At 43.5% G+C, this 136,758-nt stretch overlaps 15 protein-coding genes and 2 non-coding genes across 23 annotated transcripts in view; 6 read left to right on the top strand and 11 right to left on the bottom strand.

The window, feature by feature from the left end:
• The window catches only part of rgs12a (regulator of G protein signaling 12a), a 30,734-nt gene extending 12,274 nt beyond the window's left edge, over nucleotides 1-18,460 (bottom strand). The window contains exons 1-4 of the mRNA XM_062449174.1: nucleotides 16,559-18,460; nucleotides 14,820-14,918; nucleotides 1,907-1,928; nucleotides 1-2 (exon numbers count right to left, since the gene is read on the bottom strand). The exon at nucleotides 1-2 is cut by the window's left edge and continues 171 nt beyond it. Of these exons, the coding sequence (XP_062305158.1) occupies nucleotides 1-2; nucleotides 1,907-1,928; nucleotides 14,820-14,918; nucleotides 16,559-18,331 (1,896 nt within the window). The 5' untranslated portion in view covers nucleotides 18,332-18,460. The remainder of the gene's footprint in view (nucleotides 3-1,906; nucleotides 1,929-14,819; nucleotides 14,919-16,558) is intronic.
• A 924-nt stretch (nucleotides 18,461-19,384) lies between these two features.
• Nucleotides 19,385-22,149, bottom strand: msantd1 (Myb/SANT-like DNA-binding domain containing 1). The gene is made up of 3 exons (XM_062449175.1): nucleotides 21,685-22,149; nucleotides 20,550-20,840; nucleotides 19,385-20,293 (listed from the first exon to the last, which is right to left on the bottom strand). Exons 1-3 carry the CDS (start codon nucleotides 21,933-21,935, stop codon nucleotides 19,981-19,983), a joined length of 855 nt encoding a protein of 284 aa, XP_062305159.1. The 5' UTR covers nucleotides 21,936-22,149; the 3' UTR covers nucleotides 19,385-19,980.
• A 1,972-nt stretch (nucleotides 22,150-24,121) lies between these two features.
• dtx4a (deltex 4, E3 ubiquitin ligase a) lies at nucleotides 24,122-38,436 on the bottom strand. 2 transcript variants are annotated; one of them, XM_062449366.1, is made up of 9 exons: nucleotides 38,055-38,436; nucleotides 37,161-37,375; nucleotides 34,014-35,106; nucleotides 27,858-27,919; nucleotides 27,437-27,598; nucleotides 27,242-27,303; nucleotides 26,753-27,073; nucleotides 26,560-26,649; nucleotides 24,122-26,400 (listed from the first exon to the last, which is right to left on the bottom strand). In XM_062449366.1, exons 2-9 carry the CDS (start codon nucleotides 37,366-37,368, stop codon nucleotides 26,170-26,172), a joined length of 2,229 nt encoding a protein of 742 aa, XP_062305350.1. In that variant the 5' UTR covers nucleotides 37,369-37,375; nucleotides 38,055-38,436; the 3' UTR covers nucleotides 24,122-26,169. The 2 variants fall into 2 exon arrangements, with proteins under 2 accessions (XP_062305350.1, XP_062305351.1); XM_062449367.1 differs by lacking the exon at nucleotides 38,055-38,436 and adding an exon at nucleotides 37,565-37,746.
• Nucleotides 38,437-38,714: 278 nt separating this feature from the next.
• trnaa-cgc (transfer RNA alanine (anticodon CGC)) lies at nucleotides 38,715-38,786 on the bottom strand. Its single transcript has one exon. It is a non-coding gene; the product is annotated as a tRNA-Ala (tRNA).
• Nucleotides 38,787-40,448: 1,662 nt separating this feature from the next.
• si:ch211-119e14.1 (retrotransposon-like protein 1) lies at nucleotides 40,449-43,318 on the bottom strand. The gene is made up of 3 exons (XM_062449359.1): nucleotides 43,083-43,318; nucleotides 41,933-42,080; nucleotides 40,449-41,585 (listed from the first exon to the last, which is right to left on the bottom strand). Exon 3 carries the CDS (start codon nucleotides 41,581-41,583, stop codon nucleotides 40,948-40,950), a length of 636 nt encoding a protein of 211 aa, XP_062305343.1. The 5' UTR covers nucleotides 41,584-41,585; nucleotides 41,933-42,080; nucleotides 43,083-43,318; the 3' UTR covers nucleotides 40,449-40,947.
• Nucleotides 43,319-44,141: 823 nt separating this feature from the next.
• Nucleotides 44,142-51,338, bottom strand: coro1b (coronin, actin binding protein, 1B). 4 transcript variants are annotated; one of them, XM_062449265.1, is made up of 12 exons: nucleotides 51,213-51,320; nucleotides 50,866-51,007; nucleotides 49,743-49,948; nucleotides 49,302-49,424; nucleotides 49,043-49,172; nucleotides 48,170-48,351; nucleotides 47,322-47,441; nucleotides 47,126-47,230; nucleotides 46,863-47,008; nucleotides 46,684-46,741; nucleotides 46,202-46,543; nucleotides 44,142-46,014 (listed from the first exon to the last, which is right to left on the bottom strand). In XM_062449265.1, the coding sequence occupies exons 3-12, from the start codon at nucleotides 49,944-49,946 to the stop codon at nucleotides 45,895-45,897; spliced, it is 1,530 nt and encodes a 509-aa protein (XP_062305249.1). In that variant the 5' UTR covers nucleotides 49,947-49,948; nucleotides 50,866-51,007; nucleotides 51,213-51,320; the 3' UTR covers nucleotides 44,142-45,894. The 4 variants fall into 4 exon arrangements, with proteins under 4 accessions (XP_062305249.1, XP_062305251.1, XP_062305248.1 ...); XM_062449267.1 differs by lacking the exon at nucleotides 50,866-51,007 and having other exon boundaries at nucleotides 51,213-51,338; XM_062449264.1 differs by lacking the exon at nucleotides 51,213-51,320 and having other exon boundaries at nucleotides 50,866-51,206.
• A 1,003-nt stretch (nucleotides 51,339-52,341) lies between these two features.
• On the top strand, nucleotides 52,342-52,433 carry trnar-ucu (transfer RNA arginine (anticodon UCU)). Its single transcript is given in 2 exon segments — nucleotides 52,342-52,378; nucleotides 52,398-52,433. It is a non-coding gene; the product is annotated as a tRNA-Arg (tRNA).
• Nucleotides 52,434-53,007: 574 nt separating this feature from the next.
• On the top strand, nucleotides 53,008-65,866 carry LOC134009617 (oxysterol-binding protein 1-like). 2 transcript variants are annotated; one of them, XM_062449172.1, is made up of 17 exons: nucleotides 53,008-53,310; nucleotides 54,243-54,401; nucleotides 54,698-54,906; nucleotides 55,176-55,344; nucleotides 55,654-55,765; nucleotides 56,006-56,189; nucleotides 56,637-56,751; nucleotides 59,450-59,507; nucleotides 59,670-59,828; nucleotides 60,316-60,561; nucleotides 60,935-61,055; nucleotides 61,395-61,498; nucleotides 61,627-61,722; nucleotides 62,045-62,232; nucleotides 62,545-62,780; nucleotides 62,946-62,984; nucleotides 63,186-65,866. In XM_062449172.1, the coding sequence occupies exons 2-17, from the start codon at nucleotides 54,265-54,267 to the stop codon at nucleotides 63,326-63,328; spliced, it is 2,316 nt and encodes a 771-aa protein (XP_062305156.1). In that variant the 5' UTR covers nucleotides 53,008-53,310; nucleotides 54,243-54,264; the 3' UTR covers nucleotides 63,329-65,866. The 2 variants fall into 2 exon arrangements, with proteins under 2 accessions (XP_062305156.1, XP_062305157.1); XM_062449173.1 differs by lacking the exon at nucleotides 62,946-62,984.
• Nucleotides 65,867-66,325: 459 nt separating this feature from the next.
• Nucleotides 66,326-70,487, top strand: LOC134009789 (N-acyl-aromatic-L-amino acid amidohydrolase (carboxylate-forming) B-like). Its single transcript, XM_062449482.1, has 7 exons — nucleotides 66,326-66,787; nucleotides 67,091-67,329; nucleotides 67,589-67,784; nucleotides 67,992-68,085; nucleotides 68,230-68,337; nucleotides 68,669-68,781; nucleotides 68,943-70,487. The coding sequence occupies exons 2-7, from the start codon at nucleotides 67,091-67,093 to the stop codon at nucleotides 69,138-69,140; spliced, it is 948 nt and encodes a 315-aa protein (XP_062305466.1). The 5' UTR covers nucleotides 66,326-66,787; the 3' UTR covers nucleotides 69,141-70,487.
• A 610-nt stretch (nucleotides 70,488-71,097) lies between these two features.
• LOC134009790 (claudin domain-containing protein 1-like) lies at nucleotides 71,098-73,280 on the bottom strand. Its single transcript, XM_062449483.1, has 4 exons — nucleotides 72,463-73,280; nucleotides 72,238-72,345; nucleotides 71,702-71,839; nucleotides 71,098-71,412 (listed from the first exon to the last, which is right to left on the bottom strand). The coding sequence occupies exons 1-4, from the start codon at nucleotides 72,752-72,754 to the stop codon at nucleotides 71,192-71,194; spliced, it is 759 nt and encodes a 252-aa protein (XP_062305467.1). The 5' UTR covers nucleotides 72,755-73,280; the 3' UTR covers nucleotides 71,098-71,191.
• A 2,180-nt stretch (nucleotides 73,281-75,460) lies between these two features.
• On the bottom strand, nucleotides 75,461-79,096 carry LOC134009838 (mucin-5AC-like). 2 transcript variants are annotated; one of them, XM_062449560.1, is made up of 4 exons: nucleotides 77,145-79,096; nucleotides 76,813-76,985; nucleotides 76,516-76,677; nucleotides 75,461-76,353 (listed from the first exon to the last, which is right to left on the bottom strand). In XM_062449560.1, exon 1 carries the CDS (start codon nucleotides 79,050-79,052, stop codon nucleotides 77,286-77,288), a length of 1,767 nt encoding a protein of 588 aa, XP_062305544.1. In that variant the 5' UTR covers nucleotides 79,053-79,096; the 3' UTR covers nucleotides 75,461-76,353; nucleotides 76,516-76,677; nucleotides 76,813-76,985; nucleotides 77,145-77,285. The 2 variants fall into 2 exon arrangements, with proteins under 2 accessions (XP_062305544.1, XP_062305545.1); XM_062449561.1 differs by having other exon boundaries at nucleotides 76,609-76,677.
• Nucleotides 79,097-84,092: 4,996 nt separating this feature from the next.
• LOC134009984 (mucin-2-like) lies at nucleotides 84,093-94,099 on the bottom strand. The gene is made up of 4 exons (XM_062449794.1): nucleotides 88,373-94,099; nucleotides 88,194-88,258; nucleotides 87,656-87,801; nucleotides 84,093-87,005 (listed from the first exon to the last, which is right to left on the bottom strand). Exons 1-4 carry the CDS (start codon nucleotides 94,046-94,048, stop codon nucleotides 86,893-86,895), a joined length of 6,000 nt encoding a protein of 1,999 aa, XP_062305778.1. The 5' UTR covers nucleotides 94,049-94,099; the 3' UTR covers nucleotides 84,093-86,892.
• Nucleotides 94,100-95,690: 1,591 nt separating this feature from the next.
• Nucleotides 95,691-97,279, bottom strand: LOC134010127 (mucin-2-like). Its single transcript, XM_062449994.1, has 2 exons — nucleotides 96,211-97,279; nucleotides 95,691-95,821 (listed from the first exon to the last, which is right to left on the bottom strand). Exons 1-2 carry the CDS (start codon nucleotides 97,226-97,228, stop codon nucleotides 95,691-95,693), a joined length of 1,149 nt encoding a protein of 382 aa, XP_062305978.1. The 5' UTR covers nucleotides 97,229-97,279.
• Nucleotides 97,280-102,951: 5,672 nt separating this feature from the next.
• Nucleotides 102,952-108,422, top strand: LOC134009879 (E3 ubiquitin-protein ligase ZFP91-like). The gene is made up of 11 exons (XM_062449628.1): nucleotides 102,952-103,672; nucleotides 104,097-104,122; nucleotides 104,422-104,520; nucleotides 104,612-104,657; nucleotides 104,758-104,847; nucleotides 105,008-105,175; nucleotides 105,335-105,385; nucleotides 105,526-105,604; nucleotides 105,760-105,874; nucleotides 106,119-106,218; nucleotides 106,503-108,422. Exons 1-11 carry the CDS (start codon nucleotides 103,293-103,295, stop codon nucleotides 107,332-107,334), a joined length of 1,986 nt encoding a protein of 661 aa, XP_062305612.1. The 5' UTR covers nucleotides 102,952-103,292; the 3' UTR covers nucleotides 107,335-108,422.
• A 2,930-nt stretch (nucleotides 108,423-111,352) lies between these two features.
• Nucleotides 111,353-117,503, top strand: LOC134010042 (uncharacterized). Its single transcript, XM_062449900.1, has 8 exons — nucleotides 111,353-111,468; nucleotides 112,551-112,660; nucleotides 112,884-112,968; nucleotides 113,237-113,432; nucleotides 113,530-114,656; nucleotides 114,863-115,692; nucleotides 115,939-116,136; nucleotides 116,411-117,503. The coding sequence occupies exons 1-8, from the start codon at nucleotides 111,377-111,379 to the stop codon at nucleotides 116,662-116,664; spliced, it is 2,892 nt and encodes a 963-aa protein (XP_062305884.1). The 5' UTR covers nucleotides 111,353-111,376; the 3' UTR covers nucleotides 116,665-117,503.
• LOC134010043 (butyrophilin subfamily 1 member A1-like) lies at nucleotides 117,328-122,023 on the bottom strand. Its single transcript, XM_062449901.1, has 8 exons — nucleotides 121,828-122,023; nucleotides 120,951-121,307; nucleotides 120,461-120,736; nucleotides 120,271-120,366; nucleotides 119,948-120,004; nucleotides 119,816-119,839; nucleotides 119,663-119,716; nucleotides 117,328-119,571 (listed from the first exon to the last, which is right to left on the bottom strand). Exons 1-8 carry the CDS (start codon nucleotides 121,877-121,879, stop codon nucleotides 118,808-118,810), a joined length of 1,680 nt encoding a protein of 559 aa, XP_062305885.1. The 5' UTR covers nucleotides 121,880-122,023; the 3' UTR covers nucleotides 117,328-118,807.
• Nucleotides 122,024-122,442: 419 nt separating this feature from the next.
• On the top strand, nucleotides 122,443-135,670 carry mfsd8 (major facilitator superfamily domain containing 8). The gene is made up of 13 exons (XM_062449902.1): nucleotides 122,443-122,845; nucleotides 122,997-123,079; nucleotides 123,238-123,281; nucleotides 123,767-124,007; nucleotides 124,162-124,275; nucleotides 124,820-124,964; nucleotides 125,091-125,149; nucleotides 125,253-125,361; nucleotides 125,517-125,651; nucleotides 125,776-125,879; nucleotides 125,985-126,211; nucleotides 126,538-127,162; nucleotides 135,072-135,670. Exons 1-12 carry the CDS (start codon nucleotides 122,787-122,789, stop codon nucleotides 126,742-126,744), a joined length of 1,527 nt encoding a protein of 508 aa, XP_062305886.1. The 5' UTR covers nucleotides 122,443-122,786; the 3' UTR covers nucleotides 126,745-127,162; nucleotides 135,072-135,670.
• The last annotated feature ends 1,088 nt before the right edge of the window (nucleotides 135,671-136,758 follow it).

The raw sequence follows: 136,758 nt of genomic DNA, 5'->3' as shown, positions 1-136,758 counted from the left end.
GTCTGGGAACAAGACAGGCGGGGAGACAGAGGGAGAGGAGGGAGAGAGAGGTGGAGGTTATAATCTGCAGGCTGGAGAGAGACGAGTTCTAATCTAATCTAAAGAAAGAACGCAAGAGAGGAAGAGAAATGGAGAGAATGATAAGATAGGAAGTTTAAGATGGGAAGTTTTTCTTTCCGAGAAGCTACAAGGACTAAGGAGGGGATGGACAGAACGTGGGTTGACAGAACGGAGAGGCGTCAGGAGGTGTGGAAAACAGGAACGGAAAGGGGGGGGGGGGGGGGGTCGCTGTGCGTGCTACCATCCATGACCTCCCCACCGGTAGAACCCAGCGCTAGGGCCCAATTTCAGGACTAAGAGGCACATTCAGGAAGGTTCAAGAGAGTGGGCGGATGGAGGAGAGAAGAAACCCGCGGAGAGAGGAAAGGTGATCGAGAAGTAATTATCTCTAATAGGCTATGAAATGGAAGCCTCGCGTAATATTCCTCATCAGTCTAAGAGGTAGGGGGTCATTTTGGTTGAAAGAGAGGCAGAGAAAGCTGTACAGAGAATAAAGGATGTAAGGAAGAGGACACATGTTTGAACGGGGGGGGGGGCATCAGGAGTAAAGAGAGGGAAACGAAAGGGGGTTTATCTAACACCAGGGAACAGGAACTGTGTGAACTAGCCGCTAACATCCTCGGTACCTGCTATTACAACAGCAGATGGCATTTTCAAAGCTGCGTGCATCACCGAGCAGAGAGAGCATGCAGGTTCAAAAAGACAACAGGGAGATAGCAAAAGGGTCTGTCACCAGAAAGCTCTAGACCAGTCAGTGGGAAATTGTCAACGCTCAAGATGTTTTCCTATTGAAAACGCGCACAAAAAGTGAAAAACACAAGTTTAACCTTCGAGCATGGACATTTATGATATACAAAAGGGTCCAAAGGGATGTACTACAAATGGGTGTAGCTTTGCTTGCACGCAATTTTACATGACACTTCTGAAAGCAATTCATGACTGGTCGTGACAGATAGTCTTGCAACACTGTGGGAGGTGTGTACTGCATACAGTTTAACCATGACCAGTGTGTTTGAAAGCAAACTGATTCAGAGCATGAGTCATCCAGACTATAGTCATAGTCTCAAACTGAGAGATAAGCAGCTGCGCCTCACAAAGCTATCTGGAACAACTTCCTTTCTATTAGCTTAAAGTTGAATCTACACATTTTTTAGCTGGTTGCTATGCAAGTTTTTTTTTGGTCTAGTATTGGTTTGGCGATAGGTTTTCCCATTCAGATGTTTGGGGGTTCTGTGTTTGCCAACTGTGAGTGTTGGAGTGTTGGCTCACTGCATCAAGAGTATCGGGTGTCTGGGAAACGTCTTTCTTAGAAGAGGATAAGACACACTCTTCCCTTGCCTCAATGACCGCCTTAGTGTTAACAAACATGATTAAACTTTAGTGAAAGGGAATACAGATAGTTAAAATGCTACCCCGGGCTTTGAAATGGCCATGGAATGGCTCTTTGTTAGGCTACTCTACCATGAATGAGTTCCCATCTTGTCTTGTATGCTGGCATTCATCTATTCAACTGTGACGTTGCATGCTGTAGGAAGCGTTATAAATGCACAATAAAAAGCTAACTAACAGAGAACTGTATAAGTTCACAAATCAAGGTAAAAGGCGCAATAATTACTATTGTTCCACCCCAAAACACTTACTAGAATGAGCTGAAGACTAGTTCCAGCAGGCTTCTTTTCGATTGTTTAGTCATGCTCAATGTGAAGCTCAGTTGGTTAATTATGTAGCTAACGTGCATATGTGCAGGCAAATTAAGTCTGTGCTTGGTTTCCCCATTTTAGAGAAAATAATCTGGAAAAAGCATCAAGAAAGTTTTAAGAAGTGAAAGTTTCGGGGTTGTACTCACCACCATCGGAGGAAGCGGCAGACTGGAAAAGAACAAAGAGAGACATGAGTGAGAAGCTGCCCTCATGACCTCCTGCTTTGACACAGGGAACTGGCGCCTGGACAGAGAGTGTCCCTCCAAACATCCCACCAATCACTGGAGTGTGTGTGTGGGTGAGCGTGAGTGTGAATGGGTGTGCTCGTGAAAAGGGGTGGACCTCCGGGTCTTACACAGAGCCACTAATGTAGAGGTGGGTGGGTCCGAGGCAACAGCTGTTCACACCTTCAGACCCGGGCCCTCCCCTTGACTCACCACACACACACACACACGCACACGCACACGCACACGCACAAACAAACACAACCATTATCGAAGACATGTTCTGACACACACCTCACAAAAGCTTATTTAGTTCCAACCCCCCCCACTCTTATTGGTGTCGTGAGCTGCTCCGAGCTAATCACAGGCACCCACTCAAGAGACCATCCCTGGCAGTAACAAGCTTCTATTTAGATGCTAATTCCGGGGATGAGTGGGTTACAGGGCTATACAGGTCACATAATGAAAGCTCAATTGGACGAGGGCCATCAAAAACACGCTATAATTTCTCAGTTTGGAACAAATTTCACAGTTGGCAAGTGCTTGATAAACACAAGGTTCTGATTGTATGGACCGCCTCGAAATATTTAATTGGTAGCAAATACACTGAGTTATTGGGACAAATGCGAACAAACCTATATTCCTTCAAAAAGTACGATCTAAAGCTGCAATGTGTGTCAATTCAGGCGAGTAAATGCAGAGGAGGGAACGGAGAGGAGAACCTTGGAACTCCGTCCAAGAACACCCTTTAAATCAGTGTGTCGGAGGACTCATTTGAAAGTAGAGCCTTTTTTCAGATAAGCTGCCTTCTTGAAAATCTGAATGTTCGAGGCAGATACGTCTAGACAAGACTCTTGCCAGCAGAGTGTTTAATTAAGCAAATCCATGATCTTTCTCTCTCTCTTTGCAAAGATTGTTTTCGTAAACAATATTAGGGAAAACATTAAGATCTTCAAAGAAGTAAATAAACTCATGCTGTTATGTTGAGTTTGCATGCTTGATGGACCGGAAGGACCACTAGCTAACTTTCTTCACCTCAGCATAGTTCATGAATTTCTTTGTGGGGTCTATTTTTAGAGAAGGTAATGGGGTGAGCTATCTCTGCAGTCTCAGTGACATCTGCATAAGAACCTCCATCAGGTTGGAACCAGCGGCGGACAAGCACCGTGCCATTCCCGTTCTCAGTCTGTGGACGGCAACAGTTGAGGGTACGGTTAGAATACATTGACATTTAGTCATTTAGCAGACGCTCTTATCCAGAGCGACTTACAGTAAGTACAGGGACATTCTCCCCGAGGCAAGTAGGGTGAAGTGCCTTGCCCAAGGACACAACGTCATTTGGCACTGCCGGGAATCGAACCAACAACCTTCTGATTAATAGCCCGACTCCCTAACCGCTCAGCCATCTGACCCCCCCCGGAACACGGTCATATGCTCCACTGTGGTCCTGTTCCATTTTGGGTGTGACCACATGTAAACGTTACAACAGGGTTGGTCCCTCCTCGCAGACAGACGTGGGTCTTGGACCGCGGCCTCCACGGCCCTCTTTATGACCGCAAGTGCTACTAAAGTGAACCCACCCCTTGGTAGGTTATGTGGTTTCCAGCTTATACAGTAAAACAGTCGGCAGAGCTCAATGGAAGACAGCCCACTCAAACAGTGTTTGTTTTCAACTACGTCCTGCAGCAATGCTACCACCCAAAGTGCAAATACAGTCAACATCTAACCAGGTCTAAGTCAGACGTCTAAGGGAGATGTATAGACAGGTCATATTTATGACACACAGGCAACAGCTTGTTTTGAAAAACACCCCCAAATGCTGGGGAAAGTTCAAAAGTCTTGAACGATCCTTGAGAGATCCTGTTCTTAGAGATTGAGATCATTCATGACCACTTGTTGTGTGAGTACATAACAGACCATTTTATAGTAAAACGTGCTATGACACTAGCCTAATATTGGTCAATACAGTCCCTTGTCGCCTAAATGTGGTGTGTGTCGGGGATACTATGTCCGTGTGCTATGTCAGCGGGATATAAACACAATGTGCACTTCATGACTTTTGTTTTTTCTTTTCACAATTGATTTTCATGTCAGTATGAACCATTATAGTTTTATAGCTCCGTAGGCCTGGCTTTGTGTCTGTGTGTGTCTTTGTGTGTGTTTAGCCTAGTCCTAGACCACACAGACATCTGTGTACTTGTAAGCTCGTTATTGCTTCCACACCATGCCATCCCCTGTGAAAGGCTCAAGTGTTGGCTGTTGTCTACACAACTGCCCTGCTGTCTTCCTCTATTCACACCTCCGGTGACCCCCCCACCGCCCTAAGACAAGATGGGCAACATGGGTGGCTGTAGGAGGGAGGGGGGCAGGGGCTGGGGGGAAGGGGCGCTTTTGATCCTGTTGTTTACTTTGATGCTGTGTCGCTTGCCAGAGTGACGGCCCAACAAAAGCCACATCTTCTAGCCACCCACCAGATGGCCGTAATCATGTTCGAGCCACAAGACGGTCTTTTGACACAACCCCAGTCGTAAACCTTCACCTTTTGAAACGTTGTATTGTGGCAGATAGGAAAAGGTTTCAAGGCTCTACGGATTTTAACAACTGTCCGATGCAGAGCACAAAGGCACAGTAGTCACAGTGAGCGCACCATCATTGAAGGACAAGGCTATAAGGCTACCATTCCATGTAGGGTTATGGACAGCACATAACACATTCACATTGCTTTCTTCGTCCAACTGTTCTCTGACAAAGGCAGACCTCAGAGGCTACAGCAAAAGTCGCTGACGAGGTCCCATTTACCCATTGGCCGATATGGGCTTTGGTCACCAGGCCCTTCTTAAGATGCACCCGGTCAACAGCGCCTTCAACCATCTCACAAGTTGAGATAGTCTCCCACAGGATTATGAAAATAAACGCTCCCCACTGTAGAGATCGCCTAAGACAGCTGTTGTGAGTGGGAGAACAGTTGAAGGAAGAGGAGAGAGAGGGTAGGATAATGAATAAAGCAGTTGATTTAGCAGACCCAGAATACTTCCCCGCCACACAAAAGAGAGTGAAACTATTCGTTGACTTACTTTGTTGAAGGGCCAGGATTTCTTGAAGGATAGTCTCTTTTTGAGACTCATTGTTCTCTGCCCTGGTGCGCTAGCAGGCAGAAGGATATGTGTGTGTGAATGCATACCTGAACGCTCCCCACCCAAAAACTGCTAACCATGTCTGTACAAGTCTGGTTGAGAAATGTGACGAAGTACTGGACAGGGAGGGTGGTGGTGGGGGATTCCATTGCCTATACTCTGCTGCTGTTACCGTGGCAACCGGCAAGGCACTACATACGGCTTCAGCCGACATTGGCGTGAGGGACTGCAGATGAAATAAAGCATAACTCCCTCTGCAAAATGTCCAAACCACATTGCCCCCCTTCCCCCCCGTTTTTTTCCAGTTGGGGTTTTCTATGGGCATGATTTCACGGGGTGGAGGGGACTGGACTGCAAGTAACTTCGGAACAAATGAAAAGCATATGGTTTTTCAATTGTGTATTAAGATTCGTCAAAAGTCACTCAACTTCTCCAAAAAGGTCAAGGGTTCGCCACTGAGGTTGAACTTTTTACCAAAAGCAATTGGGGCTGTAGAAAGGAAAGTATGTGAGATTTGCTGAAAGTAATCACATGGACTATTTCAGCAGTTTGACAAGCACAGTTTCCTTCCAGTAAAACACAAATAAAAAGAGTTTGAAACCTCTGGCACGGCGCTGGGTCTCAATTCGCTGCATGCTCCTGCTCTCTGGATCTGTGCGCAGACTGCTTAAGACCCACTCTATTTTTCTAAAGCATGGGTGGCCCATTCCAAGGTTTTCCCATAGCTAATGGACAGGCCTTTTTCATTTCATTTCTCGATTATGAACACTGAGTTCCCATGATGGACTCGCTACCTTGGAATTGTTGTGTGATCTCATGGTCAGAAACAGTACGGCTGAATTTCACAGTAATTTTTTTTTAATGCATTTTAACATGGTGTATCCTTGCACTCTTCATACCAATGAGGTTGTTTATCAGCTGCGTCTCTTTACTGCTGTCATAGATGCTTGACTACAATCACGCATTTTCCCCTCTGGTGACGTCAGAGACCTGCTAACCTTTGTGTGTCTGTGTATGTGTGTGGGTGTGTGTGTGTAGTGAATGTAATGATGGAAATGCTGTAAGGAGTCAGGTGAACTTGTAAACGGTGGAGAGAAAAGTCCTCCTGACCTGAATGACCTTTGACCTCTCAGGGTCAGGGGAGTTCACCTCCAAACGTCTGACCGTCTGCAGTGAAATGAAAGCCATATGGAAATATACAAACTGTCTGAAAATTCCGTTTAGTCTGTGAGTCGCTGGGGTCTTTTGTACACTTTGTCGACGGATAAAATTCAAAAGGCAAGAATCCTCACACGTGAGACTCCGTGAACTTCATGTCATCTCTTCTGAACACAGAACCAGATGTGTCAAATTCGCCAGGCTACATATATTGCATGTCAAAAACAGCAACATGCAACGTTAACAAGTAATGGTACTCGCAGATCAAGTTCAATTCAAGTGGGGGAAAAAGAATCGCTGTCTGCCATCTACCGCAGATGTCAGATTACAACCGAAAATAACATCAAGAAGCGCCCTTGGAAAGAGACTTCCTTTTTGGAGAGGGAGGGCACGGGTGCGGCGACTGATAAGATGGAAGACACATTTCTTCCCAAATCAAGTGAGGAGGGGAAAAAAAAGCATCCTCTGGCGAAATGTGACTGCAGCCAGGACAGACAATCTTGTGTGTTTGCTTTTTCGATTAGGGAGTGCTTGAGACGGGACACAACCTTTTTTTCATTCCGAAAATAGCGTTAGAGCCAGTAGATCTGCTAGACGCATCACATTAGCTTAAATCTGATGAGCTCACAGTGTGTCTATGTGACTGGGTGTTGGTGTGTGTGTGCGTGCGTGCGCCTGCGTGCAAGAGTGAGGGATCAAGGATGGTAAACAGTTTGAACCTAATGAGCTTTTCCCAACTCTGTGGGCAGAGCGTAGGAGAAAATGAAAAAGAGGATGCGCCAAATATGATCAGTTTGCACCAATTAAATTCTAAACATGACTCATCCATAATAACATAACTGCCAGCTGAGGATGCAACTTGTATCTTTTTGGTCTGTTTCAACAGGAACAGAATCACCAGAGTCGTTATCACCGGTCTAAATAAGGAACTAGCATCTTGGCGGTCAATCAGTGTCCTAAGTAATGCCTTTTAGAAACAAGAGGGCCTTTTGACTGTCAGTGAAGACTGCACTAATTTACAAGACACCAGCCACCATTGTCATGTGTCATCGCTTAATCTCCATGATCTGAGTTAATCACATTGGGTTCTCCCTTGGAGCAAGCTACTTAGTCGCCACAGATGGAGACAACTTTAATGTGTTAAGATGGGTTGTACCTGTGTCATTCTGTATTACGTATAATGTATTACGTTTTGGACAATGCTATGTTTATTATTATTTGTGTTTAGCTATGTTGCACCTGTTCAATTGTATCTGTGTGTGTGTGTATTGTTTTCAGTCTTGGCTGAAGCTAGGTTAGCTTTATTTAGGTTTGGCAGTGATAGCAACACCAACAAGGACTTACTGCATGTTGCTGCATTCCTCTCTGAAGTTTACCTTCCTCACTGCTGATGCCCTACTTCTCTCAGGGTCGGAGAGATGAGAAGCTAAAGCTAATTCCACTCTAACCTTGACTGAGCCATAACAGCTACACATTGACCCTGACACTGTAACACAGGCTTCATTACCCGCAGCTGCAGGATTGTCCGTCAATGCAACACATGCGAATCCAGGTTAGAAGCTGAAGTGAGGAATTATGAGTCATAGAATCCAACTACAGACTCGCACTATCTTGAAAACTGTTACTGGCAACATAATGTGACAAAGAAACAAAGATTTCTCTTGTTACACAAGGTATGGATCTGGAGACCTCCAACCCAGGGATCCCCCTTGAAAGATGGTATGAAGGCTCCAGTCCTATAAGCCTTCGGGGTAAGCAGCTCTGGCCACATCAGACACTACCACACCCTCATACCCCTTTTTTCTTCCACAAACGACACCAAAAATGGGCTTTCCAACCTGAAACCTGACCCGTATAATTAATCTTTGGATACCCCCCCCCCTTTCCTGGCCACCAAAATAACCCAAGTACAGTGAAATGTAAGTGGTGTTTTCAACATCAGAGTTCTTGGGTGGGTTCGTTGTATGATGAGAGGGCTTTCAGATTTACTTGGGTTTCTCTTAAAGCGTAGCTAAATAGACCATGGAATTACATTGAGGATGGACAAAGTCACGGTGGTGCACTTCCTCAGTAGGATTCTCTATGCCCCGACCTTATGACCCACGGTTTAGTTCTACGGGTTGTTGTTGGGAACTTGAGCTGGCTGAAGGAGATGGGGGGGGGGGAAAGGGGGGGATGGGGATATTGTTTAAGTTGGTCTCTCCCCCCCAACCACCCCCCACAAGCTAGGGCCAGGGGATGCCGTCTGGTCCTCATGGGTATTTGACAAGGGAACAAGTTCAGGGCAGCTCTCAGCGGGTCAGAAATAGACATTTCTGGAGGGAAAAGCACATAGAATAGGACAAAGTCAATATCTTTGTTTATTTATGCATTTTACTGCGAGATGTCTGGATGATACAAAAGTCATGTGTTCGACGCAAGTGACAGAAAGATATAGCCAACAAAGGTGATCCGAGTATGTCCGAACTTTCCCATAATACCATTAAATATGCTTATCTATTCATGATTCATCCTTTCATCCACTAAATCCGTCTGGGTAATGTGCTCAGCCTTTGAGAGGTTGAATATTAGATCAGCGGTGATGATCTAAAGGTCAGTTTTCTTTTTAACCTCATAATGGCAAAGGTAGAGCGTGGGGGAAGGTGAAGAATGGCTAGACCTGGATTTGCATGCAGGTCGTTACTTCCAACACACTGGGAAATAACCAAAGCTTTGGCTGCTGCCCGTTACAGCAGGATCTCCAGGATGTCTTTGCTCAACCTAAACCAAGTAGGTCGCAATAGGCTGACTGGGACTAGTGAGTCATTCCAACAACAAAAAACTCACTGGGAAAGTTATTGTTCAGGTTGCCAAACCACCTGTTTGGCAGCATTGGGGCAGCATTGGGAGACAACCTCTGACAGCATTGGGAGAATCCCGTATCTTTCCAAGCGATCCATGTGTAGGACTTCCAGAGTGTTACAGAGACAGGACCTTGGCACGGTTCTTAGCTGTTCTGTGCCAACGCAAGGCCAAAAGATAGCGACCACATTCACTGAGTTTATCTGCCATACCCTCCCTGCATCCATGCTAGTTCCAACATGACAGCCTCTGTTACTCAATGTCAATGAAACATGTGCCTACATGTCCAGACACACTAAACTGGTTCATATTTCCACGCTTCTTCTAAATGAAGACCATCTACACCCTTAGTATTGGGTTGCAAACATAGCATGAATGTGAGTAACTGTAATAGATCCAAAAGTAAATAATATGATTGGGTTCGCCAAGGAGCGGAATCATTTCAAAAGCCTCCATATCTGGAGAGAGAGAGGCTGTCTAGGGCAGTGAAAACAATAGAAAATCCAGTCTTGTTGCCATCCAATATCCACATTCTTGACAGCAATGTTGACAGATGATGTCATGATGGTGTCAATATGACATCCTCCTAAGGTTGTACACCGCAATGTACAATACACATCAACAAGTCCTGCCCAACACATACACATCTGACCTGACATGGTCAAGACAGGGATCTGTTTTCTGTGGTTATCGTGGCCTGATCAAAAAAGCCAATCCCGGCCACCACAATCCCATTCGGTAGCGTAATCGGACATTTTGTATTCATAATCATGTCTCTGAGCACAGCTAAACTCTAAGAAATCTTCCATATTAATGTACAGCCAAAACGTATTATTTATTTATTATCCCCGTTTGTGGGCGGAGAATATTTAATGCAACGAAAGGAAAAAATCCACAGTGGAGACATTTAGAAAATGTCAGCCTGCTTGCTCTTTACATCCCATAACGCTAGCCCGAGGACACGTTTTGAGAGAGCGACTGTCCACCCACACTTCTGAGCGCGTCCTGTGATGTCAGCGAGATAAAAGCGTGTCATGCTCTTGCACTGACTGCTAATCTCCAAGAACAAACCCTTCTTATTTGTCTTTTCTAGGGAAACGTTAATACGGCGGAATTTGGAGTTTGGAAATCTGGCCCGGGGACGAACGCAGAACAAACGCAGAACAAGGGGTGGACAACAACATTAGTGCCTAGATGTGTTGGCAAGACAAAAGCAGAACTGACTAAGAGCAAGCATGAATCACAGGACAGAAAAGGCCAGTAGGAAACCAAAAGGGGCAGTGCAACCCCACAAGCAACCACATCAAGTCTAACCTCAAACTCTAGCTGCATCATGGCAGGCTAAAAATAACGTTTGGGACAGATTCTATTTGACAACACAATATCTCCATTCCTTTCCAGCAAACCTCACTCCCTCTGACAGCACTAACTCATTTCCAAAGGGTCACTTGTCAAGTGAAATCAATACAGCTCAGTTCATTCAACAGCCACTAATGAATAGTTGATGAGTGGCAGACATGAGAAATTGCTCATCTCTTCACAAAACCTATTAGTATGATGCCTAATTGGAATGCAGATTGTGCTACAGTACACAAAATGTGAAGCGGTGCATCTGCATAGAGCAGCACAGTTTGTTATGAGCACATGAGAGCCATGTTAGTCTAGAAGCTAACCAAAACATTCCTCAGACAAACCACACAAGCTAACCACTGTGAGGCACTTTCACGATAAAAAATATGAACTACAGAGAGCCCAAAGAAGGGGAGAACCAGCTTCAGCGTAAAGGAAGATACCAGTAGTAGACACGATAGATAAGGTCATTTAACAACAGAGGGATAAAATGCAAAGCGATTGAGGAAGAGAGAGAGAGAGTTGATGGAGAGACTTACAGAGTTGATGGTTAAAGTTTGCTCCATGTATGGCGCTGTGTGCATGTGTATTTGGCTGGCGTTCACCGCTGCTCCGCATGCCCCGTGTGTGTAAACAAGTCCATTCGCCGGCGCGCTCCGTCGAGAGTGTGTGTGCGCGTTTGCAGGAGTGAAAGCTCAAGAGGGGGGAAAGCGTGCATGAGAGCCAGAGATCCTGACAGCTACTGGGAGTTCAAACACTCCCTCTCTCCCTCTCTCTCTGCTGTTGCCCGATTCCTCGCTCTTGCTCCCTCCCTCTTACTCGCTGTTCCCTCCCTCCCTCCCTTCCCCTCGTCTTTTTTTCCCTCCTCACCGCTAGTGCTACGCCCACGGGAGCTTTCCCAGCCCCATGCAAGCACACAGACCCGTGCATTTCTACACACCTAGACGGGGACTAGAAGCAACTGGTTCTGGGAGAGGGGACACAACTAACACCTGGTGTGTGTGTGTGTAGGGAGTCAGGTGGCTGAGCGGTGAGGGAATTGGGCTAGTAATCCGAAGGTTGCCAGTTCGATTCCCGGTCATGCCAACTGACGTTGTGTTCTGTCTGTTTGCTGTTCAGCATTCCCAGCGTAACTGCATGTGATGAGTTGGAAAGGGAAGCTTGTAATGAGGAGGGAATAACCTTGGGGGGGCTCTCTCTCTCTCTCTCTCTCTCTCTCTCCTTCTCCCTCTCTCTCGCCCCCTCTCACAAGAAACAAAATATCCGCACAGACACAAGATGAGTCAACCACTGATCATGACAGCTTCTTTGCTGAACAAAAAGACAAGTGGGACAACTGAGAATCCGACCAAAAAACACCAGCTCGACAAATGGTTGCACAAGCTACGTGTCACAGGCGTCGTGCAATGTGTGTGTGTGGATGGGGGCTACCGGCTGCATCCTTCACAGTTGCTGTGACGCACAGCACTGGCCACAGCACAAGGAAACAGGGCCGCACGGCCGCGTATCACTCTGGGCTTCCTGGCCGGGGACGGATGGTTCTGCTCAGGGGTCTAACCTCAGCGGAGGTTTCTAGAACGGGCCTGTGACGTCCCCCCGCAGTCCAGACACAGTGCGGTGCCTGGGCCTTATCACATACGGGATACGCTCAGCTTGAGAAATATGTTCCAGAGCAGCCAGAGGAGCCAAGAACGGAGGAGTGGAATTGGGGACGTCGAGGCTGGACCTCATTTTCCAATGTCTCGTTTTGACATGCCCAGCAACAATGAAGAATGTGCATCATCAAGCATTTAGCGCCCCCTTTTCTGTTTTGCTACAGGGCCACAGCTAAGGAAGTAGTAATTAATGATATGTGTCCACTGAAACCAGACCTCATCTCTTCTGGCTACCCCTCGCTCCTGTGTGATGAATGACTAGATATTCAAATAATGGAAAGGGTAACACATGACTGGAAGGTAACTGGAAGGTAAGAGATTCTATGAGACAACCTTTTCCATATAGATGAATAGTTACCTTTGTATGAATCGTAATCCAACTGGTATGGTAATGGTCTGCCTTTTCAGAGACTTTGGCAGAGCATCATTGATCTTTGCAAATCCTTGATGAAGCTAAGCCCTTGAAGTGCAAACCAGGGGGTGGTCAATAGGTGGGGATATAATTGCCTTTGGCAACCATAAAATTCTTCGACATGCAATTATAACCTGAAATGTATAGGGCCCACTATGACTTGAAACAGCAAGGGTAACTTGCAGCGCTCTTTCAGTCATGGTTTCTCTGTTTTTCCATCTGTTGCACCACACAGGGTATTTGTGAAATGGTCAAAAGGTGCTAGATATCATCTAACCACAGACATGCTAACAGTAACAATATCCCCAAGGAGCTCAGCTTTTCCGTTTGAACTGCCACCCTTGTTCCCAACTGAACTTCCCAGGCTCCCTTGCAGGAACGTTGTCTCATGCAGCTGGACGACTGGAGACTGTCTGCTGCTCATGGTGTGTGTGTGTGTGTGTTTAAATTCACTTAGCCCCACTCAGCCACTGCCCAATGACCGTAATGTAATTTGGCTCTTAGACTAGACCACAGTTCCACTGATCCAGGAAGCCCTCAAAGAAATCCTGAAACTGCTGTCATTGATCTGAAAGTTGACTGGAGATTCCGACACACTGTAGAGGGAAGTCCCAAACATGCACCCTGACAAAAGTGAGCCTCTAACCAAAATGTTGTCATTTTTGGCGTATACAACTTCTGTACAAGGATTCTCAACATCTAAATATAGAACACACTAAAACTTAGTAGGATAGGTATTACAAATGTGAAAAATAGACTTAATGACTGCTTTGAACAGAGCAAACTCTGCCAAAACTGTCGCCATTCTGCTCAAGAACACGAAATGTATTGTCTTCAATAGGAGACTGCTCATAATGCAGCATTCATTCAGACAATGTCATTCTGATCAAGCCAGAGGCAAATGTTATGGAAATCATATGGCATATCACATGGTGCATTATTTGATTATAGCAACAAGGCGTAAGGGCATCGCTTTGTTCAGCAGTTTTCCTCCAGCTTTGCTGTTTGCATCCAGTCATGTGCAAACAGTTAACATATTAGAACTCAGGCCCCATAGACAGCTATCGCTGCTAATGCTAACATGGGAAATCGAGAGCACTGTATTGACGTCTTACACATTGGCAGGATGTTCAACACCCTGTCTCTCTCGATTGGTGTCACGACAGGAGCTGACCCAGAAGACACTGTGAGCTGAGCAAACACAACTCCCCTGTAACACCAGGAATTTGAGATGGACTTAACCAATGACATCACCGCTGCAGAACAAGCTGGTTGTGAAATTCTGCCAGTCCTAAAATGGAGTTCCTGGTTCGGGGGGGCACACTGACCAATAAGCAGCGTGTTCCCACCTTTTTAATAATGACTCAAATCAGTAGGTATGGTTAGAAAATGTGAAGGCAAAACATTTCAGAACTGCGGATTTGACTTAAAGGTTCGTCAAATCATTTCACCACTAATTCATCTAGGAATGATAACTGACCGTTCATATTGGAACCTGTCCGTTTAGCCATGAAACATGCTCTTACGGTTGACATTTATGACAACCTGTGAAAACCTTTTATGATAACAATAGACCCATTCAGCGTGTGTCGGGGTGAGTCTAGAGAGTGGGTTTACAGTGGGTGTACATCTGTGTTAATGTGCACTATCAATTGGCACTCCACAGTTTGCAGTGTTTAAGGTCAAAATAAGAACGGAAACAGAAAAGGTGAAGTAAAGTACCCCTGCAGTAAAGTGAAGTAAAGGAGGCAGGCTAGTCGTCCAATCTCAAACAGGAGAGAATGCGGGCACGTCATTCAGCGGTGCTCATTAGCAAGGCCAAACAAACAGGGCCAATGCCTCAGGCCCACACAAAGACCACTTTGTGAGCCACCCTCGCCGCAAGCATGGCACCCAATAGAGTTCATAGGCAACGGAAATGAAAGGTCGAAAGAGAGCTGAAACTGGGACAGAATGCAGGGGGAGAGGGGAGCGGGGGGGGGAGGGGGGGGGCGGTGGGGGGGGGAGGGAGGGGGGGGGGTACCGCAAAAATTTGTGAAGCTGACCAGCTCTTCTGCATACAGGCTTAGTGAGATAGAAAGTACAATTTGACGACGGCAAAACACTTCATTGTAAGCGTTCATTGTAGTACAGAGCCATTTACAAAGTGGCATTGAATGATATTATGCTGATTGAATTAAGATTAAGATGTTGTATAGTAATGAAATAAACAGATACTTGTAAGGGAGAGCTGCTACACATTAACAAATTACAAAAATATGAAGGGAACTGGACATGGTGCTTACTTCGAGGTCGTCCAACGATCGTGCCAGGCTCATCCGCTTGTTCCCAAAGGAGCGTCGGGCAGAAGCACGGCCGACCCCAATGCCCCAGAATCTGGAGTTCTGTCATGGAACGAGGAAACTTGTTAAGCCTACATCCCACTTGAAATACCACTTGTCAGCAAAGTTAAATACAGGAATGTATATTTTGACAAGCACCCTCAAGTGAAGCAACATTTTTATGCTATCAACACCGATTTTAGGCCAGCATTTGCTATAGTAAAAAAGAAAAAGTTTGAAGAACAGAAAATTAGATAAATATGCAGATGTGTGTAAGTTAGCAAGTGGCATCACTGCTTTTGAATGAATTGTGACAGATTTGCCTTCAGAACCGTTGGTCCATATGCTGTGTCCTTAGCTAATGGGGGTCACGACATGCACTGCTGCCTAACAACTCCCCCCCCCTCCCCCCCGCCCCACCGGGACTATGTCAATATGATTCACCACACACCAAGCTCTCATTAAGACGCATGTGAAACATCTGTAGCATTAGTCTCACCGATGCAGAAGGGGGAGCGCATGAGGCTACGAGTCAGACATTGCGAAAGAAAACGGGCTGTCGGAGTATTCAGACCGGCCTATTACAAAAGCTTTCAATTCAACATTGTTCGTTTCATCGTTACACCTTAAATCAGTTAATTTCTTTACTGAATGCTGAGCGAGCGTGAAAAATTTATTTCGCCGGGAGGCCTACTATTATAATGGTGGGTGAAGCTGAGACTAATGTTTGAGCTGGTATAAAGAATTGCGGGTAATTACCACCATATCACATGGGCTCTACCCTGTAATTTGCATGGCTTCCTGTGTAAAATTGTCTTGGAGCTGAACTGCCACAGACCATCATGATGAGACAGATGCACGATTCATCCCCTGCTCACAGGACTATAACTCTTGCTTGAATAAACAAGGAAGGACAAACAAAGCCACAGATAAACAGGGCATGTATTCCCACGTCTACTGACTGGGATACACGGAAAACATTCAGGAGGTCTTTCCCTGCTCTGCAATTTCCAAAATGATTGAGAGGAAAATGTATTTATTTTCTCCAAAAGTGGCATTTGGGGAAACTAACCTCTCTGTTACGAAACAGAATGCCTTTCCTAAAACATTGTATCGTAGAAATTGTGCTGTAACTTTGTCTTCTCTATTATGACAGCATCTTCAATCATGAGTGATAAGATAGAAAGTAGCCCACTGGTATTGCATGTCACCTTCACTGGTTGCTAAGGAAACAGGGACATCTGGTGGAGAATAAGGTAAAGCAAGTTAAACAGGAATTTGTGACAATGGCATCATTGAGAGCAACAAACAGGTGCCTTCACAGCTCAATTCATAGACAATTGAGTGTTGAAATGGTCTTATTAGTCATATTAAGTGTCAACACCCTGCCCCAACAGACCTTACACCCTTTCAGTGTCTGGAAACCTAACTCTGTAAGACCATTTAACAGTTCCTGTGAAAATGAATTAGTCATAAAGTAAAACATAAAAAACACAACAACTTTCAAACAGATGTTCAGCAGAAAGACCTGCAAAGGTCTTTTGTGAAACACAACATTCACAATCATTACTATCCACCAACTATAGCAAAGTCAGAAAGCTCCTTTGACTCATGTTCATAGAATACCAAGTGATGCCTTTACTTCTCCAAATGCTATATAACCTGCACTATCAAACAAAGATGATGAAATGTATTCAACTCACCTTCATATTCCCATCCTTCCGGTACTTTCCACTCTGCTGTTCTCCATTGAAGACTCTTTTGGTCCACTCCCCCCTCTGAGGGACCTGTCTTGGGGGCAGCATCATGATGGCCATGGCCTCAGCTGACTGGTACCTGTCTGCAGGTATTTGGTACATGGGGGGTGGAATGTTGCTGCTACAGCCTGACCAGCTCTGGGTAGAGACAGCCTGAACTTCTGGGTCTCCATTACGCCCCTTTGGCCACCTCTGCTTGACGGAGAACCATTTTTGGCTACTTCGGAGTGGGCCTACGAGGAAGTTCTGCTTTTTACCCAGAGGCACTGGAGGAGGTGGGGGCTTGAACTGGAACTCAAGCCTGGGTGGGGGACCTCCATACAGACTGGTTAGGGAATCAGGGCCCGGTAGAGATTCTGAAAGAGAACGTAAGCTACTTCCTGGATTAAGGTGATGGCCATTTTGCATGGGTCTGGAAGGCTCTTCGCCAGAAAGGTAATCCCAGGGACAGCTGGGGAGATGACCCCCGGGGTCGTTTCTGGGGGCAACGGGGAAATCCCTGTCCGCTCTCTCCTCAGGGGGGGAGGCGTTGCCGATCCCACTGTCTCCATTGCTGCTGCCGCTGCCCTTCTTGCTGCCACGGCCATCATTCTGGGTCTGCTGGTGAGCTTCCTGGTCTAGTCTGGCCCTCAGCTTCTCCACAGCTGCCCCCATGTCGCTGTACAGGACCGACACAAAATGGAGGATGGATGGAGGGGTTTGGGGAAACTCCAGGCAACCAAGGACATCTGGGTCTGGCGTGCAGTCAAAGCCGAACCGGCCGGCAACACCCAGATGTAAACCATGGTGGCCTAAGTCGGGGTCGATAAAAAAGACATGACATGACGCCTTCACAGGACCGTTCTCCAGGATATGGCCGTTGGTGATGTTGGCCGTGGTGACCAGGCAGAAGAAACGCCTGTCTTCAGCACACACCGACCCCAAGATGAGGTTCTCAGCCGGGAAAGCTGCCAGCACGGCTCCGGCGTCGTCGCAGAGGCGAATGCAGTCAAACATAATCTTCATCAAAACCAGCTTGTGGGTGTCCTGCTCTGTCCCCAACTGTCGTATCCGTCCACGGATGACCTGAAGGCAGGCGTCCTCGGAGTCTGTCATGTTCAGGGCCAGTTCAGTAGAGCCCAAGTAACCAACCACCACGAGCATGTTTAAAATACTCCAGTCTGCGTCGGCATCATCCGGGTCAGTGAAAGCACAGTTGGTGTCCCCGCCTCGAGGCGTCTCCTCCTCGCGATGAGGTCGCGGCGTGGAGTTCCAGGTTTGCGCCCAGTGGGACATGTCAGGCTCTGACACAGGCCTCTTCGGGGAAAGCCCTTTTGTGTCTGCACTGCCGAAGTCCTCATCACTGCCAATGGACTCCAACTGGGGCCTGACGAGCACAACCAAGCGCAGGGGACCTTTACAGGTGCCAATCAACTGCACTACAGCCTCGTGGGACGCCTTAGACACGTCGGTTCCGTTGACACTCATGATGCGATCCCCCTGCTTGAGTCCCACCTCGTCTGCGGGGCTACCTTCCAGAATACCGCTCAGGAGGCACGGGCCTCTTCCTGATATGGTAAACCCATATCCTGTCCGACCACGGACCACGTCTACTCCTCTCAGCTCAGTCAGTGAGTTTAGCTCCAGCCGCCTCCGTGCTCCTGCTGGTTGAGCCAGCATCTTCATCTCGTTTGCGGGGCTTTCTAGGACGCGGAGCGTGGGAAGTAGCCTTGATGTCATACTGGAGCCTTATCCGTCTATTGCCAACACCAATGTGTCGTTGTCATTATGTATTTAGATATTACAGAGGACAGAGACCCACTATAAAAGCAGGACAATTACTTTGTTGTTATAAAGTAATATCTGTGAACTAACCAAATAGCTTACTATGCTTTTCATGCTATTCAAAGTCTATGTCGTTTGTTTACCTAAGTGCAGCCTACGCACTAGCTTCTAAAGACTGATACAAAATATTCAAATACAGCCTAATATAGTTATTTTCAGTTATTACTAATGTAGTCTACCAGAAGTCCGCTCAAGTAGTGACCGTGTCTCTGGTCTGGACAGGCTGCAAATTAAATCCCATACTGCACACAACACGGTGCCAGCTGGCGGCCCCCTCCTCAAGGAAAGTCCAATCAAAGCCCTAACTCCATGCAAGACGTGGGCAAAGCAAACGACACAGCTCGTGCGCCTCGATTTCGTTGCTTTGAACCGTTTATTTTTTATACTATTGTGAACATTTAGCTAATCTGTTTGACTAAAACATTTAGAAATGTTTTGCTTAAGGATTACGTGCAACTACACTCCACACATATTTTTACAATGTAAGCGAATGCTTCGCTAATAAAGCTACTACAAAGTATTACCTCAAAGTTGAGTCTTGTGAGTATAAATCGCATATAATGTCAGTAAATCACCGCTGTAACAAGTCCGTGCATGTGTCGTTTCCGCATAATGATTTTTTTTTTCAAAAGTTTCCCTCCTGTATTCCATATGGCAAAAACAAACACAGCCCGCCTCCAGTCATTGTACTTAACCACAAAGCGTCTTTCATAGTAACCATGACACCGTAACGTCCCAAAGCACGTGATTTGTTTCATTGGTCAATCCCCCTGCCTGTCAGGTTCACTATTCAAATATATGTGGTGATACTATTGGCTATGATTTGCAGACAGACTGGAATCAATGCAGCAAATGTACGTGTCCCACAAACCGCAATGCAACAAGGTTGAGAAATCGAATGTTATTCGGTTGCATATAATTAGACATGTGAAATACTGTAATAGAGGGAACACGTTATCATCGACAATCAAATGTAAATAAAATGCATAACGATTTCAGTACCAGTTCATAATGCCCAAATTCGCGCATTTTACTAAATTTTAATGTGGGTTAGGTTCTGAGAACCCCCGCAGCCACATCCCGGTTAACAAATAATATTTGTGATCAAAGGGCTGAAAAGGAGGCGAGGGTAGTCAAATCACATGGCTGATCCCACATATACGCCCTGCAGCAAGAACAATTGGCCATGCTAGCTCAGAGTCAGCCATGGGAATAATATTTTGCAAAATATATTCATCAATACACATTACATGCATTATTGAACCACCCTCAGTAATGTACAATGTGCTAATCTCTGAAGATCAGTTGTCTTGTTTTGTGAATAGCCCCATCTTGTGAACATTAGAACTTGTATATTCACTGTGGTATCCAGTAGTCATGTCTTCATGCTTTGACTAATCAACAGACTTTAGTCCAGGAACTGACATTTTCCCCATCTAACTAAAAAGCCATACTAAAACATAAAAAGGTAATTAAAAGGTAAACTTGCTATTATATTCGACAATGCCAAAAGTAACAATTTCTCCTAGATCTCAAACAACTCATTACTGTGAACCCTGACCCTTCAACTGTCCCGTTTCTTTGGCCCCACCCTGGGCCCAGGCTTTGGGTGGGACGGTGGGTAGCTGGATCATCTTCTCCAGCAGGTTCATCATGCGGTCCTGGAGCTGCAAGCTCTGGACCTGGTGGAGGTTCTGCTGATGCATGACCCTGCGGACCTCTCGGCAGGTTTCCTCCACCGCCCGGCTCACTTTCTTCTGCTCTACCAACATGGCCTCCATCACCCTCAGCTTCCTTCTTTTCAGAGACTGCTGCTTGGTCTCAAGTCTCCTCCTCTTGAAATGTGGCACATGAACACTAGACATGGAGAATATTTTAGTTTTGAGAGAAGTTAGACTTTTTTGGAACAAAAAATGTGTACAAATGTGTTCAGAGACCTAAACCCAGTTGAAATGACATTTTGGTATATCATTTTATCTAAAGGGCAACCAGTACAACCCCAATTGTTATAAAGTTGCTCTCTGAACCTGACCTGAAACCATGAAGCATACCATTATAATGTATTCAAAACAGGTAAGAAAATCGTATTAGCCCCTGGCCTGGTTCCCTTTACCTGGAGAGCTCTGGAGAGTTAACACTGGCCGAGGAGACTGAGAACTCGTCCTCTTCTTCTTTCATCTCCTTTTCGTCAGATGTGCCTGTGTACTCAGGCAAGAAGCCCAGACATATGGTCTCTGGCTGAGACAGTAAGTTCTCTGGCTGCGAGGACGTGGACGGGCCGGGGGACTGGCGTTCTAACTCGTTGGTTTGTCCATTCTCAGTGATCTTGGTGAATATCTTATCTATGGCTTTGTAGTACGGCCATTCTATTGTCATACCTTTTGCCGTCATGCATTTCTGTCTCCTGTTCAAGAAGTAAGGAGTAAGTTGTGTTAATTTGAGTGGTCAGTTAACATTAGTGAGCCAAAGACCTAATCAATTCTGTGTCTCACTTGTACCTTGACAAATGTACATGGCAAATCTAGTGTTGGCACAGACAAAGTGGTTAGAGAACAAACCCATCTCCTAACTATAAAAGGCAGGTTTGTGTGCGTGTGTGTCTGTGGCTCAATTATCACAAGAACCGGGCACTATCTGAAGTTCAAAATTGGCAGGTGTGTTGCTCAGGACCAAAGGACATGATTCACATGTGATGTTGTGTGGATGTGGTTCTAAACAAATAAATATACATATGTGGTTTCACCTCCATGTTGAGCTTCACTAAGTGATGGAGCCATGGACAACGGGCTTGTGATAAATTCAGATTAGTTTGTAAATGTTTTGGGGGTAGTGGGGTTGTGTTCAACATTCCATAGCCAATTCCCCAAATACATCCACCATCACAAACATTTAGCATATTCCAAAAGAAGAAATAATGAATGCACTGGGTCTTTGTGTGTAAGTGTGGTAAGTCTGTTGTTCATTTGTTTGACAAATTACATTTACATAAGTTCAATATAGGAAACAAAAATGATTCATTCACCAGACCCAGTCGAGTGGTGAACGAATCATTTCTGTTTCCTCTACTGAGCCAATGCAACAGTTACAAGAAAAATGAATGAAAGACTCATACCAGAAGACTCAGTTGAGTGGTGAATGAATCATTTCTGTTTCCTGTCATTTCCAATAGGAAAACCTACAAACTATTAAATGGGAATTTAAGAAATCTAATTTTCCCAAAACAAGCTATTTTGTTTCTTTACTCTCACCTGTATTGAAATGACATGTTTGTGATTTTCATCTTTATCTCCTCCTTGGGACGATGTTCTCCAGTCAAGCTGAAAAACCTCTGAGACATCTTTTCATAGATCTTGGCATTCCGTTTACTCTTTCTCAATTCAAAAAAGTTTTCTTCCCACAGGGACAGAAGGGTCTTCATCTCTGCATCAGTCCAGTTTCGGGCCCTTCTGTGTTTTTCACTGTTGGCCTGGAGTAGATAGCTATAGTCTTCTGCAGCCATTTTGAAAGCACTCTCTCCTCCTGAGTGTTTGTTGTTGTCAACAAAAATATAGAGCCTTTAATTGCTCACTTGTCCCTATATACCATAAGGTTTCTCCAGTAAGTCTATAGAATGTGGGTGTAAAATGCCACACACCACACTGCCTCTGCTGTTTTCCTGAGCTTAGCTGAAAGAGGACTCAAAATGGGGCCAAGGGCATGGGAGGGATCATGTTAAAAGCTTTTAAAATGGAGACTTGCGAGTGTGATGTCACGTTGCCCTGACAACCAGGCTTGTACCTCCCCCTCTTCAAACCACTCCCTCTTTGCCTGCCTCTCACTTATTGCCATTACCATTACAAAAAGCTTTTAGCTGAAAGGCTCTGGGTGAGACAGATTACACAGGAAACACATTTGAGCCCCCGGGGAGGGGAGCCAGCGCAAAAGAAGGAATCATATTTTTGTTTCCTTGGCAACAAGACCTTCAATTTGGCATTCAGTCAAGACAACGTTTTTTTTAAAAGCTTTTAATAACAGACAGATGAGTCTGCAGTAGAGTCTACAAAAGTGATACAATAAACTTATTTGAGTTTCCTGTTACAGATAAACTGGGAGACTCTTAATAGCTCACTGTTCGTGTTTGTAAGCCAACACTTGAACAACCCTCCCTTCCTCCATTATGATGGCTTTAGCTTGCGGAGGTGGCGGTTGTGGGGAGGGGTGTAACACAACACCCACTCCAAACAACCTACACCCCTTTATCATCCTGGAAAGACGTTTAACTTGACCAATCAGAGGAATCTTACTAAGGCACATACTTCTTATCTGCTTCTACAACACAATTGACACAGACTTAAATAACAACCACGCAATTGGCTTCTCTTTCACAAGCGCACGAGCCAAAACAATGCCCCTTTCAGTAAGTATCCTCCTTCACCACAAGCCCACATTTAAGTCATCAGATTAGAATACAAGGCTCGTCTTTTACTTAACTTCACTCCATCTTTATTAGCGCTGTCCAGTTGCTGTCGTTGTCTTAACTCAGTTTCGCCCTGATTAAAGTCCTCTAAACCATCTGCTTTCTGTAAACTGACAGAAGGTGGATCCTGCTATGCCACTATAGGTCCTAATCCATCATGTCTGTCCCCTTTCTCCATTGAGAATGTAAAAGGAATTGAGAGATGAATGTTGGTTTAATGGTTTCTTATTTCTGCCTGGCAGGGTGATTTCCACGTGGCAGAAAATCAAACCTTGGTTCTGATTTTTTCAAAACTGATAAAACACAATAGTATGACAACTAGCAAGGATTGAGGATTATGTGTCCGGTAGAGGGTGTTGCCGAGCGGGTTTTCACTTCAATTAAAGAATGAAATAATGTGTGGTAAAACAATAGCAAAAAAACAAATGGGTTTTCAACAATGTTTGAACAGAGGCAGCTCACAAATACTGTGTATTTGGAGGATGCACTGTTCGATCGCCTTGACAACGCCGTATGTAATCTCTTTAAGCGTTGTATACCTTCCACTGTCATTTAAGAATTTCCCATTTGCCCATTTCTATTGAACCAAATAAAACGTCATTTGATTGGAAACGAGTTGGTCGGATTTGTTAATTATTTTTTATACTTGGTGGTGGTGGCTTAATGCTGCATGAGACTACTATTCTGCTAGGCTATCTGAGAATGAGGCCACTCTGTTTGTGTGCATCTGTTCTGTGACCTTTTAACAGTATTTTAAGACTTCATTACTGAATCCCCCTTGATAACGTACCATTATAAGTGTGCTTAGTTATTTTACCTTGTCTCATCTATTAGGGTAGTAGTGGGATTTAATCCAGACTACTAATCCAGGGCCCAGACTAATCTAGGAGCTAAATCTTCCATGAGTTTCTCATGGTGGGACTGAACACGAGAAGGCAGGAGTGTGATTAATCTTAAGAGGAAACATTAGTGCAATAAGATAATTAGTCCAAACTATCTAATAGTGCATTAGACCCTCTAACGTGTCCCATACAACGTTTCTAATACTAATACCACTAAAATAGCTTCCCTTAAGTTTTATACTACACATGTACAGAAATAAACAAGTATACAGTCAATGTGTAAAAATCTGACAGAACAAAGTCAAAACAATCATAATACTCATGTTCATTTAATAGTCCCACTGTTACTTTATAAGCAAGTCTTTTGTAGTTTATACATGTTACTACTTTCTGGCGTCATATTTTTCATCACTTGATTCATTCACTCCATTAACAGCTTGTACAAAGTTTTTTTTTTTTTTTTATCAACAGTTTTTACAAAGTGGTCATAAGTTTTCAACCATCACTTCATTGTCATCGATGTATATGTAGAGTTGAACAGTAACAAGAAGAGGACGTTTCACAAACCAAACTGAGCGGTGGAGTGACGGAATGTAACCTTTAGAACATGACATGAAGAAACTACATTACACGTTCCATCTGCAGTCATCCAAGGTGTTTCTGACCACAGGACAGGTCAAAGACAGCACCCTGTAACACACGTTATTATACAGCTGTCCCTTGCTGAGTATGTAGGCTTCATGAAGTGACACAGCCAAATAAAAAATAATAAAAACGTAATAGAAAATCAAAACAACAATTCAATCAAATAAATCAGATCTGTAATATACACATACCTTAAAAAAATGTAACGTAAAATGTTGTAAATAAACATATACATACAAGGCATACATGTATACAAAGTATATCAACTATTAACGTTGGCCAACACTGGTATGTCAACACATACTAATACACATTTTCAATAACAGTACCACATCATTTGTCCACTGAGGACAAACTGACTGGGTGCTTGGCCAAAGGTGGATCGATAACAAGCGCAAATATGTCACAAAATACCTGTTGATGGCAGAAACAGATGAGGTGAGAAATTAATAATATTCTAAAGTACCAGCATTTAAATAAATACAATTAAAGATTTTACATTAGATTTGAATTGATCTAATCCAGCTAAAGATTGTATTGTTGGTTTCACAAAACGGTGGTCATCTAATGTTTTAGTCTAACTGTAATCACAAAAGACATGACCATGGTATTGATTTCATTCTGACATCTCACAGAGGGTCTTAATCTGACTTCACTCCTTCTGGGGTACACATGAATGGACTGTGAACATGATATATCCATCCATCATAAGTATCCTTATACAGAGAAAATAAAATGATTCCTTCAGGCAATTGGGGTGCACACCAACTGCCAATTGATTTTGAGAAAAGGAGTCGTTTTCTGCGTAATGGTCACAAGAAAAGAATGACAGCGTACATACAACTTTAAAACTATGAACAGAAATGAAATGTATAAATGGCATAAACTCAAACAAGTTGTCAAGTATTTATAATGTACAGCAATGCATTCTTCAAAATGATACAGTAATCAATAAAATACTGAACCAAGGGTAAAAAGGGAATGTAATTCTTGATAAGTACCACTAGATGGCAGTAAACATCCATGCTCACACATGTCCAGTCAATAAAGTAGATTTTGATAGTGGCCTACACCTGCAATAAGAAAATTGTTACAATACTGCCTGTAGATTAACGCCCCAAAATCCCCCCATATTCTATCCTCTGAATTCTATATAATGCCATTCTCGCTATCTTTCACCCCTTTTGACCTCTCCCTAACAATTATTTCTTTATTCCACATAGCAGCAGCTCTGGTAAACTTAGTTTACCTATTCAACCGACCAAGTCAAAGTAGTTACATTCTTGATATCAGGCTAGTAGTAGAACTCTCACAGTACAAAAGACATGTTTTGTCCAACACTGAAATGTATGTGCACAGTGGTCCTAAATGTCTCACTGAATGATGTTTTTCAATCGGACACCATTATAACAACAGAAAAAACAACAATTATCCTGTCTAATGTAAAACTGACCCATGCAACCAAGTCATAGCCCACCTGTGTACCGGAGGAATACTATTGGATCTCAGTAAGCACTCCTGAAACCTCACCTCAACCTCAGATTTTGTAATGTCAGTTTTTCGTTTTCCTGGCTGACCATCTTCACTGGTTCATCTGTTATTTTATTCAGTTATTTTCTGGTTTCCCCAGTAATTTCAGTGGTTCATGTTATAATTTGCACACACGTCATTGTTCATTGTTTGTTTTTTACGCTTTCTCTTTTGTCTGCTCAGTTCCATTGTTTTTCAGCATCTTTGTTTATGGACTGCTTCAAAAAGTCTCTATCCTACTGCTTCCCTATTGGTCCAGCTCAGTCTCTGGGAAGGCACTCCTCCTCTGTGATGCCCTGGGCCTTAAGCTCCTCCAGAACATTGTCCAGGTGGCCGGGGTCCGGGTAGCCGTGACCCGTCAGGTTGGAGCCAAACTCGGTCTTGTGGTGGACCTCGTTCCAAATGACCGTGTCTGACTCGCCCGTGGTACTGGAAGTTCCCACGGAGAAGATCAGTCTACGGTCCCACGCCACCAGCAGGAGCCTCAGCACCTGGAGGGGAAGAGAGGCGGTCGGGAGAGAGGGAACGGTTAAAAAAAAAAGAAAAAGAGAGTGAGAGAACGGGGTTCAACCAGGGAGAGTCTAGAAGTCATTACCGTGCTGGCTGGATACACATGCTACAACTAACATGCTACCTATCTTCATGTTTACCTTACGTCCCTTTTCGCTGTCAGGGAGGTAGCAGTGTCTGGGGAATCCTCGGGCGGTGAAGGGCTTTCCCGGGTTCGGATGCTCAGGGCCCTGGCAGAGGGTCAAAGGTCAACATGACGCCATCAACCAATCCCACAGAACCTTCCGTGTTCTAGGAAGCGTCAGACGTGCATGTCACATGGACGAGCCGTACCTGGATGCCAGGTGGGATGTTGTAGATGATTCGGATGGTCTTGCAGTCTGGGTGACCGGGCAGGGAGTGGGGAATGACGTGGTACTCCATCTTGCCAGGGGGCTGGTTCCCCGTCTTGACCCCGTAGATGGTCTTGCAGGTGGGACACTGCAGGCTGCCGTCCTTGTTGCCATTGTTGTACATGGCGACCAGGCACTGGAGGTGGTACTGATGGCCGCACTGCGCCAGGCGACCCACGGACTCTGCCCGGGAGATGCCACCCACGCCGGGGCCCTTGTACCCCGAGGGGCCCGCCAAGGCCTCCATGCAGATGGTGCAGTCCTGAGGGGAGTGGGGGAAGGGGGTAGAGATGGCCAGCGAGTGGAGAATAAAGGGGCAGTTGGGGCAATGGACAGTGCGGAGTTCAGAGTGCACACAGAGAAAGGCCTCAGGAGCAAGTCGAAGTAGCAGGATTGAAATGAATCGAATGAAAGAGCTCGGTTGACTCACCTCTTCAGGGGGGTTGCGGACTTTCTGAAGGTACCTCTTTACAACCTCCTCGGGGGTCTTGCCTGAAAGAGAGAGTTCATGAATAAATCGCCCTGACGACGTTTGTGCACCAACGGTGCTCGTGTGCATTTGTCTGCTAGTCTGTGTGTGTGTGTGTGTGTGTGTATACTTTCAGTGTGTCTTTCACATACACACCTTTGCGGGCCTGTTTCTTGGTGGTCTTACGGCAGCAGTGGCCCAGACCAGGAACTGGCTTGATGTCACTCTTGCTGACAGGAGGAGGGTGGAGCACAAGCTTAGGAGGGCGGGTCAGACAGACAGGAAGTCCAGCTGCACTCATCAGGATCCCTGTAATACCTACACAAGGCCAGCAGGGGGGGGCAGTGAGAGGATGTTTCTTGTCTGTAATTTGGATGCAGTAGAAGCATTCATTACAGGCTCCTCGAATATATTTGGCATACACTGAATGAGATTTTTATTTAATTTTTTATTTTAAGAGCAGTGACTTGATATTTTGGACTGCATGTTGGACTTCTATGACAACTGGGCAATACTAACGTTGTCAAGTGAAGTTTAGGAATATTTTCCTGAATTGGAAGGGACTTTACTGTCTTACCTGCTAACGCAGGGTGGACAGGACTTGATCCATTCAGGTTCTTCACTGGAACTGTTGGCACTCTGAAACACAGAACCAATAACTTTGAATAAGTCACCAAACCCCTGATGTTACTTAATTTTTATTGGAGCCATTACAAGTAGGCACAGAAAGCCAGCTGCTTAGTCGTGGGTGGAATGCAGGTGGCTGTATTACGGGTCACATCATGTTATCAGGTCAAAGAGCTTTTACCAAGTCATGCAGACATATGGACTTAAGTGGTACATAGACCAGAATAGCACTTTGAAGTGTGTTTGTGCTGCCAAAGTCTATTTCCTTCTAAGTTCCTCTATTTCCACCAAACAACAACTACAACAGGAATCTCACAACTTGTGAGATCCAACCAAATAACTGCAAAGACCGATCCCATGCTCTATAGATCAACATAATCAGATGTGACATTGTTGCATCGTGGTAAAGGACATAGACAACCAGACTTGTTCGACCAACAATTGGTTAATTGCCTTTATATGCTTAAAAATCCTTTGCCGGCTTTCTCATTAAACAATTTATTATTTTGTTTTGAAATGAGCTATCGAGCAGCTATTGAAAGCAGGAAGCGAAAGGGATGCAAAATATAAGGTGTTTCATAAGGCGTTTGTGCATTTCTCTCCTATGCCTCACTTGACACTCGCTTCCATTGCCACGTGTCAGTCAAGTAGAAGGCTTGGGTATCTGCATTTATATACATACATACACAGTCCTGCGCCTTAGGCACCCAAGATTTTTCACAGAAATGTTGTCTTAGATTGTTTTTCCCGTCTTCAGCATTAGTGTGTCCGTAGAGAAGAGGAATATTTAGATCATTGTCTGGTCCTTTTGTTTCCGTATTTTTGGAAGCATTTTTGTTGGACATTCATCTTTTCCTTGTGCCTGAGACCAGGGGCGTCGTTAGACCCTTTTTACTGGGGCACGTGCCCCAGTATAAATCTGCTGTGCCCCAGTAAAATCTAAAGTTTGAGTTTTAACAATTTATTAGTCAGTGCATTAATTTAGATTGATAATCCCGGAAAATTAACGCAGTATCCCAATCAACGCTTGTAAAAGTGTTTAACCGAAAACCCAAACCTATATGCATTCAGAATTCCATGTCAGCGTGCTCTTCTGAGCTTGCCAAATAGCCACTGCAGCAGGGCCAGGGGGGTATTCCAGAAAGCAGGTTATGCAACATAACCAGGTAAGTTAACCCACCAGCTGATTCACAATGTTGCAGCAACCTACTGGCAATGTTGCTACAACGCTGGGTGTCAGCTGAGGAGATAACTTACCCGGGTATGTCACATAACCTGCTTTCTGGAATACCCCCCAGGTGTCGGACTCAGCACACAAGTCAGAATTGAGGTAGGCTAAGAAACAGTACAAAACTAAAGATAGTTTCTAAATGATAGGCCTACTGATCATCTTATTTTGACTAAAACATAAAAACAATATTACATGAAGCCCAAAGAACAGTATTTGCGCTCGAATGAATGCCAAAAATATTTGCGCACTCCCGTTAACTATTGATGCCCCTGCCAAAGCTGATATCAAACTTGCATCCCTGAACTGTTGTATAGTGGGTTAAGCAAAGGGAGTTTCTATAGCCTAGTAGTGCATTGTGCGCAGCAAGCTTGAAAGAAAAAAAAGGATATGAATTAGGGGCCTGTGCCCCAGTAGTGTTATGTCTAACAACACCTCTGCCTGAGACTTTTGCACAGTGCTGTAAAGGGTTAGGTCATCTTCATGATGAGGTCACCTTTATCATGCCATATCCTCTACGTAATATGAACCAGTAACAAAGAATACTTACGGTCGGCCAGTTTGAATGATTGTCATCTTTGCGAGTTGAGCGCAGTGGCAACCACTTCAGACTAGAGCAAGTATCCTATCTGCTTTTTGCTGCTGTTTCTCAGTATTTTAGCTCCTCTACTTTGTCAAGTGGCTATTCCTCATTCTCCAACGCAATCCTTGACAAAAAAAACAGACTTTGGTTTTGCACTGCAGAATCTCCGTATGCTTCTCCCGCCCTCTGTCTCTCTCTTTCTGTGTGTGTGTTTCAGTAGTGTGTGACCTGAAGTTTGAGCTCCGGCTTTTAAAGGGCTAATCCACCTGTTTCCATCTGTTGATTAACCTGTCGTCACTGCCCTGAGAAACGTCACAGTGAGGATTACCTGTCAAGGAAAGCAACGGGCCACCAGAAGGCACACAGACTGCAGCACATAAAGTAAAACTGTCTGAACACTAGCTCGCTATCTATATCAAATGTTCTGGCCGAACCGTACATGTACATATTAGTCTGAGTTCCATATCTTAATAAACATGGATGATATAGGGCTTGTTTGAGACACCACTAAACTGTTAGTCCTGACCATATACTAATTGAAGAAATTGGGATGTTATTGTGGTAGTGTTAGTGGCCTACATACCCCACCCTCATCCTAAACATATTACCATCCTATTACAGCTACAGTTCTTAATCTACCCAAAACAGTAAATTATCCTTTAACATGTCAGTGAACCGTATGAGACGTTTAATATGCATATTATAAATATGTATTATAAATAAATACATGTACATCAATACTGTATAATTGCTAACATAGGTGAGGACATCATGGTTTTTCATCATTTGTATCAACACTAGATGTATGGTTAGCAACACTAGATTGTCTGAAACTTCAGTACCGTCCACAAAGTGTAATTTTCCTTGTAAAAGTCCTTGATATGTGCCGGGAAGACTCCCCATGTGACGTAGAATGTCTGGGAAATTCCGTCTCAACGGGTCACCCATGCTTAGAGTAAACAGGAAGTACATTCGAGACCAGTACTCCCTGCCTTTCTGCAAGCTGTTGTTGGCTGTATGAATGAATCAGCATCTTGGGAACTGGAGCAGTGGACATAAATACACAGGCGGTTACGTTCCTGCACTACGAGACGAACGTGCTAGGAGTAACAGACAGATGGGAGGCAGAGAAAGGGAGGGAAGGGGGGGAGAAAAACAGAGAAAAGGTGGGGAGGAAAGGAGACGTCGCACGGCCACGTTCAATTTGATCCAGTCTAATCTAGAAGCATTAGCGCAACCCCCATCTGGTCCAGAGGGAGATGGAAATGAAGGAGCTTAGAGAGCCACAAACACACACGCCTCGTCATCTGGCATTTCCAACCACACAGGCAGATTGTCGGACTCTGCCCATGACAATTATTCGGATCCACTAACACATATACACAAAACCATGCATAGGCCACTGTCCTCGCCCGTAACCTGTGACGTTTACCACTGCAGACCCAAACGTTCACTTGTCAACCATCTGTTCCCCCACCTTTCTAAAGTAGAAACTGTCAAAACACCAAGTCCATTACTTGGAAGCAGCTGGAACGCTAGTTTGGACATTGTATTCCAGGTTCTCAAAAAAACAACATACCAAAGTGAAGATGATACAGATAATGATACACTAACTGATTCAAAGTAGAACTATTCTATTCCATACTATTCAAAATTCTATCACATTTGTATTTTTGAACTCGTCAACAACTAACAATGAGTTACATCAGGTGATTCATCTGGTATGGTAAGGTAGTAGAGACAACCATACCAGACTTGTTCAGAGAAATCTAAAGGAAGTTTAATTCACACAAATACATGAATAAAAGCAGCTAAAAACAACTCAATTGAAATTGTATATGATTATAACTTATCATTAATGTCATGAAGAACTTGAATAACCAAATGCATTACCAACAGAAAGGTACCAGTACACACTTGCAGTTAAAGTGAGATACTGTGTGAGTTCAGGCCCACAACAAAGGCTTGGGGAACGTTAGGATACAGACAAAAGGAAAACATGAAATACCGTATTAGTAATATTACTTGAATTTTGTCATTTTACAATGATATAATGTAAGATTGTTGTTGACATGATGTTAGTGTTGCACTGTGTCTGGGTAAAAGCCAGACCATTCCTGGGCACTGACCACTAAAACACGGACAACTTTGCACTCCAGGTTCTTGATCATCTGCTGGACTTACTACGACGTACTCACTTTTTGTATGTTGGTTCGGATAGCAGTGTCTTCCAAATGAATGAAAAGGAAAGCCAAAGGAGCGAGGGGGAGGGGCTGAAGGGATGAGAGCAGACTCCTGACCAGTGACGCTAGTCTTTTAAAGACACCAGCAGGTATTCCCATTGGGTGAGCCTGACCTGGGGAGCAGCGGCCTCCGCTCACCTGCTCTCTTTCTCATATTGTATGATCAAACAAAGACTGACAACAGGAACATTGCCTCTTTCAAGTACTTCCTTGAAGGGTTTTTATCACAGGATATAGAAAACTATCGTCATTTTTGTGACAAATCTTGATAAATGTTTTCATGATATAATTCGATCTAGTGTAGTCTTGGAAGATTTATTTGATGATAGTAATCATGTATACATTAGTTCCACATTGCATATGTTAACAGACCACTAAGTTATAACAAATTTGGCACAAGTAAAGATCTACCTAAAATAGCAATCCAACAGGTTTACAAGATAAAATGGGTCTGATTCTATCTAATTTGACCAGGTCAAGAGTATGTGTCACTCTTACTACAAATTTAATTGGGCTGAAAACACTGAATTTGCAGAAGGACCTTCAAGGTTATTCATAAGCCAATAGGAAATGTCACTATCTCTTGAGGAAAGGAGACTCATATATTCCAAGAATGAATCAACTTCACAAACAGCAGCAGTCAGGGAGCAGGCAGGTAGCTTAACTGACAACAGCGCCCCCTGGCCAACACAGGAGGTCCCTGCAGCCGCTTTCTCACAACAACACATTTCTTCACACTCCACATATTACTCTTTCAATCATGACACATAGTATTTTTTATTTTTTTTTTGGGGGGGGGGAGCAGAGGAGACTCCATGATGTTTGTGCTCTGACATATTGGGTCCAGGCAGTCAGTTCTTTCACAGGGAGAAGTGAAGGAGATGCTGCTTCGTGTCAACCACGTCTTGATTTATGGCTGGGGATAGGGTTGCCTCACAAACCCCCCTCCAACTCCCAATCCACCAACTGTGACACTGCCTTTCTCTTTTTACTCAAACCAACCAACACCCATCCCGTACTCACCCCACAGTACGTACGGCTTGCCAATCTCACTCACAGGACTAACTCTACCAGCAAGAGGTACACAACCCCCCCCCCCCACACACACACACACACACACACACACACACACACACACACACACCTTCTCAGACTAACAATTAGTCCACTGTGTGCCTCCATCGAAACCAACCCCCCATCCCCACCCCCACCCAACCTGAGAACCCCGTATACCCCTGCCATTTCCCCTGGTCCATATCTCAATCCCTGCCTCAGTCTCAGGCATTATTCCACAAATGGGAACCAGGCCTTGACTGTGCCCACAAGGGTTGCCATGGAAACCAAACCCTGACACACACACACACACACACACACACACACACACACTCACACTCACACTCACACTCACACTCTAAATGCACACAAATACACAGACAAAATTGGGGGCAGTGGGCCTCCAGGAATGAGCAAAGCCTGGGAATTGGGTGTGTGGATGTTGACTTACTGGGTAGGGGAGGAGAGGGGGGGGATGTGTATTAAAGGATAACACTGCATCTCAACACCCGGGCCTATCTCCTTTTCTCTCTAACTGGGTGCGTAAATGTGTGAAAATGCAGCTCATTTCATGTGAATGGAATGTGTTTACATGGGAATGCTGATCAGGTAGTGTTTGTGGTAAAGATTAAAGGCATGTGAATGCTAATGAGTGTTTGTGTCAGAAACTTCACAGGGTTCACATATTTGGGCATGACTTGCGTTTTAGTGCTTCAGATGAAATTCTTGTCAATCATAAGTTTTCAAACAAGAACATGCACTTTGAGTTTAGACTAGCCAATTAAAGATACCCAACTGCATAAGTTCAAACTTGATTAGAAAATATTTGTCAAAACTCTACCTCATTATATCTCTTTGTGAGCACCTCCAGAATTCAAATGAGCACAACAACTGCAAATTGCATTCAACTTAACTTCCGCCATCAGTTTGAACAAACAATTTCAGGCAGGTCTTCACAGTGTTGTGCTCCACGGACAGCTGGGTGGATAGGTTACTCACCCAGACGCAATGAGGGCACGGGACTGGGCCATGGCAATGCGTTGCAGGGCAGGTCGACTCAGCCCTGCCAGGCTGGCGCGGGGCGGTAGAGGGGCAGCGCAGGCGGCTGCGGCCGCAGACACGGGGCCGAGGACGCGGGCGGACGGCGAGGGCGTACAGGAGGAGGCAGCGGTGGAAATGAGGGGCTGGGCCGGAGAGGGCCCCAGCGGCAGGGCGGAGGAGGCCGAGAGAGAGGCGGAGGAGGAGGGGTGCGGCGGGGAGGTGGCGCTGGAGGCGGCGGAGGAGGGCGGCGGCGGGGGCGGGGGCGGAGGGGGGAGAGGCGGGGGAGGCGGACGGGTGGAGTTGAGGGAGAGGGCGGCCGTGGCCGAGCCCAGGAGGGACAGCGAGTGGGCAAAGCTGCCGCCTCCAACCCCGCCCCCGCCGCTAGCCCCCCCCACAGATGTCCTGTGAGGGGAAAGGGACCTGGACAGGGTCGGGGGGCGGGGTAGGGTCAGCGAGTACGACCCCCCCATGGCAGAGTAGCCCCCAAATTTGGGGCTAGGCGGTTTGTTCTGGGGAGGCCTCCTCCCAAGGGTGTGAGCCGACATGGCGCCCGCCTTGACGCTAAGGACCAGCATGCACTGCTGACACGCACACGGCTGGCCCAGAGACGTGATAGCCGAGGCCGGCAGGGCGCCGCTTGGGTAGGCACTGCCATTTCCAGTCCCGCCTCCACTCACCCCGAGCCCCATGCCCACTCCAGACACCCCAACCCCCAGGAGTCCCCCAGGAGCAGGCCCCCAGGCGTGGTGGGACTTGGGCAAGGGCCCCGACACCAGCGGGTAGGCTAGGTCCGAGCGTCGCTGGATACGCCTGCAGCGCTGCGTCTGCCCGTTGATCTGGGTCATGCTCTGGAAGTCGATGAGGTAGCAGAAGCCCAGCGGCGCCAGGTCCAGCCAGGGCTGCTGGCGGTCGCGTGCCGCCTGGATGGCGATGCCCACCTCCGTGTCGTAGGCGGTCCAGGAGCCGGTGTCGTTCTCCCACTCCCACAGCCAGCCCTGGCCCGGTGCTGAAGTTGGGTCGTAGAAGCTGCGACGCACAGGCCGTAGAGTACCTGGGTGGCAGAGACAGGGCTGTCACACTATACATTGGCGTAAATCATTAGCATCCCTGTTCAAGAAACCAATAGGACTCAATAATGATTTACAAGCAACGCTAATAACTGATATTTATGTGACATAAGGTGGTCCACTATCATACATTTTCATCATGTTTTCCACTATGTACTCAGTATTTTAACAAAACATTTTACCATAAAAGAACTTCGATGTAAAAAATCCTAAATTTTCTGATTACATTCATGCACTAGATGAGAGACGTTTGGTAGGCAAGTTGCTACTGTAATATTTGCGGTGTACAAGCAAAGTACAAAGGCAACAAATTCAACATGTCTGTGTGTGATTGCTAAGAATTTGGGCAAACAGGTTGCCCCTGGTAACGGTACTCAATGTCCTCGAATATGATTGGCCGTTGGCCTATATCCGGCCCAGTGCTGGCCATGTTTGCTTTCCCAGAGTCCAGAGTTACTCCAAGGATTTTTGGTCAAACCATGTCACAGTAATTACACAGATTTCTCACTCTGAAATCTCATTTTCTGGATTGATATCTAGTTAGTATAGTTTGTTGTAGCAACAATTATTTTCCAGGAAAATGAGTCTGTAGAAGGAGTCTTCATTTTTTCCTACATTAAATTGGAAACTGCATGTTAAGTGCATGTTCAGAAGACCACAATAGCGTCCTAATTGATTTGTCATAATTAGGCCTGGTGCTCATTTCAGACTGTTTTTCCACATTTCTCCCCTGTTGTGGTCTGAAACTTGGACCCAGGTCATTTCTTTGATAGGACATTGATAGTCCCAAAGTCTAGACTACAATGGGAATGTGTCTTGGGACTCCTGACTACAAATAACTCCTAATCTAACTAAAACACTGAATGAAATTCCTAGATTATGGAAATTCATGATCTGAAATTTTTAAAAATGTGCCATTTATCTTTAACAAATGATGTGCTAAATGAAAACAATTTGTCTATTAAAGATGTGTTGAAAAGGCCAACAATGCCAATGACCACGTGTGGATGTAACAGAGCAATTAATTCATCAAACCCAGTCCCCCCCAAAACTACCCACTTTCCCAATGACCTCAGACTTTTGCAATTCAGCCCATGCCCCTCTCACTCTCTCATATTTGGGCTTGGACACCCCATCCCCTCCTGTTTCCTGCAGCTTGGTTGGGAATCAAATGGAATAAAAGCTTTTGTCAGATGGAGTTGAGGCAAATGGTGGCATGGTGAAGTCTTGGGCAAAGAAAGTTAAGACATCTGGCAGGTCTCCTGCCTTCCCTCAATTATCTGTGTGAGAAGACTTGCCTCTGTGCCAACATCATCTGTCAGAGCAGGAGAGGGCGAGACAAAAAGAGCTAAGCTTTCATGAAATGAGATGCAAGTTAAAGGGACGTTTTTAAAACGGGAATTTCGAAATAAAGGTATGACACAGCACATTAAGTCTGAGGAAGCAACCTGGGTATTTCATTCTGATACACACTGACCCAAAGTATCTCCCAAAATCTCATTAATGAATTAAGACAAGCAGGGGATGCATTTTATATGCTTCAAATCATGTCTGAGAGATCCTAAGCATGTCTCGTGTCAAAATAAGAGTTGAAGAATGGCATATTTACAATATTTGACTTAGAACCCCTCCCTCATGGAGAACATAACACTCGTTAAATAGGCCCACAACGCATCAAGATCATCTGAAGAAGCGAGCAATCAGACAAAAACGATATCTTTTTTTAAATACATATTTAAAACACATGATCCTGAGCAATTGTATGAATACATGTTTATGCTTTATTTAATCTAATGGGAGCAACTCTGCAGACGAAAGCAAACAAGGCCTCACACAGTTACCCACGAAAGGGCTATACATCCAGTGTGCTAACACCCAAAAGGACAAGCCAATATTGGGCCTGCTTCAAAACAACATAACAAAAACAGCTCATCAACACTAATTCTATCGCAGTAGATTTTAGACGCTTTTCTAGCCCGTCTTCGGTTTATTCTATTGCGATTATAGACGAACCTGTCACACACGTTCATCATCTTACCTGTGTCTTGGCGGAACTGGTGCATGGAATGCAAGTCAATGATGTAGGGCGAGAGACGAGTGTCCACCTGGCCTAATACAACACTACCACCCCGCGGGTCGTTGCGGATGACTGCCTCGATGTGGTGAGAGACGGCCGGGCTGTAAGGCCGCCAGCGTCCGTGCTCGTTCAGCCATTCCCATACCACTACGGCAGACGCTAGTAACATCCTACTCCTGCAAATGAAAACATCGTCAATGCATGCTCAAGGTAGTCTTCGTCAGACAAAAAAAAAAAAACGCGCATCTATAACCACAGTATTGCATCCATCTTGTACAAATTGGCAAGCCATGATGTTTCTTATCCCTCGAGAAATGTTTAAATGACAGTGGAGCAGCGATGCTGACAATAGTGGTGGACCCTACCTTCCATGTTGATGTAGCCGTATGCAATGCAATCACTTCACCTCTTTGTTACAACGAATGAAGCCTACCTTTTTATTACATAAAGCTAGATACAAAACCTTGCAGGTTCGTTGCATTTTACTCCCTATGCAGATAAATGACGTCTACTGCTATCTTTTCCAGGCACGAACAAGTTAGGGTGTGTTTAGATGCATTTTGGTCCCTTATCAGTGAAGCAGAGGAGTGGGTTACTGTAACAAGTGACAGATCTAGGCTACTTTGATTTTGCCAGAATGTAGCATCCAAACTTCTGGGCGCATTTCTAATTTGAAGAAAATTAGCACACAGCATTAACATGTTCAAATCAATCAAGACCGAGTAACGAAATATTTTAGTGGGCTGCATTTTAAACGACTGTGTTTGGCAATAGAACCGTCAAACCTGTAATAGTCGAGGTACATTCAAATGCATGTTTAATATGCATGAACAGTAAAGCAATATAAATATTTACCAATGGAGGGCAGTTTAGTTCGCTTTCTGTATCTTGGTCAGACTGATGTAGAGTATTTGGCTGGTTAATGATTATCCATCGTTCTGTATAAATATATTCCCGGTTCTGAAACGGCGGTCCGTGAGTGAAAAAAAATCATGAGATTCGTGTTACATAATTGCTCTGATATTACCGGTATATGTCAGGCCTATTGCTCAATGTGGTGTAGCCTATTTGTTTGAAATATCTACGAACGCGCAGTTGGGCCTGCAAAATCATATCGCGCAATCAGCCCGTAGATGTGCTTGCATGAAATGAGTGGGTTCAACTAGAATAAGGAACAGTCATGATAGATCACATAATATTATGGCGTGCCAACCCCGGCGAAAAATGTGTTATTTGTCAGAAAAATATGTGCGTGGTGCGTGGACATGTACATGACCACGCCCTAGAAAGACCATGGACCAATCGAATGAATGCAACCACAAATTCTGATTGAATACTCCGCCCATGACTGATAAAGGGAGCGGCCGAAAAAATCCGTTCAAAGTCATATACTTTTCAGTGAGGTGGTGGAGCTGTCAGAATCACAAATGTCTGCAGAATAGATTTAACAGTGTATAAATACTGATATGATTTCTATAGCTGTATCATTATCCAATGACGTGATACTAAAATGAGTGGAGATGCCGGGGATTGAACCCGGGACCTCATACATGCGAAGCATGCGCTCTACCACTGAGCTACATCCCCACTGATCACTATCAATGCTTCTCAAACAGTTTATAAACATGTACCTGTTGTGTATTGTATAATCTGATTTGAAATCATCTGTTCAGAGGGGTATTCGTCGTAGCTCGCTAAGCGGTTAAGCGAGCTAATTTTCAGGCTAAGATAAAAAACGCCCCTCTTTTTGGTTCGTGGAAGAAACTTTCGATAAATCACCATAGTAACATATCAATTAGCACTAACCTTCTCCAGAGCAGGCTAACGTAAGTGTAGCTGGATAAGCTTGCCACACCCCCGGAAAATAACATGGCAGCTCCATTTTTGAGAGACCCAGTTGACCAAGGAGCTATATTTTAGTTCGATTAGCTTTCCATACCAATAGAGTTCTTCGCGATTGCCAAGATCCTTTATTTCACACGGATGAGTTCTTGTTTGAGCGATATCGATTCAGCCGACAAGGACTCATTTATTTGCAAGACTTTCTCGGGCTGTACATTGCAAATATCACACGCTGCAGCAAGCTTTATGCTTTATTATGAGCTTATGCTGCTGTATGTGAATATGTAACGCTATGTTTTACTAAATGTCTTGTCTTATCTGTTGTGCCTGTGCTTTTTATATGTTTCACTGTGGGAAACGTCATATCGATTCCTTTTTATGTCTTGACATGTGAAGAAATTGACAATAAAGCACACTAATACTTGAAACTTTAACTGTGCTTCAGACTGCATAGCCTTGAGGTTTTTTTGCGTCAGGTAGGCTATAGCCTATAAAATGTAGCCTATATATAGGCTACATTTTTATACAGTATAGGCGATGCAGAAAACATTGGCAAAGCCGCAGCATGCGTTGCTGTAAGAAAAGTGTACTTGGCGCTAACCAGCTGATGACTCAATTCATCATATTCCCTGGCCATGTCCCAGTCAATGAAATCAAAGAGGGATTTACACATAGGCCTACATTCATATACACATATATAGTACATGATATAAGCGCAGTAGCCTACATATATCCTCATAATTGTCTATGAATTCGTATCAATTAGATACTCTTTGGCCTTGTTTTTATCTAGCCTACTTATTCTGAAAGAGTTGAGATCCTTATTTTCGCTAGCAAGATCTCATTCGATTATTAATTTCCATTAAGCCTATACCAGCAGGCACATTTAAAGAAATGTGATCTGATTGATTGGGGTAATGAGGCACTTAAAATGAGCCTATACATTTCCCCAAAACTTTCGCATTTAGCTTATCGGCAATTTTTTGCCAAGCTGCTTGTCTTGCTCTGGCCGCGGTGGCGGTTTTTGACTTAGCCATGATAACATGCTTATTGTCTGGACTCATTATAATAGTTTGCTCGGATGGCGAGAATAGCCACCGCTCTCTCTCTTTCGTCTTTTCCGCCATCATACCGTTAGCAAATCACGGTTTTGGTGATCGACCTTTCCTGCCTTTTGAAGTAGGACGTGCACGTGCAATTTCCCTGATAAGTTTAGCCTGATTGAAATTAACCACATGATTTGGATGCGGATCAGCCGTTGACGAACCGATATTTGCTGTTCTCACTCATCTCGCTAATGTTAACGGGCTAAAGGGACAATTGATTAACTTAGCTTCAACCCTTACGACGAACGGGGCCCAGAGAACATAATCATCACGTTTAGTTTTTGTAAGAAAACAAACACAATCAAGCTTAAAGAAGGGTTTAATGTTCTTCAAATTATCATATTGTGTTAAATGACAAGCCAATGTGCAATATAAAAAATATAAAATGTTACAGTTATACATTAACAACAATGAGATCTTTACTAGCCTGTAACCATATGCATGATTCCTCACTGCTAGGGGAGCCTAGTAGGAAACATTAAGCACAAAAAAGCATCACTTTACAGAGCTGCATGTTCAGTAAAATGTTCATAATAAGACACCTTCCATCCAACATCAAGCATAATTTGTGCCAAAGTCTGATACTTGCACTATCTGCAATCATAGGTAGCAAGCAACACAAAACGTACAAAACAGTGAACATGTATAACATCCCCTACTTTCACCCCTAAGATATCAACAGTAGTTCATTTACATTTCTCCGTCATTGTGCCTTAATTGTGTTACTTGTATAAAAAAAAAATGAAAACACTTTACTATTTCCTTTACATCAAAACCAAATGACTGTGCTCTCTTTGATCTCAAAACGCAGTCACGTTGTTGTCGTCTTCTTGTTTCTTCTGTTCCTCAGACCAGGTGGCACTCCCAGAGAAGTGCTTCAGGCCGATCTGTAAATCTCCTCCTCTGTTTCCCTCTCCTTCCTCAAGCCCTGCTTTGACCCCTCCATCCTCTCTGGCTTCGTCCTTGTTGTCCTCGCTCTCCATGCTCCCCGTGCTCTCTCTCCTCCCCTCCCTCTCCTGCGCTCCCCCTGCTCTGCCCCTCAGGTCGCAGCCCTCCAAGCTGGAGTAGTCATCCGACGAGTCATCTCCCTCGTCCCCCTCCTTCTCCTCCTCGCCTTCGCTTTCACCTCGTTTGCTTCCTTCTTCCACATCCCTCTCCTCTTCGCTCTCTTCGCCTTCTATCTCCTCCTCATTCTCATTGAGTGGCCACAGGCGGCGACCAAGGCGGGTCTCCAGAGTTCTGACTCCGCCCCTCACCCGGTCTCTGACTCCTCCCTCCCTATAAACCATTCTGCGAAGTGTATACTGTCCACTGGTTTCACGGTTCAGTTTCATGTACAGGTAGGCCAGAAGAAGAATGAGGAACACAAGAAGGAAACAGAGAGTCACTACCACACGATCAGATGTGGTCTGGTCTGTGATGGTTTTTTCAGACATGCCTGCCAGAAGAGTGAGAAACGCTGTTTAACCTGCCATATTAGTGTTTAACATTTCATCAATATGAGGTCACCAGAAGAATCAAGGTCAAAATCCAAAAGGCATTCCTTATTGCAAGGTTTGTTCAAATATACAAACCTGATGTCAATACTTTTGTGAAATTACAGACATTCCAAATCTCAAACTGTCTATGACTATTGAAGAAACATTGGTCCATACCCAGTCAAGACAACAAACACATTTTTGATTCAATGTTTTTGAAGTTTAACCTGAATACAATGAACAGAAGTCTTCTGAGATAGGACTCAACCAAACATTTGTCTGGAGCATATTATGTGATGTTACATACCTGTCAAAGTAGGTTGCTACAAAGTAAGTTGGTTTGTCTTGTCAATTTAAGAATAAACTCTCGTAGTTGCCCAAAGTTTCTTGTTACTTCAAAGCAACAGTGACATTCCCAATAGATGGCATTCCTTAAGTATATTCAGGATCAGGATCTGAAAAAAAGGCATGTCTTCATTATTTTATGCAGTTTACAGTGTAATTTCATTCTCTTTGACGGAAAGTCACCTACTAGTAGTCACGGACTACTGCATTTAACAGTCTACAATTCAATAATAAGGATTCATTGTTGTTGCAGTTATTCTCTATATTTTAAGACATGGTTTCTCAGGCAAAGTTTGAGCCTAGATGGAGTCTACGGAACTCATCCAATTATGCTGTATCATGATAGTAATGAAGACAAATTGTGGTCACTGGAGATGTAACTTAAGTTTTTTGCAAAGGATGTAGCTGACGGGCTCTGATTGTGTGTGACCAGAAACCCTCATTTGAAGCGACATCACTGACAGGAAGCCAGCAGATCTTTTCTCCTTTTTGCTCATTTCCTGTTGGTGTTATAATATCCTGACACTACTTAAAACAGAGTATAGAGTTAGGCCATCAGTTACCTATATGGCTAGCTCAATACTGCTTGCAAATAAATTAGGCCACTAATATTAAGTAATGTTTTAACACAAAATTACTTGTATACGGTGCAGGTTTTTATTATTCATCATCCATGTGTTTACAAAACTAGCCTAGGAGTAAAATATATATACACTTCCTTTTCTGCAGCCAAGGAGATACTGAACATCAGGCCCACATGTGGCTGCTAAATGCAATCCCGCTCAAATGCAATACGTAAATCCATTCCATTAGAAAAATAGAAGAACAGGTGTGTCTCATAGAAAAATCTAGATATGGATGTGAAACGTGACGTGTGACAGAGATAAAGTATTCAGAGGGAGAAGGTGGAGGAAAGAGATAAAGAGAATAGTGCATTTTAAAGATGGAAATGCAGACAGTGGAAACATAAACAACTAGAAAACAACACAGGAAAAGTGTCAGAATGATGGAGAAAGGAATGAAAAGCAAGATCTGGAAACACTGCAGCAGAAAACCATGAGTATAGGTCACATACATGAACAATTATAGAAAAAGACGTATTTTACACTTACCACTGTGTTGCCGTGTGAACCAGGGGGTTGCTGAGTTTTCAACAGACAGGCAGATAACTCATACCTAAAGACAGGAAATAATGACAGGGGTGTGTCTGCAATGCTTACTTTAAGACAGACAAATAGAAAGGAGAGAGTGAGCGATGCAGCAAACTAAAGCAGTAACACCAACAGCAGGACAGGAAGCACGGGGGTGGAGATGTAGATGAGTGAATTTGAGATTGCTTGATGAAAGATGAACAGAAAAAGCACGGTGCTGTAGAAGCATGGGGAATAGAGTGAGATGAGCGAATTTGGAGAGATTGCTTGATAACAGATGAACAGAAAAAGCGGTGCATGGGGAATAGTGACACAATCATGTGTAGCCCAAATGCAGAAAGAGGAAGCTGTTCTGTGGTGAATGTGAGATTGTACAGTATAGTGGATTACTGTACACCCAGGTGAAGAAGTGGATATTTTGTGCTGCTTCAAAGTAAACTTGCAGTTATTTTCAGTAGATTTGTACGTTTTACGTGTATGACAGTAAATGGCTCATTCTAAATATGTAACCTCTGGAGTGAAGATTTTAACACTACATTACAGAGGGGAATTGCTTAAACTATTGACTAAAACCCCAGACATTGGTAACTGTTTGGCAACTGTGTGTGCACTGTGCCTGATAGTACTTGAAGTTACATTTACTGAGATAATCTCTCTGCAGCCAGCGCTGAGAGACAGGAAGTGAGCAGTGGAACTAACAGAAGGTTCAAAAGCACGACCACATGGCTTCAGAACTACCCACAGCTTCTGACCACATCCTGCAGATAACTTCAGTGAAAAATGCAAACTTCAACAACAAATATATGACATACTCGAACCAATTATATTCTTAACTACAGCTGTTTCTTGTCAATGAAAATAAACCTGATCATGGCCACTGTGTCCACTGTGGCCACAGGGGGGGTTCTGTCTCACATTAATTAACCAACAACATGTAACATCTACATAGACAAACCACAAATGGCCTCAGTTGATTCACACTGTAACATTATGGTAATAAAAAGCCAACATACAAACACAAATAGGGAAGGAGTGTTTATTGGAGTTGCACAGTGCAGTGTCACTTTATTGTTTTATGACCACACAAATAATAATTGTATGACGGTCAGTGCATAAAGAGAAGTTAATCATGTAAATAATCAAGGAAGAAACCTGTGAAAGGTACCCAAAATAGCTATCCCTTCACCGAAGGGCGAGGTAAGTGAGAATTGCAAAAATCATAACTTTCTATTTTTGTTTATTTCTGCAGTTCTGACAGACAAGCATCGCACACCTTTTCCATTCTAAATCACAAATACAACAGCTGCCTCTAGATTAGTCTAAAACAATTAGGTTCTACAGACTTGGATTACATCATTCAAACAGTAAAAAAACAACAACTTACATTTCATTGTAACAATTTTAGTTCAGTGCTGTGAAGCACTTGTGGTTTTTAAGATAGTAACATACTCCTTTCTTGAACTCAATTTAACAAGCTGTCATTTAGGATTGTATCAGTTGATGATGTTCTATGGAATAGGTCAATAGAATGGAAGCAACTGGAAAAGCAAATGTATATTTGATAGTTACCTAGGCAGTTTACTAAGGCCATCTGAGTGCCAAACAAATAAATGTGTCATTCATACGTATAATTTATCGGGTGTGATGCTGCACATCAGTTTCTTACTAAATTAGGACACAACCTCTAAGTTGGCAATTGCATAAACCATAATTCTGCCATGTCAGTTGTTTTACTGTCTATGGACATTGATGGACTCAAAACCTGTTTGGCATAATGGAGGCTGTACTTTTTGTACCATGTTTGAGCTTGATCCCATCCACTTAAATAGATAGACTATCTTTATGGTCAGTGCTACCTACTTGCCCCTTATGACATCACAAATGATCATCATGTACAGTATGCTGCCACAAAGTGTGCCTGTTACATGTATTACATACACATTCAGGAAGTAAAAAGCTGAGCATGAATCACCTTCAACTTTTGAAAGTAAAAAAAGATCCCACAGAAAGATTTACAACATACAACCAACTACCTTTTCACTAAAGTCTCATTCTCTTCAATAATTTGTAGTAAAAGTGTCTTAATCAAAAACGATTATTGAAAAAGCCATTAATGTATAAATGTAAAAGAAGACAGAATTAATTATTAAGTCTGATATTACATCACAATTAGCAGCTGTATCTACCTGATTTATAATACACAATGTGAGGGATTTATTTCTTACTGAGGGTGTACACACAGTTCTGTATATGGTATGAATGATTTGCACTGTACAGTACATTCATTCAGATTTAAGCCAAATGTAAAAATATCCCTTTGACACTGAAACTTAAGATGGCCTGTGTAAAAGGGATGTTTTTGTACCGCTAAATATGTATACCACATTTTTTATGACATTTGCAGAATGCACTGATTCCTAACTGTGCCCCCTCAAGTAGGATATCACTATATGTTTCTTCATAACATTTTAATATCATACCACAGGTAATGTCAACTAATGCTGTATGCAGATGATATCCCTTAACCCCCCCCCCATTAATCAATGCGGCATCTAAAGGGTTGTAATTGACCTATGCTCATACACAACTCCTGACCTGGTTCTCGGCAACTGTGATTCAGTTGGTCACTGAGCTACACTTCAAAACTACATTCTCCCACTCGCGCGCACACAGCTTAAGGTACTGCTGATTCTAGTAAGGCTATGGTCTATGGAGTGACATCAGAATGCCCTTTGGGTGTAGTGGCGCCCCCGCCGCCTCCGGCCCCACGCCTTCATACTTCCCCGTCCTCGATGCGTGCCAGCTGCCTCTCCAGCAGCTCAATCCTCTGGCCCTGGGCGAGCACCACCGAGCGCAGGGCCTTCACCTCCGCCAGCACCTCGCTCAGCACCTCCTCCTGGGCCAGGAGAGGGGAAAGAGAGATGAGGGAAAGAAAGAGGGTACAGAAGGGAATGGAATAGTAAAATGAAGTCGGTTATTTATTGAATGGTTTGGAATAAAGACAACCCATGTCATGGTTATAAGGGATGGAAGGATCACACTGCAGTTTGTCCTAAATCCCAGACGTGACACATCGGCACATTTCTCACCTCTCTCTTTACTCGGTCAGAAACCCCATCTGCCTCTCTGGTTACCTTCGGCTGCCCCGCCCATTCACTCTCTGTGTCCCTGGCGACGTGTGTGGGCGGGGGGGTGTTGGTGACCTGCTGAGGGGTGGAAGCAGACCCCGCCCCGGACCCCTGTGATGTCAACTTGGGCTTGTTCTTGAGGATGTCTCTGTGCTTGGAGGGGGGAGCAGAGTATCCCCCGCTCAGGGAGACCAGCAGGGGTGGCGCATCCTGTCCAGCGATCCACTCTTCGGCCAGGAGAGAGGGCTCCAACCCAGCTGTGTCTGGGTACAGGTCACCTTGGAACAGATCTGACTGGAGGCAAGAGTGAGAGAGAAGGGAGGATGACCCCCAGGATACGCTGGTATTGCTAAAAATGTGACTGTGAGAAAGTCATTCATAAACTTAGGGTCAAATTAAATGGTTAATCATTCACGGTCTGGGTCTCGTGTTACCTTGCGTGGCACTGTCATAGCGATAGGCTCCACTTTTCTTTCATGCAGCTTGTAGAACCTGCATGGAAAAGAGAACGCTGAATCACAGCAGAACATACAAAAGGAAGTACACAAGTGAACAATAAACAAAAGAGGTCATTTTGATCAAGGGCAACGAAAGTGCTGTAAAACCTGCTTACCTGGCAATCTCACATTTGTTGACATCCACGCCCCGTTTTCTGAGGAATCCAGCTCCGCGCTGAGGCTCTTTGCTACTGTACAGGCTGAGGAAGTGAACGTATGGCGACTCGTCGGTCACCTCAAAATACCGGATGGTGCAGTCCCCCTGACAGAGATCAACAGATTATGGGCTGAACCAAAGTCCCTGGAGGGGTGTATCCTAAGTAAACACACTACTAGCTCCAGGAATAAGTGCTATGTTAGTAAGGTGAGTGCAGTGTACCTTTCCACACAAGTAGATCATGTTGGTATCAGGGTCATAGTAGGGTTGGAGAACACCATTACTGGTGTCCATCTCCTGAACTGCCATTGGCTCAGAAAGATCCTTCTACACAAGACAAATACAAATATATTTGATGTATCTGACACATTCTACAATGCATTACCACCTGACTGAGAGGGATTGTATTTGACCGTACCGTATCCCATAAGGCCATCTGCCTCTCGCTCATGCGGCTAAACCCGGTGGTCAGGATCTTCCCGTCCGAGAGGAAGACGGCTCTCATTGGCCGTGTGCCATCATGGACCTTCTCTCTTACCTGACAACAGTGACAACATCCAAGCTCTTATGAAGGGTCACCAGTGTCAAATCGCAATATCGCAATGAGCAAGTCCACTGATACCCCTTTTCCACCAATGTGAACCGGGAGCAGGTTCGGAGCTGGTGCTAGAGCCAGTTCGGAGCTGGTTCAACTTGTGAGCCTTCCAAGAACCGGTTTGCTTTTCCACAGGCTAGAGTCAGCACAGAGCCACATCATTACGCCACAGGGCAAGGAAAAAAAAATGTTCCTCCACGGACCACTGCTACTTTGTTTTAAAGTCCATATTGTAGGCTACTAGTACAGCTAGCTATGTTTTTTTTTTTTTATGCCAGTAGTTTCTGTTGGTCTTGTTGGTCATATTGTCACAGTAACCCCCTTGTGGAAAGCAGTTCTCTCGCAGGTCGTCTAGTCCAGCTCTCTTTTGGGGCTAAATTGGAACCAGTTTTTCGGGTTATTAGCCAGTTCTTAAACTGTCGAAAAGCAAAGAACTGGTTCAAGCACTGGCTCCAAACCAGCACCTAAAACGCATTGGTGGAAAAGGGGTATGACAAGGTACAATAAATCTGATACGATAGCTACATATACAGACCACCTCCTCTTTAGTCTTGTGCAAAATCAAGGACAAACAAACAATTTCTGTTTCAAGTTGTTGCTTCCACTTAATTAAACTTTTTAGTTGGTGCTCTAAACATAATCATGGTGTGAGAGAAGGGGGGGGGAGGCACCTTGAGAACAGTCCCCCGACGGGGGTCGATGACGCGCAGAGCCTTGTCCTTGCACACCGTGCAGATGGCACTGCCATCCTTGTTCCAGCCGACGCTGTAGATCAGGTCTGGGTGGGCATCGCCCAGCTGATACACCAACTCCCCAGTCCCCACGTCCCACACACACACCAGGTTATCACAGCCTGGACACAGAAACACCCAAGAGATGCTTAAATACGCATCTTGAAGAAAAAAAAAGATATCTAATGACTCAAACGTTTTTTTTCTTTCTCTCGGTGCAAACTTAATTTATCCAAAAGTCAGATATGTGGGACTAATGAATATATAACCACTCACAGGGTGATAAGGAGTCAATTCCAAGTCACAGACAAGACGTGTGTTTGTTTTGAGTTCAATTTACCAAATCCAAACATCGGACTGTAATTAGGCTTTCTTAGGAGAACTTGGACTCAGCATGTCAGCATTAACCACCGCAAGTTCTCTTTATAGCCTTGCATTGCAGGCTGTTGGTTACAGACATTTGATTCCTTTCTTGCATAATGCGTAGTAAGGAATTGGCTGTCATGCAACACCACCAACAGTGAGTTTAGAGATGTCCCTCACCTTCCTAAAATGCATTTAAAAGTTATGGCAAGAAAATATATATACAAGTTTGAATTTCAGTCCACTAAAGAATGCTGAAAATAACAATGCTGCTTTAAAAAAAGAAAAAAAAGTCTGGAAAGCACTACAAAAGCATGTTCACCTTGAAGCAAACGTTGTACTGTTATGCAGGAGGTTTTGTTAGTGCAAACCCACGCAATGGTATATCAGTACAGGATGCGGTGGCCATATTGCCAGCCCACTAACAGAGATGTAGTCTGATAAGGTTACCTGCGGTGAGGAGGATGTTAAAAGCTGTGGGGTGCCAGGCCAGGATGCCAACTCGTTTACTGTGTCCCTCCAGCGTCACCAAGGCCTCGGTCATTGGTGCAGTCAAGCCCCCGTCAGGGATCTGCCACACCTATCGGAGAACGGGGACGAAGCTCTTTAACAAGGAACAGAAACATACTGACGGAAAGAAAAACGCACGAGTCGAGACAGTCAACGGACTACATGGGGGCTCAGAAGGGACGACGTTTCTGTCCTGTACCTTCACGCTGCAGTCTTCTGAGGCACTTGCGATGATGTTGTCATCGTGGGGACACCACTGGATGTCCAACACGGGGGCCGCATGTCCACACACAGTAGGAGCCGACTGGTCAATTCTGCCACTCTGCATTAGAGACGCAGAGTTACTGGGCTTGGTGAAAATGAATATGCACTGTCACCTCATGAGTTCACAAGAATTTGTAAAACTTCCAATTAACTTTTTTTTTTACTGCGTCCAATTAACGCAGTAAAACCTTAGTGGACAAATAGGAGTTGCTGAACATTTTTTTTGACTTTTGCTAAATGCAAACACTGCAAATCCGGAAACAGTACGGAACCAGAATTGAGATGAGGCACTTGAGATGTATCAAATACTCTCCAATACAGAATGCGTTGAAAATATGAATAGGGTCTAGCAGGCCAGAAGTGGTCAAACTCAGACCTTGCTGATTGGTAGCACGAGGAACGACCCTCCTCCACCAGCCTCGATAATCACAGCTATGAACTTGGGGTTGACATCGCAGAGGGGTCCGTCCCACGTGACGCGGGACACTCTCACATCATCGATGCAGTGCTCCGTCTTCCACGCCTGGGCAAAGACGTGTCTGAACTTACTCTGTCGGACCACGCCTCTCCGGAATGACATGACTGTGGAGAGCCACACACAGACGTATACAGTTAGTCCTCAATGACACGACATTCAGATACACGTTTCGAGTCAACTTGTGTTCTGTACTGGGAAAATGCGACTGGAGTTGACAGACCACTGGAGTTAGTAAGTGGTGCTAGTTGTAGTCTACAGTATAAGTTACATTAATGCAATTTTAAACCATTTCAGAAGAACCACAAATACATTAATATATCTCAATCAAGTGTTTAGTGCAGTTTTTTGTAGACTATTCCATAAAAAGAGGAGAGTAAAGCACAAAATATAAAAATCATTAACAAACTTTTTTTTTTTTTTTTTTTTTTATAGTTCTGCAACATTTGCAAGTTTTAATGGAAAGGGTAGACAGTGAGTCATTCATAACATCAGCCAAATTCTCACATGCTGTGAGCCAGTTCTAAAGAATAGTCATGGCTCACTGGACAAAAGGGCATGATCTGCCTGAAACCAAAACAGACCAACAGTCGGGGGAGAAGGGGGGCGGGGGGCATGGATGACCACTGAGTGAAGGCAGGAATTCAATATATTTGAGGCTTCTACCTAATGTTTTTACAGTTGTCAAGCTTGCTACAATGTACCCCACAAGACTAGCCAGCGAGCCTTGTTGGCCTACAACAATATTATGTTGACAAGTGCCTTCCATGTCCAGTGCTAATTCGGGTGTTGGTTGGATGTTCACACAAACCATTTGAATGCGTGGAGGAAATATCACTAGGTAGACAATGTATAGGCTACTTTGCAAATTAACACATTTACATGATCACATCCTCAAAATGAAGGTGAAGTCGAGTCAGGAAATGGGATGCATTTTTGAAGTGGAGAATGGAAGCGTTGTAAATGCGGTAGCTCTAAATTAGGCGACGTAATCCACACAGACTAAAGACATTTGTACACTTACTGTTGGCTTCCTTGATAACAAGCAATCTTTAAATTGAAAAAAAGGCCAAACACCCGACCAGGGCAAGCGCTGATCAATTAATCCGCCACAAGCAGTAACTTAATCCTTTCCTATGTCAGTGAAGCGGTTACACACGGCCGACCTACAACGATGTCAGTGAAGAAATTTGACTAGACATGCATACGCTAAAACAACCACAAAAGATAACTCCCGATGTACAACTATTTTCTATTTCGCTGATTATAAAAAATCCTATATCTGTTAAAATATATGTCCTCAGCAAGCATGTCCAATACAATATAGTTAGGTTAAATCAACGCCTATTAAATACGAAAGGGAACACTAACCGACGAATGGGCGTGCGATAGAACAGAGATGATGCTGACAGTGCGCACTTCGTGTTGGAAATGATTAACGTTTGGACTAGAATTCCAGACTTCCGCTCCTGACAGGATATGGTGGAGATGGCGTTGTTGTTTCCATCGCATTTTCAACTGTCTCTTTTCGGATTGGACAATTATTGGAACTATATGGTTTATTATCCAAAGGCGATCTGACCTGGGTTAAATCATATTCAACATTTTCACGAGTTATAATGATCCAGTGCTACATAGCCAGTATTAAATTGTCCATGTAAATTCATGTTGGTCATGCTAGGCCTATACACGTCAAAAGAGAGAGAGAGAGAGAAATGCATTTTATTTCTTTTTTTACATTGCTATCTGGCTCTGTCTGGGCTGACCCTGACATATACAGCATTAGATATAGAGCATTATGGTTGTTGGAGAACCAGCAGGGAGCACTCACCAATCTGTTCTGTAACAACAAAGGATGTTTTGAGAATGAACCACGTCCATCCAGATAGTAACCCCCAAGTCCCTCCAGTTCAGAAATTGGAAGTCTATCCTATAACTGCGTGCGTTAGATGGAAGCCACTATAATGAAATACAATAGCCTAGACAAAATGATGGGATTTCGAAAGTTTCAGGTTCGAGTCTCTCTCTCTCTCTCTCTTTCTCCTCTCTCCTTCTCTCTCTCTCTCTGGCTAAATTATCTCGCTAATGGGATTGTATAAATTGACATTTGGTAGGCGTACGCCTCCGGACCATAGACTGTAAAACATTAGATATGGTGTTATTTGGCATCCAGTCTCTCCTCTCTAGGCCACAGCACTTCATCAACATCACACCTGACGTTACCCTTAAAGAAAACCCTTTGGAAGATCGGATTCAAACTGTATTATGCCAGCTTGCTTTTCTACACAAGATATCTACAAAAGCTGTATAAGACAAACTATCTAACAAATATAAGCTTGGAATCAAAATGGCTATCACCTAATACAGTGAATAAATACCAATAGTACCCTGCCCTGCCCTTGTAATTATGTTTCCACGGTTCGCTCCTATGAATGAAGACGTCATAAACCTGTCTCTCTTAACAGCTTTAAAAAATCCGTTCCCGCCCAGTGCAACAGGTGGCTCCGTGGCGCAATGGATAGCGCATTGGACTTCTAGGCTAGCATTAGCAATGCAATTCAAAGGTTGTGGGTTCGAGTCCCACCGGAGTCGCATTTTTATTTTGTAAAAGTACTTTCTTATTCAACTAATCTTTCAAGTTGTTTAATATCAGTCGATTTGATTGAAAACTACAAACACAAAATGTATATTCTCGTTCGTCAAACAATAATTGTTCGAAATTTATTGAACGTCAGTTTACCCCCATCTAGTGGGTGTTCTGCCCGAAGACTAATCAATGTGTAGTTTCATTAAGCACGATAGGTTATTAAAACACGCTTTGTCTCAACAATCTTCATCTGAAATCATAAAATATCACGTTGGACCTCAATTTTGCCATACATAACACATATCTCTAGCTACCTAGTTTAGTACACAAGAAACCATGGAAGTGTACAGGACATAACATTTGTATTCAATTTGATGTTCATTATGTTATTCTCATTACCGCATCTGAGTCATTTATATTTGAGCTGGCTGTTTCTGTTGTCTTGTCATGTGTGATGTCTTCAAATAATTATATAAAAGCGAGAACTATTCTGTACTTCAATATTTCAATCTAGCACCTCCAGACCGACTATTTCGAGCAAAGATGACATCAGGAGGAACTCATTGCTCCAGACTTCTTGGAGGAAGTTGAAGAGTGTGGCACCGGGTGTTAACCTACGGGCTAACGTTAGTCTAGTTAGATGTAGCTAGCTAGCCTGTAGATGTATGTCGAAATTAAGGCAATATGAGGCTTTAAAACAATATTTAGCACTTTTGGTGTACATTTCTGTATGCAAATCTAGTTAGCTATTTTGGTTTTAGTTCAATGCATACGTTACGCTTTAGCGTTTAGCCAGCTTGTTTGTTAGCATATGGGTGTCAAAGTTAGCCGTGACTTCACCGGGTGTCTGGTTGCCTGATCTCACATTTCGGACACGTCAAGGTAAACATAGTTAGCTTGCTAGCTTTCCTAGCATTTGGCTATGTATAGTACGGCCTTAGCGTCTGTTTGTCAGAGTACATAGAAGGATAACTGTTCTTTTCCTAATAATTTTACTGTGCTGTGACATTAAGTAGCCAGATGATTTTAAGTGAACACTGTCGTCGACTGAGCGAGCTAGCTTTCCTATCTTTCTAAAGAAGGAAAGGTCATTGCCCACATTTACCGAGGCTAGTTGCGCTAGCTATTCCAAGCAATGGAGAGTCAAGTATGACGCCCGCATCGAGCGATCATGGTAGTAGGTAGCCTTAACTATTAGCTTGGGAACGTATACTGTACCATACAATCAGACATCATCCCTCCCCACCCCCCTTCATTTTGGCGTTGTTTGACGTTAGCTAAGTTGTTGAAAATATATCAGTAGTCAATTTATACATTCTTTTGTGGCGTTTTTACAAGGATACTAATTGAAAGTTAAGTAAATGATGTAGGCTATTTGTATTTCACCTACATCTGACGGTTAAGACTATGTTTCTCTATTCAGCTAGCTACTTAGCATCGTAATTCATAAGTTACATAGTTAACAATTTAAATCTTACTTGTTTTGTAAACTATTTAGCTTGTATGGAACTACCTTACCTATACGTATTTGACTTGCTGTGTAGGCTTATGAATGCTGGCTAGCTAGTTGGAGCAATTATCTATCAAATTGTCTTGGTTATTGCTTTTAGAATGTTTTGTGATGCAACACTAAGGTTTGCCCTTTGATCTTTGCTTAAAGTCAACATTACCAAATGGTTGCCTCTATCACTGACAATATATCAGTGCCTGGCATTGCTAATGACACTACATTTTGAGGGTACATGCTCAATTCAATAGCTGCATATGCAAGTCAGTTTATTGATACAAATGATTTCTTTGTCGCCCAATCACAGTACAGTGATTAGGGGGGCAGTGATGTCGGAGCCGAAGACCCCCACTCCAACCCCTGCTGGTGACACATACAAAGGCTGGGTGTTTAAATGGACTAATTACATCAAGGGATACCAGCGGCGGTGGTTTGTCCTGAGCAATGGCTTGTTGTCGTACTACAGGTATGATTTTAAAATGCCAAATAACCGTAATACAACATTATAATAAAACAGTATCACCACAGTATAATTTATTGTGTGGAATATACATTGTATATGCCTGTCAAATGTTTGGGATTGAACACATTTTGATCCAATGCTTCATTAGTATCCACCATGGTTCGTAGTCGTGTTGGCAAGCCGCATCGTCTCTTTTAGTAAATCAAACTGTCACCATCAAATGACCACCTGTGGAGGGGGGGGGAGTCCAGTCATCAGTACCTCCATACTGAACAAGCGCTGGTCTCCGATCCCACCAGGACCCAAGCGGAGATGGGCCACACGTGTCGGGGCACCATCAACCTGGCCACGGCAACCATTGCCGTGGACGACGCCTGCAACTTCGTCATCTCCAACGGCGGGGCGCAGACGTACCACCTGAAGGCGAGCTGCGAGGTGGAGCGCCAGCGCTGGATCACCGCCCTGGAGCTGGCCAAGGCCAAGGCTGCACGCATGCAGGCCGAGTCTGGTAGGAGATCCTGGGGGGATGAGAGAGGGAGCTGGAAGGATCAAGACTGGATCTAGATTATTGTTCATGTAAATAGTAGTTGCAAGTTATGCTCCAAGGCAACTTTTGGTATACCGGATTTTAAGTTTGACATTGGCATTCATCTTCACATGCTCTTTAAGTATGGACGCAAGTTCTCCATTAAGACCAGCGATCGAAGAGATGCCAGTGTGAAATGCGAAGCGTCGCCTAACCCGAGTCTCTTCCCAAACCTCCACCCCCTCCTTCAGACGACTCGGGGGATGACTTCTCCCCGTCCTCCGGCTCGGCACCGCCGGGGCAGAGCGGGGGGGCGCAGAGCTCCGAGGTCCAGTCCACGCTCCGGACACTGGGCAGCAAGGTGGAAGATCTGAGCACGTGCAACGACCTCATCTCCAAACACGGCTCCGCCCTCCAGAGGTCAGTCTGAAGTCGAACGCTCTGAGCAGAGGTGGGACAGAAGATGAGTAGCGTCTCTCCCCAGACATATTTTCAATGCAAGGAAATTAAATTTCAATATGCCAGTATATGCAGGCCGTTCCTTAGCAGTAACCACTATAAAACTGTTAGAACTGTCCACTTCTAGTTCTTGTTTATCTTACGATATGCTGTAATTGTATGGCAAGGTAACGAACTGACCACTGCATAGGTTGTGTAATCAGTGCTAGGATTGGTTGAGCACTTCCCGGTTTCAGGGGTCCTCGCGTTTATTTGCCGCCTGCCCTCCAGGTCTCTGTCTGAGCTGGACAGCTTGCGTCTGACAGGCGAGGCCGGGGATAAGATCCGCCAGGTGACCGAGAGAGCCACGCTGTTCCGCATCACCTCCAACGCCATGATCAACGTGAGTGTGACGACCCCCCCCCCCCTCCCCACAGTGCAGTTTTACTAACCCTTGACCGGACCGCCTGGGACAGGAGCGAACATTTGTTGGTCCAAGCACAAGTCAGCCTGGCTGTTTCCACGGCTATCAAGTATCATTCTTGTATCATATATTGGTGTAACGTTCCCAATAATTCCCTCTCTCCGAAAGACGGGAGTTTCCGAGTAATGTTTCTCACCACGGGTTCCTTTCATCCCTCAGGCGTGCCGAGACTTCCTGGCCCTGGCTCAGGGCCACAGCAAGCGCTGGCAGAAGGCTCTGCAGGCGGAGAGGGACCAGAGGGTGAGGCTGGAGGAGACCCTGGAGCAGCTGGCCAAGCAGCACAACAACCTGGAGAGAGCCTTCCGGGGAGCCTCGCAGGTCAACACCTCCACGGACAGCAAGGGTGAGAGACCCCAGGAGGGCAACCCCTGACTTCCATTGGCATTTAGTCATTTGGCAGACACTTTCATCCAAAGCGACTTCCAAGAGAGAGCTTTACAAAAGTGCATAGGTCACTGATCATAACAACGAGATAGCCCCAAAAACATTGCGGGTAGCCAAAACATGAAGCGTACTTTGTGGAAACCAAATAAGTGCCAATGGGAAGAACCATAAGAGCATGCAGTTAAACAAGTTACAATTGAACAACATGAACCTCAAAAAGTGCAAGAGTGTACCTGTAGAAAAGCAAGCAACAATAATATAACTTCTAATAATATGAATTCTCATCTCTGAATTCATGGATGGCATTCAGACAAGGCAGTAGTATCAGTGGATGCTGGCCTCGTGCAGGGTACCAGTTCAGAAGCTAACACAGCAGAATCATGTCTGTGTTCTCCTGCTTTTCCAGGTTCGGTCTCAGGCAAGGGAGAGGGGAGCGATGAGGACGATGACAATGAGTTTTTCGACGCCATGGAGGAGGCTCCAGAGTTTATCACCGTGCCTGCAGATCCTCATTTCCACAAGTACGTGGACCACTACCAGTACAGCCCTGTGTAGACCACTACCAGTACAGCCCTGTGTAGACCAATACCAGTACAGCCCTGTGTAGACCACTACCAGTACAGCCCTGTGTAGACCAATACCAGTACAGCCCTGTGTAGACCAATACTAGTACAGCCCTGTGTAGACCAATACCAGTACAGCCCTGTGTAGAACACTACCAGTACAGCCCTGTGTAGACCACTACCAGTACAGCCCTGTGTAGACCAATACCAGTACAGCCCTGTGTAGACCACTACCAGTACAGCCCTGTGTAGACCAATACCAGTACAGCCCTGTGTAGACCAATACCAGTACAGCCCTGTGTAGACCAATACCAGTACAGCCCTGTGTAGAACACTACCAGTACAGCCCTGTGTAGACCACTACCAGTACAGCCCTGTGTAGACCAATATTAGTACAGCCCTGTGTAGACCACTACCAGTACAGTCCTGCTAGACAGGGCATTTCTATTAAATGCTTGGTTTCAAATGAGTTGATAAATATATATAATTGGTTCTTATGTTGAATAAATGTAATATTACTAACTATCCCCAAAAATATCCTCTATATGATGATCATATCTGATCTTAATGTCCTTTCTAAATTGATTTTGATCTTTCAATCTACAGTTAGGTCCATAAATATTTGGACATTGACACAATTTTCATCATTTTGGCTCTGTATACCACCACAATGGATTTGAAATGAAACAATCAAGATGTGCTTTAAGTGCAGACTTTCAGCTTTAATTTCAGGGTATTTACATCCAAATCAGGTGAACGGTGTAGGAATTACAATACATTTTATATGTGCCCCCCCCCCCTTTTTAAGGGACCAAAAGTAATTGGACAATTGGCTGCTCAGCATGGCCAGGTGTATGTTATTCCCTCATGGGAGTTTGTTATTTCATTGACAAGGAGCAGATAAAAGGTCTAGAGTTCATTTCAAGTATGGTATTTGTGTTTGGAATCTGTTGCTGTCAACTCTCAATATGAAGTCCAAAGAGCTGTCACCATCAGTGAAGCAAGCCATCGTTAGGCTGAAAAATCAAAACAAACCTATCAGAGAGATAGCAAAAACATTAGGTGTGGCTCAATCAACTGTTTGGTACATTCTTAAAAAGAAAGAACGCACTGGTGAGCTCAGCAACACCAAAAGACCCGGAAGACCACGGAAAACAACTGTGGTGGATGACAGAAGAATTCTTTCCCTGGTGAAGAAAAACCCCTTCACAACAGTTGGCCAGATCAAGAACACTCTCCAGGAGGTAGGCGTATCTGTGTCAAAGTCAAAAATTAAGAGAAGACTTCACCAGAGTAAATACAGAGGGTTCACCACAAGATGTAAACCATTGGTGAGTCTCAAAAACAGGAAGACCAGATTAGAGTTTGCCAAAAAACATCTAAAAGAGCCTGTACAGTTCTGAAACAACATCCTATGGACAGATGAGACCAAGATCAACTTGTACCAGAATGATGGGAAGAGAAGAGTATGGAGAAGGGAAGGAACTGCTCATGATCCAAAGCATACCACCTCATCAGTGAAGCATGGTGGAGGTAGTGTTATGGCGTGGGAATGTATGGCTGCCAATGGAACTGGTTCCCTTGTATTTATCGATGATGTGACTGCTGACAAAAGCAGTAGGATGAATTCTGAAGTGTTTCTGGCAATATTATCTGCTCAGATTCAGCCAAATGCTTCAGAACTCATAGGACGGCGCTTCACAGTGCAGATGGACAATGACCCGAAGCATACTGCGAAAGCAACCAAAGAGTTTTTTAAGGCAAAGAAGTGGAATGTTCTGCAATGGCCAAGTCAATCACCTGACCTAAATCCAATTGAGCATGCATTTCCCTTGCTAAAGACAAAACTGAAGGGAAAATGCCCCAAGAACAAGCAGGAACTGAAGACAGTTGCAGTAGAGGCCTGGCAGAGCATCACCAGGGACGAAACCCAGCGTCTGGTGATCTCTATGGGTTCCAAACTTCAGGCTGTCATTGACTGCAAAGGATTTGCAACCAAGTATTAAAAGTGACAAATAGATTTATGATTATGTTAGTTTGTCCAATTATTTTTGGTCCCTTAAAAAGGGGGGGGGGCACATATAAAATGTGTTGTAATTCCTACACCGTTCACCTGATTTGGATGTAAATACCCTGAAATTAAAGCTGAAAGTCTGCACTTAAAGCACATCTTGATTGTTTCATTTCAAATCCATTGTGGTGGTATACAGAGCCAAAATGATGAAAATTGTGTCAATGTCCAAATATTTATGGACCTAACTGTATGTTTACTGTTCTCTATGCTCTTATTTACTTACAAGCAGCCTAGCATCACATTCAATACAACATGTAACTGTTCCTGTTAATCCATCTTTGGCTTTGTACTTTATGACAGTCATTATGCAGATTGGGATCATCTTGAAGACAAATTTTTATCATATTTCGTAATCATATCATAAAGTTGATTGCACTTACCCAAGTGTAAAATAAGATAGAAAAAATGACTTATTTACTATCAAGCTGACTACATGATTAAAAAATATATACACCCGCCAAAAAGCTATCATTCCTAATAGTGCAAGTAATATAATTCCAAGCCACTTAATGTCATTTCAGTCATCGTTAGTTATCGGGGATCCTGTCCTGAATCTCATGTTTTTCTCTGTTTTTTCTTCAGGAGGTCGAGTAGTAACGTCAGTGGCTTCAACAGTGAAATGTGCTCTGATGATCAGTCTGTAAGTGGACTCTTCAACCTCCTCACTTCTGTTTGAAATTCAACAACACTTTGGTATGAGTGGATATCTACTGTACATCAACATATTTTCATCGGGATATACCCAAATCCCGTCGTTCACAATCATGGCAACTGTCTCTCGTCCCTATTCATTGGCTGACAGCTTGACGAGCAGCCGCTGGCGATCAATCAAGAGTCTCAGGAGCTTGAGCCAGTGAGGAAAAGGCGGACCCGAATCCCCGACAAGCCCAACTACTCTCTGAACCTGTGGAGCATCATGAAGAACTGCATCGGCAAGGAGCTGTCCAAGATCCCCATGCCTGTCAGTACCACACACGGCTCCCCTCATCATCACACGCTCTGCCAGGGAACCAGCCCCTTCTTATTGTTTTATTCGTTTTCATTGAACCGTTCATTTAACCAGGCAAGTCATTAAGAGCACATTGTTTTTGCAATGGCAGTCTGGTGAGTGGCGAAAGTCACTGGAGGGGAAAGGGAAGAAGGGCTGCCAGAGAAAATCCAAAACAAGGATTCTAAGAAACAGGAACAGGAAAACCCAGAGCAAAGGACATACCCGCATTAAAGCAGAAGTGCAACATGTAACGTCAGGGAAAACATCGAAAAGAACAGCAGACACCTCCCTCCCTACATATAGATCGGATGCGATGTGAAAGGGGATCATGTCTTAAATCTGATGGTATCAGGGCGCCCCCCCCCCCCCCCCGACCGCCTCTCACCCACACTCGTATTCCCCCCCGTTCCCCCCCCCCCCCCTCAAACGACCGTTTCTCCCTCTCCCCCCCCCGCAGGTGAACTTCAACGAGCCCATCTCCATGCTCCAGCGCCTGTCCGAGGACCTGGAGTACCACGAGCTGCTGGACAAGGCGGCCAAGTGCCAGAGCTCCCTGGAGCAGCTGTGCTACGTGGCGGCCTTCTCCGTGTCCTCCTACTCCACCACGGTGCACCGCACCGGCAAGCCCTTCAACCCCCTGCTGGGGGAGACGTACGAGCTGGACCGCCGGAGAGAGAGCGGCTACCGCTCTCTGTGTGAGCAGGTGAGTTGGGGGGGTGGGTGGGGGGGGTGAGGTAATCGCCCCCCCGTTGGGAATCCACAAAGCGGCTTGAATTGAATGGAGAGGGAATCGAGATGGGCACAGCGAGGTATCGCCCTCTGACCGAGAGAATGTGGCAGGGGCAATCCGATAAATGTTGTATTGTGGAAAATAAGATTAGTCCCACGTGAGGTATTAAAGCTTCAAATCCCATGATTGGACAGTGGTGGTCCAAACCTCAATTATGCCTCCCATGAGGGCAGACTAGCTGTCGCATTCAACGATTCTCTCCCCGGTTAGTAGGAGGTTATGCTGCGTTAATCTGAGATGTGGGATTGCGCTTGTAAAGGGATTTTTTTGCCCCGTCCTCCTCCAGGTGAGTCATCATCCCCCGGCGGCGGCGCATCATGTGATCTCGGACCGAGGCTGGATCCTGAGGCAGGAGATCGCTGTCGCCAGCAAGTTCAGGGGCAAATACCTGTCAATCATGCCGTTAGGTGAGCGAGAGAGAGAGTGGGGTGCATACTTATCAATCGTGGCTTTAGTGTCATATTAGGCAGGGAGGGGGAGGGATTCATCGCTTTCAGCCTTTAGGTTGAATAAGGATGGGATTTATACTTGTTAATCAAAGCTTTAAAGGAAAAGGGGCGAGGTTTAGAGCTTTACGGGATGGATGCTTGTACATGTTGGGTATAGATGGTAATGAGATTGTGGAGATTATTTTTACGCTGTTTGTTGAAAAACGTTTTTTTTTTACAGTTTTAAGGAAGAATGGTCCACATATTGGGGGAGGAATCATGCTTAGGTTCAGGATTTTGGTATTCTTCTTTGTTTAGGAACCATCCATGCCATCTTTGAGAAGGGCAATAATCACTACACCTGGAAAAAAGTGACCACCACGGTCCACAACATCATAGTGGGCAAACTGTGGATCGACCAGGTACGCCAAACCTTTGCTGATTAAAACACAATCACTGAAGAAATGTATCACACCCAAAATGTAGGTATTTATCATGAACGGAAGCAAGTAGGAAGATATACATTTCTCTCTGTTTTTGTCACTGTTAGTCAGGAGAGATAGATGTGGTGAACCACACCACAGGGGACCGCTGCCACCTCAAGTTCGCCCCTTACAGCTACTTCTCCAGAGACGTGGCCAGAAAGGTAGGAGACACGGACGCCATCTTGGAAACACCGACCTGAACAGGAGCTTACTCTGTTCGGGCGTGGATGGATGTTTAACGTCCATTTAAGAAATACCCCCCACCCCACCTCCTTCTGCCTTCTGTTCATTCTCACTTCCTCTCTCTCTCGCTCTGTGTCTCTCTCTCTGTCTCTCTCTCTGTCTCTCTCTCTGTCTCTCTCTCTGTCTCTCTCTCTCTCTGTCTGTCTGTCTCTCTCTCTCTGTCTGTCTCTGTCTGTCTCTCTCTCTCTGTCTCTCTCTCTCTGTCTCTCTCTCTCTGTCTCCACCCTCCCCCCTATGCAGGTGACTGGTGTGGTGACGGACAAGGATGGCAAGGCTCACTATGTGCTGTCTGGGACCTGGGATGAGAAGTTGGAGTTCTCCAGGGTGATGCAGAGCAGCAAGGGAGGAGAGAACGGCACAGAAGGCAAACAGAAGACAGTCTACCAGACCCTCAAAGCCAGGGAACTGTGGAAGAAGAACACATTGCCGTGAGTACCGACTGTGTGTGCGTCTCCTCTCTGACAGGGCGGTTTGAGGTGGCGTCTCACTCGCAGCTCCCTGTCAACTTCCTAGTTCTCATGTGATCACGTGTGAGGTTTAATCATCGGGTGCCATGTTTGAACGCATTCTCGACTTGAGTGACATGTCATTCGGAGATGCCTCCCTTGTTCATGTAAAATGACGCCTTCCTATTTTTTTGGCGCCAAAGCGCCAAGCCACTGGTCCAATGTTATAACGGAGAGACCCAAGCTCTCAGCGCTGTCGGGCTCACTGGCGTCGCCCTCCTTATCGTCCTGCAGTGAGGCGGCGGAGACCATGTACTTCTTCACCTCTCTGGCGTTGACCCTGAACGAGATGGAGGAGAGCGTGGCCCCCACCGACAGCCGCCGCCGCCCCGACCAGCGGCTGATGGAGGCGGGGCGGTGGGAAGAGGCCAACGCCGAGAAGCAGCGGCTGGAGGAGAAGCAGCGCGGCGTCCGCCGGGAGAGGGAGCGCGAGGCGGCCAGCCAGCGCACTGCCAGCCAATCGGAAGAGGGTAAGCCGGAGGCCGCTTTGCATGCCGTCGCTTTTCTTTCGAGTCCTCTGTTTTTTTTTTGTTTTGTTTTTTTATAGTTTCGGTCTCGTTTCATTAGTAAGAGTTGAATTGAAGGGAGGAACCCAAAAACGACTTTTGTGTGTGACCCCTTTTCTCTCCCAAAAGCCATCGATGAGGACTCTTTTACTGACTCCTCTCTGAAAAGCAAGTATTCCTCTTTTGCCTCTCTCTCTCTTCCTCTTTTCTTCCATTTCTTTCCACATTCACTTTTCTGTGGCCTCACTGGGTTCTCGTGTGCGACTTCTTTTAGCTGAGCACTCACTATTCCTTCTCCTTGGAAAAAAAAAAAAAACAGACATTCAATCGTTCTCAGAAGTACTAAAGCTAGTTTCGTTGCATCATCAGGCACTCACCAGGACAACTACAAGGCCTTGTGGTTCGAGCACTGTGAAGACCCCACCACCGGTGAACCCACACACATCTATAAGGGAGGCTACTGGGAGGCCAAGGAGGGCAGCAGCTGGGATGACTGCCCCCAGATCTACTGACCTCATCCTGCTTAGACTGGAAAAGGTGCCCCAGACCAAAGCTGGCTTCGTCAAAATGCTTTTCACACCCCACCTACCCCCCCCCAAACGCTGATGGTTGGCTCTCTGTTATAAGAGATCTCAAGGATGGAGGCTGCAGTCCAGTCTGGTCCCATTGGGGGGGGATCAGGGAATCTTCCCGGTTCTATTTCGGTCCCGAGCCCCCCCCTCTCCCTTTGCACCATATTGGAACGGGGCCCCTAGCAAAAATGCAAGGTAAGACAGTTGAAGCTTTTCCTATCAGAAGAGCTGAATGAAGCTGACGCCACTCCGACCGCATACAGACAAAGGGACCAGAGACCAAAATGGAACGGGGCCCGGCGCTCTCAGTAACAGTCATCCCTTCCCTCTCTCCCTCCCTCTCGGTGAAGAGAAGAGGAGGGGGCGGTCGACCCTCCTTCCCATACACCATGTTGTGCCGATAGCGCTTTCTCGACCCGTGAGACATACTGTAGTGTCCTCTCCTCATCCACAGTCTTGCTTCTAGGCCACACCCATTCTTTTTTTAAAGGGGGTGAACTATGGCCGATATATAGTTAATATAGAAAATGTTATTAAAAAAACACTGACCGGTGGCCTTCAAAAAGTCGTGAGAGGTTCTTTTTTCTTCTTTATTTCCTCCAGATTTTTCTTTTCTTTTGATTAGTGTCTTTAACTAATGATCTGAAGGATCCAGTGTTTTGATTGCGTGTACGAGGGCATATCTGTTCTTCCGCCTGAGGGTGTATGAATCACAAGGTAGTACTGCCGCCACTACACACCTGCTATCACACAAATCAAGCAGGGGCCTAGAATACTGTATTTGTTTCACTTTTGTCAGGGTTTTCAACATAGTTGTTGGTTTGCAAACCAGGGCCTTGATTTAGTTTTGTGTAGTCTATGCTCATGGAAATTCTACGATGGTGCAATTAACTTTTAGATTTTTTTTATTTGTTGTGCTTTTGTAGTGGATCATAGTTTCAAGATGGCCTCTCATTTTAGTTGGTTCCCAAACATCACAAACAGACAGATCGTGCCAAACTCACAAAATGGAAGTTGGGGGAAAAATCGAACTCATTGAACGTAAAGCTGGAATTCACAATTCCTACCCCTTTGTTCCTATGCTGATACTGGACATATCTGAATCTAATTCAGTATGTAATATTCAGCCCATGAGAGAATAAATAGCATAACATGTTTTCTGCTAAGTTAGGAACAATGGCATAGGCTGTTGTGTTTGGGTTTGAACATAGCAGTCCACCTTACACTGTACTTGTTGAGGGTAAAAGCTCAAATGATTGTGCCGTAAAGCGAACGTGGTTTGATGACCGAAAATGTGATACAGAAAAGGCGATTCATTTGCAGAAGACAAAATCAATTTAGCTAGACTTGGTGATCTGACAAGTTCGTACATATGCAAGTGTGTGTTTTGACACCAAAAAATTATGGAATTTACTGTGTGAGTGACTTGAATAACAATTTTGTTTGTAAGTGTACTTAAAATGAAGAATAAAGAAGCAAAGAATTAAGCATCGTTGAAAATAACTATGATTTTATAAATGTATAGAAATGGTATTATAATAGTGATAATAATTGTAAGATAGATTTCCCCCCTCCTTAAACCCTGCTGAAAAAAACTGCTTAGACCAGTGTTTGGTAATACTGGTCTGCTGACTGTCTAGGCTGGTTAAACTGGTTATGTGGCTGGTTCATCAGCTTGACCAGTGTAGCCATTCGGACTTACCCTGAACAATTACCAGCTAAACCCTCGTAATGAACAGTAAATAGATCACTCATATGCACACCTACATGCACTGTGCATATTGTGTCAGTTTGTAAGTCATGCGACAGTATTATCATGTACAATACGCAATGGGATACTGTCGTACTAAAGGTAGCTTTAATGTAAAAATGGGGAACACCATTAGGCTACCAAGATGTGAAATGTTGTGCTTTGGTGTATGGTGGGAACCACCATTCTATGGGCTACCTAATAACTTTACAGTTTAAAGGAGTACTGAAGTACAGTTTTGAAGACGGAGAAGCGTCTTCAAAACTGGTGGACGAAAAGCACTAGAACAGAACCAACAGTATGAAATGGTTTTAAGCTGATAACTAGCATCACCAACTTAGCTGGTCTGGTCAGTTTTTCTATCAGCTGGGATTTTTCAACATAAAATGAATGTCTTAATTCTTGTTCAAAGGGAGACTCCTTTCCAAACTAATCACTGTGTTGCCAGGCACTTGACAGATTATTGTTATGTATTTTGTCTTTAAAAAATGTCTAAATACATATACTGGTATGTCAAACAGTTGCTGTAACAAGTGTTTTTCATACTCTTGTATTCATTTTTATTTCCAATGTTTTTCACTGTTATTAATTGGATAACAAAAATAAAATGTGGTTGCCAAATCAGTTCTTTAGATAGAAAACAAAACTTGCTTGTTTAGTACAAGCTGTGCAACCTTAATGGAGAATCCTTTAAGATGTTGAAAATGAAATAAACAGCAAAACAAATGTTTCTTGGTAACAGTCTGAATGCTTATTGGTTACGCTGCTCCAAGTAGTTTAGATGCCACCGCCCACAATGTGCCGTCTTCCATCCTTTCAACGAACAAATTCATCGTTTCCACATTGTTTCAATGATTTGTGACAAATATAATACATTGTAAATGAATGGATTATTACATTTCGCACCCAGTTAATTGGTCATTCATAAAATAATTGTGTGGGTTTTACCAGGATTACAAGGGCTCTGACTTAGGTCTGGAAGAATAGGAACATCTCGTTTGACCACCATATCGGATGTACCGGCCTTGCGTGTACAGTAGGTCCCCTGGGCCTCCTGTGTCATGCCAGCAGGTTTGCTTTGAGTCCCTTTTGAATGGCTGACTGGAAGCTACCATCCTATACATAGTGATGAGACAGAGAGTGTGGGGGAAGGGGGAGAGGGGAGGGGGGGCAGGGCGGGGCGGGGTTTTGAAGCCGGCTGACTGGAGAAAGGGATTGGGAAAGAGAGGGTGGAGTTGGCGACACTATAATTTCAGCCTGGGTGCTCATCTGTATACATGTGGGTTCGGCGGGACGGCTACAGTGAAGAGGAGGCGCACACGGAGCGAGGTTTTGCAGAACAGCGGACAGGACTTGTGAGGGGGAAAAAGGGAGTGTGTGAGAGAATAGCGCTGAATCAGTGAAAGCGCATTAAAGGCAGGGAGAGGGGGAGAGAGAAGAAATTGGATACCAGGGGGACTGTGAGGGGAGACTTTGTGAGGAATTTTCTGAATTTCAGTGTTGGAGGCTGAATCTAAACACTGGTTCACCTTAACCGGCTGTTTTGAACCTTTCTATGTACCCAATTTGCAAGTTTGGCCATCAAGACATCCATTTTAATATCCACAGTTTTCAGGTGAAGTTGCTCTGCCACACTGCTGCAGTCCACGGTAAGGATGGGACACCATCATCTTATTTACAGTTGCATTGCCTTCCACTGTTGGCCTACTGACAGGCTGTAATCAGTGATACCACTAGGGAGAACCTGAGAGACATATTTTTTGCCACATTATGACCTATGTTATGTACTTAATGCTCTCAAGTCAGTGGAGGCCAAGGTGCTATAGTGGACAAGTAAACAAAAATTTAGTATATGTTAGGGCGCATCAGTGGAGAGGACATTTTAACGGCCCTTTCAATCTCAAGGGGTCCCAAATATTACAGAGATCTCTTTGCTTACTGTCCCTCATCAGATGGAGGCGAAGGTGGTGTATTTGCCGAAACTTTCCCGCGTTGCCGTGTGCGGTGGTACCCATGGCAACGAGCTGTCAGGGGTGTACCTGGTGAGAGAGAGACTGAAAACGAGGAAGAAGGTGGAGGAGGACGAGCTGGTGTCCGTCATGACGGTGATGTCCAATCCTCGCGCCGTCCAGCAGGGTCGGAGGTACACGGAGACCGACCTGAACCGCTGCTTCACGCACGCCACCCTCAGGTACCGGGGACCGCGTCGATGACAATGGTTACGGTTGCGGTTGGGGTACTGATATTGAGGACGTGTCCTTGGGCAAGGCACTTCACCCTACTTGCCTCAGGGGAAATATCCCTGTACTTACTGTATGTCGCTCTAGATAAGAGAGTCTGATAAATGACTAAATGTAAATGTAATGTAAATGTAAGATTATTACGTTATCTCTCTCCTCTCCACTTTTCTTGCTCCGTTTTCTCTTATTTCCCTTCTCTTCACCTTGTAGTTCCTCAACATCTGACAAAACTCCTTATGAAATAGTGCGGTCCCGAGAGCTGAACTCTCAGCTGGGCCCTAAAGGGAGTCCTAAGGCAGTGGATCTGATATGCGACCTCCACAACACCACTGCTAACATGGGCTTGTGCCTCATCTCCTACTCAGACTGTGACTGGATCTGTTTGCACATCTTCAGATACCTGCAGGCAAGAGTAAACAATACTGAAATTATGCTCATTTTAAAGTGTTCATTTAACACCAGGAGTTTTTATTTCATGACATATATAAACACTCCTGGTGTCAAATGAACATGTTGAATTTTGCTGTGAAATTCAAAGAATGGAGTGGCCAAAACCTATTATGAGTGTGTCTCTGATGTCTGAAAATGCCTTCTCATCTGGTCTTGTCTTCAGAGGTCGATGCCTGACACACCTGTGAGGTACATTCACTTTGACCTCCCGATCAGTGAGGCATATTCTCTTGACTCCGTAGGCAAACATGGCTTTGGTGAGTCACTGCACTGGGTATATTTTGATGAACTGAAACTTTACAATCACTTTATATGTATTATACAACAGTCACTCAAAAGTAGCTGCAGTCATAAAACTAGTTGTGGCTTTCAAACATTTTGTATTTTGTCTTTCCTGGCAGCAATTGAGATTGGGCCTCAGCCGCACGGTGTTGTACGGTCCAACATCTACACCATGATGCAACAAGGGGTCCAGCACATGCTAGACTGGGTACACCTCTTTAACTCAGGTATGGAGATGACAACGACCAGTCTTCTTTTTGTATCCTTGTCAGTTTAGAGCTGAGATACAAAGTACATTTGTACATTTATGGAAATGATGGTCGAATGGAGATTGTGTTAGCACAGGTGGCTCTGGCCCAGGGATGCATGACACTCACATGACAGCAGTAAACACAGGAAGCCCGACACTGCAAATATCCCCCTGACAGACATACTGTGCAATGCACAGAGTAAACACAGGAGGAGGCTAGGGGCGGCTGAAGAGAACAGAATCGGCAGTCACACGACTATGGAATGGATGAGCAGAAATGTGAGCACTTTCCACTTTCTCTGTTTCAGGAACGCAATTTGAGGGAGGAGCAGTGGATTTGTACACCATGGTGAAGAACGTTGACTACCCCAGAGACCGAGAGACCCACAACATCATCGCTGCGGTTCATCCCCAACTCCAGGTAATGGTGGCGTGACAAAACAGACTCCAGGAGAAGTGGTTCACTTCCATAGAAGTGACTTGTTTGGTCAAAGGTTAATCACACAGTTCAAAAGTTTTTTCTAAGTAGCTTTCTTGCATGGAACACGCCTGTGCTCATAATTTCCCGCTTATTTCTGTCAGGATCGTGACTTCTGCCTCCTCCACCCCAACGAGCCCCTGTTTCAGACCTTCTCAGGAGAGACCATGATGTACAAGGGGCCTGAGCCTTTCTATCCGTTCTTCATCAACGAGTGTGCTTATTACGAGAAGGGCATTGCACTCTCCCTGGCACGGAGAAGGAATGTGGAAATACCCTCCATTCAGTTAGAGAGAAAATGAGAACAGGTAAAGAAGGGATGATGACGTACTGCAGAAAAGATGGGGTCTTTTTTCCGTTAGACTTGACAGGAAAACAATCTGAGCCATAATAATAAGGTTCTGGCATTAGACATTCTACAGATGAACAGTGGATTCAACACATTTTCGATATCTCAGGAATGTGGCCAATGTTAATGGAAAAGATTCAATCCACTTTATTTTCTATAATAATAAAAGCTTTATTGAAATGCTTTGAATGAACACGCACTACTACTCAATGTACAGTTGAAAATGTACATTTTACCTCATGTTACATTGCCAGTAATGACACAATTATGACACAAACAATATTAGTGACATTTTACGCAGGAACATTCCTATATTTTATTTGCTGGATACATAGATAACAAGCTTTTTAATGATTAAAGGAGTACAGCATTTTAATAAGGCATGCTATGAGGTCTAGTTCCTTTCATGAACCCAGACTTTTTCAGGCCTGAATGTTATTAAAGATACAATAGATAATATAATTTCAATAAAATAAAGAAATGTTTTGTCCCCTATAAACATGTGTAAGCTAATGAGGCCCTCTGAGAATTGTTTAGCAACCCAGGAAGCTCAGTGCCTGTCAATTTATCATTTTGGAGCGGCCTGCTACTTTCCAGCCAATTATGTTCCAGCAATCCTGTTCCAGCCAATTGCCTTTGGTAGGGCAGACCTTCTTCCTTATTTTGTGAAACCAATCAAGTCAATCAAACTCAAGCTGGAGGAAAGCGCAGAAGTTGGGGGCAAGACTAGAATTGGGGGAGCTGTTTCTCATATTTCAATGTATTTTATATTACCTATTGCAGCTTTAAACATCACGACTGGTGTTAAATCTTATTTTTGAATACATGATAGACTTTATGACATTGGCAGTCTGCGTTGCCTCTTGCAGAGACATGTTTTGCGACTCATATAATAATTTTGGTGGTATGACATTCACATGAAAGTATTAGTACAGCATTGTACTAAATGATGTGAACAGAAAAACAACACATTTGACCACATACATATAAATCATTCAAATTCCTCATAAAATTAAAGCCTATACAAATCTCACTTCAATCTTTGAATGTCTTTGACTGTTACATTTTATTTTTTTGCCACTGAGGAAACTGTTAAGGGGCTCCATGAGACACATGTATGATGTTTTAACAAAGTCATTGATGGACAAGTATCTAAGCAAAATTCTGTAGCACACCATTTTTACTGCAGAATATGGAGATATTCAAGAAGGGGGAAAACGATCTAAACAATGTCACAACCTCCACTCTATGCATGTGTAGTCCTACATTCTAAAATAAATACTACAGGAAAACCAACAAATTAAGTTTAAATAAATAAAGTTTAAAAATTTAAAAAAGAATATTCTTGAAAATAGAAAACAATTATCTTGTTATTCCAAGCAAACATTTAGGACTTAAATTAATAAACTCTCTAAAGATAATCAGCGTAACATATTTTTACTTTAATATTTGAACTCCTCTTCTCTCTTAGTTAGATCACTTGTCTCTGTAGATAGTAAGATTGTAACTTACTGTGCTCTTGTGCTCCCACCTGGTAAGTATAATAAAATAAGACTTTAATAAGTTTTATCACAATTACAAATATTTGTCCATAACAAGGTTATGGAGCAAACAAAGTAAGAAAGCGCTACACTAAAAAACGTAGGAAGCAGATCTCTGTACTATGTTAGCTGTTATTGTATATGTAGGATCAAATGTGTCTGTGAATACTACTTGTAGCAGTTGGTATGTAAACAATCATATGCTATTAGGTCCAACAGGCTACATTTGCCTCTGGGTCACTTCAAGGTCCAATTACAAACCAATCTCTTCCCCCTAGCATTTGACATTCATCAAATAAAGAATAACTGAACAAACCCAACCTTGATTACCAACTAGTACTATAGAGAGCTTTTTCACCACGTTTAGAGTCAATTATTTAAGATATTGGGTGCAGAGTTTGGTTCAGAATCAGACATTCATGGTCAAATTGCTGAACGATTCTCTGGGGTGTGACTGGGCTTCTTAAGCCACCCTGTAAGCTGTCATGCGGTAGTAGTTCTGGCTGTGGCTGCGTGCGGCCCACACCAGCAGTGCTGCTGCCATCATGTGCAGTGGTGAGGAGATGAGAGCCAGGTAAAGGGACCAGCCCAGAGCTCCATCCACCTTGTCGGGGAGCACTGACACCCTGTGAAGGAGGTCCATGCCAGCCAGGTAGCAGCATACTGTGGCTAGTGTACAAAGCCCTGCCGGAAGAGAGAGTTAGACATATTCGAGTTACTACTTTCTTTCTGTTCTTTGTATTTCTGGTTATTACAATTCCAAGCAATTTTCGTCTTGAATCTCTTTATAATAGTAAAGGAAATAATTTAAACTATATAAACTATCAAGTTATATCGTCAGACAAATAATTAAATTGTCTTCTTAAAGTTAGTTTAGGTAAATTTTTTCAGCTTGTATTTTAGTCACAGAAATAATAAGGATTTAGGCACACATTCAATGTAGAGAAAGATTCAGAAAATGAATGTTACCTACCAGCCAACAGGTGGAGTACTCCTATGCCCAATGTGGGGGCAAGGCTTTGACAGAGGCAGGCACAGAAACCTATCAAGCCAGCCAGCACAACCAGACCAAGGGACACCAGTGGCAGGAGAAACTGACACCTCCATAGGTCTGAAGACATAAACACGTTATTTTGGTGATGGAAAAGTGATAGCAATCTATCTTCATACAGATCTGTAATGTGTCAGAAGTGTGCCTGGTGGGTCTACAGACCATATTCTAGTAATTATTCATGATCACATATGCTTGTAATATGTTGTTCATGTACACTTACATCATGAATGTTTTGTGTGTGTGAATTGTGATAGTGTGAGTCATTATTGTTTGTATTGTTTGCTAGAATACGGTACTGCTGTACAACAAATTGCCCCTTTGAAGACAAAACGTTTTACTCTATACATCACAGGATGCCCCGGGCATATCAAACAAGAGAAGAATAGTAAATCTGGGCAAGGGTATGACCATAATTGTGCACACTTGAATGAATGACTAAATGAATATCGTCTTACAGGTACGCAACATGTCTTCCCCACTGTTGTGATTCCCTGGTTCTTTGTACTTGGGGATGAACTGCTGTGGCAAAGTAAAGCTAACACACTCCATTTCCATCTTCGCATCTGCAACCAGTTGATTTGGACAAAGTGTAATACATACTGTAATACATGACAGTCATGTAAATACATATTGATATACACTCTTGATTTATAATATGTTTGTTTTGTGTGGAATCATACCTGGTTCCTTGTACCAGTGGGTGTGCGCTGGTACCAGCACACACCGCCACCAAAGGCCCATGGTCCCGTTGAGACGAAAAACAGTGTCGCTGTAGGTTTTCTCGTCGAATTCCCCGTCCATAAACTCCTCATGCAGAGAGCGCAGTTCGGAAACGTTAGCCTCCCCGCGCACCGTAGGACTGGTGTACTGGTACCAGTGTTGCGTCCCCACCGCCACTGACAGGTATACAGTGGCCAGTATGCTAAGAACACAGCCGATGACCAACGCCGTGGCGTAACGGTTGTCAACCATTGTTTAACGACTGATGGGACAGTCAAACGGGATTATACTTTACACTGGCAGTCGGTTGTTCGATCGGCTGCCAACGCGCAAAAGAGATAACCCTAGCAGTCTGCAGTCGAGAAATTGTCGCGAATATTGTTTTTTATCCAAATCGCTCCCGCATCTTTTTGTCTTAAATGATATACATTACAAGCCTTTCAATGATTGACACTGACCGCTTTGTTCAATTTTGACACTGTTTTATCAGTAGGCTATTTGTCCCTGTCGGACAGCTTGGACGCGCCATCTGTTCCCTTGTCCCACTTCTTCGGTCAATCACTGTTACAGATGGTGGGTGGCCTGACGCTGCGACAGAGATAGTTTGGCTGGCGTCCAGTACTCGAGCCGAAACACGTAGTCACCTACATATCCTACAGCTGAATAGCACTATCAATTTGCAATTGCATATTTACTCACCCGGCGAATTTGACGTTATATGGACATTGTAAACACTTAAATCCATGTGCTTTCCTTTTCCGGCTGAATGACCTGGCAGGAATGCTGGGTATTATAGTTTTTACCAACATGCCTGATCTTTACTAATCTCTTGTTTTCCATAAAAACCTCTATAATAATCTAGTAAATTAGGTTAGGCAATTGTATCGTCAAACCAGCATCACCTGAGGAAAGAAATTCCTATGACGTTATTCAAATTCAGGCGCATGACATTAATTGCAAATCTGCCCATTCCAGAATTAAGATTACTCGTTCCAATATATTTGACCGAAACAGAAAATAATCTCTAACCATGAAACCGTGTTCTTTATTCACATTTTTCCATTTTACTTGACCCAACACAGCAGAAAAATAACCAACATTTCCAAACATACCACAAGACTTTTAATTGGGGGTAGGCTGTCTAGGGGGTCATTTTATAATGATTTAGAATTACGTTTTTTTTAAACTAAATTAATTAGTAATTGTGATTATTCTATTTCATTTTTAAATGCAATTTTCATGTTTCAATTCAAGAAATATAAAATTTATTTAAAGACAGTTGGAGGCTTATACAGTTTGCTAAATCATAATTGATATGCAAACAACCTGCCTAGTGATGAGTAGGCTACATGTTGTAGCACTATTACTATATTGCTTCAACAGGTGTAAATGCTTTGCGCTGGATTTTTTTTTTTAAATCATTAGTTAGGTTTTTCTCAAATCCAAACGAACTACAAAAAATTATTTTTGTTTTTTATAACTTTTGACTGGTAGTGTAACTGCTGTGAAGTGTAACTGCTGTAATGTAACTGTATTTCGTTCAGTTCAGCTTTATTGTCAGAATCAAAGTCCACTTAGAAAACACAACATCAAAACCCACAGACAAAATCCAACATAACATGTTACAGATAAAAAATAAATACACTTTTATAACTGACAGTTATACCAATGTTTCCACAGAGGTGACTGGCATCATTCGCCACTAAGCCTAGAATTTGACAGCAACATGATAATGGGATTCTGAGAATGATCCAGTCGACAGATACATTTGTAAATTGCAATTCTCAATAGAGCCTCAAAAGTGTTGTCTCTTGCATTACAAAACAAGTTACTTGCAGTAAACCACGGGTTTTTAAAGCAAAATCCACACACACATAGGCAACATGAAGCTTATGAAGGCTCATCTTTTTAAACTTAGCTCACAAAGGGTTAGGAGTATAGTATATAGGGGAGAGCAATATGCTCTAAAGATACTTTTCTTAACATGGTCAGAACACAGTTGTTACCAGCATGTTAGTTTGAGTTTATAATATACTGTACAATGCTGCCTATACTCCCCCAGGGATTTTGTTTTATTACAAACACATCTCACATGCCCTGACAAACAAAAATCTGGAAAGTTTATGTCCTTATCCCCTTTTGTTTTAGTATTCATCTAGCAACATGATTACTAGAACAATTGTACATAATGAGCACATAATGAATAAAACAAAACAATTGCACACAATGGCATACATAGGGTGTTACCAACCATACAGCCAGTTTTGCAGCCTCTTAGCTGGTAAAATAAGTCATCCATGTATGCATTAAACATATGCCGGTCGACTCCATTACCAACGCCAAAAAGATAGGAGACTGTATTACCCAATTTGACCCGTATACTTTACTCTTGGTCTTTTCAAGCCCAAGACGCGGAAAGCAGAAACAAAACTAAACGTAGTAAATTGTATACCACAGGGCTTGAAATACTAGTTTTACAATCAAATTGTTTTCATTTACATTTACATAGTGAAGATTAATGTTGGATGCTGGTGGAATGAGATGTATGAGAGATAAGTTTGAAGACCTGTTGAGAAGGATTTGTCATAACTGTATGCCTTTGTCTGTAAAATCCCAGCAGCTTCTGTTCCTCTATCCTATGATTGGCCATAACTTTCTTACCATGTGAACTGCTGGGGTACCTGTTTGTGATCTCTGAAAAAAACACACACAAAAGCGTAGGTTCATCTTTATGAGTGTGTTCCTCGTCATAACTCATGAAAAACTATTTGTTACTCAACAACTAACTACACATTGGCAAGCACTTGGGGTTTTGACACTTACCTGGCTTGTCTGAGATTGTACGAATCAAGTACAAAATTATGCAGGGTTTAGAAATTTAGAAATATTTAAATATGTGTATGTATCATATTGAAACTATAATCATGAAGAGGATCATATTTATTGATGATGCTTTTATTAACATACATTACATGTTTATAAATGTGTTCTTACTATGTTCTTGGCCCCTGTGGATCACTAAAACTTGTCAATGGCTTACTTCATATCCATTCAGAACTCTAAACACTCATTTCTATAAGCAGTGAACCAGTGACCCATCTGCCTCTTATATGGACTTTGATTTCATAAACTAAATCTTAAGATGCATACAAGGAAATTAAATATGTATTCTGTTATACTATTACAATTCTAGTTAATAGTCACATTTATGAGGCACATGACCAATATACATTCAAACTGTCTAAAGCTGCTATCTTCGATAGAGAATAATCCTTATTGTAGTATAGCAACTTTAAGTGTTGTATTGTGATGCTCGCTTTCCTTGTTTGAAGAATCACACAAGAAATGAAACCAAAAAATCATAACTAGAAAATGATAACTAGGACCTGATTGTTGAGCAGTATTTGTCATGATTGCATATTGGCTGTATTGACAGTTTTTCTTCCATAGTATTAATGGGAATTTTCGAGCCTCCCAAGCCCTGGTTTACCCTCTTCATGCATCGTTGTCATACAGAGACACACACTCAAAACTGTAGGATCATCTCAAGGTAGTAAGGTTAACGAAATGTGTCATCTGCTGATGTTATTATTCATCAACTGATGCATTGTACTATTTACCCATCTACTCAAAATGACAGAATATTTGAGAAACACATCAGCATTCACATACACCATAATTACTTTTTTTGAAGACCCTTCTCCATGACACTGTTTGTAGATTACTATGCATTGTTCAAAAAGTGTAACATCCTGGAGACAATTGTTGTCTTGACACGAGCAATGACAGAAGTACGAAACAGACAGCTGTGAAGAGGTCGCTCTTTCTGCTGCTCGCTGCATTGTTCACAACTGTTTTTGGAGACAAACACAAAAGGTCAGCGTAATGACATTTCCCAATCCTTTAAAAAAAATATTTTGGGTAATATGTGTTCAATAAAGGATAAAGAAGACACTGCTAATACGGTGAAACATCTGTAACAACATGGATAAGTTGTTCCACAGAACTCTTACTTATGGTTGCCAAAGTGATAGATGTCTCAACAGTGGTGGCTGCAGGAGTAGTGTTTGTAGAGGTGGTGGCTGTGGTCACGGTGGTGTCTGCACCTGAGGTGGTAACCATGACAGTTGTAACGATTGGAGTTTCTGTTGTAGAAGTGGTCATATTTGGAGCTCCTGTAAATACAAAGAAGAATTAATACAATTTATTAAATGAGCCATATCTTACTGAAGCATCTTGTATTATTGGTATCTACAGCATTATGTTCTTAGAAGATGCAGTATAATTTTGTGAATGAACTATTCACTTACGAATAACTGTTACAGAGTTGGTATCCAGAGTTAAATTGAATGTAGAGTTTGGATTGGAAACCGCCTCTTTTAGTGTATTCACAATGTCAGTAGTCTGTGGTATAGTTGACGTGTCATTGAACACCAGCTCAATTTCTGCTTTAGTGTTACCCATCCGAGTGATAGTTACCTGTCTGTAAAGGGTCAGAGTTTAAAGATTAAAGTTGAGTTACCATATATAACATACACCAATAGTCATAGAAACTTGGATTTTCAACACAAATAAACCAACTAATTAATAAATGAATACAATTTGTATTGAGTAAAGATGATTTAGCTTAACAGACTTTTACCTGAATGCAACTACAATTGTCCTGACAAATTTAACTCCATATTTTGTTCGGTAAATCACATCAAACTGTAAGAAGTGAGGTAAGAAGAGAACTGTAGTTATCTATGAAATAGAACGATTCATAGTAATGATATAATATACTTCAATGTTTTTCCTTTAATACTGTTATTCTACAATGCCTAGAAAACAACAAAGAACTACTATCACAAAAAATACCAAGTATGGTTGTATTACTTACCTCCGCAACAATTCTGACTGCTAAATCCTTAAATACTGTGCTTTGAGGGTTGGTATAAGCTACTAAAAAGACTTGTTGTATTGTAACTTGTAGACCTACAACTACAGGTGGGGTGGTTATTGTAGTGCTGGTTATTATTGTTGTGGTATTTGCAGTTGATGTGGTTTGTGGTAGGGTGGTATTGTTTGCTTTGGTACTTGAAGTTGCAGTTGGTTGAGAGGTTGTTGTGGATCCTCCAATGATAATTGTGGCAAATTGTCCTGTAGATCCGCCATTGACTGTTGTGATTAGTAATTGTGCAGTTGTAGTGGAATGTTCAGTGACAGTTGGTTGTGCGCTTGTGATGGATCCACCAGTCACACTTGTAGCTGGCTGAGCAGTTGTAGTAGATCCATTTGTGACAGTGGAAGTTAATTGTGAAGTTGTAGTGGATTCACTGGTGACAGTTGTGGTTGGCTTTGCAGTTGAATTGAATCCACTGGTGTCATTTTGAGGTAACTGTGCAGTTGTAGTGGACTGGCCAGTGACTGTTGTTGGTTGTGTAGTTGTAGTGACAGTTGTGAGTGGCAGAGCAGTTATACTAGATTCACTGGTGACAGTTGGGGTTGGTTCCCCTGTTTTTGTGGATCCACTATTGGAAGTCATGATTGGTTGAGTTATTGTTGTGGATCCAACAGAGTACGCCATTGTTGACTGAGCAGTCATTGTGGTTGTGGATCCATTGAAAGCTGTTGTGGTTGTTTGAGCAATTGTAGTCGATCCACCAGAGAAGATTGTGGTCAGTTTAATAGTTGTGGGTTGGTCAGGGACAGTTGTGATTGTTTGTGCAATGGTTGTAGGTCCATTGGTAAAAGTTGTGGCTGTTTGGGTAGTGTTGGTGGATCCAGTGGTAACACTTGTAGTTGGTGGAGCAGTGGCAGTGGACACAATGGCGACAGTTGAGGATGGCTCAGGCATTGTGGATTTGTAAGTGAAAGCTACATTTGGTTCAGCTGTTGTTGTTAATCCCTCAGTCATAGTGGTTGTTGGTTGTGCAGTGGTAAAGGACATACTGAGAGCAGTTGTACTTGGTTGTGCAGTTGCAGCATATCCATCCTTGACAGTTGTGAAACCCTGAGCAGTTGTAGATGATCCACTAATGACTGTTGTGGTTGGTTCACCTATTGTTGTGAATCCCTCAATGATGGTTGTGGTAGGTTGTGCAGTTTTAGTGAATCCACCAGTGACTGTCGAAGTTGGTTCAATTGTTGTGGATTTTTCAGTAGCAGGTGTAGTTTTTGTTGTTGTTGGCCCCTCTGTTACTGTTGTGGTTGGTTGTGCAATTGTGGCTTCACCTTCAGTAACAGTTGTTGTTGGTTCAACTGTTGTAGTGGAAACATTACTGAAAGTTGTGGTTGGCTGAGAAGTTGTAGAGGATCTGCTAGTAACAATTGTGGTTGGTTCACCCGTTGTTATGGATTCAACACTGACAGTTGTGGTTGGTTGTGCAGTTGTAGTGAACCCATCACTGATAGTTTTTGTGGAATCTGCAGTTGTTGAAGGTTCATGTATGACAGTTGTGGTATGTTGTGTAGTTATGGTGGAATTTGCAGTTACAGATGTGGTTGGCTCTGCTGTTGTAGTGATCCCATCACTGATAGTGGAATCCTCAGTTGTTGTAGATTCAACCATGACAGTTGTGGTTTGTTGTGCAGTTGTGGTGGAATCTGCAGTTACAACTGTTGTTTGTTCAAACGTTGTGGATTCATCTATGACAGTTGTGGTTGGTTGTGCGGTTGTGGTGAAATCTGCAGTTGTAATTGTTGTTTGTTCAAATGTTGTGGATTCATCCATGACAGTTGTGGTTGGTTGCGTTGTTTGTTCAAATGTTGTGGATTCATCCATGACACTTGTGGTTGTTTGTGTGGTTGTGATGGAATCTGCAGTTACAACTGTTGTTTGTTCAAACGTTGTGGATTCATCTATGACAGTTGTGGTTGGTTGTGCAGTTGTGGTGGAATCTGCAGTTGTAATTGTTGTTTGTTCAAATGTTGTGGATTCATCCATGACAGTTGTAGTTGGTTGTGCGGTTGTGGTGGAATCTGCAGTTGTAATTGTTGTTTGTTCAAACATTGTGGATTCATCCGTGACACTTGTGGTTGGTTGTGCGGTTGTGGTGGAATCTGCAGTTGTAATTGTTGTTTGTTCAAATCTTGTGGATTCATCCACGACAGTTGTGGTTGGTTGTGTTGTTTGTTCAAATGTTGTGGATTCATCCATGACAGTTGTGGTTGGTTGTGCAGTTGTTGTGGAATCTGCAATTACAACTGTTGTTTGTTCAAACGTTGTGGATTCATCGATGACAGTTGGGATTGGTTGTGTGATTGTGGTGGAATCTGCAGTTGTAATTGTTGTTTGTTCAAACATTGTGGATTCATCCATGACACTTGTGGTTGGTTGTGCGGTTGTGGTGGAATCTGCAGTTGTAATTGTTGTTTGTTCAAATGTTGTGGATTCATCCATGACAGTTGTGGTTGGTTGTGTTGTTTGTTCAAATGTTGTGGATTCATCCATGACAGTTGGGGTTGGTTGTGCAGTTGTTGTGGAATCTGCAATTACAACTGTTGTTTGTTCAAACGTTGTGGATTCATCCATGACAGTTGTGGTTGGTTGTGCGGTTGTGGTGGAATCTGCAGTTGTAATTGTTGTTTGTTCAAATGTTGTGGATTCATCCATGACAGTTGGGGTTGGTTGTGCGGTTGTGGTGGAATCTGCAGTTGTAATTGTTGTTTGTTCAAACATTGTGGATTCATCCATGACACTTGTGGTTGGTTGTGCAGTTGTGGTGGAATCTGCAGTTGTAATTGTTGTTTGTTCAAATGTTGTGGATTCATCCATGACAGTTGTGGTTGGTTGTGCAGTTGTTGTGGAATCTGCAATTACAACTGTTGTTTGTTCAAACGTTGTGGATTCATCGATGACAGTTGGGATTGGTTGTGTGATTGTGGTGGAATCTGCAGTTGTAATTGTTGTTTGTTCAAACATTGTGGATTCATCCATGACACTTGTGGTTGGTTGTGCGGTTGTGGTGGAATCTGCAGTTGTAATTGTTGTTTGTTCAAATGTTGTGGATTCATCCATGACAGTTGTGGTTGGTTGTGTTGTTTGTTCAAATGTTGTGGATTCATCCATGACAGTTGGGGTTGGTTGTGCAGTTGTTGTGGAATCTGCAATTACAACTGTTGTTTGTTCAAACGTTGTGGATTCATCGATGACAGTTGTGGTTGGTTGTGCGGTTGTGGTGGAATCTGCAGTTGTAATTGTTGTTTGTTCAAACATTGTGGATTCATCCATGACACTTGTGGTTGGTTGTGCGGTTGTGGTGGAATCTGCAGTTGTAATTGTTGTTTGTTCAAATGTTGTGGATTCATCCATGACAGTTGTGGTTGGTTGTGTTGTTTGTTCAAACGTTGTGGATTCATCGATGACAGTTGGGAGTGGTTGTGTGATTGTGGTGGAATCTGCAGTTATAATTGTTGTTTGTTCAAACATTGTGGATTCATCCATGACACTTGTGGTTGGTTGTGCGGTTGTGGTGGAATCTGCAGTTGTAATTGTTGTTTGTTCAAATGTTGTGGATTCATCCATGACAGTTGTGGTTGGTTGTGTTGTTTGTTCAAATGTTGTGGATTCATCCATGACAGTTGGGGTTGGTTGTGCAGTTGTTGTGGAATCTGCAATTACAACTGTTGTTTGTTCAAACGTTGTGGATTCATCCATGACAGTTGTGGTTGGTTGTGCGGTTGTGGTGGAATCTGCAGTTGTAATTGTTGTTTGTTCAAATGTTGTGGATTCATCCATGACAGTTGGGGTTGGTTGTGCGGTTGTGGTGGAATCTGCAGTTGTAATTGTTGTTTGTTCAAACATTGTGGATTCATCCATGACACTTGTGGTTGGTTGTGCAGTTGTGGTGGAATCTGCAGTTGTAATTGTTGTTTGTTCAAATGTTGTGGATTCATCCATGACAGTTGTGGTTGGTTGTGCAGTTGTTGTGGAATCTGCAATTACAACTGTTGTTTGTTCAAACGTTGTGGATTCATCGATGACAGTTGGGATTGGTTGTGTGATTGTGGTGGAATCTGCAGTTGTAATTGTTGTTTGTTCAAACATTGTGGATTCATCCATGACACTTGTGGTTGGTTGTGCGGTTGTGGTGGAATCTGCAGTTGTAATTGTTGTTTGTTCAAATGTTGTGGATTCATCCATGACAGTTGTGGTTGGTTGTGTTGTTTGTTCAAATGTTGTGGATTCATCCATGACAGTTGGGGTTGGTTGTGCAGTTGTTGTGGAATCTGCAATTACAACTGTTGTTTGTTCAAACGTTGTGGATTCATCCATGACAGTTGTGGTTGGTTGTGCAGTTGTGGTGGAATCTGCAGTTGTAATTGTTGTTTGTTCAAATGTTGTGGATTCATCCATGACAGTTGGGGTTGGTTGTGCGGTTGTGGTGGAATCTGCAGTTGTAATTGTTGTTTGTTCAAACATTGTGGATTCATCCATGACACTTGTGGTTGGTTGTGCAGTTGTGGTGGAATCTGCAGTTGTAATTGTTGTTTGTTCAAATGTTGTGGATTCATCCATGACAGTTGTGGTTGGTTGTGCAGTTGTTGTGGAATCTGCAATTACAACTGTTGTTTGTTCAAATGTTGTGGATTCATCCATGACAGTTGTGGTTGGTTGTGCGGTTGTGGTGGAATTTGTAATTGTTGTTTGTTCAAATGTTGTGGATTCATCCATGACAGTTGTGGTTGGTTTTGCGGTTGTGGTGGAATTTGTAATTGTTGTTTGTTCAAATGTTGAGGAATCATCCATGACAGTTGTCGTTGGTCGTGCGTTTGTGGTGGAATCTGCAGTTACAACTGTTGTTTTTTCAAACATTGTGGATTTATCCTTGACAGTTGTGGTTGGTTGTGTGGTTGTGGTGGAATCTGCAGTTGTAATTGTTGTTTGTTCAAACATTGTGGATTCATCCAGGACAGTTGTGGTTGGGTGTGCGGTTGTGGTGGAATCTGCAGTTACAGTTGTGGTTGGCTCTGCTGTTTTAGTCATCCCATCACTGATAGCGGAATCTGCAGTTGTTGTAGATTCAACTGTTGTTTGTTCAAATGTGGATTTATCCTTGACAGTAGTGGTTGGTTGTGTGGTTGTGGTGGAATCTGCAGTTATAATTGTTGTTTGTTTAAAAGTTGTGGATTCATCTGTTGTAGAAGTGGTTTGTTGCCGGGTAGTGCTGGAAGTTGTTGAGCCCTCAGTAACACCTGTGCTTGCTTCTGATGTTATATTTTCTTGGGCAGTTGTCCATGATCCACTTTCTTTTTTTGAAAAACATATCAAAAGTATTATAATTCATCTAATCTTGATATATCTCAAATCTATTCAAATCAGTTTGAGCAACTTACCCATTAGGATGACCACTGCCAATACAATTTTCAAGAAACTCATCTTGAACCTTTGATCAAATATCTATGTACAAAAACTGTAATATTCAATAAACAAAAAGAAATCAATCAAATAGTTAATTAAAGCATTCAAATAAAACTACTACACTTTGAATACTATGGTGGACAACTGAAAGTTTTCTGAGAACAGAAATCTTCTCATATATTTTAGGTTATGATACATAGGATCAACTCCTTAACATGTTGCATTCATATTTACATTTAGTCATTTAGCAGACGCTCTTATCCAGAGCGACTTACAGTAAGTACAGGGACATTCCCCCGAGGCAAGTAGGGTGAAGTGCCTTGCCCAAGGACACAACGTCAGTTGGCATGACCGGGAATCGAACTGGCAACCTTCGGATTACTATCCCGATTCCCTCACCGCTCAGCCACCTGACTCCTTCATAGGTTAGAATTCACTTAGGATTGACTTAAAAACATAGTATGACAAAGTATACAAACATATCTGATATAGTATGTCACCTTGCAATGTTTTCACACTAAGTATCACGGTGAGATTAATAATCTCAGTTATGATAGTTTTCATTGTAGCAATTATTCATTCTTTGTTTTTATCACAATTGTTTTCTATACTGAAGCACATCTATTATGCTATTTTCTTTTTAATATGCCTCCTCTGGCGACAGCCAAGGCTGTCGGTTTTAGGTTTTAGGTTTTTGCGTTTTTTGTCCGTTGGAACGCAAAACCTCAGGAACGGATTGAAGGATTTTCTTCAAATTAAGCAGAAACATCCACTTGGACTAAAGGATTAACTGATTATATTTTGGTCATCAATTATAGAAAACTCACAACTTAAAAACAAAAACGACTGACCTTTAAAATGTTTTAATATTATTAATGATATCAGATAAATATATATCATACAAAGTTATGTAATTGGTGTTAATACTACACAAAACAACTGTTTGGTCGTGGCTAAAAGTATTGTCAGTGACACATTTTGTGTTTTGCAAGGCTTGCTGGTTCAGTATTTGTATATTTTTTTCCCACATGTTTCTATGGCATACTGGAAAACAATAATACGCATTTCATGAGTTTTAAAGGCTTTTATTGGCAAAAAGATCAAATATTTGGAGGAGTCATCCCTTTTAAAGCAATCAATCTGCTCTTATAATCCAATCAGAATGATAGAGTGATTTCACCTGACTAGAACTTGTTCACACTTTACCATGTGCAGATGAAAGGACTTAGTCAAATGATGTTACCGGGTCATTTTTTGCTAGCGCCCAAAAACGGTGAAATGTGTATTTTTGTGATAAAGTTCATGTTTTTAGGCCAATGAATCTTTGATTTAAAATGCATCTGAACGACCATTTGATCCTTAATAAAAATTATTGTTAAAGGGGAAGGTGCATTAACTCTGTGCTTAAATGTCAAAAAAGTATTTTGAATATATAAAATTTGAAGTTGTCTAAATAAAAAAGGAAAAATGTATTTAAAGTACCTTGGCTGTAAGGTTGTTATTTCAAGGGTACTGCTGTATTTATTACAAATCTGGACAACACAACATCATGGTTTCATTATTTACCATGTAACTACACACCAATATCTATAGTAAAAACATTGATGTTAAATATGGTACAAATTTTACGGTTTTGCAGTTCAATTTCATATGACAAGTCAAACTTGGTATGGTAGATTTGAACCTGTGACCACTTAATCTGTGGTCAGATGCTTTTCCACTGAACTATACACACCATGAGTACCACAAGTATCACTATGTAGTTATGTGGTTGTTAATGTAACCTTAATTTAAAGTGTTTACAAAATCTGCATAGTCATTCGAATTTGGTCATTCTGACTGTAATGTTACATTTTAACAGTGTGCGAGTGAGAATATGTAAATAATATAAGGCATTTGATAGATAAACAACACTTGAAAAACACATTAAAAAAAACATGAAACTCTTTACTTACCGCAAATACTTAAAAAAAATATTTTATGACTACCAATTTAGTTATATCCTACATTAATCTACGAAAATCTACGTAATCACTCAGAATAGTTGGAAGTCCTTCTCTGAATTGGAGAAACCCTCTTCTAAATCACCTTAAGGGGCACTTCATTAAAATAGTGTGAGGTAGTACTGAAGACTGAAGCATGTTTGAAAACAGACTATGTGAGTTAACACTCCCATTAGATTGTTATCTTGTTCCCAGATCATTGGCTACGCCATCCATAGTCATTTGTTTTAGAAATGCATTAACAATGCATTCCTTTTAACTGCCAAAAACCGGTATGAAGTTGTAGTTACATAAATGATGTATATCAAACTAGAATAGACATGCCAGAAGTATACATTGAATTGATACAATTTAGATTGACTTCAATTGAACAAATGAATGAATATTACTTTAATGAATTTCATAGGAATATGAAATTGCTTTTGTTATTTACAAGCCTCATTCATTGTTTTGCAGTAGTAGGTCGCAAACAATGTGTAACAAAAAAAACTTGAAACTATTTAATTACATCACACATATTTGTAGTACATTAAGCCCAGACCTAAAGTTGCAGTGGACATTATAGTAAAATGAGCCATGATCATCTTTTTCATGACTGTACTGTACAGTTGCAGTACATCTACATAAACAATCTAGTATATTTACTGTTAGAGTAAGGTGATCCCTTTTTAACATGTATAGTACTGCATATAAGACTACTGTCTACTATAGTACTGCATGTAACAGACTGTATACTATATACAGGATAGTTGTGGTGATATCAGGAGACTGATATCTTTAGTTTTTAGTCAACAGAAGTTTCCTCTCTCATCTGTGTCTCTCTTTCACTTTTTCTTTCTGTCACACTCATGAATGGACATTCTATTTTGCTGAGAAATCTGGAATATTATACAAACAACTGGACTCAGTGCTTTAGTTACAGATCCAAACAGAATATGAATATCAGATTTTCACAACATTTGACATGTCTATTCTTTGGAGTAACATTCCAAAATAAAACATGTTATTTGCTCACATAAAGTATGTGCTTCCTGTATCTGTCACACCGAGTAGTTTTTCCCTCTCACATATAGTTTCAAAGAATAACATGGTTACACAAGCAACTGTATAAGGCCAACATAATTCAGTTACAGTGTATTATGTAATGTAATAATGATGTACTCATTTAGCAGATGCTTGTACTCCAAGTGATGTACAGAGGAAGATTTGTACCTGCCACGTCCTGATCTGCACTAAAATGTTCTAACCAATGAGCTAAACCCACCCAGTAGTGAATATTCGGTGAATTACACTATATCGCATAAAATATAATAAAAATAATAATAAATTCAGTCCTTTGTTCTCTACCCTCTCAACAAGACTCATAGATTGTATTCTAGTCTCGTCAGTTAAGGGTAAATAATAGCTGTGTAGATTATCTATAGTGACTACATTGTAATTTTGTAGAAAATGCTACGTAGTTACACTTCAGCACAGTTTATCCGTACAAGTGAAACACACAAATGAAACTTGGCATGGGGGAGATGTGACTTACCAGGACTAGGCTATGTAAATGTTATCTTGTTTTTTGGTAACACAACCTTAAAACTGTCCCTTTACAATATCCACTTACCCTCCCCCACACACCCCTCTCCCATACTATGCCTTCTTACACTTGTAATAACCAATATCACAAACGTTTTACCATTTAATTATACTAGTGCATATATTAACATGTCGGTGAGACACACACACACAGATTCCTGGAACTATAGATATAGTGCGCTTTGCCAATGATGAAGTAGGTGACACACAGATATTCCTAAAATTATAGGTAGGTCACAGTGTCCATAATGCAGACGCTGAGTGAGACGTCGGTGACACACACAGGTTACTGGAATTAAAGATAGATTGTCATGCCCACCACCGTGCCCCAGTCTTAGTTTGTCTGCCCTAGTGTTTCCCTGTGTTCTGTGTTTATTAGTTCCACCTGTGTCTTGTTGATTGTCTTTCAGTGGTGTCATTAGTGTTGTTGCATTCACCTGTGTCTTGTTTGGTTCGGTGTATTAAGTCCCTGTCATTTGTTCAGTCTTGGTCAGTCGTTGTTTCATGTAGCGTGTTTCTTGTAGCCTATCCCTGTTGTTTCTACGTTGTCGGTCTCCTTGCGCTTGGGTCCTCCCTGCACAACCGTTACATAGATAGTACAGTGCCTGTGATGAGCTGGTAAAGACAGTTTTTCTCTATGGCTTTGGTACCGACATTTGTCAGATCACATCTTCTATGTGAAGAGGTCTGTCCTTAACCACTGATCAGTTAACAATAATTAAACATTACAGCTAATTACTTAATTACTTTTATACTGTTTGGAATGCTCTGAATATAATAAACAATGTTTGAACTATACCCTGCTATATTAGCTCATGAGAACATGGAACGTCAGGGTCATTTCTAGGAGCCCTATCTAAAGCCTAAACAAACGCTATCTAGCATGCAGCGTCCTCTGTCTGTGCTTGCAAAGGCTATGTTGATTGTCATCCCCCTGACGTTTCTTGTGAGAGTAAAAAAAAACATATTGTGATATTATTTAACTGGCCTTCATTCCTGTATTCACTGTCCAGTCCTCTGAGATGCTCAACTTGAGTGTATCAGACAACTGCACCATATAGATCAATAATAAATACGTTGATTTTGTGCTTGGCGATTCACTTCATTGACTTGGTACTTTCACAGCAATTGGGTACTATCTAATACTAGTCTTCATATGCCACAAAAATGTATGCTAAGTAGTAACAAGGTAATCTTAATGTAGTGTTTTGTCCTAGAACTTACATGCAATTATACTGCTTGGGATAATATTCAGAGAGATATTTCCAATTTGGAATGTCTCTGTCAAGTCTCTGACAGCTGTGTAGTTGCTTGGAACTACATTCTGATTCTTGAATGTGAGGGTCATATCCACACCAACAGATCCATTCCTGTTCAGAAATAAGTTTTGAACTGACATTAGATCCAGGTGCTTGTAATAAGTGTTAGTTAATAGGTAAAAAGTACCTCACAAAATGCCTCTAAACATGAATATGAATGAGACTATATAAGTGTTAATAATATTAGTTAGGATTAGGAAGAGGATTAGAAATATAATTATTGTAAAATGTGTTAACGAAAAGAAAAAAAAAACCTTGTAAGATGCATATAAATTTTAACATGAGTTAATAAGTCCTACTATAACTCAACATCAAATACATCAACTTAATAAAAACTTACTAAGGGCTCATTACCTATTAACACTATAGATAATAGATACACTACAAAGACAACTTGCGTGAGACAGTTTATTGTTAATTAACTTTCCTGAAAAGACACTTACCAGAAATGGTTCACTGTGCAATTGATGAATGTGCTTGGATACTTTATCTTGAAAGCAAGGCTGATCTGCAGGCACAAGTGTTACATCATTCAGTGAGACAGAAACTGTACTCAATATAATAATGACAATGACGAGAAATGCGTAGGTACATAGGATGGATGTGCATAAAAATGAAATACCTCAGCTGAAACATTTCTAGCCAACCTATTGTGCTCTGTAGTGTTGATATCCAAGTAGGCTGAATAGAATTCTTCTTGAATTCGCATCTGCAATTCTAATGTTCCCTTTGAAGGGATTGCTGTCCTGGTTTTCAATTCTCTGTTATCGGTATTTGAGGTGATAGCATTAGCTTTTGATACCGTTGTGCGAACCACTGTTGGATGTGAAAATACTATGGGCCTAAACAAAACAAACTTGGGTGTGTGTTGAAAGAAGACAATCGTTCCTTTTCTCTGTGAAGCTAAGAAAGGGTTTGTGGAAGTTGAGGAATCTGACACAAGCTTAGTTGTGGTTGAACTTTTGGTGAAAATGTCATCAGTGATCAAATTTGATGACTTTTCATTCTCATTAGTACTTGCAGACGGAGATGGAAATAAATTGTCCATGGATGTAGATAATGTCGCTACCGTTGTATTTGTAAGCTTTGACGATGATGAGATTAATGGTGATGTTGATTGTGAGGTTTGGGGAATGACGGATTCTTCTGTTTGTGCAGTTGAGGTTGAGTTCATGTATAGCAAGGTTGTTGGTTGTGAGGATTGGGTGAAGACTGTGGAGGTTGTAGAATGTAGCGGAGACGTTAGGGGTGAGAGCTGGGTTGAGGTGGATAGTTCTGTAAATGTAGGTGATGTTGAAGTAGAACTAGATGATTTGGTGGATGGTGTTTGGGAGGTGTTTGGGAGGTGTTTGGGAGGAGATTGATCTGTTGAAGTGGATGAGGAGTTTGGTGATGTCGTTTGTGAGTTTTGGATGGAGACAAACTGTTCTGTTGATGTATTTGATGTTGAATTTAAGGATGGAATGGAGGTTACTTGTGGGGGTTGGGTAGAGACAGAGGATTCAGTTGGTGTGGTTGATGTTGGCATAGAGTTTAGAGTTAGGAGTGAGTTTTGGGTGAAAATGGATGGATTTGCTGATTTAGAGGATGTTGATGTAGAGATAAATGATGAGGCAGATGTTGGTTTTGATGGTTGCGTGGAGACAGATGGTTCCGTAGATGTTGTTGGTGTTAAGTTGAGCAGGGTTGCAGGGTTGGATTGCAAGATTGGCTGTTGTGAGGGTTGGGTGGACACAGATGTGTTATTTGTCACGGTAGAGTATAGAAGAGTTTTTGTTTGAGGGGTTTTGGCGGAGTCAGACACTTCTGTTGATGTTGTAGAAGACTGCGGGGAAGTTAGGTGTGAGGGCCGCGTTGAGATGGATGGTTCTGTTATTGCTGGTCCTGAGTTCATTGTTAAGGGTATGCTTGGTTGTGAGGTTTGGGGGAAGACAGATTGTTCTGCTGATGCAGTTGATGTTGAGTCAATATATAGCAAGGGTGTTGGTTGTGAGGATTGGGTGGAGACTGTGGAAGTTGTAGGATGTAGTGGTGACGTTAGGAGTGAGAGCTGAGTTGAGGTGGATAGTTCTGTAAATTTAGGTGATGTTGAAGTAGAACTAGATGATTTGGTGGATGGTGTTTGGGAGGTGTTTGGGAGGTGTTTGGGAGGAGATTGATCTGTTGAAGTGGATGAGGAGTTTGGTGATGTTGTTTGTGAGTTTTGGATGGAGACAAACTGTTCTGTTGATGTATTTGATGTTGAATTTAAGGATGGAAGGGAGGTTACTTGTGGGGGTTGGGTAGAGACAGAGGATTCAGTTGGTGTGGTTGATGTTGGCATAGAGTTTAGAGTTAGGAGTGAGTTTTGGGTGAAAATGGATGGATTTGCTGATTTAGGGGATGTTGATGTAGAGATAAATGATGAGGCAGATGTTGGTTTTGATGGTTGCGTGGAGACAGATGGTTCCGTAGATGTTGTTGGTGTTAAGTTGAGCAGGGTTGCAGGGTTGGATTGCAAGATTGGCTGTTGTGAGGGTTGGGTGGACACAGATGTGTTATTTGTCACGGTAGAGTATAGAAGAGTTTTTGTTTCAGGGGTTTTGGCGGAGTCAGACACTTCTGTTGATGTTGTAGAAGACTGCGGGGAAGTTAGGTGTGAGGGCCGCGTTGAGATGGATGGTTCTGTTATTGCTGGTCCTGAGTTCATTGTTAAGGGTATGCTTGGTTGTGAGGTTTGGGGGAAGACAGATTGTTCTGCTGATGCAGTTGATGTTGAGTCAATATATAGCAAGGGTGTTGGTTGTGAGGATTGGGTGGAGACTGTGGAAGTTGTAGAATGTAGCGGAGACGTTAGGGGTGAGAGCTGGGTTGAGGTGGATAGTTCTGTAAATGTAGGTGATGTTGAAGTAGAACTAGATGATTTGGTGGATGGTGTTTGGGAGGTGTTTGGGAGGTGTTTGGGAGGAGATTGATCTGTTGAAGTGGAGGAGGAGTTTGGTGATGTCGTTTGTGAGTTTTGGATGGAGAGAAACTGTTCTGTTGCTGTATTTGATGTTGAATTTAAGGATGGAAGGGAGGTTACTTGTGGGGGTTGGGTAGAGACAGAGTGTTCCGTTGGTGTGGTTGATGTTGGCATAGAGTTTAGAGATATGAGTGAGTTTTGGGTGAAAATGGATGGATTTGCTGATTTAGGGGATGTTGATGTAGAGATAAATGATGAGGCAGATGTTGGTTTTGATGGTTGCGTGGAGACAGATGGTTCCGTAGATGTTGTTGGTGTTAAGCTGAGAAGGGTTGCAGGGTTGGATTGCAAGATTGGCTGTTGTGAGGGTTGGGTGGACACAGATGTGTTATTTGTCACGGTAGAGTATAGAAGAGTTTTTGTTTGAGGGGTTTTGGCGGAGTCAGACACTTCTGTTGATGTTGTAGAAGACTGCGGGGAAGTTAGGTGTGAGGGCCGCGTTGAGATGGATGGTTCTGTTATTGCTGGTCCTGAGTTCATTGTTAAGGGTATGCTTGGTTGTGAGGTTTGGGGGAAGACAGATTGTTCTGCTGATGCAGTTGATGTTGAGTCAATATATAGCAAGGGTGTTGGTTGTGAGGATTGGGTGGAGACTGTGGAAGTTGTAGGATGTAGTGGTGACGTTAGGAGTGAGAGCTGAGTTGAGGTGGATAGTTCTGTAAATTTAGGTGATGTTGAAGTAGAACTAGATGATTTGGTGGATGGTGTTTGGGAGGTGTTTGGGAGGTGTTTGGGAGGAGATTGATCTGTTGAAGTGGATGAGGAGTTTGGTGATGTTGTTTGTGAGTTTTGGATGGAGACAAACTGTTCTGTTGATGTATTTGATGTTGAATTTAAGGATGGAAGGGAGGTTACTTGTGGGGGTTGGGTAGAGACAGAGGATTCAGTTGGTGTGGTTGATGTTGGCATAGAGTTTAGAGTTAGGAGTGAGTTTTGGGTGAAAATTGATGGATTTGCTGATTTAGGGGATGTTGATGTAGAGATAAATGATGAGGCAGATGTTGGTTTTGATGGTTGCGTGGAGACAGATGGTTCCGTAGATGTTGTTGGTGTTAAGTTGAGCAGGGTTGCAGGGTTGGATTGCAAGATTGGCTGTTGTGAGGGTTGGGTGGACACAGATGTGTTATTTGTCACGGTAGAGTATAGAAGAGTTTTTGTTTCAGGGGTTTTGGCGGAGTCAGACACTTCTGTTGATGTTGTAGAAGACTGCGGGGAAGTTAGGTGTGAGGGCCGCGTTGAGATGGATGGTTCTGTTATTGCTGGTCCTGAGTTCATTGTTAAGGGTATGCTTGGTTGTGAGGTTTGGGGGAAGACAGATTGTTCTGCTGATGCAGTTGATGTTGAGTCAATATATAGCAAGGGTGTTGGTTGTGAGGATTGGGTGGAGACTGTGGAAGTTGTAGAATGTAGCGGAGACGTTAGGGGTGAGAGCTGGGTTGAGGTGGATAGTTCTGTAAATGTAGGTGATGTTGAAGTAGAACTAGATGATTTGGTGGATGGTGTTTGGGAGGTGTTTGGGAGGTGTTTGGGAGGAGATTGATCTGTTGAAGTGGAGGAGGAGTTTGGTGATGTCGTTTGTGAGTTTTGGATGGAGAGAAACTGTTCTGTTGCTGTATTTGATGTTGAATTTAAGGATGGAATGGAGGTTACTTGTGGGGGTTGGGTAGAGACAGAGGATTCAGTTGGTGTGGTTGATGTTGGCATAGAGTTTAGAGTTAGGAGTGAGTTTTGGGTGAAAATGGATGGATTTGCTGATTTAGAGGATGTTGATGTAGAGATAAATGATGAGGCAGATGTTGGTTTTGATGGTTGCGTGGAGACAGATGGTTCCGTAGATGTTGTTGGTGTTAAGTTGAGCAGGGTTGCAGGGTTGGATTGCAAGATTGGCTGTTGTGAGGGTTGGGTGGACACAGATGTGTTATTTGTCACGGTAGAGTATAGAAGAGTTTTTGTTTGAGGGGTTTTGGCGGAGTCAGACACTTCTGTTGATGTTGTAGAAGACTGCGGGGAAGTTAGGTGTGAGGGCCGCGTTGAGATGGATGGTTCTGTTATTGCTGGTCCTGAGTTCATTGTTAAGGGTATGCTTGGTTGTGAGGTTTGGGGGAAGACAGATTGTTCTGCTGATGCAGTTGATGTTGAGTCAATATATAGCAAGGGTGTTGGTTGTGAGGATTGGGTGGAGACTGTGGAAGTTGTAGGATGTAGTGGTGACGTTAGGAGTGAGAGCTGAGTTGAGGTGGATAGTTCTGTAAATGTAGGTGATGTTGAAGTAGAACTAGATGATTTGGTGGATGGTGTTTGGGAGGTGTTTGGGAGGTGTTTGGGAGGAGATTGATCTGTTGAAGTGGATGAGGAGTTTGGTGATGTTGTTTGTGAGTTTTGGATGGAGACAAACTGTTCTGTTGATGTATTTGATGTTGAATTTAAGGATGGAAGGGAGGTTACTTGTGGGGGTTGGGTAGAGACAGAGGATTCAGTTGGTGTGGTTGATGTTGGCATAGAGTTTAGAGTTAGGAGTGAGTTTTGGGTGAAAATGGATGGATTTGCTGATTTAGGGGATGTTGATGTAGAGATAAATGATGAGGCAGATGTTGGTTTTGATGGTTGCGTGGAGACAGATGGTTCCGTAGATGTTGTTGGTGTTAAGTTGAGCAGGGTTGCAGGGTTGGATTGCAAGATTGGCTGTTGTGAGGGTTGGGTGGACACAGATGTGTTATTTGTCACGGTAGAGTATAGAAGAGTTTTTGTTTCAGGGGTTTTGGCGGAGTCAGACACTTCTGTTGATGTTGTAGAAGACTGCGGGGAAGTTAGGTGTGAGGGCCGCGTTGAGATGGATGGTTCTGTTATTGCTGGTCCTGAGTTCATTGTTAAGGGTATGCTTGGTTGTGAGGTTTGGGGGAAGACAGATTGTTCTGCTGATGCAGTTGATGTTGAGTCAATATATAGCAAGGGTGTTGGTTGTGAGGATTGGGTGGAGACTGTGGAAGTTGTAGAATGTAGCGGAGACGTTAGGGGTGAGAGCTGGGTTGAGGTGGATAGTTCTGTAAATGTAGGTGATGTTGAAGTAGAACTAGATGATTTGGTGGATGGTGTTTGGGAGGTGTTTGGGAGGTGTTTGGGAGGAGATTGATCTGTTGAAGTGGAGGAGGAGTTTGGTGATGTCGTTTGTGAGTTTTGGATGGAGAGAAACTGTTCTGTTGCTGTATTTGATGTTGAATTTAAGGATGGAAGGGAGGTTACTTGTGGGGGTTGGGTAGAGACAGAGTGTTCCGTTGGTGTGGTTGATGTTGGCATAGAGTTTAGAGATATGAGTGAGTTTTGGGTGAAAATGGATGGATTTGCTGATTTAGGGGATGTTGATGTAGAGATAAATGATGAGGCAGATGTTGGTTTTGATGGTTGCGTGGAGACAGATGGTTCCGTAGATGTTGTTGGTGTTAAGCTGAGCAGGGTTGCAGGGTTGGATTGCAAGATTGGCTGTTGTGAGGGTTGGGTGGACACAGATGTGTTATTTGTCACGGTAGAGTATAGAAGAGTTTTTGTTTGAGGGGTTTTGGCGGAGTCAGACACTTCTGTTGATGTTGTAGAAGACTGCGGGGAAGTTAGGTGTGAGGGCCGCGTTGAGATGGATGGTTCTGTTATTGCTGGTCCTGAGTTCATTGTTAAGGGTATGCTTGGTTGTGAGGTTTGGGGGAAGACAGATTGTTCTGCTGATGCAGTTGATGTTGAGTCAATATATAGCAAGGGTGTTGGTTGTGAGGATTGGGTGGAGACTGTGGAAATTGTAGAATGTAGCGGAGACGTTAGGGGTGAGAGCTGGGTTGAGGTGGATAGTTCTGTAAATGTAGGTGATGTTGAAGTAGAACTAGATGATTTGGTGGATGGTGTTTGGGAGGTGTTTGGGAGGTGTTTGGGAGGAGATTGATCTGTTGAAGTGGATGAGGAGTTTGGTGATGTTGTTTGTGAGTTTTGGATGGAGACAAACTGTTCTGTTGATGTATTTGATGTTGAATTTAAGGATGGAATGGAGGTTACTTGTGGGGGTTGGGTAGAGACAGAGGATTCAGTTGGTGTGGTTGATGTTGGCATAGAGTTTAGAGTTAGGAGTGAGTTTTGGGTGAAAATGGATGGATTTGCTGATTTAGGGGATGTTGATGTAGAGATAAATGATGAGGCAGATGTTGGTTTTGATGGTTGCGTGGAGACAGATGGTTCCGTAGATGTTGTTGGTGTTAAGCTGAGCAGGGTTGCAGGGTTGGATTGCAAGATTGGCTGTTGTGAGGGTTGGATGGACACAGATGTGTTATTTGTCACGGTAGAGTATAGAAGAGTTTTTGTTTCAGGGGTTTTGGCGGAGTCAGACACTTCTGTTGATGTTGTAGAAGACTGCGGGGAAGTTAGGTGTGAGGGCCGCGTTGAGATGGATGGTTCTGTTATTGCTGGTCCTGAGTTCATTGTTAAGGGTATGCTTGGTTGTGAGGTTTGGGGGAAGACAGATTGTTCTGCTGATGCAGTTGATGTTGAGTCAATATATAGCAAGGGTGTTGGTTGTGAGGATTGGGTGGAGACTGTGGAAGTTGTAGAATGTAGCGGAGACGTTAGGGGTGAGAGCTGGGTTGAGGTGGATAGTTCTGTAAATGTAGGTGATGTTGAAGTAGAACTAGATGATTTGGTGGATGGTGTTTGGGAGGTGTTTGGGAGGTGTTTGGGAGGAGATTGATCTGTTGAAGTGGATGAGGAGTTTGGTGATGTTGTTTGTGAGTTTTGGATGGAGACAAACTGTTCTGTTGATGTATTTGATGTTGAATTTAAGGATGGAATGGAGGTTACTTGTGGGGGTTGGGTAGAGACAGAGGATTCAGTTGGTGTGGTTGATGTTGGCATAGAGTTTAGAGTTAGGAGTGAGTTTTGGGTGAAAATGGATGTATTTGCTGATTTAGAGGATGTTGATGTAGAGATAAATGATGAGGCAGATGTTGGTTTTGATGGTTGCGTGGAGACAGATGGTTCCGTAGATGTTGTTGGTGTTAAGCTGAGCAGGGTTGCAGGGTTGGATTGCAAGATTGGCTGTTGTGAGGGTTGGGTGGACACAGATGTGTTATTTGTCACGGTAGAGTATAGAAGAGTTTTTGTTTCAGGGGTTTTGGCGGAGTCAGACACTTCTGTTGATGTTGTAGAAGACTGCGGGGAAGTTAGGTGTGAGGGCCGCGTTGAGATGGATGGTTCTGTTATTGCTGGTCCTGAGTTCATTGTTAAGGGTATGCTTGGTTGTGAGGTTTGGGGGAAGACAGATTGTTCTGCTGATGCAGTTGATGTTGAGTCAATATATAGCAAGGGTGTTGGTTGTGAGGATTGGGTGAAGACTGTGGAAGTTGTAGAATGTAGCGGAGACGTTAGGGGTGAGAGCTGGGTTGAGGTGGATAGTTCTGTAAATGTAGGTGATGTTGAAGTAGAACTAGATGATTTGGTGGATGGTGTTTGGGAGGTGTTTGGGAGATGTTTGGGAGGAGATTGATCTGTTGAAGTGGATGAGGAGTTTGGTGATGTTGTTTGTGAGTTTTGGATGGAGACAAACTGTTCTGTTGATGTATTTGATGTTGAATTTAAGGATGGAAGGGAGGTTACTTGTGGGGGTTGGGTAGAGACAGAGGATTCAGTTGGTGTGGTTGATGTTGGCATAGAGTTTAGAGTTAGGAGTGAGGTTTGGGTGAAAATGGATGGATTTGCTGATTTAGGGGATGTTGATGTAGAGATAAATGATGAGGCAGATGTTGGTTTTGATGGTTGCGTGGAGACAGATGGTTCCGTAGATGTTGTTGGTGTTAAGTTGAGCAGGGTTGCAGGGTTGGATTGCAAGATTGGCTGTTGTGAGGGTTGGGTGGACACAGATGTGTTATTTGTCACGGTAGAGTATAGAAGAGTTTTTGTTTCAGGGGTTTTGGCGGAGTCAGACACTTCTGTTGATGTTGTAGAAGACTGCGGGGAAGTTAGGTGTGAGGGCCGCGTTGAGATGGATGGTTCTGTTATTGCTGGTCCTGAGTTCATTGTTAAGGGTATGCTTGGTTGTGAGGTTTGGGGGAAGACAGATTGTTCTGCTGATGCAGTTGATGTTGAGTCAATATATAGCAAGGGTGTTGGTTGTGAGGATTGGGTGGAGACTGTGGAAGTTGTAGAATGTAGCGGAGACGTTAGGGGTGAGAGCTGGGTTGAGGTGGATAGTTCTGTAAATGTAGGTGATGTTGAAGTAGAACTAGATGATTTGGTGGATGGTGTTTGGGAGGTGTTTGGGAGGTGTTTGGGAGGAGATTGATCTGTTGAAGTGGAGGAGGAGTTTGGTGATGTCGTTTGTGAGTTTTGGATGGAGAGAAACTGTTCTGTTGCTGTATTTGATGTTGAATTTAAGGATGGAAGGGAGGTTACTTGTGGGGGTTGGGTAGAGACAGAGTGTTCCGTTGGTGTGGTTGATGTTGGCATAGAGTTTAGAGATATGAGTGAGTTTTGGGTGAAAATGGATGGATTTGCTGATTTAGGGGATGTTGATGTAGAGATAAATGATGAGGCAGATGTTGGTTTTGATGGTTGCGTGGAGACAGATGGTTCCGTAGATGTTGTTGGTGTTAAGCTGAGCAGGGTTGCAGGGTTGGATTGCAAGATTGGCTGTTGTGAGGGTTGGGTGGACACAGATGTGTTATTTGTCACGGTAGAGTATAGAAGAGTTTTTGTTTGAGGGGTTTTGGCGGAGTCAGACACTTCTGTTGATGTTGTAGAAGACTGCGGGGAAGTTAGGTGTGAGGGCCGCGTTGAGATGGATGGTTCTGTTATTGCTGGTCCTGAGTTCATTGTTAAGGGTATGCTTGGTTGTGAGGTTTGGGGGAAGACAGATTGTTCTGCTGATGCAGTTGATGTTGAGTCAATATATAGCAAGGGTGTTGGTTGTGAGGATTGGGTGGAGACTGTGGAAATTGTAGAATGTAGCGGAGACGTTAGGGGTGAGAGCTGGGTTGAGGTGGATAGTTCTGTAAATGTAGGTGATGTTGAAGTAGAACTAGATGATTTGGTGGATGGTGTTTGGGAGGTGTTTGGGAGGTGTTTGGGAGGAGATTGATCTGTTGAAGTGGATGAGGAGTTTGGTGATGTTGTTTGTGAGTTTTGGATGGAGACAAACTGTTCTGTTGATGTATTTGATGTTGAATTTAAGGATGGAAGGGAGGTTACTTGTGGGGGTTGGGTAGAGACAGAGGATTCAGTTGGTGTGGTTGATGTTGGCATAGAGTTTAGAGTTAGGAGTGAGTTTTGGGTGAAAATGGATGGATTTGCTGATTTAGAGGATGTTGATGTAGAGATAAATGATGAGGCAGATGTTGGTTTTGATGGTTGCGTGGAGACAGATGGTTCCGTAGATGTTGTTGGTGTTAAGTTGAGCAGGGTTGCAGGGTTGGATTGCAAGATTGGCTGTTGTGAGGGTTGGGTGGACACAGATGTGTTATTTGTCACGGTAGAGTATAGAAGAGTTTTTGTTTGAGGGGTTTTGGCGGAGTCAGACACTTCTGTTGATGTTGTAGAAGACTGCGGGGAAGTTAGGTGTGAGGGCCGCGTTGAGATGGATGGTTCTGTTATTGCTGGTCCTGAGTTCATTGTTAAGGGTATGCTTGGTTGTGAGGTTTGGGGGAAGACAGATTGTTCTGCTGATGCAGTTGATGTTGAGTCAATATATAGCAAGGGTGTTGGTTGTGAGGATTGGGTGGAGACTGTGGAAGTTGTAGAATGTAGCGGAGACGTTAGGGGTGAGAGCTGGGTTGAGGTGGATAGTTCTGTAAATGTAGGTGATGTTGAAGTAGAACTAGATGATTTGGTGGATGGTGTTTGGGAGGTGTTTGGGAGGTGTTTGGGAGGAGATTGATCTGTTGAAGTGGATGAGGAGTTTGGTGATGTTGTTTGTGAGTTTTGGATGGAGACAAACTGTTCTGTTGATGTATTTGATGTTGAATTTAAGGATGGAATGGAGGTTACTTGTGGGGGTTGGGTAGAGACAGAGGATTCAGTTGGTGTGGTTGATGTTGGCATAGAGTTTAGAGTTAGGAGTGAGTTTTGGGTGAAAATTGATGGATTTGCTGATTTAGAGGATGTTGATGTAGAGATAAATGATGAGGCAGATGTTGGTTTTGATGGTTGCGTGGAGACAGATGGTTCCGTAGATGTTGTTGGTGTTAAGTTGAGCAGGGTTGCAGGGTTGGATTGCAAGATTGGCTGTTGTGAGGGTTGGGTGGACACAGATGTGTTATTTGTCACGGTAGAGTATAGAAGAGTTTTTGTTTGAGGGGTTTTGGCGGAGTCAGACACTTCTGTTGATGTTGTAGAAGACTGCGGGGAAGTTAGGTGTGAGGGCCGCGTTGAGATGGATGGTTCTGTTATTGCTGGTCCTGAGTTCATTGTTAAGGGTATGCTTGGTTGTGAGGTTTGGGGGAAGACAGATTGTTCTGTGGATGAAGATGATGTTGGCGTAGAGCTAGTTGGTGTAGGCATTGTTAGTTGAGAGCGTTGAGCAGACATGTTTTCTGTTGATGTAGTTTGTGTTGAGTTATAGAATAGTGGTTGGGAGGGTTGGGGGGAGATGGTTGCTTCTGTGGATATCACAGAGGAAGGCTGGGATATTGTTTGCATGGCAGCTGTGGGAGAAGGACAGGGTGGTGGATAGCTGTTACAACAACTAATACACTGGTTAACAGTTAACCATACATTATATAGTTGTTACTGTTATGGTGATATAGTAACACTTGAAGCATGAGAGCAAAATTCAGATGTGACTGAACCTAGTCATTTAACTACTCTCAATGAACAGGGTTAACTATGCATTACATTTTCTTCAACTTCCTGCATTTTCACAGAAGCAGCATTCTACCATGACTGACTGACTCTCAATAATTTTCTTCGGCATCAGACTCAGAAACCGGTACGTTTTCATATACAATGAATTTGCTTTGGTGATGTTGGTGCAGACAGTAAACACTGTAATAAAAGGAGGAGGAGAGCCCATATCTGTATATAGATATATTGGGGGTTGACCAAAACATTGAGTTGAGTGGTTTACAGACTAATTGTGATGGATAAAAGTCTCCAACCACATTCATTTGTTGGAGAGGCAGCTACCCAAGAGACTTCATATTTCTCATTAATGCTTAAGCAGGAATTCCTGGTCAATAAATGGGCAATGTGCACAATCCATTAAATGAAAGTGTTTCATAATTTGAAAGGAATCTGACTTACACCTCAATATAACAGTGTTGATTGGTAAACTCCAATAATCTTAGGTGTCTGAGCCATTCCACTGAGTTGGGAAACAGACAGATAAAATAAACTGGTATTAAGACCAGAACGTTCACTCACCTGCCATGACACTGACAATAATTACAAATACCATAACTGTATGTCCGGGGGGTGCATACCTAATGAGAAAAGGATACAATGAATTCAAAAGTCTTGCTATCATGTGCCTTCTTCTCCTTAGTCACATCATTATTTTTGCCAATATATGAATATATATATACCAATAGATGAATAAACTATTGAGAAAAACGATCACATAGATGAAGTATCACTTAGCAATTCAGTGCTGGGTGTGCAGTAGTGACTATGGTTATTCCTTGTTTGAATACACAAACAAAAGCAAGCAGGTATGCTCAGCAATCTGTGTACTTTTAAACATTGTGGTTTCATGTCGTGTACCAACACATTCCTACATTTCCACAAATAAAATCGAGATAGTCTACCAATGCTATGGGAAAGAGAAGTGCATTCCACAACGGAAATTCTTTCTTTAGACTCACCTTTTCAAAACAAGTGGACCGGGGAGATACACAAAATTGAATATAAAAAAAGCCAGTAACCACTACAAAAAAGATAACGTGTCTTATCCGTGCTTTGCTCACGTTCTGCTGTTTCAATGTTATTTCGTGTTTCATATGCAAATTGAGTCGGTGTGCCTTTCAAGATAATGGAGACAAACCAGTCCAACAACATTCACAGGCTTCTTTAATAGTCAAATGTAAAATACATCAGCACACTCTTTAAATATCATTAGTTTCATGGAATTAATCTATTGAACAAACTTGTGAAAGTAAATTATGATAGGGTGCTGTGTAAAGACCTAAGATAACCACAGAGCTATATTTGTCATTTATTATTTAGCAGATGCTTATATTAAAAGCAGTGTACAATGGGAGTGTGTGACTCAAAGCCACGATACAATGTAGGCACAGCACTGCTTTGCATGATGGAACTTCATTGTAACAGTTTATTACACACTTCAGAATTAACTCCTTTTCACCATAAACCACCCATGTGTGTGAATGAACAACAAACTGTAATTTGAAGCAGTTTCTACTACATTTGACCATAATTCATTTTAAATACACATGTATTAAAATACATACTGAAATAAATTGTAATACACATCATATTGACATTACATTTAACTAATGCTACATGCATATTATTGTCACGGTGAGTGGTGGGGTAGGACCCAAATGCAGGAGAGTAGCGAGGCATCGTGTCAAACAAAGGGTTTATTTTCAAAAACGGGAAACAGACAGGGTACCCACCCAATGACATTGGGTGACGAGACATGACAAGACAAAGACTGGACACAAAACAGGAACCTAAATACACAGAACCAAATAAGACACAGGTTGACACAATGAAACTAACGAGAACTGAAACCACTGAACGAGACACAGGTGAAGATAATGACAGACACAGGGAACACTAGGGCAGGGCAAATCCAAAAACAGTGGGTCATGGCTGTGGCTGTGACAAATATAAAATTAATATGTTATCAGACAAGGCGAACATTCAACAGCTCACATTCAGAATTCCACCTCAGGCATACACATCTTGAAACCTGTTAAGTGACATGTTTAGACCACGTGCCAAAATAATTGGTACACCACAGTGCCTCTCGATGAGTGAATTTAACGTTGAGTGTATGAGTCACTCCATGGGAGATACATAGTTATTCATTCCCCTATGCCATCACTGACATCTCTCAGTGGCCTACATTCAATCCATTGCCATCACTTGATCAAAAACAGAAAGCTAACAGAATCTGGCAACCACCCAAGACTGTATATTTCTCATTGGTGCTTCCTGCACCATTCCGGCAATATTCAATGTTCATTAAATTGTAATTTAAATTGATTCAAAAAAGAATTTCGGACAAAAATGTAATAGGCCCAATGTGCTTACCTCTGAATATTTGTTTACTACATTCAACTGGTAGCCAATATACACCAGCATACTGTTGTATGTTCCAGTAGTGATACAAGTTTACTTTTCTCACTGGTGAACTTCAATAACCACTTGAGCCATTAAAGGAGTAATCCTTGTCAAATAGCACAGTTCATGACAGAAACAATGCCTCTACAAACATTCAAAATATATTGGTGGACACAAATGAACAACAGCTACCAGACCATTATATTTTACAGAAGTATTTCCTGGTTCATAGGTAATATGCACTGTCCATATTTGATTCACAATTTATTAGAGGCATCTGATACAGCTAATTTGAATACATTTATGAACTAATTCATATTGGATGTTTGATATCAGATGTATAGTTTAACTGTAGCTGTTACTGTAGCCTTCCACATGTAATGATCTCACAAGGTTAATTTGAGGTGTTTTGGGTAAAAGCAGTAAACTGATACTAGTGTAGTCTGCTGTTAGGGTTTTGTTTTTATTGACAGTAGACTATACCAGACAGTAGACTAGGGAGTCAGGTGGCTGAGTGGTGAGGGAATCGGGGTAGTAATCCGAAGGTTGCCAGTTCGATTCCTGGTCATGCCAACTGACGTTGTGTCCTTGGGCAAGGCACTTCACCCTACTTGCCTGGGGAGATGTCCCTGTACTTACTGTAAGTCGCTCTGGATAAGAGCGTCATGTAAATGTATACCGTTTTAAATAGATAGGTTTACACGCAAAGTCCCAATATGTCTAACAACATTATGTGGACAAATAGACTATAATTACATTAAATCATTTCTCACAATTGTGGGTGAATCTTGACAACTACATCACGAAATCTATAAACAGGGCATTGTTCGAGACAATTAATTGAGTGTAAACTGATGTATTTATTTATTGGTTTTAACAACTACATATCCCATGAGCGCCATTGGTTTTTCGATTTCTTGTCGAGTTCGGGGGTGCTTGTGTGTGTTTTTGGGTAAGATTTGTCCTTAAAGGAGACGCTACTTTTACGGGCCTCGTCTAGGCCCAGGGAAATTTAAGGTTTGCTATAGCTTTAAGAAAGATAGTAAATGGCTTTAGTATCTTTAAAACATAAACATTACATTAAAAATGTTATATAGCTATAGATATTTCCAATTTATGACGGGCTTGCGCGGGGAAACGGAGGCGGCTGTGAATTTATAGCGGCATAGGGCCTTCAACGATGGCTACTATAATTTCTCTTATCCACTGAATAACGTTAAATGCTACATCCATATTAATATAGTCCTGTGTATGCAAAAAAGGGAGAATGGACCCGGAGATAATGGGGGTTTCTGATAGAAGTCCCGGGTCCACTGGAGACTGTAACCAATCTAGTCAGAGGGCCGCGGCACCATCCCCGATCTCGAGTGCTACACCCACCCGCGAAAGAGTGTTGAGGGGACGCGGATTAGGTCGCGTGAAAGTCGGTGTAGACACTGTGGTCTCGAATGATGCCCTATCCAGCATAGCAGGCTCCGGGCGAGTTTTACGGGAACGAGCCGCTCGAGGAGCAGCAGCTAGGAAAAGAACAGAAAGCAGCGTTGGGGTACAAGATCAGAATCGTCGGAAAAAAACAAAACCCCCCCGCCGTGGGAAAGGTCCCGGAGCCGCTTCGAAAGACACTGATGACAACAACCAAACGCCGGCGTAAGTTGAAAAGCATCAGGCTCGAATCTAGCTGGGGAATGTTTGCACTTAGACTGTCAGTCGTCCTATGTTTAAAGTGACAGTTTGCAGCAAACTGCATAGACGGCTTGTCTATGTTCACCAAGGTAGGGAATATTGTTGAACGGACTGTCAGGCAAATTCATTTAGTCTTGTCCACTTAGAGGTTCGTAGTAGATCGACAGCCAGGGTAATAAGCTGGAAGAGTGTCCATGTGTTGATGTCCTCATGCTAACCGCAAATTTACTGTAGTCTTGCCCGATACACGTGCATGTATATCAGTATGCAGTTAATATGGAACCCCTGTGCAATGATCCTGCAGAATGTATTGTAATAAATCCAGAATTAAGAATGTATTCACAGTTCAACATTCAAGTCACTTACAACAGTACTTTCTCACCTTCAGCACTGACAAGGCACCTTCAACTAAAGGTATGACATTTAAATAAATAAAACTATAGTGGGATGCTTTTTACCTGTTACTGTATATTGCTGCAAAATACAACATGTAGGGCCACATGTCTAGTGGCCTTTCCTTTACTGTTCTCAATGAGGATGTATTTAGATGATTTGTGTGTGTGACTGAGTGAGTGAGGGATAGGGAGAATGTGTTCATTTGATGGACAGAAGCTTTTAGAATCTGAATATTCATTCAATTCTGTCCCTGTGCTTGTTGGAAGACACTGCTACTCTCATTCTTATGTGTGTATCTGTGTGCGCGTCCCCCTCAGCGTCTCCACGCTCCACCAGAACGAGGCTCCTGAAGAGTGGCCCCCGTTCCTCCGCGGCGCCCGTGTGCAAGTCCGAACCCGACACGACAGCCGCATGTGGTAAAAGAAACGCCTCACACACTGCTCTAACATGTACTCGCCACTTTGAGTCAATGCCTTACATTAAGGGTCACTTTGGACCACTGCTTAGACTTTGCAGATGCCGAGGGAGATGCATTGAAAACCGTTGATGGGAGGTAAGGGCTTTTTGATTCTAGCCGAACGGGACGTACGAATTGTTTGCTGTGACGTGTCGAACTGCGACGGGTTACAGATCTGTGGCGATGTGCATTCCAGCAATGAGGATGGGGACGTGCTGCTTGACGATGAGGACCCTCCTTTCAGAGACGACCCTAGTGACCTCAACTACAAACCGGCAGCCAAGAGGTAGTCTTGTGTTAAATCCGTTATCGGGGACACCCCTGACTGACCAAGCCACACGTTGCCACTGTAGAACCTTTGCACACACGAGTGAGAGGAAAGCAAACATTTGAATGTGTGTAAAAACCCTTTTTTTCAAAAAAAATTCAATGGTGTCACCTCACAGAGAGCCTCAGAAAACGAGGCGACGTGCAGCGAAGCAGAAAGAAGACAAGAAGGAGAAGGAGCCCGATAAAGAACTAGAGGATGAGAAGGAGGTGAAGATGGAGGTCGCTGCAGACACGGCTGTGAAGGTGGAAAATGAGTTTGGCGAGGAGACGGAGCCACCCAGGAAGTAAGTCAGAGATCAACGAATGGATGGAAGGACTCTCGGACTGATGGGCCGGAACTTGATTAGTGGATGAATGGGATGCCTAAAAGTCAGCTGGTATGTGATAGCATGAATGATCATTTTTGAGCTGTCTGTCTCTCTCGCTGATTTTTTTTTACATAGGAGAGGACGCCGAAGAAAAGATGACAAAACTCCCCGGTTACCAAAGAGAAGGTAAACGCTTCTCGTTGGATCGCAATAACATCACAATTCATGTTCAGGCATTTTAGTAGGCTTATAAGACAAAATAAAATTACACACAAAAATTACAGTATTTCCCTCTATGAATTCCCTATACTTCCTGCACAACACAGAAAGAAGCCACCAGTGCAGTATGTCCGCTGTGAGATAGAGGGCTGTGGAACTGTCTTAGCCCACCCACGCTACCTGCAGGTCTGCCTCTCCCATCAGCCACCTGTAACTATGACAACATTGGCACCATGTCTCTTTAATTACAGTCTTTAATCACGCCATTACCATCCTTTTTGTGTTTTCTCCTCTCTTTCTCCCTCCCTCCCTCCCCCTCCTGTTCCCCTTCGCTATTTCAGCACCATATAAAGTACCAGCACCTGTTGAAGAAGAAGTACGTGTGCCCTCACCCCTCGTGCGGGCGCCTGTTTCGCCTGCAGAAGCAGCTTCTGCGTCATGCTAAGCACCATACCGGTAACGTCGCACATGCACAGGCACAGACTGTAGTTTTACGGTGAGGTTGGAGCCCGAAATCAGGTTGGCCGTGGCTTTTACCTTAATCCATGCCGGGAACGCCTTCAGAAAAGGTCGTGTTGCGGTCCAAATCTGCGCTCTTTCGTCACAGCCACGCCTCAGTCAGAGTTTGCATATGGTGTCTGCCTCCATTCTGTCTTCTGATCCTAGCTCCTTCTATATTTGTATCCTCCTCGTCTAATAGATCAACGGGACTATATATGCGAGTACTGTGCTCGTGCCTTCAAGAGCTCACACAACCTGGCCGTGCATCGCATGATCCACACAGGGGAGAAGCCAATACAGTGAGTAGTGTGACCCACGTATGGATCCTTGTGAAAAACGAGAAATCCTATATGTATCGTTTTCACCTGTCTGTTCTGTCAGGCCAGCTGAGATGAGTGCAGAGCTGAGCAGAGGGCCGTTTCTTCTTTATGCAGTGATTTGCGCTGCCTTCGGGTCATTGTGACCCACCGTTGTGGTGCAAACAGTGGGTCACAATGACCCGAAGGCAGCACAAGGGTTAAGAATATAGGCAGAAGGAGAGTACCGTGATCATAACTTGCCATCTGTCTCCCCCTTGTGGCAGATGTGAAATCTGTGGCTTCACCTGCCGCCAAAAAGCCTCCCTAAACTGGCACATGAAGAAGCATGATGCAGATGCCTTCTACAAGTTCTCCTGCTCCATCTGCGGCAAGAAGTTTGAAAAGAAGGACTGCGTGGTGGCCCACAAAGCCAAGAGCCACCCCGAGGTCCTCATAGCTGAGGCTTTGGCTGCCAATGCAGGGACCCTAATCACCACTCCCACCCCAGTCTTGGAGACGGTGTCTGGGGTCTCTCCTCCCACCCTGCCCCCTGTAAGCCAGGAGAGCCAAGGAGATCTCACCCCCCTGCACCAGATGGTACTGTCCCTCTCCCCACAGACCCAAATGGACTCCTCCCAGCCCCAACTCCTCCAGCTGGCCTCCCATCACGTGGTGCAGGTGGGGCAGCAGCAGCAGGAGAACCCCATGCTGCTCCAGTTCAGCACTGCTCACCCCCACCTCTCCACCCCTCAGCCCCAGCTCATCCAGCTGACGGCACACCCAGCCACCACCACCACCTCCATGACCGCCTCCGGCTCTCATACCACCCTGCTGACCCTGAGCTCTGTGGCCGCTCTGTCTCCGGCCCCCCTCGGCCCCCACCAGACGGTGGAGTGGGTCAGGGAGGGGGTGGAGGAGACCCAGGGAGGAGGGGAAGGGGTGCTTTGGGAGCGGGTGACCATAGGGAGTGAGCCGGAGGAGATGGTGTGGGCGGGGGACGGGGAGAAGGAGAGAGTAGATGGAGGGATAGTGTGGGAGAGGGAGGGAGAAGGGCAGATACTGTTGGAGAGCACAGAGGTGCAGGTATCCCAGGGAGACAGCCACGTGTTGATGTAGACGGGGAGGACGAGAGAGGGCAGAGGTGAAGGAAAAGGAAAGAGAGGAAAGGAAAGAACTGAGGAGCGGAAAGGGTGGGGAAAAGGGAGGATCTTATGAAGGGGAAAGAGTGAAATTTACTAGGCTTGTATGAAGACTTAAAAATATATAGAAGTAAAATGTAGCAAGTCACCTCAGCAGAGTGAAATTTGCGGCACTCACTTAGAACCTATACAGTACTACTATATCAGGGAATTATGATTTCAAAGTGATTTGTTTTGTACACAATATTAACATGTTGTTTTAAGGCCTATTTACAACCTTTGTCATTAGTTGGTGTGCGCTGGGAATGTACTTTGTATGTGCGTGCAAATGTGTGTGTGGGTGCACCCGCTTCCTATGCATTTATAGATATTTGTATAACATCTTTACCTGGTAACATATGGTTATTTCCATGCAATATATCACACCATGCAATAGAAGTCCTGCAATTTGTTCTTGTTTTTATCTCAGTTCTTCCATCTCACTTGCAAGGTCAATTAAAAGTGTTGACTTTTATTTATTGTGTAACGCTTTCCCATAAAAATAATCACACAAACATATTTTAATTGGCATGAAACCATACACATTAAGCAACTTGATAATAAACCTTCAGTGGATTTTTTTTCTTTCTAAGAATATTTCTTTGTGCGTGCGTGCGCACGTGCTTGACATACCTATAGTGCCACTTTGTGATGTCTTCATTGTGGCCTGGTTCAAAATCTGCATTTCTTGCTTGAATCCCAATTTCAACAAGTAGGATTCTACTTCGTATACCTTTTAATAGATTATGATTGATTTATTAAAGGGGGAGGGGGCAATATATCACATTTTAGTGTATTATATTTGATTGCAAATTGTTTCATATTAGTTTTAGACTAACAACTGCTATGTGAAAATGGTAATGTTAATTGTTTCTGTGCTGAATACGTTTATTCACGTTGGAGGACATATATCTCTGTACACTGCCATTACCACTGATCACTGGGGTCCCCCATCTTTCAAAGAAAATCTGAGAATTGGAAAGTAAGGGGCAATAATGAATTACAATAAAATATCTGTGAGTCTTATTTGTAGTGTGGTTGTTTGATCAAAAGTGGTTCCACAAAAAAAAAAATTAAAAAGATAGAAAGATTTATTGGCCTTCTCAGTATTAAGGCATGGGTGGGTCTGTTGTTGACGTTGGGAACATCTACGTCACTGAAAAACGCCCCTGTTGCTTACGGAACCAATTAAATTCCATAGCCTATACAGGGTCGCATGCGCTTAAACAACGAAACAAACATTTAATCAATGACAGTGAAATGGAAATACTAGGGCTAATTAAAATTGCGGACTGAAATTCATATTTTTGTCTGACGTTTTACCTCCGCCTTTGAATCAAAATATTTCGACTGGTCCCGTCGCAACTCATCGCAAACCGCCTGAGCTCGACCACAAATGGCCGGGCAAGAGCAGATAACAGTAGACCCGTTAGACATGCCAGCACCCGGCAAGTCGCGAACTGGGAGGGCAGTGGCTTTGGCTCGGCTGTTGCACCAGGACTGCTCACAACTTTTGGACCTCTATGTAAGTATTTTGTATAAATAAATACGCATAACAGGTGTGCAGTGAAACATAGGCTATAAGAGCATAGCATCGACCGCTCGAGTAACTTGTCTAATAACTGTTAGTTTAGGCCTTTTGATCCATGGTTTACTTGGCGCTGCACTGTATGTGCACATAACTCTCAGAGATATGTGGTGTGGAGACAGACTTTGTGTACACGCCCAATAAGTTTAAATTAATGGAATCCATAGAAGACCAAATCCACTTTGCAATGCGACTGCTCACGGATTCTCTGACCATGGAGGGATGCTGCAGTGCATAATTGAATCAACCTTTAGATCCTCATCTATCTATACCCTCCCCCACTTGCACGACGACCCACTGTAAAGGATTGAGTGCAGTTTTGTAGCATTAGGCAGAAAGTCCTTAATAATATATTTCCTTGATAGACAATCATTGTGTTGGTTTTGGTTACAGAATTCAGTATATCAATACTGTAGCGAAGTTCTAGATAATATTAGTCACTAGAATTTATTTTCACTTTCCACTGTATGAGTATACAATAAATGGTTTATCAATAGTTTTTGCCTCTTCCATGCCCCCCCCCCCCCCCCCATCCTTTCAGAGGGAAAAGGAGAGCTTCTTGTCGGACCACACCCCTGGGGGGGGGCGTATTGTGTCCCTCTCCTCGTTCTCCACGGACCTCAGCTCAGACGAGCAGGTGCTGCTGATACACTCGGCCCTGCGGCAGTGCCTGGGCCTGCTCGAGTGCGTCATCCTGCGAGAGGAGGAGGAGATGGGCCAGATGGAGGGAGAGTATGAGACCGTGAGGAAGAATGTGCGGGCCAGGCTGGAACACCTCCTCTACAGCACCCGGACGATCCTGGAGACGGAGGAAGGGACTGTCGATGTCACACCGGATCATCAGTGCAACGAGGTAGTGTGCAATGAATCATTCACAGTATCATACCCTGCCTTAAACAATGCAGCAGTGTGAGACATATTAAATTCAGGTAGCTACGACGTCTTATTCCTCTCCAAATATTGATTTCCAGAGCTCCTGAGAAAGTAACTAGCATGAATAACCACAGGCAATACTTGTTTACTCTTCTCTCCTAGGAGGTGGATGGTATAGTGGGGCCATTTGCTGCAAAAATGTGGACCTATCGAGTATTTCTGGATCTTATTCACTGGGCTGATTCTGCTTGTCAGGCCCTGCACGTCTTGCACACAGAGGCAGAGGGGGACCAAGAGATCTAGAACCCTATAAATCTAACAATGAAATCTAACAGCAAACTGTCTTCAGCTCTAACACAGCCAGCTTCATGTTGCAGGTATAATCCACATTTAAACACACCCTAGATAATATGTGATATAGGCCTTGAATTCTGTGACAAGGTACTGCTTGGCAACCCCCCCCCCCCCCCCCCCAACGGAAACTAAGCCTCTTTTACCAAATCCACCAGCGTTCTCACCAGGCACTGGTATTTCCCTACAGTATGTTACAATATCCCTTGAAGTTAATTGGTGCAGCAAAAATTCTTTCAGCAAAGGTTTGTGTAGAGCAGGGTTGTTGCAGATTCGTAATGTCATGTTTTGTGTTTTTGTCTCTTCACCTCAGTGTATGTATTGATTGGTTGAAACATTGTCATTGAACAATGCTGTTATTAGCACTCCATTTCACATTGCTAGAAGTTTGCGAAATAATATTTCATGTTACTCGACTGATGAACTGTGATTACAAAACTGTAGCTAAACATTTAGCCAGGCATATTCAACTACAGTGCTGCATATCAATGAATTCGAACAAAAACCTGGGGATATTTTTGTTTTGATGTACAGTAACCGACTTGGTCTTTTAATTTTGTCATTTTTTTTGCAAGGCAAAATCCAAAAACTGTGATAAATCCACCTACCGCTTGTTGTTATAATTAGTGTTATGTGCACACTGTGATCTACTAGATACTTGAAATGCTGCTGAATAGTTTTAACATGTCGACTGTTACATTGTATCTAATATTGCACTGTAGCAAACTGAATGTGTCTGTTACATCGTGTGCATCAGCTGTGCATCGTTTATAGTTGAAACACTAACTTGATATACTGATATCGTATGGATGCAATAGTTTTTTTTAAACTTTGATTGTTCTCTGATTTTATTTTCTGTACTGTGAATATCAATCAATATCACCTATAAATTATTTGGATTTTCACTGCTGATTAAACTGAGGTGTCTCCACACAAGTGCTTCACTATCATTTTTGGATGACAAAAAGGTAGCTTTATCCATCCATGGACTCCAATTTAGCATATTTCAGATGTTTGTGCCAAAGGCTTTTCTCCTTTCTGGTGGGCCATATCAATCGTGTTCTTTATAAATAGCAATATACCCCATTTTATCATAAACTAAAATCCAGCATAAATGCACATGCGCGTTGAGTTCTATACCGGAGATAGAGGTAGGGAAGCTGTCCTAATGGCGGAGAACGTACGGTCGCCTTTTGACTACCGGGAGCCACCGACCCTCGACAGCGACGGCGATGGGAGCAAACCTCCGCCGCCCCGGGGGTAAGAAATACATCACCCAACGGCCTACAGTTGGCTATTTATTATTTACCGGTGTATAAAAAAACAACTAACACTGTACGCACTGATGAGCGTGGTGCACGTTTGTTTAGTTACCAGGCTTCAATCCGCGTGTGCGAATTTAACGTTAGGAAATGGAAAAGTGATTTTCCTTTAGGACCTCTCAGTTAGGATTTTGCCAGCTAAGATCAGCTGTCCCTCTCCAGTGACCGTTAATAAGTAGTAGGCTTGGGATCTTTGTTTTGGGAGGAAGCCAGTTGTAAGTGCGCTGTCTGTTATTTAATTAGCTAGCTAGCTAGCCATCTTCGCATTGCTAGCTGGCTAGGTGCTACAGTAGGTACTTGCAGTAAGTCATTGATCAGGTTAGCCAGGGCTATCTAGAGAAGTTGGCTAACGTTAGCTGGTTATCAATGTTTAGTGATTCCATCGGATTTTGTCAGTGAAAGTCTATTTGGCCTTTATCCAGATGTGGTGTTTGATATTTTCACTGCTATTTAACAATGCTATTAATGCTTAATAAAATGCACATTGTGGCCATTGTGACAAGAGCTACAGTATCTGAAAACTATAGTGGATGAGGGATGTACGGACTAGACCAATACAGCAGGGTTCCCGATGAGATGCTAATACATTAGTGGGTACAGTAAGGGTGCGATCAACAAAATGTAACCTAAAGTCTTGAATATTTGGGAAAAGAGCATGTATATAAATGGCCTGTGATAATAAAACAATCATGTATATAGCCAGCACTGTGGCCTATTTAACTAGGTCCACAATATGGTTGTCTTTCAAGAAACCCTTTAATTCAGTCCCCGATTGTAGGTATTAATTGCATGAATGTGTCTGACATATTATCTCCATCTGGGTAGTAGAGATATATGAACACATTTGCTGCCGTGCCGTTAAAACATAATTTAGCGTCAAGTATTAAATACAGTGGGGAAAACGAGCCTTAGGCATCTTTCTCCTAAAAAGTGAATACGAATTTGACCTTTTCCTGTTCATATCAGCGGTGCTCTAAATGTTTTCTTTCATTAAACAACCCCCCTGGTGTGGCTGTGCAGGCGGGTGTGTGGGAGAAAACGGAAGGGGACGCCAGTGAAGGTGTGTGACCGGGCTTATGTGACAGAGGATGAGGAGGAGGAGAGTCTGTCGGAACACAGCTACAGCCCCGGTACTGGAAACGCACACAATGATTTGAGTCTCTGTCACTCTCCATCGTGCCCTACGCAGTATAACAACCATTCGCCAACCATTCCCGCTCCTGACTGCAATTCAAACTTGACTGTTCCAAACCCTCCATCATTCTTTCTACTGTAGCATGTAGCATTTTAATAGCGTGTACACAGTGTGGAATGTGTGACCATACCCTGATGTGTGTGTGTGATCTCTCGTAGGTGATGGACAGTACCCAGAAGGAGCTGAGGACAGGCTGCCTCCGCCAGGCAGCCCCTACTACCTCGCAGACCCCTCCCAGATCTGGTGAGAGAGAGGAACGACCCCCCTCCCCCCAAGACCCGTGGGTCTTGCACTCCAAAATAAAGGACGTGTTTAGTAGCAGACGTGTTAAAGCACCCGGAACTATGATCACAATTATGCTAAAAGCATCACTGTCAGAGTGGGAGTGGTCGAGGGGGCTCTTGGTAGAGGAACGATTGTAACATATTGTTACACGGATTTAGTCCGTTGGTCTTTGTTAAAGGCTTGGATGTTGAATATAATGGATGATGGTAATGTGTGTCTGGTCCAGTGTGTCGGAGCTGGGGGAGGAGGGGGCCAGCGGGGTGCGTGGCCCCGTGCTCTTCCACCCTCCGCCCAACTGCAGGATCCGAGAGGTGCACTGTGGGAGCCAGGTGCGCCTGGTCGTCATAGCGATCCGCGACATTGCCAAGGGGGAGGAGATCACGGTGGACTACAGCCTGACGGACTGGGGAGAGAACGCCATGGTGACGATCAACCCTTGAGATTGCTTTTGCCGGGAGCGTTTGCTTGCGAGGCCGTTTGTGTGACGTGTGTTCTATTCTTCCGCCCGTGTCTTCACAGGAGGAAGAGGCGGGCCCACATCCACTCTCCCTCTCTGTCTCCGACTACCTCACCCCCTCCTGGTCCCTCTCTCCCTCCTCCTCTCCGCTCACCCACTCTGAACCCAGCGACTCCGACCGCGAGGAGGACGAGGAGGAGGAGGAGGACGACGACGACGATGACGACGAGGAGGAGGAGCTGGAGGAGATGAGGGGGCGCATGCACCTCCGCCGCCGCAAGAAACGCAAGCTGGCCACCGCCGTCCCCGCCAAGAAGAAGAGCCCGGCGAACCCCAGAGGCCCCGGGCGCCCCTGCTCGTCCTTCACCCGCCCGGCCCCCGCCGCGGCCCCCGTCGCCGCCTCCCGGCCCCAACCCCCCGCCGTCGTCGCCCCCCCCGCCGCCCTGGCCCCGCCCACCACCAACATCAACAACAACATCAACATCAACATCGGCAGCTCCAGCGCCGCCACGGTGAGCCGGCGGCAGCACTGCCCCTACTGCGGCCGCCACTACCGCTCCCTGGCCCGCCACCTGGAGAAGCACCACGCCAACCAGCCGGAGGTCAGGGCGGCTATGGAGCTGGCGCACCTCCACACGCACACCTCCGCCTCGGCTCATCCGCACCCCTCCCCCTCCTCCGCCCCCACCCCTGCCGCCGCCGCCAACCACGGCCACTCCTTCGCCGTGCCCCAGCCTTCCTCCTCCGCCCCGCCCCCCGCCCCTCCCCCCCTCTTCTCCCGGGAGAGAGAGAGGGACTCGCCGGCCGCTCGTGCCGGCGCCGTCTCCTTCTCGCTGTCGCTCTCCCCGCCTTCCGCCGCTCCGGCCGCCGCCTCCAAGAAAGGCACCGGCCCGCCGCCGCCCAAGCGAGCCGCCTCCTCCTCCGCCGCCACCGCCGCGGCGGCGCCGAGGGTGAAGAGCCCTTCCCCCCCGCCCCCGCCCAGGAGGGGCCGCAGGATGAAGAAGGAGAAGGAGGAGCAGCCGCCACCGCCGCCGCCGCCGCAGCAGAAAGAGGAGGAGAAGGAAGAGATGGCTCCTCCTCCAACCCCTGACCCTGAAGTGGAACCGGACGAGGAGGAGCTGGAGCTGAGCGGAGGAGAGGGGGAGGAAGGCGAGGAGAGTCACGAGGACAAGAATGGAGAGATGGCGAGGTACGGGGAAATACGATTTGACCAATACAGATCGAATATTGTAGTAGTATTGTTTATATATTTTTATGTGAAATCTGGATAAAGGCTTTTAAACTTTTTACCAGAACTGTCTGGTACCCTTTTTTGTGGGGTGGAGTAGACTAAATGTTTGAGGTGTCCGCGATGATTTGGAGGCCTAACCTGTCTGCCTGTCTTTTCTCCCCCAGCTCCCACAGACACCACATGCCCCCGCTCCTCTCCTCTCTCTCCTGCCTGGTTCTCTACCTCCGCCGGCAGCAGCACTCCTCCTTCCTGTCCCTGACTCGCTCCTCCAGCTCGGCCGAGGCCTGGCGCCTGCTCTGCCACTCCAGCCTGGCGCTCCTCATCCTCTACAACCGCCACCGCGAGTGCGAGGTAGCCAAGCTCACCATCCAGGACTACCGCAAGCGCGCCACCCCCCAGACCTCCGGCTCTGGCCAGGCCAACTCCTCCGGCGGCCCCCCCACAGGCCTGGAGGTCCACCTCTCCCCCTTCGAGCGCCAGGTGCTCTGCCACCTCCCGCGCGCCGGAGTCCTGGGCAAGCGCGGCCGCATCCAGCCCCTCATCCTCCCCCCGCACTGCGAGCCCTGCCTGGACCTCCTCCTCCACACCAGTCCCAACGTGGGCGTGGACCCCCACAGCCCCTACATCTTCTCCCGGCCCTACCACTCCCCCGCCACTCCCCTCCGGGGCACCGACATGCTGCGCAACATGGCGCGGGCCAGCGGCGCCAAGAACCCCGCGGCGCTGACCCAGACGCGGGCGCGGCGCCAGGTGGCCATCCTCACCCAGCTGCTGCTCCTGGAGGAGGGGGAGGGCCAGGGCCCGCCGGGGGGCGCCGCCGCCAAGCGCCTGGAGGACTTCCTGCAGGCCGAGTACCACGTGACGCAGACCTGCGCCACGATAGGCCGCGACCCGGCGCTGATGGGGCGCGTGGGCCGGGTGGTGCTGTACGGGGAGAGGGAGGGCGTGCTGTTCAGGGGGATGAGCCTGCAGCACATATGTCTGGAGCTGGACGGTGAGGGAGCGCTTAGCGTCGCAACGTTTACTTGAGGGAACTAGGAGTGCAATGCTTAGTTAATATGGTCTCGCGCTAGTCTAGACGGTCGAGTTTGTCCGGGACTGTGGAAGGGATTAAAATGGAGGATTATGCCTATGATGACAATGTGTGTTTATGTAATGTTCTTTAGGATGTGAAGCCCTACGTGCTCTCTCATTCCTCTTCTTCCCTTCTCGTCTCTCTTTCGTCGCGTCTGTCTTCCAGTGATGTCCGGCAACTCTGCCGACTCCTTCTCGGACGACTCGGAGGGGGAGGCCGAGAAGGAGGCGAAGGAGAAGACGGAGGTGGTGAAGAAGAAGGGGCCGGGCCGCCCCCCCCGGAAGAGGAGAGGCCCCCCTCCCTCGTCTGTCAACCCTTCACTACCAGGAGCCCACAAGAGGAGGAGCGTCCAGCCCAAGTCAGGTACGGTCTGCACCCCATCTTCACTTTAGACACTTTGGTTAAGTATCCACGGGAAGACGTTAATATAATAATTTTGCCTGTTGTTTGACCTACGGTGTAGGGCATGAAGCCATATTATACTAGCCTGAAAGAATGTTGATAATTATGCAGTCAAAGTGGCATTTATCCTGTCAATCAGGGTGGTACGTCCATATGCCTTCATTTGCTTCAGAAATGGTTAGGTTTGTGTCATCCATCCCTCCATCCACATGTCCGCTCTGCCGTGTGTTCTCAGGGAAGCGCGGCGTGCTGAAACGCCCCTGGTCAGAGGCGGAGCGCGTGGCCGTGGAGACGCACCTGAACAGGAACATCGTGGAGCTGCGCGTCCCGGCCAAGGCCGACTGCGAGCGCTGCCTGCAGCTCTGCCCCCTGCTGGTCAGCAACCAGCGGGACTGGAGAGCCATCAAGTTCTACTGCCACAACCGCATTCAGCTGCTGAAGAAGCAGGGCAGGAGGGAGAGTGCTGGACAGGGGGGCGCTGCCTGCTAGAGAGCCAGGCAGAGACTTGGGGGGGCGGGGGGAACTGGAATGGGGCAGGTCAGGAATCGATGACATGAAAGACCCACATCTACAGTATCCAGATCAGACCCAGTGCTGGACCTTGGGAGAGATGACGCGTGTGGACTTTCTCTGAAAGGACTTATTCCGTTAATTTATCAGACACAAATGCAGTATTGTGCAGTTATGTAGGGGAGGGAAATTCAGTTGAAGTGTTTGTAGGCTTTGGAAAACCCTGGTGCTTCGTGTTAGGCCACTTTGTCCCATGTTTAGAATCAAACTAAACTCTCTTAAGCGATTGGGAAGAGAAGACGGTGAGTGCTGGAGTGAAGATGAGCGTCGACCTCGACCTGAAAGATGAAGACCAAATGTCAGTGTTTTACGTGGCTGTGTGTACAAAGATAGAAGGAGACCCTAAACATCCCTGTAGTATTAGCCCGGGTGTCATTTAGTGACACACCTTTTGAACTGTACAGTTTCTGTGTTGGATATTGATAACTGACTGGCGTGTTACCCTAACCATCACCGTCATGGCTGACTGTATTCAAGTGTATTGACCGAAGTATTCAGACCATGACGCCCTGTGAACTGATTCACACACATACCTCTGTACCATGGTTGTAGTCAAACTAGTATGAAATAAGGCACGCATACTTGAACTTGTTTCTTTTTTATTATTATTCTTTTACAAACAACATATGGTCTTATTGGTTACATTGTACATACTTACTAATCAGCTTTGACATTTTAAACAAAATAGTGGTTATAAAGTTGATATTGTGCTATTGGTGTACATATTGTAAATAGTACTTATTAAAGTGTACAACATTTTGAAGGGTTTTCTTAAACAGGAAAGTTAAATGGTTGTAACACCCCAAAACAACTGTAGCTTAATCAAAACACAAAAGATAGTACTAAAATAAATGTTCCCTGGCAAATATTTAGTAAAACAAGAACTATTGAATTTGACTGACAGGTAATAAGCAAAACAATCAAGCTTGAATCAACATTAACAATGTTGCAGTATATACTGAAAGATGTTTTGTTTCAAGTCGAAACCAGTGTTGAGTATCCGATTCCATAACAATATTACTTTTTGCTAAACAACTTTTTCCTTATTAAGTAGGGATATCACGGTTGAATAATGAGTAATAATGAACTACACACACCTCAAAAAAAGTCCTAGCATGGCTACTGGTTGAGAAGGCATGCATTGTCTGTGTTGCCCACAGAAGTAGAGATTTTCAGTTGTTTATTATGAAACATACTCTACAACCCACATCTACTGCAACGGCCAGAAAAGTCGCCCCACTTTTGTACTCGTCTTCCTCTCCTGACCACACCTTTTGCGCAGGAGTGTCTACAATTGAAATATACATATATACAAATACAAAAATGTACTGTAGCTTAACAAAAACACACAAGACTGTACTAACATACATTTCACAAATATTCTGTGAAATCTGACTAGGAACCATTTAATTTCAATTACATTATAAATGTACTTGCCTTTATCACTAATTAGAAACAATCACATTACAATACAGTGTTTTACAATTAAAAACAAGTGAAAAGGAAACAAAGCTTAATCAACATATGTGGTTTGTACAGTTCAAAGCTTTACAAATTGTAAAAGTCAGAACAAGTGTTTGGTAACTGTGTCCATAACAATATTACCCTTCAAGCCTCGTCTGCGCAATAATTGTCAAGAGCTTCATGAAATGGGTTTCCATAGATTAAGATCACCAAGTCAAGTGTTGGCTGTAGTAATGTGGAGCTAGCTGCCAAACTGCCCCTCCTTTAGAGCAGGGGAAACATGTGCTGTGTATGACCTACTTTTGGCTTTTAGCGTTCTTGGAGCATTTTTTATTTTTTTGAGTATTGAGATGTTTCTTCAGAAACATTTGAATCATTTCATGTCACTTTGATGAGTTTGCATGAGAACTGACCAATACAGGTAGAGAATAACAATTTAATAGGACCTCGGCTCTTGATGGTGTCTATTTAGTGTCATCCTGGTAATTGATTAGACATGTTTCTCTGACATATTCTGGCTTTTAGAAGCCTGATAATTGTCAGGTTATGGACTCTCATCTGAACATGACGTACCAACGGACACTGCCTGTGTGTATAGCTAAACACTGCCTGTCTTTGTCTCACACTCTTCACTGACAAGATCACTTGTACAGTTTTTATCCTTTTCAGATTGCGTTGGTTTTAAAAGGGGGGAAATCTCAGTTTCAAGCTCTACGTCTTGCTCAGTTTTAGATTTGGTTTCAGGTGGAACATCTGACTGTTTTGAGTGTATTTCATCAGGACTATTCTCAGTCTCCTGTCCAGCCTTGGGACCTGTAGGTATGGCTATTATCTTTAAAGGGGAAATGTCAGCTTTACCTGGGTTGAAAAGTGGAAAAACCTTCTCTGTGAACTTTGTAGTTAAAGTGGCAATAAGTTTCTGATCTTTGACATCGTAAAAGGAGACCTCTCCTTTGTCATAGTCCAAATACACCCCTAGGATTTCAGGTCTCTGTGTGACAAAACATATAGTGCTGGTCTCTGCATGAACCTTAATCCCTTTCCCTTTCTCTGAAGACAGGAACCAAAAGCCAGCTGATGGGGTGAATGGTACATCATGACCTTGCTGCTTGACGGTCTCACTTGCCAGTCCAACCCACCAGGATTCTTTGGTGAGCATTTGATTGTTTTCCACATTTTTGGCTTCCAAACATACTTCCCAGTATGCACACCCAGAAGAGAAGCCTGGTTCTCCCAGTATAAAGGTGCGTTGACTGAACCACTCCTCACTACACGGTACTTCTTTACTGTCCCTCACAATTTTACTATCCTTAGAAACTGTCAGGTGACGAGACGCTGTGCTCCTATCTAATGTGATGTCCACTGTTGAATACAAACACAAATATTATCTTAGCAAAATCAAGTCATAATCACCTTCAGATTAATGGAAATGTCAATATTTTAAAATGATTACCTCCATGTTTCTTCATATCATCCAGAGCTGCACAGTTTGTGTTCTCAATGACAACTGTAGGAATACAAGCTTTGTTAGATTTGTTGGAACTTGTGAGCGAAAGGTGGAAAATGTTACGATTCTGCATATGAAAGAGATATAGAGATTACCTACCTGTAGTTAAAATGGTTTGTCCATCTAAACAGGATAACATGTTGTAACTAACTGGTGCATAGATTACGTTAGAAAGATCTAAACATGATCAGTGTCAAATGAAATGAATAAAAAATATTTTTATATGATTACCTGCATGTTTGTCCACCTCTTCCATATCTGTCCCTCTTACAATACCTTTAATCATATCTACAATGAGATGACAAAATGGAATCAGATTTGGCTTGCACAGAAGGTAGACAATAAAGTAACTAACTGGGGAAATACTGTTTTATGAATGTGAGAAATGTGATCATGTGGAATACATTTTACCCACGTCATTAGCCATTGTTAAAATTCGAGAGAAAAAAGTATCAAAATATTCCGATCATCAGCGCTAGTAAAAGAAATTCTGATACTTGTTGGAATATAAAACATTGTACAAATACACATCAGTAAAAAGTAAAGCATTTCACCTTTCTTTTTGATGCACAGTACTCCTATGGCAGTGAGTATCAACAAAACTAGGAGGAGGATGATGAATGCAGTCTTCCAACCTCCAGACGGGACATCTTTAGCGAAGGTGAACACGTTTTTTAAACTCAAAAAGTACTCATGCAAACACACTAAATGTCAGTATCAATACCAAGAGTTTCTCCCATGTACCTGGTATGCTTTTCAGATCTACTCTCCCCTCCCGCTCCTCCTCTGGAGACAGACTCAGAGAGCAGGAGACCCATGGTGAGCTGGAGACGAGCCAGCTGTGGACCCCCACCAGACCCTGGTCATCCCTGCTGTAGCTCAGGCTCTGAGGGGCCAGAGACTGCTGCCCATCCGACCACTGCAGCCTGGGCTGGGGATGCCAACCGTGAGACTCACAGCTCACGTTGACAGAGACAGATGTTGTCCGCACCACAGAGAGGAGAGGGGGAGTCCCCATTGCTGGCACACACACACACACAGACAGACAGACAGACAGACAGACAGACAGACAGAGAGAGACAGAGAGAGAGAGAGAGAGAGAGAGAGAGAGAGAGAGAGAGAGAGAGAGAGAGAGAGAGAGAGAGAGAGAGAGAGAGAGAGAGTAAAAAGTAAAAACTGGGAGTCAGTCAAAGCCAAAAGGAAGACAGCAGACTGTAAATACAATTTTACTCACCGGTTACAGTGAGACGAACTTTCCCATTGTCATAGCCTGCACTTTGGCTAGCATAGCATGTATACTCTCCTTCATCATTTCGAGTTACATTAGTCAGCTTTAGGGTCAAATCCCCCTCCCTTAGCCCCTCTGATCTTGGGGTCCGGTGTCCAAAGGATGTCCGACCCACATACTCTGCTTGGACTAAGGTTTGCTGAATCTTCTTGTCTCTGTAAAGTAGGACTGGGTTGTCAAAGGTCTGGTACCATCGTACTTCCATGTCCTCTGCATTTGTGGCTGGGGTGACCCAGCAAGGTAGGCTGGCCTCATGACCCAGCCTGGCCGAGATTCCATCTTTAGGGACCGAAAGCGTGATTGCTGACAGAGAACAAAAGGGACTTCATAAGTAATCAATTTCCTAACAGTTCTTAGTCAGGGGTTATACAGATTATTATTAGACGTCTCCACGTGGTAGGCCCTTCCACCAACAAGCCTATCCAATCTCCTGACACACCTGTTTTGATTGTGGATAGATCGTTTTAATCATAGCTCTAGCCGACCTGTAAGAGCGGCTTTACGCGCACAACTCCACACTAAAAGAAGTATGCTGAGACGCTGACTATAACTGAGTCTTTGTTCTTTTCAATAGACTAGGCAAGACCCCTGCTAGAACAGGTAGCCAATAGCCTATCCAATCTCCTGACACACCTGTTTTGACTGTGGATAGATCGTTTTAATCATAGCTCTAGACCTGTAAGAGCGGCTTTACGCGCACAACTCCACACTAAAAGAAGTATGCTTAGACGCTGACTATAACTGAGTCTTTATTCTTTTCAATAGACTAGGCAAGACCCCTGCTAGAACAGGTAGCCAATAGCCTAACGCGTGGATTACTCACCGGCAGCGGTTGTCAAAGTTGCATAGAAAGCAACCAATCCATGCGGCTTCATATTTAAAAATGAAATGCAAAGTATAAAATGCTACATTTATCAGCTAAATATAGGCAAAGCAATGCAACATTTATCAGGGGTTTATTTCACTTCCGTTTTAAGTATATTCTAATGCAGGTGTATTCGGGTGTAAAAATTATCTTGAGCACGAAAAACAGTGCGGAAATTCACACTACCCACCGAAATTTACCGAAAAAACAATCTGTTCAAATCTTTTTTCAAAGTTAATCTGATAAATAAATAAAAACACGTTTAGGAAAATTGTAGATTATTCCAAAGGACAGACGAATCTCGACCTTGCTGAATGTTAGGATGCAAGGAGAACGACAGTGAAAGTGAAAGCTAAAACCACAATTTCTGGGAAAGAAATGGACCCACTACAGTAGGAAGGGTCTTTATTTACTTTACAGGGCTTGGTGATTTGATCATAAGTAGCCTAGGCCTACATATAAAGCAAGAAGACTTCCCAATGTATGTTAATTTCAGTGTTTGAGACGAAATATTGCCGGGATGTCGCTCGCGTAGCATGTAGGGGGCGCTGTAAAGAACGGCAGACTATTTATTTCGTGTGTATTGTAGAGGAAGAATTGTACGGAAGCTTAGTTACAGAGTTACGAATCACATGAGCCGCCTGCATTGTAAATAGTCACAGATCTGTCATGGCTTGCTTCTGAAATCAATGTTTGGTAGGCTACGGCGACGAACACATTCTTGCGTGACATTTAAGTTAGTGTTTTTCGTTTCGTACGGAGAGCTAGACTTGGCACACGCAAGCTTGTTGTCAGCTGATAGGATGAAGCTCAATTTAGGTTTAGTAGGATAATGGACTAATCAGTTATCATTTATGCCAGTGTAGAGAACTATATGTAAACTCGATTACTATAGTATCTTTTGGTTGTTACCAACAATGTCTCAACTTGTGGATTCAGAAGAGAACACTCCATTGCTGAAAGATGATTCCAGGAGGTAGGTTAATGAACGTTATCATCCTTGACCTCATTACGTCTGAAAAAATATTATCTGTTCAGCCACCATCACCAATGACCAAAATATTGTAATATGTTTTTTGTGCTATTACTTCAAAGAAACGTCTCAGCTTTTCGTTGTTATTCTTCAGTGATGACTGTCAAGGGGATGACTACAAGAGTAGGTGGCGGTCTATTCGAGTCATGTACTTTACGATGTTCCTCAGCAGTGTTGGTAAGCAAATTATTATTTCATACGAAGCATGTTCATGCAAGCCCAGTACACAACGAAGAACAGGATGTGAAATTAAGAACTATGACACAATGCCAGATTCACACACACAGCTGTTATCCATATTTTTTCTATTCACTATGTACCACATTTGCTTACAGGTTTCACAATTGTCATAACATCATTATGGCCCTATCTGCAGAAGGTAAGGGTTCACTGTAAGTGACGGAGAACCTAGCCTTAATTGACATGGTGTCTAATAAGGCCAAATCTTTCTTTATATTGTACTGTGGACAAAAGTATGTCGCTTTGGATGAAAGCATCTAAAAAAAAGAACACACAAGTACTTGATGTATGAAATACTTAAAGAATAAACATGTATTAAGTATTTGACCCCCCAAAAAGTTAAACATTTTGCATAAAGGAACACCCCTGGTCACAACATAGGCTACTGCAAATCAATTATTTTGAATAGTTGTTCTTAGTTAAGATCATTAAGATTAACTTAATTAAGTTAATCCAAACCGCCTAAGCAGTATGTGCTGACTTATCTGGATTAGCAAAAAACTGCAGCTGGTTTTACTTGTATCTTGTCACCTACCAACTGGTGACTACACCACAGACAAGTTTTAGACCACCATTGGCCGGTATGTTTATACACAGTAAAATGGCATCTTCTCCCATGCCCAGATCGACAGCACCGCCAACGCCAGTTTCCTGGGCTGGGTGGTGGCAGCCTACAGTTTGGGCCAGATGCTGGCATCTCCACTGTTTGGCCTGTGGTCCAATTACAGGCCCAGGAGAGAGCCTCTGGTCTGCTCCATATGCATCAATGTCTTTGCCAACATCTACTACTCGTACGTCTACCTGCCCTCCACCGAGAACAAGATCCACATGCTTATGGCTCGAGCCTTTGTAGGCTTCGGTGCAGGTATGTCGATCATTGGTCATGGTCAAAATGGTGACAATTTCGTTTTCTCTCATGTCAGAAGCTCGATGGATATGCAACACTTTCCCTTTTCCCCATGTAGTCTGCTGAGAATGCATACCGTAAGCATGCTGAGTGGTCCCTGTGTGCTGTGTAGGCAATGTGGCGGTGGTGAGGTCCTACGTGGCTGGGGCCACGTCTCTGAAGGAGAGGACCGGGGCTATGGCTAACATGAGTGCCTGCCAGGCCTTGGGCTTCATCCTGGGACCAGGTACGACTCGGGATCTGACTTGTTAGTGCCCAGCAAGTGTTGAGACAAATTAGTGAATGGTCGCACAATACCAATAGCATCCAGCGTACAAAAGGCACTGAGCTGATGTGCGTCAGGTGATTCGCTGATTAGCGATGATCCAGCGTAAAAGTCACACCCAGATAACTTGACAGCAAGATTAGACTCATTAAAATGAGTTGGAAGATATTTTTTAGGGGCATTTCTGCCTTTATTATTTTTCATATAGACAGTGTAGAGGGGACAGGAAATGCAGCGGGAGATAAAAGGGATGACATGCAGCAAGGGTCCTGTGCCGGATTCAAGACCGGACCACTGCGGTAGGGCCGTAGCCTATACGGTGTGCGCACTTATCCGGTGAACTACCAGGGCGCCCCAAGACTAGATTTGTTTGACTGTCCCAAAATAATTCTTTTTCAGGCAGGAAATTGTGTTGTAAAAAAGGAAGTTCTATTTGACTCTGACTACAGACAAAGCACAGACTAAAAGTCATCGTCTCCCACTCTGAGGATGGTTGTTGTTTCAGCTTTGCAGGCAGGGTTGTCCTTCATTGGTGAGCAGGGTGTCAATGTGAAGATCATCGACCTCCAGTTCAACATGTACACGGCCCCAGCTCTGTTGGCTGCAGGCTTTGGGGTCATCAATATCCTGCTTGTTGTATTGGTCTTAAGGTCAGTTTTAAATAAATACGGTCAAGGTCACCCAGGTTCATCTGACTTTGCTTTTGATCCATGGGTCTGTAGTTTGCACTCCATGGGTTTGGGGCTGCGGGATTTATAGTTATTTCTGTGCTGCAGGGAACACCGGGTTGACGATAGCGGGAGACACATCCGATCCATCAATTATGTGTCAGAAGGTATGTGTTTTTTGTTGTTGTTGTTTTTTTAAGGTACAGTTCAGAAATGGAAGCTTTCTGATTCTGTGTGTGTATAAACGGTAATATGTCCCCTCTTTTGTAGAACATGTGGACGTGAGCCAGGAGACGGTCGAGGATATCGACCAAATCGCTGTGTTGACCTCCAACATCCTCTTTTTCGTCATCATGTTTATCTTCGCGGTCTTTGAGACGTGCGTACTATTCTGGCAACTATTTAAAGGCCGTTTATAAATTCTGCACGGTACTCTGCAATGCATGAACAGACGCCTCAGTAGTTCGAGAGTTTTATGTTTTATGATCACCTGTGAAGGGTCTGCTTACAGTCTTGGTGTTTTGCGTTTGATAGCATCTCGACCCCTCTGTCTATGGACATGTTCGCCTGGACCAGGAAGGATGCAATTCTGTACAATGGCCTGATCATCTCCTTAATCGGCGTTGAGTCCATCTTTGTGTTTATAGCCGTGAAGATGATCTCACAAAGGTTTTTTCAACGTACTCACTGAGGACCTATACCTGCATGTGTTTCATTACAATCAATGTTAACTTCTCTGTGATGCCAACTTAATCAGGCTTGATTCGAACATGGCGTGTCGTCGTTTTTCCAGGGCTGGAGACAGACCTGTACTACTAGGAGGCTTGATCATCATATTGTGCGGCTTCGTCATGCTCCTCCCATGGGGGAACCAGTACCCCAAAATCCAATGGGCAGGTAATGACCCCTTAATGCTAACCTTTCACGACCCCAAAGACCTTTCTTGTTCACAGCAGGTTTTGCATTATCGGCTTCTTGTGTGTGTGTATTTTCTCCTGAAAGATCTCAAGAACAAAACACTGTCCCTAGAGACCTTTACACCCACCCTGCCCTCCAATAGCTCCTTTGAGCCCACTGGCTGTCCGGCCGAGCAGACCTGGTGCCAGTACACCCCGGCCATCCACCTGGCCCAATACATCGCCTCAGATGTCCTCATAGGGGTGGGTTACCCAGCCTGCAACGCTATGTCCTACACACTCTACTCCAAAGTCTTAGGCCCAAAGCCACAGGTAAGGAAGGCCATTTTGAGTACAATTCTTCCCATTGACTTATAGCGAAAGCTAACACTGTTACAGTGAGCCATATTTGATCTAGATTTAGATTGAGACTCGTGTGTAAGCATTTTTAGCATTCCGGCCCATTCATGCAACTGAAGCGACAGTGTTTCTGAATGAGACACACGGTCATTTGAGATAAATGGGGCTTTCACATGCAACTAAAGTGGAATTGAATTCAGGTGTTCATTTTCCACTGCATACATGTACCATTATTAAAACGTATCTGGTGTTCCATGTTGACCATGGCCCAATCCCTGACGGTGTGTTTCTGTCTCCAGGGTATGTACATGGGCTGGCTGACTGCTTCAGGCAGCGGGGCCCGGACCCTGGGCCCTGTGTTTGTCTCCCAGGTGTACACCATTTTGGGGCCCCGCTGGGCCTTCAGCCTCATCTGTGGCATTGTGCTGGGGGCCATAGTGCTCCTGGGGGGCCTCTACCACAGACTCATTGCCTTCTCTGTGCGTCATGGGAGGATCATAGAGTAGATCATGGAAGAATCTCCCCTTCCACAGGTTTGTTCGGTCTATTTTAGGACTTTGAGCATAAAAGGTGTCACATTTCCACAAGTGTATGTTGTCGCCACTGGGATGTGGTAAATGCGTTAGTTTGTCTCAGGGTTGACTGTTTGGTCATGAAATACGTTTGGGTCATATTAGGTGAATGGTGATATTTGTTAGGGCCCAGTCTCTTGCTGAAAGGAAGTTTGTGTAATTGTTTCACCCATATGGCCTTGACAAGCTTGCACATCTTGAAGGTCCATGACTCCCTTGAGGGTCCAATTTTTATTTTTGCTGAAAATGTATTAATTAATATAGGTTAAGTTTGTGACTGAGTTCATTCAGTTACTTTTACAATATTTCAATATTGCTTTTCAAGATGTTCATTGTGTAGCGGGGTTTGCTCGTTTAAGATTAGCAATACTTAATTTATAATAAAGTATGTAGTTCTTGGGGCACCACCTCTTATTGTTAAAGGGATAGAGGAAACCTTATTGAATAATATTTAAATAATAGCCTTCGTAATAATCAGTCTAATCTTAAGTCGTGAATTCTATGAAAGTAGAGCAGATCAGATAACGTGAGTGATACGCGAATATTATACACAATGATTTATTTAGGAGAATGTAATTATAATGAACAAATACCAGATAAGTTATGGGTTAGTCAGAGTAGTACAGTGGCTGGATGCAAATGAGGGCGAGCAACACAATGGCTGTGTAGAGCGCGTGTAAAGGGGGGAGGGAGAGAGAGAGAGAGGGGTAGGCCTTTGGGAACAATGGACGAGCAAGGGCAACAAACTTAGCAAGGGTTAAGCTAACTCATTTGTAAAATACAATCAAACATCAACAATTTAATCACAACATGCCAATATGTCACAGGTAAGAAATATTGCAAATCGTAGTTACTTTTGTCGGTTTGAAGAAAGGTAGAGTCAATGGTTTCGTTATCGTCCAACGAAAATAGAACAACGGAATCTTTGGCCAAAGTTCCGGGCGCTCAGTGAATTTGCAGGTTGAGAGGAATAGTTTAGAAATGTAGCTAGCACTTCAGTTTAATCCTACGAACAAGCGGGGGTGATTGTACGTTTGGGGGTTTTATACTCCAAAGGAAAAGGGGGGGTCCCCGTGAAGGTGACCTCTTTCATTGGTCAGTTTTCCCCCACCTGGGCGTCGTCCTGAGATCTGCCTAGGTGTGAAGTGGCTGATAACTTTTCAGAGTTCAGCTATTTCAAATGTCCATGTATTGCTTATACTTCGAAATATAACAATACAACATTAATAAATGGTTTAGTTTGTAGATTAGAATCATTTTGATATCAAGATTGACTGATTTATCATAACAGGGAAGGAAGTTACATTAAAACATCAAATTATGTCAACACAGCATTAAAGGGAAAGCATACATTATAACACATCAACTACTGTCATTGAAATAGTGTCCATGAGCCATGTAGTCCTTGAGAATATGTTTGTAAATCCTTTAAGAAAGTTATTCCTTGTAAATCCTTTGTTCTGATACTGTGGGCCGTGCGGCCTCTGTATCTGACCCCATGCTGGGTCAGAAGCTTTGAAGCTTCTCCTCTGGGAGAAGGACAAAGGGGGAAGACCCTTTCCTTGTCGGGGGTAGGAGAAGGTGTGATGGTACCGTGCTTTGTCTGTGGACTGTGCTACATATCCCCCTGCTGGCAACGTCCGATGATTCGACGTCGTCGGGCTGTTGGCACGTAAGAAGAGCAGAGAACAGACAAACACGACAGTACGATAGCACTTCTACTGGACACATTGGCATGAGTGGACTCTAAACAATGTAGGAATCAATGGGGCTAACTTGGGTCCTATTACTAAGTTTCTCTGGGCTAAGGTTCTATGCCTAAAAATGAAAGGAAATAAAAGGAAAAAGGAAAGGGAAAGAAAGGAGAAAGATTAAAATAAAATAAAATGATAGGAGTGGGAGTGGGCTTTGACTTCCTGGAGTCATAAACCTCATTTGTCAGGGGCCAGGGTAGTTTGGTTATGAGGCGTTGTAGCCTATTATTTTGACAGTACCTCAAGGTCATTCATGTTGGGTTTTCTGGTAACAGATTAAAAAATTTGATAGATTGGTGGAGCCATATTTGTCTCATGACAGTATTTTCCTATTATTTTTGGTTTAAAGGAACATTCATTCTTGAACTTTGAGGCATTTTGGCTAAGGCACCTGTTGTGAACTTGTTTCGTCAGCAGTTTGACAGGGTCAGGTTGCTGGTATAAGGCCAGGCCAGGCCTCTGTGCATGGCCTGTTGTCCCCGCGAGTAGTGATGGTTTCTTCCGGGGGTTGTGCCAGCTTGTTGCAGCTGGGGTGCTTCTTCTGGGATGCTTGGTGGCCATAGTAGGTCTTCCTACTTTCTGCACTCTCATCCAGTTGGCATCATATGACTTCTTTTGGACCTGTGATGCTTCTCGTCGCAGGTGGGTTTCTGATGGCACCCGACGGTCATGGCGTTGTGTTGATTTTGTTTGAATCTTGTGTCTTGATGGGTGAGTGGCGTAGCTCTGGGGCGGTCTGGAGCGGCCATCTAACTCATGGATTCGGTCCTCTTCTGAGAGATGTGGATCAGACGTGGAATCTCCCCCCCCTTCCACTGTGAAGACTGTGTTTTGGGCTTCAGGGTGAGGCAGTGGATAGGGCTTCTCGACGTTTGTCCACATCTGGTTTCGTTTGAAGTCAATGAGGGGTTCCAGTCTGTTGAGTAGATCGTGTCCAATCAGCAGCTTTTCGGTCTCAAGCGGTGAGACATGGATGGGGTGGATTAGGGACATTTCCCCAAACGTTAGCTTCAAGTACAGCGTCTCTGTGACTGGAGCTTTGTTTTGGGTGAAGCTTGTGATGTTGAATTCACTATCTTCACTTTTAATCCATCTTCTGTTTGACCTGGCTATTCCTTTTAGCTGAGCGGCCAAGGTGGGTGCAATCAGGCAGATTTCTGCACCCGTGTCCAGCAATCCTTCGCAGGGCACTTCATCTTCAAGTGTGATGGGGACATAGCTTCGGTTAGCTCTTCCTTTTCTGGAAAGCTCACCCAGAAATGTGTGTAACTGTGGGGCTTGTTTGTGTGTTGTTGTTTCTGGAGGTCGTCTTCTTGTGGGTTTGTGGTGTTTTTGGGTCTTCTTCCTTTTCTTCCATCCAATGGGGAGCATTTGAGGTGTGTTTTCCGTGTTGGGGCCTTCTAGTCATGCTGGTTCTGACGGATGTCGTCCAGGGCTGTTGTGTTCGTTTTGGTACGGTGTGGGTCTTGTTGAGTGGTTTCGTGTTTTATAGGAATGTTGCTTGTAGGCGGGTCTGGGTTCATAGGGTCTCTGGAGTTCTCTTCCTTCCAGTTGTAGGTGTGAATCTGATTCCACCGCATAGACGTTTGAGTCTGGAGCTCGGTTGTTGTTCGCCCATGATTTATATGCCATGTCCCTCAGCTGCAGAGCCGTCATGGTTTCCTGGTTCGCGAAGGTCGTCATGAAGGGTTTTATGGATTGGGAGAGGTTGTTGATGAACACTGACTTGAACATGGGAGTTTCTTCTCCTCCGGGTTGGTTTTCTGTTGCAAAATAGGCTTTCCGGAGCCTCTCATAGAATGTCTTTGGGTTTTCGTTGGCCTTTTGTTTTGTGTGCAGGGCGATAGTGCAGCAGGAGCCTTTACTTTCTGAGTGCCAAGCCTTGAGGGTCCGGCAAGCCATGTCATAGCTGTGGCGTTCTCCAGCAGGTTGCCTGTCAAGCAGGGCTCTGATTGAGCTGGAAGAGGTGTTCTTCAACAGGTACAGCTTGTCCGCGTCTGTAGCTGTAGGCAGGCGTTCGAGATTAGAGTTCAGTTGTTCTAGATACATCTCAATGCTCTGAGTGGGATTGTCTGGATCGAACTTCTCTATGTTCCTGCTAATTTTCAATAGCAGATCTAGTGACACTGCTGATTGCAGTACATGCGATTTCCTTGCATTCTGTTGTTGGGCTGGGCTTGAGAGTTCCTCATCATTCCATCTGTTCGGGGCGGTGGTTTGACCGCGACGTTCAGGTTGGAATTGTTGCTCCATTTTCTGGTCATACAGTCTTCTGCTCTGCTGTTCCACATCTTCTGTTCCCCTCGTTCTTCGTGGATTCGTGTCAGCTTGGTACAGAGATTGGCTGGGAGGGGATGTATCCCTATATGGTCTTCTTGTTTCATACTCGGAGTGGAGGGGTGGTTCCGGTGAGTACAGCTGTCTTGGGTTCTGGTTTCTTGAATGCCGATCTACTTCTCTGTCGTCTCTTCCCCACCTTCGGTCGGTGTTAGGGTCTTCTGTGGACTGGATTGTGGCGTTCGCCTTGTTCAGCTTACGAATGGTAGATAGCAGTTCAGTTCTTGTTTCCTGTAACTCCTCCTTCATTGTCTCCCTGTCAGCTGTGATGTGTGAGAGATCTTGGTCCGGGTGTTGGAATTTTGTGTAGAGAGTGTGCAATTCTTCTTTAGCTTCATCCAACATCTTAATTGTGTTTTCCATGAGGGCGGTTGAGTCCTTTTTGCTTTTCTGAACCCCCTGCATTTCTTCTTTTAGGTCTCCCAGTTCCGTAGCGAGTTCCTTGTTCTCCTGTTGAAGTGTTTCCCGGATATCTCGTTCAGTTTCTTTCGCCTTGAGGGCATCCCTGAGGGTTGTTTTCTGTTCCATTAGCTGTTGTCTAGCTCTATCCAGTTCTCCAGTCAGGTCACTGGTTTCTTGTTCCTTTTCTATTTCTTTGAGGGCATCTTTGAGGGCATCTTTGAGGGTTATTTCCTTTTCCATTAGTTGTGTCTTAGCTCTTTCCAGTTCAACAGCCAGGTTGCTGGTTTCCTGTTCCAATCGTTTCCTCTGCTCTTGTTCTCTTTGTGCCGCCTTGGTAGCATCCTCTCGATCTTGAAGAGCTTGTGCCCATTGTGTTTTGACATCTGCAATTGATAACCTGAGTTGTGCAGCATAGTTAAGACCGAGGCTGGATATGCATTTGATGGTTTGGGGTTTGTCCAATATTTGGCCCACATTTTGTGCGACAACTTCATGCGTCTTCTTGGTGATCTCTTCGAAAGGTAGTCCGGTCAGAGTTTCCACATATCCTGGGTTTTCTTTCCTGGATAGGTAGACCATCAGTTTCTCAGCTTCCGTGAGGTGAGACATGTTTGGTTCGGCTACTGGAAGTTATTAACACAATGCTATTGTGATAATGTTGATAGGCACTTTAGTTTTGTAGTGGTTCTCTTTTTGGCAGCAATATATATACTTTTCTTTTCCTTTTTTTTTTTGTTTACCAACTTAATATTAAAATTAAAATCAGAAGTCAATATTCAAAGATTAACAATCAAAAACTGAGATTAATATTCAGAAATTAAAATCAATATTAAAGTCACCATCCAGGATCAAAGATTCAGAAAAGAAATAAAATTGTTTACCAAATTAATATTAAGGTTAAAATCAGAAGTCAATATTCAAAGATTAACAATCAAAAACTGAGATTAATATCCAGAAATTAAAATTAATATTAAAGTCACCACCCAGGATCAAAGATTTAAAAAAAAATTGTTTATCAAATCAATACTAAAATTAAAATCAGAAGTTAATATTCAAAGATTAACAATCAAAAACTGAGATTAATATTCAGAAATTAAAATTAATATTGAAGCCACCTTCCAGGATCAAAGATTCAAACAAATTATTTATTCTTGTAGGCCTATATTAAATCTTAATTTCAGTAATCTTGTTATAGTATCTATAAACGATTAGAGAATTTAGATTGAGTAGCTGTTGATTTGTTTTAGCCTAAACTGGACTGAGAAAGTACAATGTATTTAAATACTATAGCACATTAAGTTAGCCGGTTTAGCTTGTAGAATCAAACAGATAATGAACTAAATTGTTGCTGCATCTATAATGTAGCTTTAAATTGGGCAAGGGTTTTACATTCACCTCGAATTGAATGCGAAACAGTGAAGCTTCTTTTCGAAAAGCTAGTTTATCAATTTCGGAATTGTTTTAACAATATTGTGGCAGTACAGGCTGCGTTGTTCGGCTACTTCCAAACAAAAGTCCTTTTGGACTGTTCGCAGATAGAGTGGGCAAACTAAAAATAATACACTTTACGTTTAATTATTATTTAGCGATTGTTGTTAAAGTTGTATATTGATGAGGGATAAATAGGATTACAGTTCAGTATGGTCAACAACGCCGATATTCTGACAACTTCCACTTTTAAGTGCGCGGAATGAAAATCAAATTACAGGTCTTTGTTCACGAAAGGTAACTATTTCCGGTTAAGCAACAATAAAGGTCCTTAAATAAGCAGCTTCTCCTGTCTCAATAATTATTTTACTGTTACTTTACTGATTCTAGAGGTTGAGTGTTTACATTAATGTTGAATTACATGCAAAACAAAGTGAAGCTTTTTCCGAAAAGCTAAGTTAATCAATTTACCAATTGTTTAACAAGGTAGAAGCATATAGCTTAATGTAGAGAGCTGCGTAGTCTCCTTCAAAATCAAAGTCCTTTTGGACTGATCAATGTCTGTTATCTACCTCTAACTAGACAATGGCAACTTATCAGTTGCTTGGTTGATTTACTCAACCCAAATGGCCAACACTACTATAATACACCTTTCCGAAGCGTGTATGGTACCAAAATAGTAGTGTTGTGACTCTATAAAAAGGATCTTATGCCTTCATGTAGAAGCGCTGCCTTTGTTTCACAAGATGAAATGAGACGGGTCGCAGTGTCACTGCGCACGCGCGTACCTCCGCTCAAGTCTAGCTTTTCCGAAGCTAGTTAGCTACACACAAATAGCCAATTGTTCACGACAAAGCCAATTCAATGAGTACACAGCACAGTATTCAAACAGTGTTTAAAACCGTAGCTATCTGGGGGAATAGTTAAATACAACGGAGCGTTAATTTAACCAAAAGGGTGGGAGGGTGGGTTTCAGACGGAAAATGTATCTCCGTTATAGATCGCTCATTTCAATCTGTTTCAAAGCCTGTCACGGGGCTCCAATATGTAGCGGGGTTTGCTCGTTTAAGATTAGCAATACTTAATTTATAATAAAGTATGTAGTTCTTGGGGCACCACCTCTTATTGTTAAAGGGATAGAGGAAACCTTATTGAATAATATTTAAATAATAGCCTTCGTAATAATCAGTCTAATCTTAAGTCGTGAATTCTATGAAAGTAGAGCAGATCAGATAACGTGAGTGATACGCGAATATTATACACAATGATTTATTTAGGAGAATGTAATTATAATGAACAAATACCAGATAAGTTATGGGTTAGTCAGAGTAGTACAGTGGCTGGATGCAAATGAGGGCGAGCAACACAATGGCTGTGTAGAGCGCGTGTAAAGGGGGGAGGGAGAGAGAGAGAGAGGGGTAGGCCTTTGGGAACAATGGACGAGCAAGGGCAACAAACTTAGCAAGGGTTAAGCTAACTCATTTGTAAAATACAATCAAACATCAACAATTTAATCACAACATGCCAATATGTCACAGGTAAGAAATATTGCAAATCGTAGTTACTTTTGTCGGTTTGAAGAAAGGTAGAGTCAATGGTTTCGTTATCGTCCAACGAAAATAGAACAACGGAATCTTTGGCCAAAGTTCCGGGCGCTCAGTGAATTTGCAGGTTGAGAGGAATAGTTTAGAAATGTAGCTAGCACTTCAGTTTAATCCTACGAACAAGCGGGGGTGATTGTACGTTTGGGGGTTTTATACTCCAAAGGAAAAGGGGGGGTCCCCGTGAAGGTGACCTCTTTCATTGGTCAGTTTTCCCCCACCTGGGCGTCGTCCTGAGATCTGCCTAGGTGTGAAGTGGCTGATAACTTTTCAGAGTTCAGCTATTTCAAATGTCCATGTATTGCTTATACTTCGAAATATAACAATACAACATTAATAAATGGTTTAGTTTGTAGATTAGAATCATTTTGATATCAAGATTGACTGATTTATCATAACAGGGAAGGAAGTTACATTAAAACATCAAATTATGTCAACACAGCATTAAAGGGAAAGCATACATTATAACACATCAACTACTGTCATTGAAATAGTGTCCATGAGCCATGTAGTCCTTGAGAATATGTTTGTAAATCCTTTAAGAAAGTTATTCCTTGTAAATCCTTTGTTCTGATACTGTGGGCCGTGCGGCCTCTGTATCTGACCCCATGCTGGGTCAGAAGCTTTGAAGCTTCTCCTCTGGGAGAAGGACAAAGGGGGAAGACCCTTTCCTTGTCGGGGGTAGGAGAAGGTGTGATGGTACCGTGCTTTGTCTGTGGACTGTGCTACAATTGGCTAGTAGTTGAAATAAGCTTATTCGAGCTAAGAATACCTGTCTTAAACTTTTAAAAGTTTAAAACAGGCAAATACCATAACTATAAAGTTATGGTTGTCAGAATGATAGGAATGTTTACTTTTTTGGCTTGTTCTGATAATTATGTTTCTAGATATATATATATAGAGAGATAATACTGTTTGATCCTTATGCAAGGAAATGTTGGTGTTTCAGTAGCAGAGAGACAGGCGAAAGATGAGGTAAGACAGGGAGAGGAATAAAATGAAATCCAACGGACAAACAAGTCCATAGTCTAGGCACGAAATTCTTATCCTGTGAAAATTATACCACAGGACTGGTACGATACTAATTGTTAACAATATCAATTCAGCCCATTTCAGAATCAGAATTGAGTTTAATTGCCTAGTAAGTGGTCACAAACAAGGAATTTACTTTGGTGGGCAGGTGCAAGCAGTGAACATTTAAACATAATGAACTAAAAGAAAATGTAGAAAATGTACAACAAAATTAAATAAACTACTGGCAGAGCTATACAATAAAATAAAAAATTAAAATACAATATAATATGAAATAAAGTTACAATATATATAAAACAATAATAATATAGAATACAAATAATACTGAATATGTTAATGTGACAGTGTATAAAGTGACAGAGTGTCAGTGTCATTTGATTTTTTTATTTTATTTACAGTTTACTTAACATAATAAGCACTGAATAATTTCTACTACAGCACAAAAGTCCTTTAATATACTGTAAGTCTGGAGCCAGGTGTGGTATTGTCATTATAATTATTTGGTGGTGTTCCATTTCCTTTTATATATATACCAAATAAATTAATACAATTGTATTAATATATGCATAAATATCACACTTGCATTAAGTTTAACTACACCTTGATTGGTGGTTGGTTAAAATGCTGTCTTCCAAACCGATGCTTATGTGATGAATGTGAAGAATTATATTTATATTGTATAATGTTACTAATGTTTTGTTTGCATTGGTAATGACTAATAATATGCTTGACTGTTGTATAATGTGTATATGCAGTTGTTGACATTTTAGGAAATCATAGAATCAAAAAACATTCTCAAAGATGAGCAGTGATGTTGGTTTGTGTCTATAACTGGAATATAAAATGTTAATGATGATACTGTTTGAAATAAAAAATTCAAACAAGACACTTTCAGAGGACTTTGTGGGTGTATTGCAAAAAGTAACATCGGTCAGTCGTTATCAATTGCTGCGTATCAATACTTTCATGTTCCTCATGCAAAGTAGATAGCTTATCATTGAACAGAAACAATTCCACCATGAAGGTTTCTCTTGTCACCCACGTTGCCTGGGCAAACCTGTGGTTCTTCTCCCCCTTCCTGAGGTCTCTTAACGGTGATGGGATGTGAGGTGAGGCCCTGGGGATCCTCAATGGATCCAGACTTCTGTTCACCTTTCCTCTGCTTGGGAAGGCCAGGGTGTGAGCTGGAGGTGGCCATTGCCCTCCTTGAAGGAACTGCATTTTCAGATTCTGTTGATGCCATTGATAGCAAACATTAAATATTGCACTATGGGGCTTATCATGAGGGATACCATATAAAATAATTCTGCATACTTGAACCAGAAGCTGGCTAATGATCTTCAGGCTTCTCTACTCCATACTGACTGTTATACTTGCTAAGATGGTCGGGATCT

The sequence above is a fragment of the Osmerus eperlanus genome, chromosome 23, assembly GCF_963692335.1.
Source record: "Osmerus eperlanus chromosome 23, fOsmEpe2.1, whole genome shotgun sequence".
Lineage (NCBI taxonomy): Eukaryota > Metazoa > Chordata > Actinopteri > Osmeriformes > Osmeridae > Osmerus > Osmerus eperlanus.
The sequence above is the reverse complement of the archived record's forward strand: the minus strand, read 5'-3'. Positions and strand labels throughout refer to the sequence as shown.

Excerpts from the sequence above, each read along its gene's own strand:
- LOC134010042 (XM_062449900.1), top strand. The coding sequence starts at position 111,377 with ATGGCGGAGAACGTACGGTCGCCTTTTGACTACCGGGAGCCACCGACC. Across the intron at positions 112,969-113,236 it reads GCAGACCCCTCCCAGATCTG|TGTGTCGGAGCTGGGGGAGG; the intron begins GTGAGAGAGAGG and ends TGTCTGGTCCAG. Across the intron at positions 116,137-116,410 it reads GAGCGTCCAGCCCAAGTCAG|GGAAGCGCGGCGTGCTGAAA; the intron begins GTACGGTCTGCA and ends GTGTGTTCTCAG.
- mfsd8 (XM_062449902.1), top strand. The coding sequence starts at position 122,787 with ATGTCTCAACTTGTGGATTCAGAAGAGAACACTCCATTGCTGAAAGAT. Across the intron at positions 125,150-125,252 it reads CATCAATTATGTGTCAGAAG|AACATGTGGACGTGAGCCAG; the intron begins GTATGTGTTTTT and ends CCTCTTTTGTAG. Across the intron at positions 125,362-125,516 it reads ATCTTCGCGGTCTTTGAGAC|CATCTCGACCCCTCTGTCTA; the intron begins GTGCGTACTATT and ends TGCGTTTGATAG.
- LOC134009790 (XM_062449483.1), bottom strand. The coding sequence starts at position 72,754 with ATGGTTGACAACCGTTACGCCACGGCGTTGGTCATCGGCTGTGTTCTT. Across the intron at positions 72,346-72,462 it reads CCACTGGTACAAGGAACCAG|ATGCGAAGATGGAAATGGAG; the intron begins GTATGATTCCAC and ends AACTGGTTGCAG. Across the intron at positions 71,413-71,701 it reads AGTACTCCACCTGTTGGCTG|GGCTTTGTACACTAGCCACA; the intron begins GTAGGTAACATT and ends CTCTTCCGGCAG.
- LOC134009617 (XM_062449172.1), top strand. The coding sequence starts at position 54,265 with ATGTCGGAGCCGAAGACCCCCACTCCAACCCCTGCTGGTGACACATAC. Across the intron at positions 55,766-56,005 it reads CCTCCAACGCCATGATCAAC|GCGTGCCGAGACTTCCTGGC; the intron begins GTGAGTGTGACG and ends TTCATCCCTCAG. Across the intron at positions 62,233-62,544 it reads TGGAAGAAGAACACATTGCC|TGAGGCGGCGGAGACCATGT; the intron begins GTGAGTACCGAC and ends ATCGTCCTGCAG.
- LOC134010127 (XM_062449994.1), bottom strand. The coding sequence starts at position 97,228 with ATGCCAACATCAACCACACCAACGGAACACTCTGTCTCTACCCAACCC. Across the intron at positions 95,822-96,210 it reads ACCATCCACCAAATCATCTA|CCAATCTTGCAATCCAACCC; the intron begins GTTCTACTTCAA and ends CCCTCACAACAG.
- coro1b (XM_062449267.1), bottom strand. The coding sequence starts at position 49,946 with ATGTCATTCCGGAGAGGCGTGGTCCGACAGAGTAAGTTCAGACACGTC. Across the intron at positions 46,742-46,862 it reads AACAAATGTGAGATTGCCAG|GTTCTACAAGCTGCATGAAA; the intron begins GTAAGCAGGTTT and ends TTTTCCATGCAG. Across the intron at positions 46,544-46,683 it reads CTATGACAGTGCCACGCAAG|TCAGATCTGTTCCAAGGTGA; the intron begins GTAACACGAGAC and ends TCTTGCCTCCAG.
- LOC134009879 (XM_062449628.1), top strand. The coding sequence starts at position 103,293 with ATGGACCCGGAGATAATGGGGGTTTCTGATAGAAGTCCCGGGTCCACT. Across the intron at positions 103,673-104,096 it reads GACAACAACCAAACGCCGGC|CACTGACAAGGCACCTTCAA; the intron begins GTAAGTTGAAAA and ends TCTCACCTTCAG. Across the intron at positions 105,386-105,525 it reads CCCCGGTTACCAAAGAGAAG|AAAGAAGCCACCAGTGCAGT; the intron begins GTAAACGCTTCT and ends TGCACAACACAG.
- si:ch211-119e14.1 (XM_062449359.1), bottom strand. The coding sequence starts at position 41,583 with ATGTCTGAAAAAACCATCACAGACCAGACCACATCTGATCGTGTGGTA.
- LOC134009789 (XM_062449482.1), top strand. The coding sequence starts at position 67,091 with ATGGAGGCGAAGGTGGTGTATTTGCCGAAACTTTCCCGCGTTGCCGTG. Across the intron at positions 67,330-67,588 it reads TTCACGCACGCCACCCTCAG|TTCCTCAACATCTGACAAAA; the intron begins GTACCGGGGACC and ends TTCACCTTGTAG. Across the intron at positions 68,338-68,668 it reads GGTACACCTCTTTAACTCAG|GAACGCAATTTGAGGGAGGA; the intron begins GTATGGAGATGA and ends TCTCTGTTTCAG.
- LOC134009838 (XM_062449560.1), bottom strand. The coding sequence starts at position 79,052 with ATGGTTGAATCTACAACAACTGAGGATTCCACTATCAGTGATGGGATC.
- msantd1 (XM_062449175.1), bottom strand. The coding sequence starts at position 21,935 with ATGGCTGCAGAAGACTATAGCTATCTACTCCAGGCCAACAGTGAAAAA. Across the intron at positions 20,841-21,684 it reads AACATGTCATTTCAATACAG|GAGACAGAAATGCATGACGG; the intron begins GTGAGAGTAAAG and ends CTTCTTGAACAG. Across the intron at positions 20,294-20,549 it reads AACTCTCCAGAGCTCTCCAG|TGTTCATGTGCCACATTTCA; the intron begins GTAAAGGGAACC and ends CTCCATGTCTAG.
- LOC134009984 (XM_062449794.1), bottom strand. The coding sequence starts at position 94,048 with ATGCCAACATCAACCACACCAACGGAACACTCTGTCTCTACCCAACCC. Across the intron at positions 88,259-88,372 it reads CTAGAAATGTTTCAGCTGAG|ATCAGCCTTGCTTTCAAGAT; the intron begins GTATTTCATTTT and ends TTGTGCCTGCAG. Across the intron at positions 87,802-88,193 it reads TGCACAGTGAACCATTTCTG|GAATGGATCTGTTGGTGTGG; the intron begins GTAAGTGTCTTT and ends ATTTCTGAACAG.
- dtx4a (XM_062449366.1), bottom strand. The coding sequence starts at position 37,368 with ATGTTACTAGCGTCTGCCGTAGTGGTATGGGAATGGCTGAACGAGCAC. Across the intron at positions 27,920-34,013 it reads CGTGCCCTCATTGCGTCTGG|AGTGCCAACAGTTCCAGTGA; the intron begins GTGAGTAACCTA and ends TCTGTGTTTCAG. Across the intron at positions 27,074-27,241 it reads TCCGCAACCCCCCTGAAGAG|GACTGCACCATCTGCATGGA; the intron begins GTGAGTCAACCG and ends CACTCCCCTCAG.
- LOC134010043 (XM_062449901.1), bottom strand. The coding sequence starts at position 121,879 with ATGAAGCCGCATGGATTGGTTGCTTTCTATGCAACTTTGACAACCGCT. Across the intron at positions 120,367-120,460 it reads AGATCTGAAAAGCATACCAG|ATGTCCCGTCTGGAGGTTGG; the intron begins GTACATGGGAGA and ends CCTTCGCTAAAG. Across the intron at positions 119,572-119,662 it reads TGATATGAAGAAACATGGAG|TGGACATCACATTAGATAGG; the intron begins GTAATCATTTTA and ends TGTATTCAACAG.